At 41.0% G+C, this 108389-nt stretch overlaps 2 protein-coding genes across 2 annotated transcripts; both read right to left on the reverse strand.

The window, feature by feature from the left end:
- Positions 1 to 2473: 2473 nt before the first annotated feature.
- SEC63 (SEC63 homolog, protein translocation regulator) lies at positions 2474 to 59367 on the reverse strand. The gene is made up of 21 exons (XM_069851691.1): positions 59227 to 59367; positions 42565 to 42664; positions 41029 to 41143; positions 37310 to 37422; positions 34698 to 34759; positions 32821 to 32879; positions 32076 to 32126; positions 29471 to 29579; positions 26947 to 27041; positions 24157 to 24289; positions 22917 to 23009; positions 16313 to 16467; positions 14218 to 14365; positions 12402 to 12484; positions 10755 to 10814; positions 10373 to 10531; positions 9766 to 9924; positions 9136 to 9237; positions 4327 to 4425; positions 3421 to 3525; positions 2474 to 2905 (listed from the first exon to the last, which is right to left on the reverse strand). The coding sequence occupies exons 1-21, from the start codon at positions 59348 to 59350 to the stop codon at positions 2762 to 2764; spliced, it is 2268 nt and encodes a 755-aa protein (XP_069707792.1). The 5' UTR covers positions 59351 to 59367; the 3' UTR covers positions 2474 to 2761.
- Positions 59368 to 87178: 27811 nt separating this feature from the next.
- Positions 87179 to 96021, reverse strand: OSTM1 (osteoclastogenesis associated transmembrane protein 1). Its single transcript, XM_069851675.1, is given in 7 exon segments — positions 87179 to 88278; positions 88574 to 88739; positions 89543 to 89707; positions 91056 to 91153; positions 92628 to 92742; positions 95667 to 95714; positions 95716 to 96021. Coding segments are annotated over 7 exon segments (936 nt in total). The 5' UTR covers positions 96004 to 96021; the 3' UTR covers positions 87179 to 88222.
- Between the last annotated feature and the right edge of the window lie 12368 nt (positions 96022 to 108389).

The raw sequence follows: 108389 nt of genomic DNA on the forward strand, positions 1-108389 counted from the left end.
GCAGAAGGGCAAAAATAAATCTGTTCACGCTGAAAACGGTACTAGATGCTTCCAAATTATACTAGGGCCACTACTGCTCCAGGGGTATAGCAGCAAATTAGATTTTATTTCTACGTTTTTACTCTTCAGTTACTATTCCAGAGTTTCAGAAAAGTGTAAGTTCAGTTGAATTCATTCCTAAACCCCATCAAAAAGCAATACATATACAACAGTGAACACAAAATGTTGCCTCTGCCCGTAAAGTTTTACCTACCCTGGTAACAGCTGTTCAAGATAGAATTACTGAATCTTTGAATGATAATTCAAACTGCTCTTCAAAAAAATGGTTATTAATGGTCACACCGCACAAGAGATCAAGTAAGAGTTCAGTAATGCAGCAACACTCGCAGGAGTTGCGTATCCACAACTGGGGTTTTTAATTGGATGAAGCTCTTAAATAATCATCAGCCTCATTTTTGCATGTCTTGAAAGTGGTGTAAAATGGTGCACAACAATACAGCTGACAGTTTTAGAAGAGAAAGTATTAGCATTCTTTACATTAGGAAGGTTTCCAATACTGCTGCAATTCTTTTCCTCACATCTTCAATTAAATTACCTTGACTATACAGGAGATGCACATTCAAAGTAGTATTAGATGTAGTCTTTGTGAGCTCAATAGAATTTCCCTTTGCTTGCAGACTTTCAGTGTAATCCCATTTGTCAGCTTCCATCTTTAAGAAGAAAACACTTCAGCTTTCAGACCAAGGACATTATTCTTTCTTCTTTTTTTCATATCACTCCAGTGCATTCACATCTTGCAAGTACATAACTCGACTTTTAGTAGTAAAATTTAGGGATCAGTAGTCAGAGCACTCTGACCTACCATGCTCTTGTTACCAATTATATCTAACAATAATCACTTCACAACTTTGAACAACTCCAGAAGTTTGCAATGAATTGTTCTGGCAGCACAATGTAAGTTTAGCATTAATTTTTTCTACTTCATAATGATTTTGGTGACTCCTCCTCAAGCATTTCTCTCATCAGTGCCGCATTTGGCTTGATAGCCTACGGAATGCAACCTGTGGGGTTTTTTAATTGTTCTTTCTCTACTGTATTTTGCAAACAAACTGGAATTAATAGGCATCAAGTGTATAAGCCATTTAACTCAAACTAGCCTTCATGTTTTTGAATTTGAACACCTGACACTGCTTCTGCTTTACAGGTTCTTCCTGAACAATGCACTTCAGAAATACTTTGAAAGATGCCATCATCTCATTGAGCACATTTTCAAATTTTATTTGCAACTATCAGAATTACAAAGAGTATAACAATGTAAATTTGCATTTTAAGTGACAACCCTTCCTAAGAAACAAGGTCACAAATTAATGTGCAACTATTCTGGCTTCGGGCAGTTTTCATAGGATACAATTTTTCCTCCACGATAACGTCACGTTTTATAGCATTGCATGTTTATAGTTCAGTATATAGGAACAGAAATACGTCAGTTCCTACTTGCAGAACTCATATGTATTTCTGAAATATAGAAACAAAACTTCTAATTAACCACTTCCATTTGTCTTCTTGAGAGGAAGAAAAGGAAGAATCCATCCACGGTTTTCGTTGAGTCATGCAATACACTAACAGCCCTGATTCTCTCCTCCCTGACCTTATTCTCTAATTGACTTGTTCTTCTTTTTTTTAAAAAAAAAAATCAGTAGTAGAGATAGAATCACTGTCTTATTTACAGCCCTGCAGGAGACTGAGGTAAAAAAACTCAGAGATGCACACTGTTACAAATGCAAACAGCCATCAAATTGTCCAGTTTATTGATGGTAATTCAAAATTGATACAAAACATGCCCTCTTTGCATGTTGTATTTTACCCTTAAAATGCCTCCGACAGCATCATGTATATTCACTGTCTAGAATATACTTTAGCTTTCAGCATGAACTCTTCATAAAGGTATTACACAAAAGCCATCAATTTACATAACATGGTCCCAAAATTGCTTCCAGATATCTTGTTTATCAAAAGACTCAGATCTTCTGCTGATCTGATGAAATAAAGGCTTAAAAATGTTTTAAGCCATTAATAAGTATCCTACAGCAGAGTCAAGAAAGTTTGATTTCCATTATAATCTTGGGCATAAAAAGGCAACAGTCCTAAAAAAAGCAGCCCTCCAGAATGTATGGAATGTGGCAATGGGTATGATGCCAATTTGTAATGATCTAGATGAGTAAAACAGATTGTTAAAGCTATGATGATGTGAGTGAGCAGTATCACAGCAAAATATTTAATGAATACCACAAAACCAATCAAGATTGAAAGTTGAGCAGATGTTGTTTCAGAGATTTGTAATGTCAAATATACCAAAACTTTTCCTAAAAGAAATTTCTAATGCAGAAAAATTTATTTAATGTTTACTCCTAGCTAACAGTACCTTTTTTTTTAAATTGGACCCTAAACTGATCAGACAATACATAGCCCACACTTTTGGACATTTATAATAAAAAAGCTTTTATTTTTCAATTGAAACAAATGCACCATCCTGCACTTGAAGGCTATAATGAGCCATAAGCATATTCCAAGGTGTATCAATGGCAACAGATTTGTTTCACCTCCACTGAGAAGTTATATAATGCACTCTTAATCTGTAAAGAATAATTAAACTCAGCCTTCTCAAAGCTTCTGTACTGCATTTCTTGATTATTGTACAGTTCCACTATCAGACCAAGAGTTTGCAGTGTGTGCAGATATTGTAGTCAATCAATAGTATAGTTTAATCATCATCATCCTCCTCTTCCTCTTCCTCCTCAAAACTGTCTTCAAAGCCCTCACTGTCTTCCTGGTCCTCATCACCTTCTATTGCTGTATCCCATTGTGGATGATTTTCTGGCACTGGTTTTGCTTCATGAACTTCCAGCTAAAATTAGATAAAAAAAGAAAAAGGGGGAAAGTGTATTACAGACAGTACACACCAATTTGGGAAAACAAAAGACACACCACATGAAACTGACAGTTGAAAAAAGCCTCAAAACAAAAACAACCCTCCTAAAAACCAAAACAAATCCAACAACTACTTCCAGACAAAAAACATGCCAGATTTTTCTCACTAGCTGCACGTATCTAGGACTAAAGGCAGGGAAATGGCATGGCAGACCTCAAGGTATAAAGCCAAAACCAACCATACTGCAGAGATCAAATTATGAGAAAACGTGTGTTAGAATACACAAGCACAGGAAAGCATCACAAAATGTAGCCTCATGTAATCCATCCCAAAATTGTCATTATTGGCATCACACAGAAACTGCGTCTAAGTCCGTCCTTGCCACTGCTTTAAAATTAAGACAGCATTAATTCTTAAAGGTAACAGGACTTTTTAGGTCATACAAGGTAGCATTCAATACAACACAAAAGTACAACACGACTAAACGTTACCTTCAGTGGTTTAACCTGGTCCAGTCCCATATAAGAATCCGATCTTAAATAAACCATATACTGATAGTTTCCAGGTTTGCCTGGTGCTGGGAACTTCAGCTCTACCTACAAAACCAGAATGCATGCTGTAAGTGCTTTCAAGTGACACATTAAAACTAGTAACTGAGTACTGTAATGGGCAATAAATACTACTATAGAATAATATTTTATTTCCTTAAAGACTTTTATTTTCTTACAAGTCACACTTCTTTGAAAATCTCTACATAATATATACCTACAGAAGAGACAGAATACCCAAGTACAGTACCTTCCATGAAAGCTGAATAATTTAATTGTATTTTTCCTGAATCAGATCAAAGTAACTCCACATTAAATACCCAATTTCACCCTGTTGTATGCTTCCTAAATCTCAAAAACTCAAACATGTTAGACTTATATCCTCAGACCATTTGTTTTAACTGTTACTTGAAATTTAACATGAAGTAGTTTCAAAAACCAAAATACATCAAAGAATACTGCCAAAGGTCGCAGTCTCAGAAGTGTTCATATGAACTGATGTTAATTAATTTGTCACAGCCTCAGCTCTACAGAAGAAAATTATTTCTCACATCTGAATAGCTTTAAGAATGATCATTGTGTATGAATACTGTTTTTTCATAGCTTTTGATATAAGGCGGAACCCCACACATCCTGCAAAGAAACTTGAAAGTTGTCTTCAATTATTTTTTCTTTATCCATCATCAATTTTCACAGTTAAAAGGTTGTTATCTACTTTTATTAAGAGAGTAAAATTTGTTTTCCATCTCGAGATAAGTATGAAAGTATTAACATCTAAACATATTTGCATAACATAACACACTTCAGTAAAGTTTCATAATACCCCAAAAGAAAATTCAAGTACTTTACCTCTTCTTTATCTTTTAGTGTACAAACATGATATGGCATACATATTAGCATCTGCTCCTTACGATCTGCAATATATAGCCACCACCATTCTTGTTTTTCCTTTCATAAAAAACAAAACAAAACAAAACACAAAACAGGATTACTGAAGTCATAAAATCCTGTCCCAGGTAATTACATTTCAATGGTCCTTAGAATAGAGGCAGAAAGGAGGTGGTTGGAGGGGGTCCTGGGGGAGGATCTGTCATTGTTTTGTTGGCTTTGTTTTTTAATTTTTAAACCCTTGGATGGATATGAATAACATATAGTATATACTGCATGCTGAAAACAAACAGGTTATCACAAGTAACTGCTGGTCTCCAAAAGATTCATTCTGTATACTCAGCCTAAGCTATCATGTGAGACACAAAATCGTTCTGAAAAATTGTGGCCAGGGTGGATTAATAAGCAACTTCATGCAACATAATACCACCTTAGTTCCTTCAACAGAAAGCCAGTGTGGATAAAAAAAGTCAGCATATAAAGCAAGGTATGCCAAAACACAGCTAAAGTTACTAGAGTTACTGTGTTCCCAGTAAACAGCCTTTCTCCAGGAAAGCAATTTTTGTCCCACTTCTGTCCCCCTCCAGAAAGTGGGATTCTGCTGAAAGTTGAAACTCGGACCTACTGAGATTTCACTTCAAGGAAGTATGAACCGCAGGCAATGTTGATATTAATGAAGGACATCCAACAACTGCTGCCTACCACAGAGCTTTCCAAATAGCTACCGGTCTCAAAGGTCTTGCCACTGCAGGCACTTGAGCAGATTTCCTAAACTAAATGAAATTAAATGAGTGCAGCCCTTCACAAAGGACAGCAACACTGTGCAAAAAATAATTTATCGCTCAGCTGGAATCAGATTAAGATTATGGTGCAGTTCAGCAGCAGACAAACATTCTCAAATGGGAAAGACTGTAGCTCATCAACTGCTCTTCATTTAACCAGTACTTTTTGGTTAACCATCTGGCGCACACACATTTTTAGGCAAAATCCTCTTTAAAAGAAGCTGAAAACTTTCTATTGCAAAGAAGTTTAGTACTGCAAAACAAGTTTCCGTTCCTTCACCTCCTGAAGTCTTTTCTTAAAATTGAGGTCAGGGGACTTCTTTGTATTTATGTATTTTAATAGATAGGCAATAGTCTTAATCATAGAATCAGAGAATCATTAGGTTGGAAAAGACCTTTGAGATCATCAGCTCTAACTGTACCTGTCTACTACTAAATCATGTCCCCAAGCACCTCATCTACCCACCTTTTAAGCACCTCCCTGGGCAGCCGGTTCCAGTGCTTGATAACCCCTTCTGTGAAGAAATTTTTCCTAATGTCCAATCTAAACTTCCCCTGACGCAGCTTATGGCCACTCCCTCTTGTCCTACCACTTGGAGGAAGAGACCAATAGCCACCTCTATGCAACCTCCTTCTAGGTAGCTGTGGAGAGCAATAAGGTCTCCCCTCACCCTCCTCTTTTCCAGGCTAAAGCACCACAGCTTTAGCTGTGCACAGCACAGCTGAGCACTCAGCTGCTCCTCATAAGACAGTATTCAAGGCGTGGCCTCACCAGGACAGAGTACAGGGGGAGAATCACTTCCCTGGTCCTGCTGGCCACGCCATTTCTGATACAAGCCAAAATGCTACTGGCTTTCTTAGCCACCTGGGCACACTGTTGGCTCACGTTCAGTCAGTTGTTGACCAACATCCCCAGGTCTTTCTCCACTGAGCAGCTTTCCAGCCAGCCTTTCCCGAGCCTGCAGCATTGCATGGGTTTTTTGCAGGACCCTGCACTTGGTCTCGTTAAACCTCATACCACTGGCCTCAGCCCATCAATCCAGACTGTTCAGTTCCCTCAGTACAGCCTCCCTACCCTCCAGCAGATCAACACTTCCTCCCAGCGTAGTGTTTCCAAATTTTACTATTAACAGCACAGCCTTACCCTTAGGGAAAAACTCTACACCTTTTAGATAGCCCAAATGTCAGACTGACCATAAAAAAGGACCTGCATTTGTATCAATACATTATTTGTTATTACCAAACACTGTGCTGACTTACATTGGATATGTTCCCATCACTACCAATGGCAAGAAGTTCTTTTAGAACAAAGATCAAAAATGTCAACTGGATTTTCACTAAAAAAATGCTAGAAATAACAGATGGGGGGCAGGAAGAAATACCTCAACAAGTGATATACAATGATTTAATGCTCAAAGGAATCTACAGAGTAAACTCTTCGGAAGTAAAGCTCCCAACTCCAAAGTACCACTGCTTTTTTATAGAAAGGACAACTCTGCAGAAGTGCCATTTTCCTCTCTTATTGGGTGGAATTTAAAGTTTATGCCTGTGAGAATCTGGCAAGCTAACAGGCAAGTGGGCAAAATGCCCTTTAACAGATGGGTGCAAGGTTTGGCTTGCCAGGGAACCAGTATGTTCATGAAATTCGAACACCAGGGCCAGTTTCTACCTAAAAATGTCAGAACTACAATCTGTGCACTTTCTGGATCCATGGATGCAGGAGCAGAAGATAATTATTTAGGAACCTGCATAGATTAAAGATGCATCTCTGGCAGAGTAATTGACTGCATCAAAACTTAGATGGAACAGTGTTAAGGCTGCTTCTTGAGAGCAAGCATATTGGGCTCAGCTACACTCAAATACCCATAAGCTCTGGAAACAGAAATTTGTATAACTATAACACTTCACACCTAACTCCGCATTCCTGAACCGGCCATAACAACAATACAAGTCATAGCCTAAATCACGGATGAAAAACACAACGAGGGAGTAAGTACAGGTTCTGTTCTTCAGGCACTGCAATTCAACTACCTGAACAAACTCCAACTGCAGCTACAGCACTGAGTACAGTTACATTCAACCTTCAGGGTAACAGCGAAGAGAGGTTGGAAAATTTATAACTGCAGTACCATGAGATAACATGTCTGTATCTTTCAAGTTTAAGCATTCAGTTCAGCCCTAAATTTTTTTTTAGCATAGTACTTCATTTAGGTTTTATCATTAAATCCATCAGCAGCTTGGTGACATACAGCTGAAGCTTGAGCAGCTTTGTACAGAGTTAAGAGAAGTCTTCAAAGAAACCCTTAGTGCAGAAAAAGAGAAATATGAATAGTTAGTGGCCCTGTGGCACTGGGCATAGCATATACTCACTGTTTGAGCTTAGACTGATGACCAAAGCCCAGCTGCCAGTACAGCAAGGAGGTATTAAGACCCTGCTGCCTATTAGACATGATCTAAGGCAGCCAGAGAGCAGAATGCCAGTACATCTTTGTTATGCTGGTGTACTGCTGGAAGCTGCATGAGAGACAGGAGAGTGCCTAACACCATCAGGAAAATACAGCATTAAGATCAGCTTTTACAAAACTAAATATCATGAAGCCACACAACTCTAAGCTATGACCTTCAGGAAAACAATTTCTTTGGTATATTTGTATATCTTGTCTGGCTCCTTAGCAACCAGTTTTGCTTCCCACATTTTGCTTTCTAATGATGACAGAATTCAGTAAAAAACAGCAGGAACAGTATGATCACAAGCACAGGGACAGCAGAGTATGCTTTGCACACGCAGACTGTCAGGATACAGACAAAGAGCCCTGGGGACTGAAAAGAAGTAGGAAAGTATACAGTGTCTTTTTCTCATGTTTTCCTGTTCCTCCTCATCTCAATTGCCTCTTTTAAATCACAAGCAGAAGCCTTGCAACCCCTCCCTGTTACTGAAAAGAGCACAACAGGAGAGAAGAGATCCTAGATTAGCTCCCTAGTCAGGCTGCAGGGAAGCAAAGGAAACCATCTGAAGCACTGGCCTGGAAAGAGTGTCCAAATACTCCCTCATCCTGATTCCAAGTCTGGTTGCCGCCCAAAGCTTATTTGCTCAGAACACAAAATGTATGCTTTTAAAAATCCCATCTTTCTCAAAGTTTCACTGTGATAATGGCTGTTCAGACATCTACCAAGTGGTTAGCTGTTTCTGTAACAACTGATACACCAGAAAATACTTTCAATGCCAAAGGCTGCTGAAGAGACATCTCAGCCTATTATACTGAGTCACCATTCAAATACATCTCGTTCGGACACCCATCACACCCAATCTTGTATTTTTGAGCTGTATAGGAACGACTGTTCCATGATTGGCTTCCAGACTACATTGTGGTAGAAAGACTGCTTTGCCAACCCTCTCCATCTTCCACAGCTGCATGCTGTCTTGCCACTACACTGTTCCATTGAGATTTGAAGTCAGGCACTAAGCCAAAATGATCTGCTGAATCAAATGACCCCTAGACTCTCGTCATTACTGTTAACACAGGAGAGACCTCCTCCTCCACATCCAGGCACTTGCAGCCAGATAAAGAGCAAATACTCTACCCTTAACTCTAATACAGAGCGACTGCTGTGCTTCATATTCCATAGCACAAGAGAGAAGAAAATTACCATAACTTAGATCCCTATATATCTGAAACACTTCATTCTGAATCCATACATAGCAGATCAGAAGAAAAGGCAAGCATTATTGCCATCAAAAAGAAACTGTAAATTCCATACAGGTTTGCAAGTCTCTGGGAACTGGATAGAAAGAACAACACATTAAGAATTTTTGGGAAAGTATCTGAAGGAGTTTAAGAGGATTTTATAAATTGAGGCTTTAAAATTAAGATTAGTAACTTTAAGTATTAGACACTTTAATTAGCCCAGTATTCACTGTAAAAATACGAAAAAAGTAATTCGTAGTATATTCTCATGTTTCACAACTTCAATGCTTTCTACTACTAACCTCAGGGAAAAAAAGACTGTAAACAGGATGTGTTATCTTCGACTTCGTTTCAAGAAGGGCTCGCTCCTTCCTCTGTATACTTTGCTGTAATTCTTGCCATTCCTGTTAAAGAAGAGTTTAAAGAGTAACTGTGCATTAGGCATCTTTTGCATTAAAAAAACCCATGGAAATGATACATGTGACAAGTTCTTGCGCTACACTACACATTATAAAATAGAAATGTAAGTACTTAGAGATTAAGTTATACAGTATGATTAAAAGCAAAATAAAAAAAAATCAAGCAACAGGAAAACCAAAGAGAATATTCATGTAAATATTAAAAAAAAAAAACCCAAAACCCCCGAAACTCAGACCTGCAAGGCTTGCACACTTTCCTTAAATCTTTCCCTGAAGTTAAAAACGACATGAGAAAAAACAGCCTACATTTTCTGTCTATGCTGCAAAGACCCTCCACTGCACTCTCTAAAACAAACTCACTCTTACGCCAGAACGAGGTCTGAAAACCTCTGGAGAACTGATATTACTCCTTCATCCTAGTGTTGCCTAGCCTGAGGGGATGCTAGAGGATTAAAATGCATTTTCTCTCAACCCCAGAGGCAACATTACCCTTCAAGAAAAAGTAAGGCTTACAGCTTCATCATCTTTGTTTTGCTTCTCATCTTGTTCTCTGTCAGAGTCTCTGTCACTTCCATCATCTTTTTCACTTTGAGAGTCTCTGTTTGTTTCTTCTTCTTCAGATTCACTTCCTTTATCTGAGACCTCTTCCTCCTCTTCCTTCGCAGCTACTTCCTTAAAACAAAAAAAAGAAAACCTCTAACTTAGTTTCTCTGCATTACTGTAGTACACAGCATTCACAGCACCTGTCTTAAGGTCATCGGCCTTTCCTTGTGTTACAGAGTACGTCTACAGTGAAGATTAATCCTTTTCACCTCGTGTGCCAAGAGGAGCAAGGAAGCAATCTTCCTTCTCCATATGGCATCTGCAACATGAACAGAAAATAGGATTTATTTCTGGGGTCGCTTTTCAAAGTTGTAAAGAAAAAAAAAAGAAAGTACCTAAAACATAGTCCGTGAGGTGGAGAAAACACCACGCAGTGGGAGCATAAAGGAACTAATGCTACTTAAATTACCAGAAGATATGCTTTGCAAAAGCACAGAATGAAACGTAACAGACAAAAACCCCATCAGAAGTGATAAGCTGAACAAAATACTAAAACATCAATGAATGTATCAGTTACCCCATTAGCTTGCTTTTGCTTCTGCTGCTTTGGTGGCTGCAATGAAGGTGGCACAGGTTTCTTTTTCAATGGCTTCTTTTTCTTTGATTTTGAAGCTTTCTTGGTTCCTTTATTCTTTTGCTGCCATCCTTTGCTCTTAACTTTGCTGGCATCTCCTTGCTGTAGGAAAGTAGTATTTGAAATATTTATTCTGTTCATTAAATTTAAGGCATACACCGTACTTTAGCATTTTAAGCTGAGAACCAAAGTTAGAAAGCATAGCTCGAGACACTTCAGTAGGTGTCTCTGAAAAAGTGCTTGAGAAGCACACAATTAGCCATTCCAGATCTGAAAGAACGTTCTCTTTAGCTAGCTAGCTAGGAATGTTCATTTTTCCACTTACCCCATCTTCTGCTGGTTGCTCTTCCGCTGCACATATAGACTGTTCCTTTTCAAACACTTCCTGTTTAGAGAAAGATGTGAAAACTATTAACACCACTGTTCTGTACCAAAAGAGCAAATTATTATTTTATATTTGTACTTAAACTAAATCACCTAAATCAGGTCTGAGGGTTTTACTCATGGCAAGTTCTTTTATCGGTGACAAACAATGCAGGATTAACAGATCAAAATTAAACACTTTTTTGAACATTTGGTCTAGGATTTTTCCATCAGTACCATTATAAAGAATCTCAGTAACATGTAATCTTGTTCTAAAGAATCTACTTGTTTTATAAAGCACGGAAATCCTGCATGACAAAAAGCAAGCGGCAGTAAAACAAATTCTGTTGCAGCTGCCAGAGCATTAAAAACTTCAACAGCTGCACTGCTACTCAGGGACACAGGACAACAAATCAAACCAGAAATATGAAGCGTTAAGACAAAACACAATGTTAGTATTCTGTAGCCCAGAACTCCTCTATGCAAATAGAATACTTCTGTGCATTTCTTCACATGGCATTAAGTATCAGTCATAATGAGCTTATATAAAAATGGTAAGTAAGAGATGTCACAAGAAAAAAGGCTAGCTGGAGTTCTTAGGTCATGTATTTCAATCCCAGGCTGCCCAGTGGCGTTCACATACAAAATGTTAAATGATTTTTCTATTTGTCAGATATTTTAATTAGTTTCCAAGTACAGTTCACAATCTAATTCTCAGTTTCCTTCATTTTTAAGGTCCATAATAGCAATACACTTGTACTTTCTACCTACTGCATCCTCAGTTATCATTGAGATGATGCATTCTGAAATTCCATAGCATGAACATGCTACTTGCATAGATATAGGCTGCTTAATGCTGAACTGGCTTCAGTGGCTACTCTGATCCTTACTGTTACGCTCATGCTTTGTATGTATGCCTTAATTTGGAGGCATAACTCAAGACCTTCCATTTACTTAGATAATTATCTGAATGCTACAGATGCAAAAGGAGACACTGGAGTAGGCTTTCTTCAGTAGCAGTACTTCTTATGGCTTTATGCTAAAAAATAAGCACGTCAGAAGTTTAACGACTAGGGTGTGATAGTATTTTGGTTACGCCACATTGCCATCTATTCAGCAGTCCACTTTCTTCATGTGGCACTCATATCTTCTTTATATTATCTATGTTCTGCATGCTGCTGGCCCAAGTTCCTTTCATAAAAGTGTCTAAAACACTCAAGAGATCTGTAACATTCTGAGCCCACATAAAGTGAAATCAAACACCATACTAGAGACTTGAGTAAATACTTGATTCTAGTTCAAGAATTAAGTTTCTGAATGTCTCTTTTCCTGTTATTTACAAACCTCAGGGCAGTATCATTTGCCATATTCTTTTACTGTTCCCTAGACAACTGCAACAGGTCAGACTGAACTTCGTTTCTGAAAGAGAAACTTTTCCTGGAATCATACCAAAACCAGAGAGGATAGGATTAAGAACACAAGTTCTCTATTTCAAATCTTCATTTTGCAGTTATATTTATGAAACACTGTCAGCTTGCAAAGAAGCAATGCCTGTTTGTTAGCATATGCTTGCAGTTACCCTGAAAAAACAAGTAGTTTTGATACTTACTGCCATGGTCTGTCTTGTAAGCGTGACCAGAACAGTGACAAGAGAACCTACTGTAATATTGTTGCTGTCTTCATCATCCAAAACTAGTGTAAAAAGAAAAACAATGCATCCATTAAACTTCTTTAAAGTCCTTTTTCAAACAAACATCTTTTTCTGTTATGTCTAAATATAAGCATACAAATTCCAGATTTTTTAAGAAAAAATAATTTCAAAATATTCAGCACATCACTTACAACCTCAACTATACTATCAAGATGAAGGCTGGTAAATCAGCATACTACAACATTGAGTTTGAAATTTTAATTGCATGAAAGTTAGAAAATTCTAAATTATAGCTAATGTGGGAACAATAATTGTAATATTGTGCATTATATATGAAAGCATAAAACTTTAGAAACATGAAATACCACACATGATTAAAGAGACACTATTATATTTGTTCTGGGAATCATAACTTTAATTTTCTTGACTTTCATATGATTAACAACTCAATGTCAATGCCACATTAGCAATCATGCATTTAATTCTTTCTTAAGTAGAACGCAAAAGAAAATAAAAGAGCGGCAATGATTATTTTAACTAAAACAAACATAAAACCCACAGGAAAGCCACTAAGGAGTTTATACCCCCAGTCTATGAACAGGGGAACACTCCAGATTGGAGAGGAACAGTTACATCCCACTGCAGAAATTTTTATTCCCCCACCCTCTCCAAGAAAGCAGTTTTACTATTCACTAGTTGTACATGTATTATTTAATCTAACACTAATGCTGAGCTAAACAGAAAAGCATATTCATTGTTTAATCCTCTATATCACATCCAAGTACAGCTGTGGGACAAGTGAAGACTACAGGCAGAAAAGGGTTGCATGCCAAAATATGGGAAGATACTCCAAGACTGAAGTTTAAGTAGATTAACAAGAATGTGTACAAGAATGTATCAAGTAATCCCATGCCACAATACGATAAAGACTTTGTTTTAAAAAAACACTAACGTTTAGAAATACCAAGCCTAAAAGACATTTGCTTTCTTAGCAGATATTTCGATTAAAATTTGGCTTCTCTGAGCGCTATGCATAAGCCAAACTACAAATTAGGCCACCTGAACAAAACATCACATTTCGAATTTGATCATTACAACATAAATTAGAAACAAGTATTAAAACAACCTTTCAAATATCTCACATCTACTAGCACTGATCTTCGACAAAGGAAAGGCAACCACAGAACCAATTCACTTTCTCCTGAAAGGCTACCTAACAGGAACCGCTTAACAATCCACCTCATCTTCAGAGAGGAAGAGCATTATACGTTCATTGAAAACAGTGTACAGAAAAAGGTAGCTAATCATAGCACGGACGAACTCTGCCAGATATAAAAACTACACAAGGATTATCACAAAGGAACCCATGAATATTAAGTCATCAGGGTCTACAAGTCAATCACAAAGGACTCCCAATGCTGCAGTTAGCTGCACATAAATTCTGGAATAAGCACAGCTTTAAGATACCTAATAAAAGTGGTATTTCAACAAGAATTCTACATTGCTCTACGTTATTAAATCAACAGATGAAATATCAGATAAGCTCCTGTAGGAGAAACTACTGCTGGCTTGGGAATCTGAAATGTTTCAATGTACTTTATCACTTCAGACTCAGGTCTCATGTACAAGAGCTCACCACTCAAAATACTACGTAATTTCCAGGCCACATAAATAGAGTGAGTTGTGTTTCAGCATCCTCCAAAATTTACTGCCAACAGACTATCAAAATGTCAGAAGAGCAACATAATACAGAACAAAAGGACCTCCCACTCACCTTGTGATTTTATGTCCATAGTGACATATGGAAAGCTGCCAAGGACAGCCATAACTTCGTCATATTTCTTATCTTCTAGGAAGTGCAATAAATTGCGACGATCAGAGCCTTTCAAACTCACCAAATCCTGAATACTTTTGATTTTATACTGAATTAAAAAAAAAAAAAACCAGAAAAAAGGAAGTTGCATGGTAGCAAAGAATACAGCCCACAAATAAACTCTTGATAACGCATCAATTGTGTCCCCATGTTACTAATAAATATAAACCATTTCGTTTTTTCTTATTAAAAAACCCCTATACTTTAGGTAACTAGAAGGCATAGAAAACAAACCTACTAAACAGCACTGCTTTGAATATTGGTGCGCTCCTTCATATGTCACACCTTAGAAACTGGACACATTTCTTGTAAAACTTTTTTAAGCCTGCTTTTCCAGAAAGCCTAGCCAAGAAATCCTACTAATTAGGTAATTTATATAGAGCACTTCAGAGCTTTAAGATTTATGTTAACAGGCACAAGTATGAGTTTGCTGAAGCTCTCTTCTCATACTGGACGGCAAACAAATCTAAAACCATTCATTTTCAGATTTGCAGAGCAGAATTAGAAGGATAACACGAACTCAGTTCTGTTTAAACACTCCATCACTTCATGATTATATACGTATTTTCTTAAAAAAAACTTCATGAGTCAACTTCATGCATCCAGGTAGATTGATCATACCTCCAGTCTAGATAACTACTTTTGAAGAACTCAATGCACGGGAATCCTGTACAAACAAGCCTAATAAATCAGTCTCTTCTTTCAAGAGAAGGACAGGTGAGATTACAAGATAGCCAAACTCTTGATTTTTCTCCACTTAGTTACACTGCACATGTCAAAAACTACATCTAAAATTGTGCACTTTTTAATGTTCCCTGTAGTTTAGGCCTGGATTAAGGAAAATAAGTGTTTGATGATACCTATAAGAAAATTATTCTTACATCATCAGAAGGAAAAGACTACTTGACTATTGATGAACAAACAGCTTCAAAGGGCATTAAAAAAACCACAATATTTAACAATTCTTTATTATCACATTAACAGAGAAGCATTTGAACATCACCTGTCGTTAAAGCTATACAATACCTCCATTAAGCAAAAAAAGTATTTAAGATTGATCCAAATAAGACTATGAAAAAAAGTCATCAGCTTCTACTAGAAGATAACTGCTTGTTTCTAACCAGGCATTCCTACAAGACGTACTACAGTCAAACAAACAAGCAGGTCTGAATAGAGAGACAGTCAGTGAAAAAGAGTGAAGAGAGACATGCAGGTATTCAGACAAGACTAGTCTTTTTTGTCCTTAAATTTTACAAATACCAACGCTTATCCAAGTACAAGTACACAGCTACGGCTTTTTAAAGCACCCTCTTTCACATATAAAGGATAACAAAATCTGAAATACTTCCCATAGTAGGTGCTTTCTTTTTTCTTTTTATGAACTCCTGTGCTACCTGCCAAATCTATTTTCTATCAAACTTTGTTCACAAAGGCTAGGGGCAATGGGTGTAAAGTGGAAATGGGCAGATTTAAACCAATCATAAGGAGAAGTTTCTTCACGATGAGGGTGGTGAGGTACTGGAACAGCAAAGCTGTGGCTGCCCCATCCCTGGAGATGTTCAAGGCCAGGCTGGATGGGCCTTTGGGCAGCCTGATCTAGTGGGATGCCCCTGCCCATGGCACGGGGGTTGGAAATAGATGATCTTTAAGGTCCCTTCCAACTCAAACTATTCTACAATTCTAAGAAACTAGATTAAGAATGTTGTAAAGCAAAACAAGCTAAAAAAATGCCAGTAGGATATTCCAGCTATATTCTGGAAATAATGTGATATTAAATCAGAGGTAGTACTCTGTAATAAGAAGGAAACTGGTTTTTCCGTTTGTGAGGTCAATGTAGACTGATCTTTTACGTTCATCTCTTGAGATGGACTTTAAAGAAACACAGATCTAGGAAGCAATGCACTGAATTCCTGAAAAAATAAACATAGGCAAATAGGTAAAAGTAGTAACAGAAAATGTTTGAAGACATTATCAAGTATAATTCATAGTTGTATACCTTTTTATGATTGGAGACCCGCCTAAGGTTGTCCTCTTCAATGTGAGGCAGCTGCAAAAGGGGAGACTTGAACTGCTGAAGTCCCTGGACAGTCATCTGAGAAAGCTTCATGCAATTTTCCAAAGATCCCAAAGATGGAGCACGGAACTCCCTTTCTTGGGGAGAATGAAAGACAACATCTTTTTTAATTTTTTCTTCTTACACTTTTACAATGTACTCATGTTAAAGACTACAGAAAAAAATTGGTTTTAGTCAAGCCAAAGGAAGAAGCATCTTAATGTCCAGCACCATTACTCTTTTTACTCTCATTGCAGTCACAAGGCTCAGCAGAAATTTTCTTCCCTATACTTAAGCTATCACAGCTGAACACTAAGAAAGGGAAAGACTTCCATATAACACTGTCTCAGGGAACAACAGCACAATGTATCTATGAAATTATCATAGACAAAACCCACCAACACTTAAGTTTTAAAAGGAAAAAAAGCAGCATTAAAACCAACTTGTTCTAATACTTCTTACTTTTTTCTGATAACTTTTATTTGTAGATAAGTAACATTTAGCTCTACTTTGTAAGGATATCATTAAATATAATTTCAGGAGACAATCTTCAACAAAATACATTAAGATTTTCATCATTAGACATGAATATAAAACCTATTACATGCAAGGAAAAAAACCTAGGTATAATTGAAACAACGTGAATCATATTCTGTTAGAAGGCAATAAGAATAGCTGTAAAAATATCGAAGGCATAGCTTTTATAACTATACTTACAGGTTAAAAGGTGTGCCTAAGCAAGCTTCTATTTGACTCTTCTTTTAGAAAGTCCCTGTAATTCCTTAAATGTTTTAAAGTACAAAGATGCATACACTCTGTATAATTAAAATGATTGAAAGAGAAGGAAAAAGTCTTAACCAGAACAAAGAAGGAAAATAATTTACTACATCATGTCTGCATAGAAATGAAAAAGCAAAGCAGACAGGTTTCCACATACTGCTATTTAACTTTGTTAGACGACCGTCCACTCATAAATAAGACTTCTCAAAACTCTGATCTGATCAGAAAACTAATTTCAGAATTCTCCTGCAGCTCAAGAGCTGCTTCAAGCCCACAACTGGCTATGTGCAGGTTTCTCTCTATATATACGTCACTGTAAAACAGAAAAAACCCTAGATTCTTTTCAGAGAGTCAAGAGGCATTTAAGCAACTTAATTTGTTTTCTGAACTCATATGTGGCAAATGAAAGAACCGTAGGAAATTTTAAACATGCATTACATAAAGCACCTGTAATTTATGATGTCAGTCATTTTACTTAAGAATCAGCATGTGTATTTTCCCTAAACTTTAAAACCTTTCCTCAGGTAAAAAAAAAAAAAAAATCAACCTTCCATTACATTAATTGTTACAGATATATTCTGCATATAAACACCTAAGTATGAACACAAATATCTGTATGAGTGCATACACAAACATACTCACATCTGGATACAAATACGAGCACTTGGTGTGGAAGTATTTGGCTGGTATCAGTACATTTGGGACGCTACAACAGGGGCACAGAGGCACCTTTCAACAGATGAACTGGAATGTCAGAGGGAACATGCCCATTCTGCTAGGACTTGCCACACTGCCAAGGCAGTTTAGAGATGCAGATAAATTAAGGTTTACTTGCACCCAAGTGAGAAGACAGGCACGCTATAACCAGCACCAGACCAAAAGGGTACTAAAGTATAACCTGAATGTTTAAGTGCCAATAGCCATGTATTTTGATAAAAAGCAAGTTTAACTTAAAACATTTTACAGAGGAAACATGAAAAAGGAATAGATCTGGAAAAAAAAACAACCAAAAACAACAAAAAACCCAACATGTTTGGCATCTTCAATATGTTTTTTCCTCTCTTAACACCAGTACCTCACTCCAAATTTATAAGCATCTACGATAGCATGTTAAAATGCACCTGAAAGATCACTCAGTCACGTCTGCTCCACCTGCTCCTCTCCCCTCAAAATGCTTGTTTCTTCAGACTACAAATATAATCAGCTGTCAAATCAAATTACAGGACTTTTTTTTAATCCAGTATATTGAACAGTGTAAAGACCATACACAATGCAAAAAGAATATATGAATGCAACTATTCAGAGACACATACGGATAAGTAACAAGAACATAGCCTCTACCCTTCAAAACAGGAAAACGAAAAAATAAAAATTAAAAAAAAAAAAAGTAGCAGGAAGACTAATCTCCCAAGTAAATAGTGGAAAATTTACTTTCCATCTTATCTACCCTCTACTTCCCTTGTAATGTTTTTGGCTACTGCTAAGGAAAGTCACAGGATTTTTTACATTAAAAACCCCCACACTACAAACCAAATAAAAGAATCCTAAATATTCTCCAAGAAGCTAGCTTTTGCAGGAAATTCACCTACAGCTTTGAGACCACAGAGCACTAGTCAGAGTGGAAATTCTTCTCTTTCTTAAAGCATTGACTTATCATCCATTTGACAGTAGAAAAATATTTTAACAATGCTGGAGAACATTATTTTTGTTTCCTGAAAATAACACAGGACTTAATATTCCCCAAGAGTGGATCCAAGGACACTATAGCTTTTAACAACACCCAACAGCCCCTGCCATAAAATGAATACCATTATATCACATACTTAGACAGCTTCTGCTTGTCAAAGTGCACAAGCCAAGATGACTTTTAATCTAAGGTCAAAAAGTCACCCAAAACAGAGTCACATTCAGAAAGTACTGGTCAACAGCTCAATGTCCAGCTGGAGATCCGTGACAAGCAGTATCCGTGAGGGATCCATATTGGGACCTTTGCCATTTCATATTTTCATCAATGATCTAGACAGTGAGAGTGAGTGCACCCTCAGCAAGTTTGCAGATGACACCAAGCTGAGTGGTGCAGTTGCCACAACGGAAGGACGAGATGTCATCCAGACAGACCTGGACAAGCTGGAGAAGTGGGTGTGTATGAACTTCATGAGGTTCAACAAGGCCAAGCGCAAGGTCCAACAGCTGGGTTGGGGAAATCTGTGGTTTTAATACAGGATGAGGGATGATGTGATTGAGAGCAACCCTGTTGAGGACTTGGGGGTGCTGATTAATGAGAGGCTTGACATGAGCCAGCAATGTGTGCTCACAGCCCAGAGGCCAACCGTATCCTGGGCTGCATCAAAAGAAGCATGGCCAGCAGGTCAAGGGAGCAGATTCTCCCCCTCTGTTCTGCTCTTTTGAAACCCCACCTGGAGTATTGTGTTCAATTCCGGAATCCTCAAGATAAGAAGGATACGGAACTGTTGGAACGGGTCCAGAGAAGGGCCACAAAGATGATCAGAAGGCTGGAGAAACTCTGCTGTGAGGACAGGCTGAGTTAGGGTTGTTCACTCTGGAGAAAAAAAGGCTCCAAAGAGACCTTATAGTGACCTTCCAGTACCTGAAGGGGGCCTACAAGAAAGCTGAAGAGGGACTTTTTACAAGAGCATGTAGTGATAGGACAAGAGGGGAATGGCTTTAAATTGGAAGGGAAGAGATTTAGATTAGACTTTAGGAAGAAATTCTTCACAATGAGTGTGGTGAGGCACTAGCGCAGGTTGCCAGGGAGGTTGTGGTTGCCCCTCTCTGAAAGTGTTCCAGGCCAGGCTGGATGGGGCCTTAAGCAACCCAATCTAGTGGGAGGTGTCCCAGCCCATGACAGGGGGGTTGGAACTGTATGATCTTTAAGGTCCTGTCCAACGCAAACCATTCTACGACATTAAAGTAGTTAACAACAAATTTAAATGTAAGTCATAGTTGCTTGGGAAGGAATGGTAAAAACATGGGTCAAAGCACAACCTCTGCATTACACTGCAGCTTCCAACCTGGAAGACACATACTTTGACTGGAGAGATGAACTGATGCTCCAGTAACCACCTCAGACAAGTTAGGCACATTCCATGTTTTTGGCCAAAACAACTTACTTGGCAGGGCAGTTAATTATGATACTTAAGGATGACCTCAAAGGAGCCACCAAGATAACTGATCAGCAGCAGATCTAAACTACCAGTTATTATCACAAAATAATGGATGCAATCAAGGGATGCCATGGAGTAAAATGTACTTTCAAAGATGTAATAAGAAAGTCTCTCAGACTATGCAGAAATCAGGGGAAAAGAATACATTCAACCTAAAGGTTGCTCAGTTGCCATATTCTCCATCAGGCTGGAAAGCAGCTTAGCAGTAACTGAAAACTGACTGGACTGAAATGAAAATAGTATCAATTTTGGTTTTATGAAAGCAAACTAGAACTGTTTCTTGCACATAAATCCAAATAAATCTAAACTCATATGCAAAGAATAATAGATCTGTTAAAAATTAAGAAGTTACCACAATTAAGTGATCTTTATGCCAAATCCACACTCATTCTTTCATGGCAGACTGTTTCTAATGTGCTTTGGTAAGAAAAGCAGTGTCTGTGGCTTTTATAGGGATACATAAACAGCCTGAGGGATCACTTTTTTCTGTCTGGGGAGGCAAGATGTTTGTCCCTATGAACAGTTCAGACAGCAGAACTTCAAAAATACCATTCTGCAATGTGCTGTTCTTACTCCTTCTCAGTCTTTCTTGCATCTCCTTCAAGAACAGCTGATCCTGGACCAATAGTTGAATGCAGTATGGACTTTCTTAAAACTAACTAGGAAAAATTAGTGCCAAGCTTCTGAAGATTTATCTAAAGTGCTTTTCTTCAAAAGACTTGATTACAAAGTATGCATAAATGGTTACAGATATTTTTAAGCTGATAATAATAATTCAGGATACTTGAAAGACAAATGAATGAAGCACAAAATGAGACCCCTCATCCCACCATCAATTTAGGTTTCACAATAAGTTTGTCCCCAAAATATTTCTTTAGATAATATTAATGTAAATCATTATCTTTGTATTTTCACAGATCAGAACTGCTGAACATCTATGGACAATTATGGCATGCAATAATTTTACAAACCATGTCAAGCTGATTTAAGTGAAAAACAGAGCTAAACCCAGAAACATCTATAGTTAAGTTTTAAGCTATGGTAAGATAGCAAATACACAAGCTTAAGCAAAATAGTCTCAAAAATTTCATTATCTAACTAATTTTACGCATACCTTAAACCAAACATAATTATACCTCTCCGATTTCCAGTTGTTTCCCAACAACAGTCAGCAGGCAGCAAAATTCTCTACACGTACCGTCACCAAAAATAGCATCAACATTTTAAATTTGCCAAATAAGGAGCAAGAATTGTGATTTTGCTTCAGATCAAAGACCAGAATTCTGAAACAGTTTACCTCCAAGTCCTCAAATTCATTCATTTAAAAACAACAAAACGCATCCCCACACACACATTTCCAAAAACACCTACTTAGCTGTTTCATGAAATAAAATACTGAACTACTAAACTAAGTTTTACAGCACATCTTTGCAACTTTGTTACAGTGTTAGTCTGGAGAATATCCAGGAAAAACAAAGCACATCCACAGCTAAGCTCTAAATATGATACCCATCAATAAATATAAGTTAATGCTAGGTGACAATTACTTCTACAATGAAAAATACGGCTACTGTTTACTTCCAGGTTTCATGTTCTACCCCCAGCAGGCACAGAGCAGTAAATGTGGTTTAAAAAGAGAACTAGAAATATACTTAATCAATACTTATTTCTAAATTAGAACACATGCCAAGATGCAACATCCTTACCTTTCCATGTCTCCCCTCATGTACTTTTTTGTTACAGAACACAATATCCTGCAATAGCACTGGGAAAGATTTTCCCCAAAAACCATTCTCATTAGAAGGATATCAATGCTTGTTAAGAGTTTTGGACTTTTAAGGATCAACCAATAAGTATTATTATATATAATATATTATATATTGCTTATACATATATATATATAAGCAAACAAAATAGTCACCAATTTGGCATTAAAAATGCCTTGTCCATGTTTGCTGCAATAAAGGATTGAGATCCAAGTCTTTGCTTTTTTACACTACAAGCAACCATTTTCAGCATAATTGCTTTTCTTACGGAAAAAATAAAAAGCTTAAATATTACATTCCAATTAAATCGTAATTTCTATGGCAATTATGGCAAAGCACCTGCATCTGCAAGCTAAAAAAAACCCTACATAGCAGGCTAAATGGCATAGGATCCTGAAACAGAAGTATGAGCAACAAAGAAATAATCCAAAAAACAAGTGACGCAACAGGAGAGGAAGAACTGTAAGAGTGCAAATTAAAAGACGGATGAACACAAGGTTTAATTGGTCTTATACTAGCTGCTTTGCTATGGAAAATGAATCACATCTTTAAAAAAAGGTTTTCAACTGCATTTAAGAAGAAGCTTAATTGCAAAAATTACAAGCTGAACACACATACTCAAGATTTCAGAGTAGGGCTTGGCAGTGGTTTTTCAATCCTCAAAATGGAGAACTCATTATGCCAAAAAGTAACAGTGCATTCAGGCATTTTTTAAATATCACAGGTTAAGTTTCCAACAAGAACCAAGGACTTTATGCAGTACTGCCATGAAGAATCATACTTACTAGTTTCAATGATACAGGGGTTTTTTCTTACCTTCGCGGCTTCGAGCCATTATTATTAGTTGGCAGATCACATTAATCATTTCTTGAAGTAGTGCAGGACTCTTTTTCAGAATAAACTGCTGATCTGCAAGACATAACTGGCTGCAATTATGTTGCACTTCTATTATGAAAAAAATGTGGCAGTTTACATGAACTGGACATTTTAGTGCTGTTTTCATTTCTATTTATTCTTCTACTATTAAAAATACCAATTTATTATCATTGGCACATTCATCTGTAACATTCCCTAAGAAAACAGGAAAGAGCAAGTGCTAAAAGGGAGGGCAAGTTTTCTGTACCAGACAATCGGATTCCACTCCAAACAAAGAAGTACTTATTAGATCCATCTAACAAAACCAGGATGGCACAGACAATTTACCAGTCTTATTAGAATAGCATGATTTTTTTAGGTAATCACAAGTTTTAAACAAAGGATTTTTATTTGAAGTGAAACACCAGTTCTGGGAAAAAAATTTGCAGAGTACTAAGGATTTTTTGAATTCAGATCTGTGAAGCTGTAAGTACAAACAGTAACTAAGCAGCAAGGAAGAGTGGAGATTTTTAGCAACTATTTAAAACTGATCATTTTTCTTTTGAAAGAAACTGGAAAATTTGAACCAACGCATCTTCACTAATTTGTTGCTCGGTTGTTTTTTTAATTTGCATTAAAACAACTCAAGCTTGCTGGTCAGCCAAAGAAACTGTAAGTTTCACAGCTGAAACCAAAGAACTGCATTTAGAAACACATCAGTTTGTATATTTACAAGAATAAAAATTGCAAAACAGAAACTGAAGCTCATATGTAACTGATATTTTAAAGTTCTAATCTTGTCATCTTTGCTTCACTTACTGGGCTAAAAAACTCAAAAAATGAAAACTCACGGAAATGTTAGAGAGCAGTATTATGCTTAGCTTGGATTTCGCTACTTTGCAAAACAAATGTAAAAATACTTAACTTTTTATTTCTTTTCGTAAGAGAATAAAAAGTAAGTCACATTTGCAGCCAAAAAGCATTATAAAGGAGGATATCAGTATTACAAGGCTGTTAAGAGAATGAGTAAATGCTAAGTAAGTGTACTTAATTTTTTCAACCCTAGTAAGTCTTTAAGTATACTGCATAGAGATTACTGAGCAGAGATCCATGCAACTCTTTAACAGACAAGAATGAGTACTGTAGCACACACCACACTGCCTTGTTTCCAACAATACCTAATTAGGGGAGAAGCCATTACCTTCTTCAAGGACCTCAGGAACTTTCATCCTGGCAAGATGACTCAAGAGCAGAACTCTGGCTTTCAGGCTGTAAGGGCAGGTGAGTGGAGGCTCATTCTTCTTTAAATTTATGCCACCGATTTCTCTGATTAGCTAAAATAAAATAGTTAAACACAAACAGGTATTTTGGTGCTGGAGAAAAAGAAATGCAGAAGGAGAACAGTTTACAAGAGAAAAGTTACATTCCCAAAAGGAAGCCTTCACACAACATTCCAAGGAAAATTTAGAGACAAACACAAGCCAGTTTTATTCATAACCCAGCTCAAAAAAGTCAAAGAAAGTCTTTGTTTCAATGTGGGAATGAGGGGGAAAGTAAAGATTTGTGCACAAGAAACTTGCCTTGGATAACACTGAGCAAACTTGTATTGATAGATAAATATTTTAAAAATCTGATTTTATTGCCAAGGTTTACCAGATTCAACCACATTTCTAAGGTATTTACATAAAACTCAATATGCAATAGCAACATCATCACCTTGAGACCCTTCACCCATCTAAGACCCAGCCAAATTTCTCAGAAATGGTTTCACATATCACCCACAGGAAGGAGGGTTATAAGCCTGAACACCCTGGTAGGCTGAAGATCAAGTATTTTAACTTATTTATAAAAAGCATCAACTTGAATAAAAGCATGGTGTTCTTTGTTCAGGACAACCATCCTAGATCCTGACTAGACCGAGATGCACAGTTCAAACAGGTCTCTAATCTGAATTTGATGAAGACCCTGGAGGGAGATGCTGCAAAGCAGAATAACAGAAGCTCATCATCTATAAGAATCAATACACAGTCCAGAAGCTTCACTTTTTAGGTCAACAAGTCATCTGAGGAGAGACTAAGAAATCTCCAGCCACAAAAGGAAGTTAGGATACCAACAGGAAGGCTACATTGACTTTTGACCAGTCTTTCCCTATGCCTGAAAAAAGATCTTACAACAAGAGGTTTCTTATAAGCACATCCTGCTATAATACCAGACCATTCAATAAGAAAACTTCCATTGAAAATATCAATATTGGGTTTATGATGAAACAGTCAAAAATGTGAACAATGATTATGGCCTCAAAAGCAGGAGACACTACCAAATTATTAGCAATACCCTTTGTATTGATGCTTCAGACTTGTACTGCCTTATATTCAGAAAAAAAAAAAAACACGGATGAGTGATTACTGAAGAAATGGAATAAAATCCAGTAGTATAAAATAAAAGGTGATGCACTTGTATACTAACAAGAACTGCAGCTTGAAGATGGGAGTTGTTAACTGGAAGACAGAGGTATATAGGACAACAGAAATCCAGAAAATGTAGCGATCCCACACTAGTTGTATTAAACCACTATATGAAACTGTTGCGGAAAAAAAGTACACTGAGAGTTATTCCCTGCAGGAATAATAGTGCCATTGACTAAGGCACTGCCAAAAACTAACAAGGAGTACTGTGGACAATTCTGAGCAGATAAAATAGAAAATAATATAAAATCTAGAAAGCATCAACTAACAACAGTACCCCATTCAGCACACAGCAGGATGAGGTAAAAGAGCAGCTTTTGGGGAAAGAAGGAATTAAAAGACAGCAACCTTTTTAATTTAGCAAAATAAAGAGAAAAGCAAACAAACGATCTGTTGTTTCTCTCTATAAATACATTAAGGATATAAAAAGCAAGAATCATTACAGACTTTAGAATCATAATGACAAAAAACATGGTTATAGAGTGGCCACAAACAAGAGTAACTACTAGATCAGCAAGCTCTGGAACAGCTTCTTAGGAGGATGCAGTTACAGAAGGCTTGACTGCCATTTAAATAAAGAATGATTAAATGTAAAGGGTTTGCACAATGCCAGTGCTTGTAACAGCACAGAAAAACTTGACCAAGTTCTTTCCTAGTCATGTGCTCCCCACTGCTGAAAGACCTTACCTAATCACAATTTCAGTTGCTTCTCAAAGACCACAAAGATGGCAAAGAATTAAAAGAGAAAAGGACAATTAAGTATAGAGGTATCTCAGTCTATTTTCTTTATGTTTAGGACATGAAAGTACACTTATGACTTGAGAATTCAACTGTGTGCATGCAAGAGTTAAATCTTTGAGACTACCCCCTCCCCCATTTTGCAAACTCAAAACAGTTCAGTTGAAGCATTTTGCATATTGTGCTTTAAACTTGTGGAAACCAGAGTGTTAGCTTCTGATAAATAAGACCTCCTAAAACTCTGCTAGCAATAATTACTTGCCACAGTATGCATTATGGCATCTCTGTTGGGAAGACTGAGTGGAAGTGAAAATAAAAGGCAACCAGAGGGAAACAGACATTCATGGAGGAATCTTTATAATATTTAAAGACACTGTTAATTAAGACATCAAATTAAAAGTTTTCAGTATTAACATATTCAACCAGATCTGTATTATGATTTAAAAGAACTTTATCAAATGGCAATCACCTTGTATCAATACTCAAAATTTATAAGTTCTGATACTATGATTCTCCATTTAGTTTACCCCTCCCCAAAAACCTAGTCTCTATGCTAAACCGATTGCATTTAAGCAAAGCATTATCACCAATTAATGTTATCTTCTCTTTTCAAAAAATTAAAATCAAGTCTAGCTTCTAATTCCTACTTCTGAAGAGATAAAAGTTGCACCTCAATAAAATTAACACCTTGAGAATTTGAATTGTGTCCGTAGGTCATCTAGAAGCACTATCTCACTCCTCTTTTGAAGGGGTGAGTTATTTATAAAACACCTCTTGACATAACTAACCTGTGGTATCTGAATGTTGTCTGCTGGTCTGCTCGTGGCATCTTTATTGTATTGAGGATCAAACTCGGATGCCCCAGCTAAAACCATGATAAGCCCTGCAAAAATAATTGGAGGCAGACAGAGAAAGTCAGCAACATCCTATGCCACCAAGCAATTTCTTCAGAATTCTCAGCCATAAAACTTATTCCCACTCCAAACAACCATGAATATCCACGTTCTCTATTTAGTGAACCAATTACTACTGCCACAGGGCAAAAGAGGCAAGAACCAATGCCTGGTACAAGACATTATTGAAGGCATCAGGTGCAGCGTTTGATTCTAAATGTCTTCAGAAAAACAGACTTCTTTGGGACTGGCAGACATCTGCATGCTCACAGAACCATTCCTCTCAGCAATTCATTTGCCTGCAGCTGCATCACAACGCATGCACTGGAGGGGGGAGCAGCATAAAATCTCAACTCAATCCTCTGTTTAGTCAGCACTGAAAATTCAACAAAATTGGTTCTTTTAATTATTACAAAAGCACTTCAATACCAACACATTCCACGCATATGATGGACTGCTTTTTTCCTATTGTGATTGGGAAAATCCATACTACCTCAAGATACTCTGTTGTTTAATTAAGATCAAAGACCTACACAAAGGGTTATTCTAGCCTCATTATGAGGTTTCCGCTCATGAACGTATCAGACCTCTTAGCCTTAGACAATAAGAGAAAGCTCACTCTATCATTTGCTTCAGTTTAAGTAATTTTTTCAGCAATAGTTACTCAAGCTTCATTCTTAAACTTTGAGAAAGACCGTTATTTTTGCCTACTTGCAGTGCTCAGCAAATTCCACCTACTAACAACCAGTCAATTCCCTGAGCTTCAATTTTTACTTCCATTCTCAATTATCTATCTACTTCCTGAGCAGAGCATATGGAGGAGTTTCAGACACCTATACTTTGCTGTTATCAAGGTACACAACTGTGGCTCATCAAGAAATGAAGTAAACTCATTTGTCTTGAAACCTAAAACAAAAGATTGAACACAGGGCAAGTCTCACCATTTCCCTAGCCCAGTCTGATTACATCAGCCCAGACTTAAGCCTTGAGTTTTGGCACTGGTACCTCACCATTGTGGAATGCTCAGCTGAGAAAAAGCCCAACCTGATCACACTGTTGTTTGCCTAGGCCACCTCAGTTGTGCCTCATTTTTCATTCTGACAGCACAACAGACCTCACCTAAAAGACTTGACTAGCCTCTGACCCCAAGACTCCGCAAAAATGTTAAGTCCTTAAATAAACCCACTTAAATACAGGGATAATTTTTCAACCTATCTTCAGGAGAAACAAGGAAAGCCTCAAAAGGTATGCTTCCAAGTAGCATTCAACATGAAATAATCTACTGTTGACAAGCTTGGAGAACGAAGAGAACAGGTTTGCAGTCATCTCTGTAAACTTCTAAAGATGTTTCACCTACTTTCCCACTCCTCCTTTCTCAATGAGCCGTTTCAAGAGGGGGAAAAAGCACAGGAGTAAAACAGGGTGGAGAGTATAAACTGGTATAAATTATTTCCCCACACAAATCCATTTGTGCTTTGACTAGAAAGTGAACATACTTCCATGCTCTTATCTCCTAGACTTCTTTGATTACGCATGAAGCTTTTCTGTTCAGTAGTGAATGCACACATCAAGAGTGGATGCTTCTAGCCATCTTCCAGCAAATCTAAAGCTGAACAACAGTGCAATTCAAAGCGTACAAGAATATATTTATAATTCCTTTTTGAGGGTTTGATTTTTGGTTGTTTTATTCTGCTTTTCAATTGCTCTGAATATTCAATCCAGTAAAATCCAATCTGTAACTCACTGATATCATGTAAATTCTTCAGGCCCATGCCAGCCTCCAAACTGAAAGATGCAATTCTGCACCTGAGGATACTGTAGACCAAGACAAAGTCCAACATAATGCATCTACAGACTTCCACAGGAAAAAGTTTATTTCTTTAAAAGTGGGCAATAGAGAAAAAAAGCGTTTATCAAAAACTATAAACAAATAACAAAGTAACCTGAAATTCATAAAGAGCAAAATTCCTAAACATAAATTTAGCTATAACATATCAGTTAAGAATAGAGTACTGGTCGTGCTATTTTGTTCTCAAGTTAAGAAAAATGACAGTCCCTAGAAAATTCCCAAGGCCCATTTTATTAAACTAACAGAAGAAAACACTGTTACAGCCTGCACTCTTAGTGGCTGCATAGTAACTCAGGACAACAAGCAGATTAGCATCTGTTTTTCCCAACACACAACATACATATATTTATATATGGATGTACATATAGATCTATATAACTCTCTCTCACAGACAGTTACATTTTCTTACAGATACTTTTCAATTGACACAAAATGAAGTTTTAACAAAATTTCAAGGAACCAGGAACATTATTTTAACCTAATAAAGGCTTACAAAGCAAAAGTATTTTAACATCAGCAGACAGACATTTCAGATGAACACATCAGCATTTCAAGATGCCCTCCACTTACGTTTCATGTCCATGTTCCGTGTCTTATAGACAAAATATGTATATATTTGCGTTGTCCGAATGAGAATCTGATCTCCACTGTATCGTATTGACCGGTACCACCAGGAACCCTGAGATATTTAACAAGAAAAAAAAAAATTGTCAGCTACAATTAAACATTGAAACAGCTATGCCAGATCTCCTCATGTCTATTCACAAACTGTTAACTCAGCCCAATTGATTTTACCTATGTTACAGTCAACTGAATTTCAGAAAGGGGAAGGAAACAAAAGAAATTCTTTACCAACCCAAATTCTAAAAGCACACCAAAATGTTCAACAGAGAAAATCTAACGCTAAAAAATTTTAGATTATCTCTAGCCTACAGAATTCCCCCAACATACAAGCACATACTTATTTGTTCATTTTTTTGTTGGTTTAGTGAATCCACTGAACAGTAAATCCACTGGATTTACCACTTTCTGTATACATGGTAATTCCCTACTGTGTGACACAGCATTCAAATGAAATTCAGTTTAGGCAGACCAAGGCCAAACCAGGAACATTTCTTCCATTTTAAGAAAATTTCAAAAAATAACTGAAGTCACCAAATCAGAAAATGCTTTTTTTCAGAAGGGGAATTTGGAGGTGGCCCAGTACCTTTGCTGCAAATTTTCAGAATTAAGTCATATGCCTTCAGGTTAACAGAAAGTTTACCAGACTTTCAGAAACATTCCAATAGTTCCCTCATTAACATTATAGCAGTGACTTCAATTAACGGAATTCAGAGTACAGTGACTGTACTCTGTAACATATTTTAAGGGAAATGGTGTGCTGGGTTATAAACTGCAGTCTGTTCATTAGACTCCTCCTTCTAAGCAAAGCTCACTAACATGAGAAAACACATCCATGACACCTCAGTCTACTAAAGTTTATCACAAGTGAGAAGTAATAAGCACTAAAGTGATGCTTACTACTATTTTAATAGTCAATAACATAAATTACCTTACTACAGCAAGAACTCCGCAATTTAATTATTGGGTCCCCACCAATTTTTTTAAACAAATTAGGTTTGATTCTTCCATGAACAGAAGAACCCTGACACAAAACAGTACATAACTTTAAAATTTTCTGCAGAAAAATTTAATTATAATCCCATAGCAATTCAATTTTTTTAAGTATAGGTACTAGAAGAAAAATGTAACTATAACCAGTCCAAACCTACATGAAAGAACCCGTCCTAACTGCTTTTGCAGATATAGCTAGTCTCCCGTGCCTCATGTACAAAGCACTTGGGTCAGTGGAGGTCTAGGAAGGACTAGATATCAGTACTTACCTTTTTCTGTTGATCCAGATTCAAATGGTGAAACTAGCCTGAATTTTAGATGCCTATCTCAGATATAGGATGACTAGACTGTAGTTAACTTCAGTTTCATTATTGATTCATAAAAGAGAAACAGGCCCATTAAAGGAATGAATCATCTTTGCATGTCTACTTCAGAATGAAATCATAAAATAACTTGCTCCATAAAAGTGATTATTCCTCCCTACCAACTAATAAGGAAATTTAGAGTGACTAGTCTAAATGCAGACGCTTACATCTGGTATAGGGGCAAGAGGCAGTAGACTTTTTCCTCTCTGCTCAGGATATTTCTTCATAACAACAGAATGGATGTTTGCTTTCAGTTGACCTATGACAAACCTGGTATAAACCACTAAAAGTACATGTACACAAAAAAAGCATCAGACACCAAATGAAACCTAAAAGGAAAGATGGAAAAAATATGCAGACATTGTACCCTGGACTTTAGACTCATTCAACAATTTGAAATCACCACATCTCATTTTCTACATTAAATTCTCAATTATGCAGAAAGATTCTCAAATAGCAGGGATACTGCCTGGCTGTGCCTCTGCACACAGAGATACGCAACACAGAGTTGCCAACACCCCAGGACACTTTCTCAAATGAAAATCCTCTTCCCAAAAGCACGAAGGGTTCTAGTTGTCAGTTTTTGGAGTCTTTCTTCATACCACACCCCAAACACATAATGACTAGATAAAGGGACATTTTTCAAAAGTAATGCTGTGGCGTAAGCCCAAGCCCTGAAATACCACACACCTGGCAACTGATTCCGTGCACAAAGAGATCTCAAAGGCAGACAACTCATAGCATATAGAAGATCAATAAAAACTGGAAGTTTTGGAAACAAAGGCAGAAAGGAGAAACCAAACCAACAACCTGTTCCACACGCAGTAATCATTCTAGTACCGCCACCTACAGACCTGTCAGTCCTGGCTCTACACTAACACCACTGAATATACTTGAGTTTATCACATCATTATTTTTCAGGTGATGAATGACAGAAGGTACAAGACAAATTACATAACTCAATCTCTAGCTCTTGTGATATCCAATTTTCGCTACAGCCCTCTCTCTCTTATGGCACTGCATTTTTTCCAAAAAAAACTCTACAAGAGCTACACCATAATAATAGAAGATACCCACATTAAAAATGTTCACTTGCTTTCTCCATGAAAGGCAAGAATGAGCAACTCTACTTATGCCTAAGATAGCCCTGTTTACAGCTTGGTTAGAGGGTAGAATAGTAATCAGATAATACTTACCACAACAACTGGAAGAATAACCATAAATGCTAACCCGTATACAAACAAAACCTAGAGAAAAATATGAAACAAGGAATTAGACATTTCAGTTACTTAATACCACTCTCATTTAATCTTTATTCTAAAACACAATCAAATAGTATTGCCACAAGCCTACTACAAATTAATGCAAGCATAACGCCTGCTCTAAGTTGTTCTTCAAAAATAATGAGTAATGTAACCAGCTGAGTTTTGTTTAAATAAGAAGCATCAGTTTGGTGTAAGATATCTTAAATCACCCAGATTGTCTCAGGTGGATTTCTTTAATAATTAAAGAGTTGACAGTTAAACTGTGGTGCAGCAGAAGTGACTACCACATTAAAAGAATCAAGCAGGCAAGCCAAAATAACTTACAGCAACAAATGCAGAAGGAAACATTTAGACACTATGATCACAGCATCACTTGCAAACCAAATGGAACTACAGAAATCCAAACAGTCTATATGTGTTTCCTTCCAACACCATACATTTTGTAGCAAAGGTGACCACACTATAACCATCATCATTCCAATGACAGCCTTCCAAGTACATCAATACTGTGCTCTCAAAGGTTACATTTAAGCTACTCTAACGCTTTTGACACCTAAAATTTGCTTCAAAAGATGCGCATTTGGACCAAAGTATTATTAACAACATAGTTTGACTAAAACGTGTTAAGGTGAACACTTGAAAGTTCATCTTAAAATCCTGAGGCAAGCTGACTCACCAAAATAGAATTTTTCTGATCCACAATCCAAGCTGGCAAAGCTATACCAAAGCTTGTAGCTGTAGGATGAAAGAAAATAAATTCACTGTAAAGTATTAAGGAATTGTTTTTAAGTCGCATTACATCTAACAAACCAGAAAAACTCCAAACAACAAAACCACCAACCCACAAGAAAATCCTTTTATCACTTCGAGGCAAATTCTAACAAATTCAGAAAAGCAAGACTAAATTAGAAATACACTCAAGCGTGCAATAAAATAACAAGACTTAAATGCAACATCTGAAATACCAAAGATTTTAGCTTAACATAATTGGAGTGAAACAGATATGCAAGATTTAATAACATATTAAAAAACAAGAAAGATTTCACAGATGGAAAGATTTTTTGCCTTGCAGAGTTTTCAGCAGTTTTAATACATATAGGTCAGTAAACACATAAACTGCAAGAAAACTTCAAGTAAATGAATCCTAAGGAAAAAGTTTTATTAGTTTGTAACATAAGGAAGCAAACTGTAAGTTGTACAACAAAACTCTGACAGTTCAAATTTGTGTGATTGGGAAGAAAGGAACACACTTCAATTCAAGAGGAGTTAAGCTGCAGAAAACAGACGACATGACCCTCTAACAGTCACACCTGCAGTACACAGATCCAAATAAAGAACAGCATGAAATAGCTTGTTTTCCACCACTTCAGCAGTAGTAAACTGAACTTTGTAGACACTACTTATCCCAACCCTAAAAGTGCTATGAAATGAAGAAAAAAAAAAAAGACTACAACTTCTACGCCATGCTTAAAAAATAAAACCCAAAAACATGCTTTCTTCAGTACTAGCAGGTACAAATGACGAGCATTGCCTTAAACAGGGAGACTGTGTACTTATGGTAGTATTCTGATACTATCTCCAGTATCAGAAGAATTTCCATCAGAGTTCCCTCACATGCCATCCTGTAACTTCATAATAAAGTTACAAACTCCATTTACGACTTTTGAGTTGACCTTTCAAGTCAATTCATGTAGATAAAGAGCACAAATTAGTCCTGCAAACAGCAGAGCATCAACCAGCAGCTATGTATGGAAGTTTCCTTTTCACTTCTAATGAGCACCAGAAGCAGCTAGAAATACACAGTATTTTTCCTCACAACTAGTCCACTTAAAACACTGGTTGCAAAGATATATAAGTAACTCACATATGCAAATAGGAGGGGGCAAAAGGTCCTATTAACTTTCAGTCTTAATTTATTTTAGTTTGTATCATCTACTGTAAAATTTCAATACACCATTATCAGGATAATTTCTACATAGTGACCTGCCCAGGAAGAATCTACTAGCACCAGGATGATCTCCAGAACTCACTCAAGATAAAGGTGGCATAAAGCTACACAAACAGTACTGCTTCCAGCAGACTCATACACAGTATTTAACACATACATGCATATTCACACATACACGATTTTGAATTGTGTTTATTCCCTTATGGGTAGTTAATTTTCCAACACGCGTTTATACTGCCTGATGATAAATTCAAAAAAATGTTCAAAATTGGCAAGTTTCTGATGAGTAATAGTCTATTTTTTTACTTAAGACTTCCTTTTAATACTGGCCAGTCTCTCCAGATACTTAGTGAAGCTGACTAATTAAAAATAGCCCTTATCTTTTTCCCCCAATAAGAAGTTTGAGAAAAGTAAAAGCAACTTCTTTCCTGCCTTTTCCTCCCACCATCACCCCAGAGCCAGTTTTGTAAGGAAAAAAGTGATCAGATGCACTGCCTGTAATCATAGGGAAGATATATACATGTTAAGATCTGAGTTCAAATTATCAGATATTACACGTCTCAATGCAACGAAATTACAGACCTTCTCTCATTCATAATCATTACCTTGTGGTCCATCTGGATTACCAAATTCTTCCCAATTTTTTCGTGATTCTTCATCAGTTAAACTAGTTTGAAGAAGAGACACGAAGTTAATACAGCGGTGAAGAAATTTCTCTGAATCATTAACATACAGAAACTTTAAAGTGTGGCATTTATATCATCTTTAAGAGATGATTTGACAGGCTAAACAGCTTCTGCTATTGTTCATATGAAATCTGATACGAAACAATACTGGTGTCTTCCTTCATAATATACAAGCACTGTCATTCTTTTAGCACTGTAACAGAAAAGAAATCAGACACAGAAGGTGTGCCCTCATACTGGAGATACAACAATCATTTCCCTTGAGTGAGTGATCCACCAGCAAAAAGCATTTTTCAATGTCAGGTTTCACTACGGCAAATTTTGAAAGACAAAGACTGAAAACATTATCTTTCTTCTGCAAGGAAACCGAATATGCAAGATTAGTTCATACAGCATAAGTTGTCCACATGGGCTTTTATTCGCTTATTCTAGATACTTAACTTTTGCTTGGTGGTTGTTTTTTCCTGGAACTCCCTAGTTTCATATTTAAGAAGTGAGAAGACACCACCTCCTAAACTTTACAGTTTCTAAGCCTGTCTCTATAATGACAGTTTCTTGGCAATAATATACAACCTCAAACAAAAGCCCTGTCACTACAGAGAAGAATACTGCTTTAGGAAACAGAAATCACACATTCACTATGGAATCTACGTGGAAGATTGTCTCAGAAGAAATAGTGTATCAGACATCTGACCATTTCTAAGTCTCCCACTTGCTAACAAGCAGCCACACCGAATGGTATCTTCTATATTCTTTCAAAACATGCATGGCTGATAAACTTCACCATCATTTACTTCAAGATATGCCTGTGCCACAGCCCTTGCACTAGTGTTTCAAGTATCAAATTGCATCATCACGCATTCCAGTGCTAGCTGGCAAAGAAGTAAAATGTTCCAGGAGTTCAGAAAGCAATACTAGAATATCCTATAGAAGAGACTTTCACAGTAATGCAAATGTGTCTCAAAACCATTCACGAGAGTATGACACTGGCTCCCCTTTTCAGCTCAACTCAAACAGGACTCTCAAGTAGTCAGTAACGTCAACCAGTCAGTAATGTCAACCACAGACAACTCACAAGCAGATATCACCAGCTTGCTCAGTTCTTAAATGTGATTGACCCAATAAACCCCTACAATGGAAGAAGGGTCAGACAGGACAGGCAAGGGCAACATACCATGAAGCTCTGACTGACCACAGTCACTCACCACAGCTACTGAAAAGACTTGACTCTGTCTCAACACACAAGACCAGAGGGCAACCTTTGTTTTATTTAAACACCTATCAAGAGTTGAGCAGATCAACCGGTAGCATGAGTTCATTAAAGTATGAACGCCTCCTTGAATTGGCAAGACCAGCATCGGGAAAGCACATACTTGGCGCAGCCCAACACAGTATAAAAACTAGACAACTAGCAAAATAATTTTTACTTGAGCTGGCTTCAACACACACACCTTCCTGGTACCTGAGGATGCCCAGTGTTGTGACAGTGAGCATGTTAGAGAGAATAGTAATGGGAAACATTAGTATTCTGATTGAAGTGTGTATTGAAATTGTTGTATTTGATGACTTACAAACTATTCTAAAACACAATACAAATGTATTCTGCTAAATGAGAAATATCATGTAACATCAACTGTGTTCAGATAAAGAAATTTGATATTAAGCATTACATGCTTCACAGATGCAATATCTAGAAGAACCTGGTCAGAAAGCAATGGACTTTGACTGACAATCAGAGTAAAAAAGAATATAAAGCTATATTAGCATTTCATTTATGAACAGCATTACAAAATCCAAACCCATATCTTGGCTACGGAAACATTTAATAAAAATGGATTTCCTTCATACTGAATTCTAATATTACATATTGGGTCTCAGATTAAAAAAGCTGTAAGCAGAGTTAAGGCCCAAAAAGTGCTCTGGAGGAAAAGAGGATTTGAGGATTCAGCTTTTAAGAACTACATAAGTAATATGAAACAGTCAGTGAATGAAAAAATCAGGACTGCAAGGCAAGTGCAAATGAAAAGGGACGTGGGGGTGCCGAGAGAAAACTGAGTCAGAACCAAAATGAAACACCTTTGTCACTACATGGGAACAGAGTTAAAATACTGTCTCTCACACTCTTTGGCTTTATCATCAGGTTAAACGAACAATATATTTATTTGCTGCAGAGTTGATCAGTTAAAAACCACAACACCCATCTCTGAGGCTTTATATATATAGAGATATATAAAGATATATATTTACCTATCTAGGTAAATATCTACCCATCTATCTCACACTGGAAACATTTTTCCAAGCTGGCATGGAAGTTTGATACAATGATCAAACATCTTACATTATTCTGACAGTTGCTAAAAAATCAAATTATCCTTTCTAACTTGTACAGAGGAAGTATGCACTGAACTGAAACGTGTTTTGACTTTTCTTACATATCTGAACACATTTTCCCTGGCTGCTTAGGTCATGCTTGCTATTTTCTTAGAGGTCTCCCATTTTTGGCAGACAAAAAAACCCAAAAAAAAACTTACGCTGCATAGGCCTTAGCAATCCTCATGAACATAACTTCATCTCCTCCTTTATCTGGATGGTATTTTAGCGACAGTGCACGGTATTGCTTCTTAATTTCTGATACACTTGCTCCCTTAAAAAGAAAAGTTTGAGTTATTAATAAATAAATCAAACCCATTCTTCTATATCTATACTCTAAAGCATACTGTGCAATAGTTCTCTGAACCATTCACTGAAGTAAAGAATCACGTTCTAATATAATATGACTATGAAACTACCTATGCATTTAATGGAGATACAATTATTTTTGTAATAACATTTTTATAATCATTACATTTTTAAAACAAGTTAGAAGTCATAGTCTAAGAAAGACATTCATAAGGCTACATATTGGGGTTTTTGTTTTACCTTGTTCACCCATCCGTAGAAAAAAGGTAAGACAGCCTTACCTGTTTGATAAATCTTATCTTTTCCTAAACATATTCATGAATATGAAGAATTCTCACTTGCAATATTCTTCTATTTAAGCAAAGAGTTCATAAATCAAGCATGATGGTTCACTTGCAGCTTGCAGGCAGAAATAAATCTGTCAGTCACCAGGAACAGTGGATTGCCCTGCTGCTTCAGAACACTTTTGACTAGAATCATCCTATCCATAAATTATTTCAAACTTCTTGAACAAAGGGAATACATTACTTAAACCCAAGAAGATAGATTGATTTTTATTCTAGCACAGTGCATTGTTAAATGCCACCAACAACCCCCTGTGCACTAACTTTCAGGTTGGACTGTCAACTTCACTACTCGAGAAAACCCACAAAACTTTACAGGAACTGCAGATGAAGTTTTTCTAGTAAACTATCTGCCAAGTTTAGCAGAATCATTACCACAGGACTCTCAAACGTTCTGTGGCAGAGAGGCCTAGCGTGCTGACCCTAACTGCATAACAAACACACAAGAAGTGATTTAAAGACCATGGTACTATTTCAGTAAGTTTAAACCAGAAATTAAACTACCCTGAGGCTTCAGTTTCTATTACTTTCTCTCTCTTTATATAGTGCATCTACCATTTTCCACCACTTTTTCAACAGCATGCCTGCCTCATTTAATACAAAGGATGAATTTACTCCACAAGAAGTTAGACTTCAAGTAAAACCAACCATTTCAAGACTAGACAGATGAATGCCAGGTGAGTAGTAGAAGCTGGAAAGTGAGTAGGAGATAGAAAAAAAAAAAAAATCAGACTTCTGGAGAAATAATGAGTTTATGGCTTACATGAATGCTACTTATTAGAAAAAAAATCATATTTTTAATCTGCAACAAAGGCTATATGCAATCCCTGGTAAGCTGATAAACTTTCCACCTATCATTAATTGCTTGCTTCTCACTTCCAGAAACTTGGCCACAGAGGTTAGGCCTGACTTAGAGAAAGGCTTAGCAGCCTGGGACAGTTGGTGTCAGTCACACCCTACTTGGAACATAAATATTCCCTATATTAAGTACCTAAAAAAAAATTAAGGTCCTAATTATCTTACTGAAAGAATCTAAAATTATAATCAGTTTTAAGCTTCATGCCTCTGCCTTTGACCCCACCTGTAAAATGGCAGTAAGGACACTCACTCAATAAAGCCCTAATACTACCAGAGTGACATAGCGGATTTAAGTGATGCACTCTAAAAAGAGCTATTCTATGTTCAAAGTGCTGACATTTTATATAAAATAAGGTGCATGAACATTATGTGGACTTTGTTCACACTACAGTGTTTCTCAGGAAAAAAAAGCCTCTTGTAGTAAGCTGATATGCTAACGAGACTTAAAAAAAAAGATCTTCGTCATGGTGTGAATACAAATAAGCAAAATTATTGTTTATGAAAACTTTCAAGTGCTTGCCTGCAACTCACACACTCCTTTTTCTTCCAAGTTTGGGGGGTTCTGTTTTTTATTTTAACAACAGCATTGTGATTAACTAACAACACTTCAACATCTGTATTACTTCACTATCAGCAGGATTGCCAACAACTCTAAATGTTCCACTTGAATTGTTACAGAAGAAAGCTGTTAAGTGTCCTGTAGTCTGAACTAGAAGTTTTTCAGCAGGATTTAACAGACATCCGATAGCACAGAAATACAAAAACCCAAACAAGCTCTGGAATTTTGGACTCCTATTTTGAGCCCTACTTCAACTGACCTATCTTCACACCCATCTCATGCCCCTTGTTATGTCTCTGGCTTTAATCCAACTTGTTATGACAATATACTCCATCCCTCTACCAGTTCTCAGAGCATTCCAGGTAAAGAAAACAATACTGGAAAAGTTGCATGCCTTGAGCACAACTGCAAGTCTTCACTGACAAACATTAACTTAGAATTCACTAATTCACCTTCTTTCCCCTCAAGGTTGCTACTTTGCAGAAATTTTCCAAAGACGGCAAAAGATAATCTTCTGATGACCTAATCACTAGTGTGACTTGTTTAACCAAAGTTAACCCAGAAACACAAACATCTCAACTACACATTTCCAACAGATACCACCCAACAGTAAAAGTTTATCTTGTTCCTGTGCGTCAGTGAGAGAATGGAAGTCAGCAAGCAGTCAGAGAAAGTAAACAGAGGTTGAATTTAAATAACTTGCTTCTGCACATGACAGGCAGGTCTTGTTCTACCTGTCTAGCTAGAAACAGGCCAGAGTGTACTGATCTGCTCTAGTAGCTTTCTTAGGGTAGAAAAGCAGTACCAGTGATGCCCACCCTTATGCTGAGAAGTCACATGACTAGTAGCAAGTGATGTGTTTGTTAATGTCCACATATATATTAAGCCCTCCCACACTAACAATACTCCTCAAGTTTGATCAAAACAGATACACTCTAAGTTCTTCCATACTCTTGTGTATCCACAGTGTTACTCCCTTAGACTGGAGAGTAAAAGATACCTCAGACTTCAGAAGGGAAAAAATGACTCTACTGTTACTCAAACAAGGAGCTTTGTATCAGGAATTAATATCAGCAGATAATTTAGTTGAGGTATTGTGGTTAAGACGAATTAAAAACGAGCTTGACAAGACTAAACAAGAGTTTAAGAGATGTTCAATAAGTCTATCTGTCAAGCATTTATTTTCTAGATAAACAGTACATCTTTTCCCCCACCCCCCAGTTTAATAAAACATTTGGCTGGTTTCACTGTTTAGAATGTTGTTTGCATTCAGATGCAAAAGAGTCAAGGTAACCTTTACGACATAAAAACGTGCATCACCAACACCCTTTAGTGAAACCTTCAATTGACAGGAGAAATACTGCCATACAACAATAAATCAAATGAATCCATATTCTTGTTTATACAGTTTATTTAGCAGCATTCCAAAACACTGCTATTGAGAAGTTTTTCACAGGGCATAGAAGGCTGAATGATTTTTTTTTTTTTTCCTCTACAATGCAAGGCAAAACATCACAAGATTCAAAACAGATGAAAAAAAATCCACCTCACTGTATTAATAAATTCAGTACAATTTTGAAGGAGTTAGACATGGAAGTTATAAATTAGTACAGACGCAGGCAATAAATATCTAATGACTGACTTCACAATAAATAGCAGCAACTTTCAGGTGCCAAAAAAAGAACTTTAGTGAAAGTATCTAGTGATTTTGTTAATGCTTCATTTAAAAAAAACAAGTCTTAAATTTGACATCTACACATAGATTATACAGTTACAGTAGTACAGAGTAGTGAAAGATGCTTTTACTTACAGGATCCAAATGTAAAACCTCATAAGGGTTGTACTCTTGATACTCTCGGTCTGTTTTGGAAACTTTGTAAGCAAGAAACAAAAATAATGCCCAGCCAGCAAGGAGAACTATTTTCCTGTTTGGAAGAAAGAATTTAAATGTACAAATCCACTAGCTCTAGTATAATTCTCCAAATACAGTAAAAAGCCATTTGATATCAGTCTTCAAGACAATATTAAACCAGCAAGAAACATTAAAGCATTTTAAAGCAGGTATGAGTACTTCAGTTATAACACCATCTTTGACAGAGGTGAGACAGCTGCTCTGACTTTTAATTATTCAGGTTTTTTTAAATACAGGCAAGCCACTATCAAAGACACTTTCTATTCTTTAACTGTCTCTCCTCAGCAGATACACAACAGTATTTCCTATTTTTAAAGGATGACTTTAACTTCATCCTAGACAAAAACAATGCTAAAAAAAATCTCCAAATGCTGAAACAGATACAAAACAGACAGCAAAATATTTTCAGGGTAGGGTTAATAAAGAACTAAAGGATATAAACCCATCAACTCCAAACACACAAATTACTATTATACATATTTACATATTAAATATTTAAATCAAAAGCATGGCTAGCACCACTAACTTCAGTGGGGGAGGATTGGTTTTTTTGGCACTAATAAGAGCACTGTTTACTTATTTATTAGTGCTGAGGGTCACTGGTTTCATTTAGCAGATATTTTATAAAGGATAAACAGCACCTATCTTAATCTCAAACCATACTAGATAATAATGATTACCTATTAAATGTCCTGATGGACAACAAATTAACCACAAGCCAGCAATGGTATCCTGAAGTGCATTAGAAGAGTGGCCAGCAGGTGGAGGGTGGTTACCCTCCCTTCTCTACTCTACCCTAGCAAGGCCCCATCTGTAGTGCTGTGTCCTGTTCCGGGCTCCCCAGCTCAAGAAAGACATGGAACTACTGGAAAGAGTCCAGCAGAAGGCCACTAAAATGATCAGGGGACTGAAGCATTTCTCATAAGGAGAGGCTCAGTCTGTTTAGCCTGGAGAAGACAGAGGGGACCTTATCAATGCTTACAAATATGTAAAGGGTGCCAAGAGAATGGGGCTAGACTCTTCTCAACAGTGCCTAGGAACAGAACAAGAGGCAACGGGCACTAACAGAAATACAGAAAGTTCCACCTCAATAAAGAAAAACTTCTTTACTGTGAGGGTGACAAAGCACTGGAACAGGCTGCCCAGAGAGGCTGTGGAACCTCTTCCTCTGTAGATATTCAAAACCCACCTGGACACATTCCTGTGTAACCTACTGTAAGTGAACCTACTTTAGCAGGGGGGTTGGACAAGATGATCTCCAGAGGCCCCTTCTAATCCCTACTAGTCTGTGATTCTGTGAAATTTCTTCTGTGACACAAAAAACATTATTACAGAACTAATTCCAGCCGCTTCGATTACAAAAAAAATATTTTTATTTTAAAAAGTGTAGGAATTACTTTAATGGAAAAAGTCATGCAAATGAAATGTACTTACTTTACTGTAGGAATTATGTTTTGTTGTGGTTTCAACAGTCGCAAACGATACCACAAGCATCTTCCATATACATTTCTTATATTTTTTAATCGAATTTGCTCTATAAAGAAATAGAGAAAGATTGTGATTAACCTGACAAAAATCAGAACAAACATGCTCAACTCATCCTGGAGCAGGTGGTATAAAATCAGTTGCAGGACTAACGAAAGGTCCAGCAATATTGGAGGAAAGAATGTTTTCCATCAGTTTAAGTGACACTGCACATCCATAAACTGAACAAGTTTTTCAGATTCTTCTCCACCACCTAAAAGGTACATTTTTCACACACCATATAGCAACCACTGTGAATCCAGCCTTTGCCTGGCTAATGTGCACCTGTAGGTTTTACTTCTGCCATTTTACACTCAACTCCAGTTAAATCTCTCATTTCACAGTATGTAAGCTACTGTGTGCAGGCAAAACAAAACAAACCAATCCCCAAAAACCTAGCTTACATGCAAAATGGTGTTTGTATACAACTAAATAGTGCAGATAGAGCACCAGCTACTTCCTTCCTCAATCCAAAATACAATCCAATTTCCTCCTCTTCGCAACATCTGCTTTTTATAAGTTGCCTTAATTTAAGTTTTTCCTCTTGAAGGAGAAAAGGAAGGAAGAGTAAGATAATAGCTATTAGTAAGCTATGTAATTCACTAATAATAGGCCTTTAGCAAGAAACTATGTATTAACAAGTTAGTCAACAAGATTTTCTCCCATGTCCTTTCAGGACTGGAAGGAAATTGCATTTATACTGTAAACACCCTGACAAGGCAGGGAATCTCTCTCCGATAAAAATTTTAGTTGTATTTCGAAGTTAATCAAGATCAAGTTAGTCTTGGTCAAGGAAGTCTTGCTTGCTAAGAAAAACACAGTGGAAAGCAAATAGCTTGTACAGAATTTCTGTTAGCACTAAAATTGTGTTAAAGTGACTTCAACCCTGTTAAGATTAAGAAACTTGCCTATTCCTAGACTATGCAGTCTGACCTGCAACACTTCTGAAGTGTGATCACTCTAATCACCTTACGTACAAAAGAATAAGACCACTTGGCGCTTTTCAGTCTAAAGGAGAAAGAATTAAGAGAAAATTCATCATCTCTCAATACATTTAGATACTGCTGGTCAACAAAGTGACTAAATTTGCCAGTGTAAAAGAAGTTTGTGTATTATTGAAATGCAGGAATTATATCAACTTTGATCCAAAGTGCATGTCAACCACCTTAAGAAGTCTTAAATTTCAATGCTGCACTTTTAACAAAGTGATGCATTCATCTTAACTAAAAGAGCAGTTATGCTACACAAACATTTTTCTTTGGCAAATTTCTAAAAGGTGATTGTGGAAAAGAGCGACCTCCGAGTTATTCTTTAGACACTGGGACATAAGATACAGGGTTCGGTGATCTATTTGAATTTCTAAGCAAGCACACAATTCACGTGAAGCATCTAGACCTTCAGTTTGCAGTCACTGAATTATGTGAGGCCAGACAAACACGTCCGGAAGTGTCAGTATCGTGTATCATATCAACCACAAGTTCAGATTTAACCCAGATTAGATGTGAGCGCAAGATGGTGTTTTAAACTCCAGCTGATTTAGCGGAAAGAGATAGCTGGCCATCCACAAACTAGTAAAGCAAGCAAATATTAAAGCTTGCAGAGACAAGGTACTGGAATCAGAAAAAGTATATTAGCTTATTCCGAACTACTTAATTCTATACAGTATGACTTCCCCAGAACTCAACGTGATACTAAACAGTTTGATGGAATTCCTTGAGAAGATTAGATTAATAGTCCCATCATCCCCGAAGAGGGAGAAACGGAGATAAGGAAGGAAAATTCAATCCCTAAGGCTGGATAATTCAATCCCTTGCATCTGATCCCACTCCTGCAAGGCTTCAAAGTAAGCTTCCAAACTTGACTTGCAATTTTTTGCAATAGATAAACCACACTGGTATTTTGTGGTTTTCCTGATCTGCAAAGATTGTTCACATATTTAAGACAGGTACTATACACAAAACTTTCTAAACAAAAAAACATATGACTAATATTTGGTAAAGCAACCACCCACTTACTTTCACCTCACTTCTTCAAGACTTTGGAAAGCACTGTGAAGGAGAAATTCAGAAGGCAATGAAAACTGTTAAAATGTAACACTGATTCTGCAAATTCATTTGGCATTTTCTTTTTATTTTTTTTTTTTTTAAGACAAATTGTGGGAGATATCTATGAGTTCAGAACTGGACTGACCACAGCTAGGTGTAAGCTAATTGTTACTTGAAATTAAACTACAATTAATGAAAAACTAAGATTACCACAGCGTACAGAACTGCCATTTCAGAAAAAGCTGATGGAGTTTAAGACTAGACAGACAAGTTATGAGGACTAAAGAGGTCTGCTACAGAAACAGGGGGGAAGTGTTCTGGAAGTTCTAAATGGTCACTGGACAACTACGGGCCATAACATGATGCTTTTATGAAAAAGTCCAGGACAATACTTGAGCAAATCATGTGTTTATGTTAGACATAAATTGCTCACTTCAATTATCAACAAATTCAGTCATGCAATGCTGAAGCAAGATGAAGCCAACTGTTCAGTTCAATTACAATGACCCAGAGCAGCTACCTGATGCAATCTGTATCACAGCCCCAAAGACATCTCTACAGCACAACGGAGTGGCAATGCTGTCTGGTAACTGCATTAACTAACTATGCTGCTTGCAGAAACAATTGCTAACTATGCTGCTTGCAAAAACTAACATGAAAATGTGTACCAGTGCTCTTAGAAAAACACAAGCTGACTAAGAGAACTTTGTTTACTTAATCCTGCAAAACTGAGCCTAACAGGATGTGACTCCTTATAATGTTTTTTGGTTTTTCTTTTCTTTCTAGGATGCTCATAACAAGTTGCTGAGCCTCATCTTTAAAAATCTGTACCACTTTGTGACACAACATCCCAGTTCTCAAACCTGCCTACTGTCCAGCCCCACAAATGCTAGACAACCCCCTCCTTTCCCCTCTGTATCCTCTCTGCAAGAATCATAGAATCATTAAGGTTGGAAAAGAACCAAGATCTTCAAGCCCAACCATCAGCCCAACGTCACCATGTCTACTAAAGCATGCCTTGAAGTGCCACATCTACATGCTTTCTGAACACCTCCAGGGATGGTGACTCCATCACTTCCCTGGGCAACCTGTTCCAATGCTTCACCACTCTTTCAGTAATTAATTTTCCTACTAACCAATCTAAACTTCCCTTGATGCAACTTGAGGCCATTTCCTCTCATCCTATCACTTGTTACTTGGGAGAAGAGATCAACACCTGCCTCTCTACAACCTCCTTTCAGGTAGTTTTAAAAAGCAGTAAGGTCACCCCTCAGCCTCTTCTCCAGACTAAACAGAAGAGCCAATACCCTTCACCTTACCATGCCAAAAAGCTTATAAAAGGCCCTTAGGGGAAGGCATCATGGAGTTGTGCAGGGCAAATTAAAGAGTTGGCATAAGGTCAAATAAAACCTGACCACAGAGGAAAGCGAGGCTAGAAACTAAAGGTGTTTTTATAATGAGAGAACTGCGGTTTTGGAACAGCCTTCTAGTAAAGGCTGCTGGAGTCACATTTTGTGAACAGTGACAATAACACCAAGAAAAAAACACCCACAAAGGCAAGTGTTGTAGGTACCTTTGGATAGGTAAACAACATAACTAAGCCAGTTAAAGAGTCCCTGGCAATGACGTCCTGGTACAGCTATGCTGCGCAAGGTCACCTCTTCAGAGGAATATCAAATTTAGACATGATGCTGAACAGCCATTGCATTTTATACACATGTGAACAACTCTGGATCCAATCTAATTACAACTGATTAAACCATATCAAAGCAAAATCACCTCATTGATTTCTTTCTAATCTCAGGATTGCAATGGTTTTTATCTGATTAACAACCCCAAAAGGAAAAAGGACATTAAACAGTGATTATTTAGAGTTATGTGTCTGGAACATAAAGAGAATCGTATCTTTCCCAAACTAAGGCTGAAGTCCAAACTATTCAAATTAATCAGAGCTATCCTAAGGCACTTCCTCTGTCACGTGTCATCATTAACACATATTAACTTGTGGAATTCAAAAATCAGCAGCTATTTGGGAGAAGGAAGGGAAAGTACAGACAGCATTGCTCCCAGGCAGAAAGCTACTGGCAAAACATCACCCTGATTAGGAAAGCCATATTCCTGCAGATTTCCTGTGTATTTACAGACAAGTGTGTCATTGCACCAAAGAAAATACTTATCTTGTTAGAAGAAATCTGAGAGCCAGAATACTAGATGATTACTGTGCTTACCAAAAGCAGCAATTTTTTTCCTAATGAGGAAGTTGCAGATAAATCAGGCCCTTTTTTGCTTTGCTTTGCTTTCCTCTCCCAAGGAGCTTTCTTTCACGCAAGCAGACTTGCCATAACACAGAACTGGCACCCCTGCAATATCCTACAGACCCCAAGCACACAGGAGTAAATACATTTCACTGCAAAGAGTTTCAGAGTCTGAGAAGCAGATAAGAGTTGTCCATTTTCTTCTCGCTCCAGATCATGGCTCCCCATTAAAGCCTAAGAGCACTTCAGACACTATTCTTTGACACAGGCTTACAGAGGGACAACACGTAGAAGCGGCAGAATGCTTTTCCTCTAGTAAAGGTAACTTCTCATTTGACAGTAAAGCCCTTGACGACAGTGAATCTCTTCTATGGTTTTTAAAACATTAAATAGTATTTTTTCCTCAAACACCAATAGTCTTATTTTGTACCTAAAGCACACAGGAGTATAAAAAAATGATAGTCAATTTTTAGAATTAGCCAAATACTACCAAAATAACTATTATCAATCATAAATGGAAGCCACGGGTTTGCCATCTTTCTACATCAAACAGCAAGAAAGAGAAGGAGTATGTCCCAGCCTCCTATGTCCTTTCTGCCTTCAGGCTACTAAGAAAAGCAAAGGCAGCAAATCTAAAATACAGCTCCAGTGGACTCTATCAGAAAAAAACATGAGGAGGTGCATATGAAATATCCTGCACAACAGATGCAGACAATTCACCCAGAGGTGAACGCTGCTTGATTTTGAAAGAAGAGGACTTCCTTCAGCAAAGGAACACAGAGTAACAGAGCTGTAGGGCCTAGAAAACACCAAGATCATCTGAGAGACAGACTTTCACCGAATTTATTGAGAACAAGTCATCCCCTCTATTCCTGCCTCAGAAATTGACACCTGTGAAATACATCAAGAGGTGGAAGTAATACACATAGTGTACAAGTCTTCAGTAAAGGCTATGACCCAAGTGTTCCATGGCTCTAAGCACTAAACCCATTCCATTCAAACTGAGGGTAACAGGGCTCAGCTGTAACACTGCTCTTTAGTTTCCGATTTAGCTGTTCTTTATTCAGTGTCCTACAGTTTTAATCCTCTAAACACTGTACTGAAAAGGCTCCTATTTCCTTTCAACAGCTATATGTACGTGTACATACACACTGTGTATACACATACATAGACAGAGGCTGAAGTCTTGGACTTTTTCCTACTTCAATAACGACAGAAATTAATGTTACAAACAATTTATTTACCAAGGTCTTGAATCAAGGTTCTTTAAACAAATTTGTGTTTTTAATCGTAGAACCATTTCTCAGATAACAGGTTATGAATACAAGTATGAAAACACTACCCTACTGCCTCATTTTGGCTTACTTCTACTTGCATTTCCCTTGATAATTATTATAAAACAAAAGAATGCTCATGCTATAGTTTCATATCCAGGAATAAATTAAAAATCACAGGAACACTACACACACTTTCAAAAGAAGCCACTAACAAAAACTGACAGTGATGTTTTAAAGCAGTAATCCACTTTCCCCAGCAACTAAGAGGCAGGATTCAACCTCACAGTAACTCAATGTCAGCAACGCCTCTGAAGTACTAATTTCAAAATTTATTATAATAAAGATTGTCTTCTAGTATAAAATCCCAAGTTACGAGGCATAAGTCTCACAGCCCAGAAGGCCAACCATATCCTGGGCTCATCGAGAGAAGCATGGCCAGCAAGCCAAGGGAGCAAATCGTCCCTCTCTACTCTGCTCTTGTGACACCCCCACACGGACTACTGTGTCCAGTTCTGGAATCCCCAACATAAGAAGAATATGGAACTGTTCGAATGGGTCCAGAGAAGGGCCATGAAGATGATCAGAGGGCTGGAGCACCTCCCATATGAGGACAGGCTGAGAGAGTTCAGGTTGTTCAGCCTGGAGAAGAGAAGGCTCTGGGGAGACCTTATAGCAACATTACAGTACCTGAAGGGGCTACAGGAAAGCTGGGGAGGGACTGTTTACAAAGGCTTGGAGTGACAGGATAAGGGAGAATGACTTTAAATTGGAAGGGGGGCAAGATTTAGATTAGACTTTAGGAAGAAATTCTTTGCGATAAGAGTGGTGAGGCACTGGCACAGGTTGCCCAGGGAAGCTGTGGATGCCCCATCCCTGGAGGTGTTCAAGGCTAGGTTGGATGGGGCTGTGAGCAGCCTGGTCTGGTGGGAGGTGTCCCTGCCCATGGCAGGGGGGATGGCACTGGATGGGCTTTAAGGTCCCTTCCAACCCATTCTATGAAGCAAATTAAATTCACCTTAATTTTTTCCAAAACGCACCTGCTTAAATCCAAAAGCCTTCAGATAACCATTAGTGTTCCAGCTGATGTTTTATTTTTTTTAACTGGAAAGCATGTTCCAGGAGGCAAGACAAACAAAACACTGGTGAAAGACTTTGAACTGATATCAGTGAAGAATTAAGTGATCAGTGAATAGATGCTTTCTAATTTTCTTGTCTATTATTGTAAGACTTGTCCTCTTTACCTTGAGTTTTTCTATAAAGAGGTCAAGTTCAAGTTGGCCTCTTCACTAAAATGTTTGCAGCTGAATGATCTGCCCCTAATTATTTTCGATGAGATTTTTTTTCTCTAGTAAATATTCAGAGAAGTAAATAAAAAGTAGTGGTTTGAGTAACAATTAACAAAAACATTAAAACTCCGTGCAGTTCATAACCTATGGAGAGTCCTGTGAAAGACCTGAACAGCAAGACTTCTTTTCTAGAGTGTGATTTACAGCAACTAGATTAAGCATAAAAGGGACAAAATAACCTATCTTTTCATTCACACATATTTGACAACCAAAAATAGTATGTTACTAACAACTTTAATAAACAGCAACATCAGATGACTGAACATCTTGAAAGCTAACTTCTTTTCAGAGTTTACTTACTTGTGCTGTCTGTTTGTAGCCCACCTCACTGGTCTTGGGGCACAGTTCCACATCACGTTGCCCCTAATTAAGCCACTTACAAATCTTCTCCTTCCAACTAGTTTACTGTCTCATTCTGCTCACACAACTGTTAGTGGGAGTAACTATACTAGTTTAGGTGATGTCACTTAGAAGTTATCAACCTTATAGTAGGATTGGACCTACAGTTGCATGAGCAAAACTGCAATGCAGTCTTATAAGGAGTCAGAACTGGCCATTTTATTACAGAATGACACCCAGGCGAGTAAAAGTTAACAATTTTAGATGAAATTAGCAACAGCACTGGGCTCCAAAACTTCCATATTAATTATAAGCTTTACATTATCAATTTTGTGTCGGGAGGTAACTACAACATATTCAATTCAAAGCAAATGTAGAAAAAAGTCAGTTATGTCACCAATCATGAAAAATACCTGTATTCAGTACTGTTCTGATACACACCTTGAAGAAACCACAATGAAGGACAGAACTGGTGGACACAGTGATAAGTACCATACACCCATTTATTATCAGTTGTTCTGTAAAGGGAAAGTGAACTTTACAAACTAAGTCCTCTAAAGTAACTAAACGTATGGAAGAGGATATCCCACTGATACGGCCTGTGCTTTCCAAAAGACTTCTGTAAGGTTCTTCTTAGCCTTTCATGACAAATATCTAAATATTGCAAAAACGTGACTAAACGTATGGCCAATTCTCTCAGCAGAAGGAAATTGCCAGGAGTTCTGCAGGAATCTGTGTTGGAACCACAACACAGTCCTCTAATAAGTAACCTTGGTAAATCAGTGAGCAGTCAAATCAAGCTTCTAGACATTAACTTATTCTGGGTAACAAGACGTGGGGGGAGAGTAAACTGAACAATTGCAAAGATCAACCAAGTATACTCTAGATTGGTGTATGAATTTCAGCAACAGGGACTATCCTAATGTTTTATATATAAGGATGAGCTTAGAGCTCAGTATTACTTCAGCAATGAGATCTTGGTGTTGTAAGAAACTGTTCTGTGAAAAACCCAGCTGAGCACTCAATAGTTATAAACGCAAAGCAAATGTTTTGAGAATTTCTGTTAGGAAAGGAAGAAAACATTATTTCATCACATAAGCTATGAATACATACAAGCTTGAGTAGGATGCACAGTCCCGGTCCCCATCTCAAAGAGGGTCAACTATAAAACGTTCATTTAAGGTTAAATAAGGGCCATTGAACACACGAGAAGATTTACGTTAAAAATATAGTCTTTGGGCTGGGAGAGAGAAAAGTGCATGAAGAGGTAGAGGTTGTAAAAAACCTGACAGCCAGGGCAGGATTGAATGTTTACTGCTTCCTCCAGTACAGCAATTAAGGTTGCCAAATAAAATCAGAAGCAGGCGCAAAAAAAAAAAAAGGTAATTATTTGCACTATGGGCAGCAGAGCTGGTGAACTTCTTGCCATAGCATGGTATAGACGCTATGCTAAAAGGGAATCACTGAACAGATAACCATTGTAAACTGGGAGAATATACAGAGGAAGCATTTACATTTGTCCTGTTATTCCCTCCTTGAGGCACAAACTTTGGCAGTATGTAAAGATGACACCTGACCTGACCCAGTATACCCACTCTTTCATTTCTTAAAAAAGCTGATGGTATTTGAACTTTACCGGTGAGGCTTTGTAGAAGTCACAACGCTAGCAAATACCCTAGTTTCAAATAATTCAAACAGCCAACCCAGATAAAGTCGTATTTTGAATGTAAAATGAATCACTTTCAATAGATACATTTAGAATGCTTAAGTTATTTTTGTACAAGGGAAATATTAAGTGAGAATCTGCAAATCTCTTCAACAGTCTAAAATTCTACATTTAAATTGCTGGAGACATCTTTTTGCTCAGGAAAGAAATTAAGTACCCATTTTGGGCCTTCCCCTACTACTGATATGGTCCAAACAGCACAACCTCTCTCACCATGAAATAGACACAGAAGGTATCAGGTCCTGTCAGGTCCTGCCTAACAACTGTGGGAAAGGACCACCAGGAGAAGGCAGCACCACAGGGTGGAAGGACACTGCAGCAGCCCCAGTCTAGGTATCAAAATGCTGCAGATCTGCACCCTTCTTTACAAGCGTGAATTTGAGGGCAGAAAAAATACAACAGTCCAAACAAGCAAAAACCACACAAAAAGCAAACACCAAAACCACCAAACCCCAAATTCTCACTTTGGAATCACTGTTGATCCCATCTCTCATCAATTACTTAGCTCCTCTCAAGTTCCTGTTCCTGCTGCAAGAAATGGTTTCATGAGCAGTTAAACCAAACTGAACCATCACACTCTACCCTTGAATGTCAGGTTAAATAGCACTGACTCTAATACGTACCCTGTAAATCCTGGTACTTCAGTGGCATCTACACAGTAGTCAAGATATTCCAGCAGCAAGTAGAAAATTAAGAACAAGGTATATAATACAACTTTTACAATGCTGTTTTCATAAGTTTCCATAACAGAAGATGAATTTTAAAAATAAACAGCTTTGTTTTCGTGTTCATGTAATGAGAGATGAAGTTCTTGTAATAGCTTTATATTAATACTGAAAAGCTTTTTATTGTAAGTGTTCTGGACAGCCTCAAAGCTACCTAAATAACGTCTAATACAGAGTTATTAATTTTACTTCACTGCTAGGAACCTACAATTCTTACAAGATTATAATATTTAAAAATTCCATTAAAAAACATGCCTTTTTTTCCAAAAAACAGAGCAGTTTAGTTAACACTGTCCAAACACTGTTTTGAAAAGCAGTTTGAGATAATGAATAGGCATTACTGATGACATCTCATTATGTTTGCCTTTTTCTTTAAATGTTTCTCAAAAAAACATACTGCTTCAAAACAACAATATAGTAAAAAACTAACAATACAGTGGAAATACAACCATTATATCCTATTCTATTCTCCCTTTTAATAGTCACCTAATAAGCTATATTTTTCTGAACTTGAAATGGTTCAAGTTAACCATAGTACACTCAATCTCTCAGTATTTAGAAAAAAAAATCAATTTGTATGCAACAATAGCTCTTAAATGCATAACTGAGTTTCATTGACTCTCCTCGCACTTCCTGACACAATGCCTGAAGGTTATATTAACAGGAAAGGACAAGCATATGCAGGCACAAGATGCTTATATTCACAGATAAAGTTTTCACGCCTACACCCGTTCACCACATAAGCATTATCAATGAGCACAGCATCCTGTGTTTTTATCCTATCCTTTTCTCCTGACCTTCACCAGCATCCTGCAAATGTATCCCATACTACTGAAATGCTACTGAGGTAAGGTTAATGAGATTTCAATGGGCTGTGAGCATGGACAGGGGTCACAGTCAATCCGCTTCAACCAATCTTATCTCACCTGAGGATCAGAAGCAGCCCAGAACAATTCTACCCAGGAGTGGGAGCAGCAGTATGAGGTAGTAGAGAAATGTCCTTCCTTTCCCCCAGCTCCTCTAAGGTACAAGCACTCATTACTCCATTATCGATAAAACTGAAGAAACACTGCCTGCGTTCTCTATGTTAACTTGAATCACATCCAAGCAGACTCACTGTTTGTCCTTAAAGAGCCAAATAAATTCTATACCCTCAGTTCCTCTACTTCCATCTTAAATTTGAATGACAACCTTGAGATCTACAGACAGAAAATGCACCAAAAAATTAGAGAAACCTTTACATTTACACTATTATACATGGATATCCATCACAGCAGGCAGATACATAGAAAAGTATGGTTCCTAACATAGTAAACCTTTACAGAGGTACTTTCTCAGGACTTCTATTCAAGGTTTTGAACGCAGCTGCCAAGCACTACCTATTCACAAGAACGCGTGACTACAGGAACACGCGAGAGTGACTGTTCATAAAGGCTTGTGGTGACAGGACAAGGGGCAATGTGTATCAACTGGGGACAGGCAGATTTAGACTAGATATTAGGAAGAATTTCTTCACCATGAGAGTGGTGAGACACTGGCACATGTTGCCCAGGGACGCTGTGGCTGCCCCGTCCCGGGAGGTGTTCAAGGCCAGGTTGGATGGCACCTTGGGCAGCCTGATCCAGTGGGAGGTGCCCCTGCCCATGGCAGGGAGGTTGGAACTGGATAGGCTTTAAGGTCCCTTCCAACCCTAACTATTCTATGATTCTATCTACAGCAGAAAGCAAAAATTCTACTGTTTCAAATACAGTAAAAACCAAAATAGCATTGTCACCATTGTATTCTATTCTCTTTCAATAATCACCTAATATGCTATATTGAAGTATTTCTGTACTTTGCCCAGACTCAATACAAAAAGGCTGGACTAGAACAAGGGTTCTCAAACTGCTTACGCTACTTCTAGACGCATGGTGTCTTCAAAATTTGCAGGGAATAGCCTCATTTAACCAGATTCTTTAAAATATTTTCTTTGTACTAGCCCCGTGTTTTTCAAGCAAACTTAAGCTACAACTCAGAAACAGAAACATTTAGGAGGGAAGGGTGCAGGGGAAGCAGGTTAGTGAGTAACAGGACTAAATACAGCTGGAAAGGGAGGGGACTGAAAACAAAATAAAATAAAATCCCATACTTAATTTCTATCCCAATGAAAGTAAACTGAACAGCTGTTAACCATTTCATATCAATATTTTTTCTTAGATAAGAAAAATGCAGCACCTGTTTTTTTCCTTGCCTCGGTAGGTTTTTCTGTTCTTACACTTCAAGAAGAAAGATCTATGTCCTCTACGTCCCAAGAAGAATAGCTCCTACAACCTCTTTTCTCTAAGAGAAGAGTCTACAAGAGAAAACCTTTACTAACATTATCCTTGCATTCACAGCTATTGTTCTTTATGTTTGCTTGTTTGTTTTGAACCATTTTCAACACCTTGTTTTGTTCAAGTTAATGCAAAAGACTTGGTATAGAGATTTCTTCTATTCCCAGCAGCTTTCTAGCACATTATGAATAACCAGTGCCCTAAACCAGGATAATTTATTTAACGCAGACCTAAATGAAGTAAAAAATTAGACAGAACGACAAGTTTTCATTGAAAGATGTACTTAAAGCACATCATCTCTGATCACCTGTTTCAGCACAACCTCATAATTTCATGTCTCAATTCAGCAGCACAGGCATAAGTCAAAAAGTACACGAAGTTCTGTAAACCCATCAGCACTGTGTGACAACTGGCACATTATTCAACTAAGTTCATTCACCTCTTGCAACTCCATTTCCTTTCTAGACGCTGATGTTTAATCCACACAAGCCCACAGCGAAACTGGTTCAAGTCCACCAACATAAAGATACTTTGATGGGCACTCAACCACTCCTAACTGCCAAGAGAAAAATATCTTTTCAACTGTAACCATTAATATTTCGAAAAACTTAAAAATTGTCATTTCAGAAAATACTTTTTAATTAAGCGAGTTTCTTCCAGTTCTCCACATTGTTCAGGTGCTCTATTTGGCACAAGGGAGGAGGAGAAATACAAGATGTGCTCTGCTAAAGCATTGCTACCTTGAAGCAGTTATGACACTAGCCCAAGACACAAAGTTGAACAATTAACCTTTTACAAGAGCCTTATTAGCTCTACAATGAACACCTAAGAAATGAAGTTATTGGGACAAATCTGTTTTACAAAGTCAATTACCTGCTTGTTTGGTTTATCAAAGCTGAGGTAATGAAATTATAGGACGACTACCACACCACAGCAAAACTCTCCAATATATTCATAAGCATTGATCCCTACTGCAGGCTGTAGCAACACTTCATGTGGACTCGCAGCAAATGCCTAGAGAAAGAAGGTTTAGACACTCAGGAAACAAAAGCAGTTCAGACTTTACTAAGGACTTGAAAGACTCAAGTTGTTAAGTCACACTGTTCAAGACAGCAGTATTGAAAAATCCTTTCAAAGTATATTTTTAAAAGAACTAAAAGCAAAAATCTTAATTGCTTGCCAAAAAAATGTCCCGCTAAAAAACTGACATCAGGTAACGCATTTTGAGTTTTCTCTAAGTAGCAAAACAATACAGACATATTCTTAATTACCAGTATTCACTACGGCAAGAACAAATCTTTCTATTATTTGCTCTGCGGGCATTTACTGCAAACCACAGCACAGAACAAATCCTTGAATCTTACACATTGTCAATTCTCTGACTTTTGGTGCTAAACGTCACTTGCAGAGTCATGAACATTTTGCACTCACATTCTGTGTGTTCCCCCTCCATGATACTCTCTACTCTACCAAGTACCAGCAATCTCTGCCTGTGCATCTGCAGAAGAAAAGAGTGGGCATCAAAGGCTCAACCTCACCGCTATAGTGCTGCACTCTTGCTTCAGACTAGTTACAGTTTGCTGTCACAAAACAGTGAGGCTGAAGCACATCTTCCAATCTAGTTTCTGCCAAAAAAATGAACCTGCTCTGTATCTTTCAGGTGCTCTGGTTCGCACTGCAGAAGGGTCTTGTAGCGAGGAGGACAGGCATGTGATTTCCTTCCCAGAAGTACACTCCAATTCAGCCTTCTCACTCCCAGCAGGCTCTACAGCAGTTGGAGCTGGAACAGCTACCTAGTCCACTTGGACATCATCAACTGCCCAGGGAGCTCTACACTGGATTCTCTAGCACAAGTAGGACAAAACAATTCCAGAACAGAAACATTAGTTGGTCCTGCACAGAGAGAGCCCCAGCCTTGGTAGAGCTTATTAAGTTGGGCCCAGTACCACACCTCACTGGTTGGAAAACCTGCTCTAAATTAGTATCAAAATCAATACCTCTTATCAAAGTCCAGATATTCCTGCTCACTACATGAATCAGAAGCTAGCAGTACTGGAAAACAACTTCTGAAGACAGGTCTTACCTTACCTTCCAAAACTATACATACGTTTCAGTGAACTACTCTGAAAACAAGAAGTCACAGCTAAACAATTAGTACTTTGCATCCTCACAAGGTTTTGATTTATTCGTGAAATCCAGTTCAAGTGCTGGAACAGGTATGGTTGAATACATACAAAGCTGTGTGAAGACTATTCAGAGGATTTTGCTGGAAAGGAGTCACACAAGAACCAAACACTTAAACAACCAACACACCACAATGATGCATGGGAGTGCTCCAATAGTCCTGAATGCAATCTGCACAACATAAACTCTTTATTTGAAAAGAGTCTGCAGAACAGAACACAACACAACCAGAACATGGTAGCCATGCTATCAAACCATATGCTAAACACTGGACTAGACTCACCTTTTAAAATCCATTAAGACAATTATGAGGCAGAAGCCATTCATTTCCATTCATTGCCATGCCTGGCAATTTTCACCTAGTTGACCCATTGTTGTACCAACAGCATAATAATAAAATTTACTTTGTGTTTTGGAAAGTAAGGTTAGATACAACTTTGTACGAATCTAGCACTAACTGCAGAATGATTTACAGGAGGACCTCCACACACAGCACTAGCAAGAGGGAAAGAAATGAGTCACGTTCAATGGCAGGCCTACTTGGAAACTGGGTACCATCCATACAGCCATATTGCAAAGTTAGGCTTCCATTTTCTGCCATTCTATAAGGATATCTGAAGTGCAAATATAGAACTAGTAAAGTCTTCCCAGGTTTGACAGTATTTCAGCAGCTTTTCCTGCTTCTGTTAGCCCCTTCAAACTAAAGTCAATAGCACCAAGCATCAATGCTGGCTATACCATTCTGCTCAGCATCTCATCTAAGTCACATCCATTTTCCCCAGAAGCAGCTGCTAAGAACTACAAAGGAAGCAAAACATTATTCAAGAGAAAGAAAAATTTTCTTCCCTATTGCTTCCCACTTTTCTCCAGAACAAAAATAAAGTTTGCGGAAAGGTTACAGAAGTACAGTTCTCTTCTGTCTCCAATTTCCCACTCCTTCAACATGACCCAAAGATTACAAAATACCTTCAACAACAGTAATACCTCCCTCTTGCAACTGTCAGAACTATGCAAGACATGGCAGAGAAAGCCTTCCTTGCAACAGAAGGGACTAATTCTTCAGTGGTGCAACAGGTAGTAGTACCTGGACAGCAGTGATCAGTCCCTCAAAGAGGTTCTCTAGCCAGTGCCCTGTCGGAAGCCCCAAGCATGTTTCTCATCAACCAAGATTGCAAACAGCAGTGATTCACCACCCAAGTAGCCCTTGTTCCATCAATACTTTTCTACTTACTCCTTAGGAGAGGCTACAGGAATAAGATTTAATTGTTGAGTATTTCTTTCACATATAAAACTAAGTTAAACAGAACCATTTAAAATAGAATACAAAAACACTACATAACCATCAGACAATACACAAAACATGCAGTAAACAAAAGGGATTTTTCTCAAACAGCAAAACACAAGTGTTCTTAAGAGGCCAGTAGGTTCAGCGATGGGATTCAGCATCAAGCACATCCGTTTTACTGAACATTTACCATCCCGCCTTTAAACTCAATTTCTACAGCCTTTTCCACTGCAGTTAAAAACGTGTTCCTGGCAGCCTATATACCAAAACGCCTTCTCTCTCTCTAAGAACAGGGGGATGCAGGAAAGACAAAGAGGGAAATGACTGTGGAAATGAAACCTGGAAGTACTCAGAGAAACTTTCTAACATTGTTTGGGTGACAAAACGTCACCCCATAGGGTGGAACAGAAACACAGCGCCGAGGACACCGCATGACTTACAGTGGGAAAAAGAATTAAAGCCCCATTTTCACGCCGGCCGTGACCTTACAACAAAGAGAAGCAGAGCCTGGTAACTTTTCCCCTTTGGCGTCAACTCCAGGACAACGTTCAATAGTTTATTCTTTTCCCACGATGAAAATTTAGGTCATACGCCCCGAAACACCAAGGAAGGCAGAAGGGACGGGGTGGAGAAGGGGGGAAGAAAAATCCAACCAACTCCCGAACCGCAACCCCGGACCCCGGCGCAGCAATGACTCTGCAGGAGGAGCGGTGCGGTCGGACAGGAGGGCTCCGACCCTCCCATTCCCCTCGGAGCCCACGAACGGGTCACCCTGCGAGCCCGGTGCCCCCCCAACCCCCCCCCGGGGCCGCTGAATGGACTCGCCCCGCGAGTCTGGTTGCCCCCACTCTTGCCTCCCACCACCCCCCCCACCAGGGGTCGCTGAATGGGTCACGCCGCGAGCCCGGTGCCCCCCGGCCGCTAAATGGACTCACACTGTGAGTCCGGTTACCCCCACTCCTGCCTCCCCCACCCCGCGCCCACGAATGGACCGTCCCGCAGCCGCGGCGGGCGGTGCGGGCCCAGCGCGGTGCCGGGAACGGAGGTGGGGGCAGCACCAGGGGCCAGGGCCGCTCACCGGCGTGCTGGTCCCGCGGCCACAGGTAGTAGGTGGCGGGGATGACGATAAGCCCCACGAAGCTGGTGAGGAAGTAGAAGAACGTGTTGCCGCTGTCGTCGTACTGGAACTGCTGCCCCGCCATGGCCGCTCGGCGCCGCCCGCCTTTGCCTTGCCTGCGCCCCTCCTCCTCCTCCTCCTCCTCCTCGCCGCCGCCGCCGGCCGCCCGGCCTCGCCGTCCCGCCTCGCGCGGGGCCGAGCCAGCCGCTCCGGGATCCCGCGAGAACGGGCGCTCTCCCGCCCCTGGAGCGGCGCGGCCGCGGAAGGAGACGTGTCACCCGGCAGCCACCATCGCCGCGCGGCGTCACCAGCCGCCCCACCCCCCGGCCTGTCACGTGACCCGGCCCCCGCCCCGCCCTCCGCCGCGCCGCTTGTCACGTGACAGGCACCCACCACCCCGCGCGGGGCCGGGGCGGCAGCGCGGGAGGGCGCAGGGGAAACGGAGTTCGAAGCTCGTCCGGTTCCAGCCCCCCTGACATGAGCAGGGACACCTCCCACTGACCAGGCTGCTCAGAGGCTCATCCAACCTGGCCTTGAACACCTCCAGGGATGGGGCAGCCACAGCTTCCCTGGGCAACCTGTGCCAGGGCCTCACTGCCCTTATCGCAAAGATATCCTCAAGTCTAATCTAAATCTTCCCCCCCCTTCCAATTTAAAGCCATTCCCCCTTATCCTATCACCCCAAGCCTTTGTAAACAGTCTCTCCCCAGCTTTCCTGTAGCCCTTTCAGGTACTGGAAGGTCGCTATAAGGTCTCCTCGGAGCCTTCTCCAGGCTGAACAAGCCCAAATCTCTCAGCCTGTCCTCATACGGGAGGTGCTCCAGCCCCCGGATCATCTTCGTAGCCCTCCTCTAGGCATTCCAACAGTTCCATATCCTTATGTTGGGGATTCCAGAACTGGACACAATATTGGAGATGAGGTCTCACAAGAGAGGAATAGAGGGGCAGAATCACCTCCCTTAACCTGCTGGCTGCGCTTCTTTTGATGCAGCCCAGGATATGATCAGCCTTCTGGGATGCGAGCGCACATTTATGCCCCGTCCCTGGGGATGTTCAAGGCCAGGTTGGATGGAGCCTTGGGCAGCTTGATCTAGTGGGACATGTCCCTGCTTCTTGATGCCATTGGTTTTGAGCCCAGCTAAGGGTTTTTTATCAGTTGTTGGGACCATCACTCCTTTGGCCTGTTGGATCGTGAGGGGGTTTTCTGTGACTTCTGTTGACCTGGTGAGGTAGTCCCAGAGAGCTGCTTTTGGCCTCATCCTGTCTCTGCTTTCCACTTGCCAGCTTGTTGAGCTATTAGCCAAGAGCCACTGGAAAAGAGGTTCTGAGAAAAATTATTCCTGCTGTTGAGCTCTGGTAGTGCAGGGCTCCCCAGCCAGGAGGCAGGCTGCGGATGGTGTTATGGAAATTAACACATGCCAGCCACCATAACAGGGTTTAACTCGAGGTAACTGCTGAATCAATAAGCTAAAAAGAGATTCTTTTATAGAGTCCTTTTTATTAATAGCACTACTCCTCAAGCTGCGTGCTTCCAAAGAAGGACTCCAAACAGAGAGATCCCTGGGCAGTTACACCCTTACCATCTAAGTTCCTCGGTCCTCACATGACAGTTCGGACCAATAGCAGTATTAAGGTCTGGGGTCTTCTTGCTTTTTATTGGTTTCATTTGCTTGGTGTTTAGCTACTAAGTGGTTCCCTATTAAGTGGTCATCTTATACAATATACAGTATCCTGTTTCACTTCCTCTAGGTTGGTTTTGGCAGATTCTGTGGTTAGATGTGTAATATATTGTAATACATTTGTTACAGTTTGAATACTGCAGTCTGTAGGCTTTGTTCACTGTAGCTCTTAGTGTTTAAGCTGCCAGTGCCGGGCTTGGGCTATCTTTTTTCTACAACAGTCCTCCCTTTGTTTTTATTAACATTCTTGTTATCATTTGGGAGCAGAATATTTGTAGCCTCTAAGGTGTAAGCACAGTTGAGTAGAGCAAATGCTACAACACTGAATACAAAAAAAACCAGTCTTGCAAAGATCGTTATAAAAAATAATAACCCATACAGAATTCATTTAGGAGCCTGAGCTCCTAAATGGGGTACTTGGGAGGTGAACCAAGACCATACTCCATGGAATCCTGCTGGAGTGTTGTCCACTTGCACTTTATGCTTTCATTTTACTTGTTCCTACAACATCCAGACATCAGCGGAAATCCTTCCACTCTGGTCAACGTGCATCGAACAACTAGTATTAATACAATTATACACATTCTCCCTTGTGAAGCTAACAAATTGTCTAATGACTTTCTATTTTGCAGTATAATTTTGGAGGGTTGCGAAATGTCTTCTTGTAATGCCGTAATTGTGTCAGCAATATTATTGCCAAGAATTTCAGTTGCTGCTGAAATGCTAACTAAAGCCTCTTCTCATTCACCTACTCCCAAACAGGGAAGAAACTATCTAGCAAAGGAGCGCAATGCAGTCAGCCTTACTACTAGTGGATTATTATGTGTGGTCCTATGAACAAATGTTTGTAACCATAATCATAGAATCATAAAAGACCAAGTTGGAAGGGACCTCAAGGACGATCTGGTCCAACCTTTCTTGGCAAAAACATAGATAAGGTGGCCTGGCACCCTGTCCAGCTGAATCTTAAAAGTGTCTGGTGTTGGGGAATCCATCACTTCCCTGGGGAGATTATTCCAATGGCTGATTTTTCTCATTGTGAAAAATTTTCCTCTTGTGTCCAATTGGAATCTCCGCAGGAGTAACTGGTACCCATTACCCTTCATCTTTTCCATGTGAGTCCTTGTAGAAAGGGAGCCTCCATCTTCTCTGTAGCTGTCCTTTAAATACTGGAACAAGGTGATAAGGTCTCCCCTAAGCCTTCTTTTCTCAAGGCTGAACAAACCCCGTTCTCTCAGCCTTTCTTCATACGGCAGGCTCCCCAGTCCTTTGATCATCTTTGTGGCCCTCCTCTGGACCCTCTCCAGCCTGTCCACATATTTTTTTTGTATAGTGGGTACCAAAACTGGACACTGTTCCAGGTGTGGCCCAACAAGCAAAGAGTAGAGTGGGATAATCATCTTCTTATCTCTGTTGGTGCAACATAGCATCCTGTTGTCTGTCTTTGCCATAGTAGCACACTGTTTACTTATATTGAGCTTGTTGTCCATCAGGACACCCAGATCCCTTTTCACAGAGCAGCTCCCTATCCAGATGGATCCCAGACTGTGCTGCACTCCTGGATCATGTTTTCCCAGGTGCAAGACATTATATTTGTCCTTGTTGAACTTCATAAGGTTCTTGTTAGCCCACTCTTCCAGCCTGTCTAGGTCTTCCTGCAAGGTGGCTCTCCCTTTTGAAGTGTCTGCTTCCCCACTCAGTTTGCTATCGTCAGCAAACTTCATCAGGATATACTAGATCCCATCATGCAGATCACTTATGAAGATATTGAACAGCATAGGCCCAATATTGATCCATGGGGGACCCTACTTGTGACAAGTTTCTGTTTTGATCCTGATTCTATAATCAAATTGGAGAACATAGAAATATTAGGAGTAACATCTCCTAAGGTACAAGTTTCTGACCAATTTCCTGGTAATGTTTTGTGAGCTTTTTTACCACATATCTCAAACCACCCTTCCCCCTCATGTATAAGCTAAGGTGTATTGGAAAAGTCCCCAAGTAATCCCACTATTCCTGTTTTCACTGTTTGGTTATAATCATTAAAGGTTCCCACAAGGGTAGTACCATTGTACAGGAGCTTCAGATGACTGTGGAGAGCCTGACATTTTACACACGTTGCAGATTTGCTCTTTGCCCCTGGCATAAGCAACTCCCATCCCTGTGAACCCACGTGGTCTCAATGGAAAGTAGTTGTTTGATACAGGGATCCCTAACAGGAGAGTGCTTGAGGTAAGAACTGGACTGTGGTTTGTGACAAGTTAAAACAGAGGTTTTCTCTCAACTCATAATGGGACTGTACAGACTTTGATATTCCCTTTACTTGTGTAATAAGCACAATGGGTGTTAGTAACTTCACCCATAAAATCTCCATAAACTCTCCTATAAGAGTAGTGTATATATACCAAGAGGGGTAAACCCCCTTATTATGGTCTCAGATGATCTACTTAACCAGGTGGCTAGGGAGTCCTGCATTCCAATAGCTCTGGAAAAGAAACAAAAGTGACATGAATTCACAACTCCTTTGGATGTTCACATGATTTCAGTCTCCAAAGTATTGATCATGATATATTCTTCTCTCACTGGTCATTGTTCATCTACTAAATGATCCTCAGGTAATCATTTAATGTGTGAGTGGTGGGTCCATTCTTCCCTGTAACCTTCACAGCAAAGTAAGAACCTAGTAAGACAGTACACAGCCCCTTCCATCTGGATTCTGATTTAGATTTATAGGCCAATACCTTTATTAAACTTTATCCCCAGACTGCAAATCATGTACCTGTATCTCTGGAGGGGTGGGTTGGTACTATTGAGCATTCTCCGTTTTAGTTAAAACTTTCTTGTAAATTTAGAACATAGTGTGTTCAGCGTTCACCTCCATTCGAGAGGCTACTTTCAGCTGGGATATAAGTTCCTGATACGGCTCAATGTCTCCCAAAAAGAACTTCAGCAGGCAATAGTCCTAGGGGGTGCCTTGGGGCATTCTGAATGTCCAATAGGGCTAAATTTAATGCTTCTGACCATTTTAATCCTGTACGCATCCAAATTTTGGCTCTTCTCTCTTGAATAGTTTGATTTATTCTTTCTACTTGGCCAGATGCTTGAGGGTGATAAGGAGTGTGCAATCTTTCCTCTGTCTCTAAACTCTTATAATAACAGTCTGCCTGTTGATTATTTCTGCAGTGAAATGTAGCCCTCTGTCTGACACAATAGTCTGGTACTCCATACCTAGGAATAATTTCTTTAAGGAGAGCTTTTATTACTCCTCCAGCGTCTGCTTTTCTTGTTGGAAAAGCCTCTACCCATCTTGATAATTGGTCTGCTGTCACTAGAAAATGTTTGTATCCACACACTGCAGCCATATCAGCACAACCTATTTGTAGTCTTGGGAATGGGAAAAATGCACATGGTTGATTTCCCAATTCATGCACAGATTTTATATTTGAGAATTTTTGACAGGTAGGACAGGTATCGATAATTCATTTAATGGCTGCATGGACACACAGGGCTGCCCATACTTGCTGTACTTGATTAGACACTGCTTCCATTTCTCCATGAGCTTTATTGTGGAACCATCTAGCTACAGTCATCTGTTATTTCTTTGATAAGACAGGTTTCCCCCCCTATTGTTCATATTCCATCTTCATCTTCCACTGTTTCCTGCTTTTTCCACTGTTCCTTTCCTTCTCTTGTCACATCTGATTGGCTTAATCCTTTTGGATGATCAACATCAGGCCACAAGTTCTTATCTGAAGTAACTGCCATAATCTTCACTGCAGGTTGATGAGCTATGACTTTCACTGCTGCACCAGCTAAGGCGTTCCCTTTGCTGATTACAACTCTGTCCCTAGTAAGAGCTGGACAGTGAGCCACAGCGATTTCTTTGGAAAGATGAATTGCATCAAACAAGCCTCAAATTTCTGTTCCATTAGCCATAGCTTTACCCAAAAAGATAAGAAACCCCCTTTATTTCCAGAATATGCCTATTTCATGGCATATGCCAAAGGAATATCTTCAGTGGTAGCTTGCTTTCCTCCTCCCAGGCAAGCTGCTCAGGGTAATGCAATTAACTGTGCCCCTTGATCACTAACCATTGCTGGAAGAGGTCTGGCATCTACAGCCTGTCTTTGGTCTGCAATTGTATAGACAGTCTTTCATTGTCCATGCAAATAGCACAAATATCCATCTGTGAATAAAACAAGATCTGGGATTTGTAAGCGGAGGTCTGTGAGATCTGCTCATGGTTTACTAATAGTCTGGATTACCGTGTCACTTCAGTGATGCCCTTCCATTTCTGCAGGTATTGGTAATTGTTTTGCCAGATTCAATATATTACACCTCTTCAGAGTCACATTATCTGCATTTAAAAGGATTAGTTGATGTGCACATTAGGAAGGCAAAGCTTGTGTCACATATTGCTTGAGATGTAATTGAACTTCATGGGGTGCACAGATTATAAATGGATGCCCTAAAACTAAAGATCAACTTCTTTCCACTATTGTAACTGCCACTGTCACTGACCTAGACCATGTTGGAGCTGGGCCTATAGGCCAACTGTCCACTCCATGAGACAGCTCCCCATAGAGGACAACTCCATGCAGGGACAACTCTAACCCTAAACCTAAGCCTAAGCCTGAGTCTAAGCCTAACCATAAGGCTAACTCTAATGGCTCCCCATGGACAGCTGTCCCCGCAGAGAGTTGTCCTGCAGAGAGCTGGCTGAAGGGAGTTGTTCCTTTCCCATGGGGGCTCCAGCTGCCACTGCATCCATTTGAACAGAATGATACTCCACAAGTCTTTGAGGAGGTCCTAACTGCTTTGTTAACACTCCACTAGCCCCCTCTTTTCATTCATGTATATACAGATCAAAAGGTTTTGTGTAGTTTGGAAGTCCTAAATCTGGACCCAAATCCAATGCCCTTTTATAGCTCTGAAGGCTTTCGTCTGTTCTGGCCCCTGTGTAATGGATTCTATTTATTTTTATTTATGTTGCTGCTGTCAGGAGGTTAACTAGTTCCCTTAATCCTGGTATCCACAGTTGGCAAAACCCAACTGCACCTAAAAACCTTTACAGCTGTTTTTCACAACTGTATGAGGAATTTCAATTACAACTTTTACTCTTTCTGGATCTGTTACCTGCTGTCCTTCCTTTAAAATGGATCCCAGATATTTTACTTCCTTTTGACACAGCTGGAGCTTGGATGGAGATGTGCAGTGTCCCTTGGTTGCTACAGTGGTATATAAATACATAGTATCTTTTGAACAGTCAGTAGAATTCCTATTAGCTATTAGTAAATCACGTACACATTGCACTAAAACTGTTCCACCAGGTAACTCAATATCCTCTAAATCTTCTTCTAATACTCAAGAAAATACAACCCACTAAAACCCTGTAGAAGGAGATTTCATGTCAACTGTTGTCCCTTCCAAGTGAAAGTAAACAAGAATTGGCTTTCTTCACCCATGGGAATATTGAAAAATGCTGCAATCAAATTGGTCACAGTAAAACACTTACTTAGCCTGATGGGGCATTTGCCAGCGTATCCTTGAGGGATTAGTGACCTTCCAGTACCTGAAGGGACTACAAGAAAACAGGGGAGGGACTGTTTACAAAGTCCTGTAGTGATAGGACTAGGGACAATGGATATAAACTGGAGAGGGGCAGATTTAGCCTGAACATAAGGAGGAATTTCTTCACAATGAGATCGGTGAGGAACAGGTTGCCCGGGGAAGCTGTGGCTGCCCCATACCTGGAGGTGTTCAAGGACAGGTTGGGTGGGGCCTTGGGCAGCCTGATCTAGTGGGAGGTGTCCCTGCACATTGCAGTGGGAATGGAACTAGATGATCTTTAAGGTCCGTTCCAATCCAAACAATTCTATGGTTCTATGATCTGGTGTGGCACAATAACATAGCAGGTAACTGCTCTCGAGTCTCAAACAAATCGAAGCTCAGGGTCCACCTCTTTTGTCCAAACTGTTTTTCTCTTGATGGCAGCATTGGAGTGCGGCACGGGGACTCACACACCCGGGAGATTCCTCGGGCAAGCTTCTGCTGTGCTGGTTTTGAGATGATCCAGTGGGTCTTTTCCAACCTAGTGATTCTATGATTCCATGATTCCCCGGGCACAGCAGAGGGCGCCCCGACCCCGGCGTTCGCCTATCTGGCAGCGCCGGTTCCAGCCGCCCCGTGTCTGTCCCAGATGCTCCGCAGGTCCCTGGCACCGCTTCCAGGGGTTGGTGTCTCCAGATCAGGGTCCTGGGCTGTTGCCTATACCCCAGTACTCCTGGGGGGCAGACGTCATGGTACAGCCAGGATTTGGAGCAGATCTCTTCCTAATAAACGAGCTAGGGACCCTTCTGCTATCTTCCCCACAGCCCTTTATTTCCTGTTGTTACTAGTAATGGTTTATTAAAACATGTTCTCCTTTTCTCATTACCCTTTGAACTAATACCTTGCCTTGTGATGTCATTCCCCTTAGTACAGAATTTAAAAGTGATAATGTTGCTTCTGTGTTGACTAAAAATTCTACTTCTTTTGCATCTCTTTTCCCAATTACAGAGAATCATAGAACAGCTTGGGTTGGAAGGGACTTCAAAGATTATCTAGTTCCAACATCCCCTTCCATGGGCAGGAACACCATGTCCCTTATTTAGCTGAGCTCTCCACATCCTGTAGATTCTAATTTCCACTGAATCTTCTGAGTACCTTGCCTCCAGTCACTGCGAATTACTTCTTGATTCCTGTGTTGTGCTTTCCCAGTTCCCTTTCAGGCACCTTCAGATGAAGAGAGCATTCTCTTTTCCAGTGACCAGGTTTCCCACAGTAATAACACCTTTCCTCCTGGTTATTTCCAAGTCTTCTCATTCCTCTTTCAACCCTCTGGTCTGACCTAACTCTTCTCCTGTTTTGTTCTTTTGGAGGGGCAAATCCCCTCCTTCACCCTCTTAGTTTGGTGCCAGTGATGCTGCTAAAAGACTAGCTTCCTGTTGCTTTTCCGATTTCTTTTCCTTTACAATTTCAGTTCTATGTTTTTCCTCTCGTCCATCAAATATAGACACTGCCACACTTAGGATCTTTTGTAACGTCTCCCCTTCCCACCCAGGGATGTGTCCTCTAAAACATTTCTGTATATCTTTTTTATTTCATTTGCTTGCTATTTCATTACAAAGCGGTTGCTAAGTGGGCATCTTCTTATACAATATACAGTGGTTCTGTATCCTGTTCCACATCCTCTTAAGCCGATTTTGGCTGATTCTGTGGGTAGCTATGTGGCATGTTGTAATACGGATGTTACAGTTCATATACTATAGGCTTTGCCTGCTCCAGCTTTTAGTGTTTAAGCTGCTAGTGCTAGGTTTAGGCTAACTTTTTCTACAACAATGGCAATCCAACACAATGCTGGAAAGTTCTCCAGCTTACGTGGTTGCCAAACAAGTCTGATAAGAAGGTGATGGATTTCTGATTTGCCAGTTTTATAGGTATATTAGTTTCCAGCAAAATATAATGTGACATTATATAAGCGTAGCATATCTGGGTCATTAAACCAGCAAAGGAAGAAGGCTCTTAGTGTGTGTAGGTGAGAAAAAGAAAAGATGACAGGTTTGCAAGGCATATTTCATTGAAATGAGTATTGCAAACAAAATAGCTCTTTGTAAGAGCTTCAGAAGCACCTGTAGCTGTGGAAAAGCTACAGACATGAGAAAGGCAGCAGGATTTGCACTGTGTACATAATGGGATCCACCTCAGGCTGCCCAGCAGTGTTGCATGGCCAGGCAGATCCCTGCCTTTGTTCTGCCCCTGGTCCATTCTGCACATGGTCACACATGGCCTTTGTGTTTGGCTCAGGTATTTTTGAAATGTTCCTCCTCTGTGTGTGTCTTTTGACACAAGATGGTCCATTCAATTAGTTCCAGTCAGCAAAAGTCGTGTGTGACGGACCTGAAGAGCCGTGAACCAAAAAAAGGCTCTCAAGAAGTGAAGTACGCTATGGGAGGGAAAGTGCCTGTAGCTAGTTCCACTAAGGCAAGTGAGTGCCTGCACCCACCTTCCTGCTAACACCACTGCCCCTTCTCATCGGCACTTTTTATTGCTGTTATTTATTTCTGACTGAGAAGCCAGATTCAAATTGATGGCCCAGTGATGCACCCTAGGGACCTCAGTGGACATGTCTTCTTCAGATTTGTGTGTTGGTTTTGATGGGAATAAAACTAGCATTTGCCCAGAATCATAGAGGAGTTGATCTGTACAACACATCTGATCTGACCGTATCAGGAAGAAAAGTCCCATGTTCTGTGATTGGACTTGATGATCCAGTGGGTCCTTTCCAACCTAGGGATTCTATGACTCTATGATTCTTTCTTCTCAACATGCCCGCAAGAGTGTAACTCCCTCTGCTTAGGATTACTGCATTCTTGCATCCCCCAGTGTCCAATTTACTTCCAAACAGGGGTGAGAAAAGATATGTATCATATTCTCCTGGATATGCTTCCTAAGATTTTGGTGTGATTTCCAGTAAAACTTCCATAGATCTACTCCTGACTAGACATAAGGATTGGGCCAGACCAGTAGCAATGGGATGGGGATGGCTGGGGGGAAGCATGAAAGGGCAGTGGTATGGAAATCTGTAGGATGGGGAAACAGAGCTTTCCTGGTCAGTGTGCTGAGTACTGCAGAGCTTCATGCGTGAGTAGCTACCGTTAACAGGAAACTGAGGACTTTCCCTCTTGAGAGGTGACAAATTCAGGAAAAAGGTACTATAACAAGTTGTTGGCAGCTTGTATCTTGGTTGTGTAGAGGTTAATGACAGCCTCAAACGCCACAACGCTCCTAAACAAAGTGCAGTGCCAGAGGAACCAGGAAAGCGGGAAGATAAGACCTCATAAGTCCATCTGTGACATCTGGGCTGTGATTCCCTGGCATATCATCCTTAGCAGAAAATCCAACAATTGAGTTATAATACATTGGGAATCAATCTGGTTGGCACTTTGGCCTATTTTCTTCTTCCTTGTTGGGTGTGGGGGAGTAGCTGTGGAGATGCAATACTGAAGCTGGGCAGTGCTTTAGGGGTTGAGGGTCTCCGGTGACCTAAGTCCAGACTGCTGACCTTTCTCCTCTTTCTTCTTTCTCTTTTTTCATTTTTCTCTCTTCCTCTCTTTCTTTCTTTCTTTCTCTTCTTTCTCTCTTCTCTTTTTTTCTGCCTTTCTGCCAGCCTTACACAGGGAGCAGCTGTGGGGGTTTTGCCCTTGAGAAGGCAAAGGCTTTGCCACGGGGCTCCACAAGCATCAGAACAGGGCATTAATTTTGGGAACACTAAAACTGAAAGCTGGAGCATGGCTGCTGCTTCTCTGGAAATTAATAAGTATTGTGGTTAAATCCAGCAAGTGGGACTCAGGGGTATTATGAGGATAGGCACAACAAAGATGCAGTAAGTGGATTATAGGAAAAGTCCTTCCCCCCTGCCTTTTTCCTCCGAGTTTCCCATTTTTGTTTAAATGAACTATTTTTTGTCATATTTTTAAAAGTGGCTTAAAAATGATGCAATATCACTGCCTTTAGAAATGGAAGATAATTTATAACTTACTACTTGACATTCAGAGCTTTTCAAACAATATCTGGTTTGATAGTTGACCTTGCAAATTGTGGAAGACAGAAGTAAGTCACAAAGATTCCTGCGGGTTAAACTATTTCCCAAGCTGATTATGAAGCTTAGAGCTCAAATAGTCTTTGTGCAGAAGTTCACAAAATACCTTTTCTTTTTAAGAGGTTACCACCACCTAATTCATTTTACCTCTGATTTTGCATTAGAGGTATTGTTTACTACTCCACTGCTCAGGAAATACTCAGGAAGTGTGATATTATGGTCCACCCCACAAGCCTGCTCTAAGATACAGCAGCTTAGCTGCCGTCTTTTCACCATGGCTGGGCTTTAATGAATATTGTTTGAATGTTTAAGAAGGGCTTTTCCAAACATTTTAGTTATTCCTCAATGATCTCAATCAAGCTACCAGTGATCAGGCAAAATTCACATTGACACAATTGCCTGTCTGCTACCAGTACCAAATTTGCCCAAGAAATAGTTGCAAACCCATGAATGCAATATTACCCAAAGGTTTTGCTGGCTTCCAGAGAGTTTTTATCAGCTTTCATTAATGATTTATAATTAACTATGGTTCTCTCATTTACTTTGGCCTCTGCGTATTTTTTTCAAGGCACAAAAATATCTGGGTTTAGATTAAAGTGTCAACCAGCGAAGGATGAAAGTTGGTTTTCATTAAGATTAAAAAGCAATAACAAAGAGAAGTAATGGCAAAAGTAAAAGGGACTTTAAAAGCAGCATCTACTGGCTAAACTGATCTACACCTCCCATTTGTGGCTAAAGCAGACGCTTGCTGGTGTGTACCCTTGATACAGAAAGCGGAGATGGAGCTAGAGGAGGCACAGGGAAGGGCAACTGAAATGATGAAGGAGATCGTCTGAAGATCATCTTAACAGGGAGCAAAGAGGTAGGCTGGGACTCTACAGAACAGGTGGCCAACAAAGGATGTGTTGGAGGTCTACAAACTTTGGCAGCAACAGCCAAGAGGAAGAGCTGCTCACAAGTATTGTAAAATAGAAGAGCGACAAAGCTGGTGAGGGCGCTGGAGAACAAGTCTTACAACGAGCAGCTGAGAGAGCTGGGGTTGTTTAGCCTTGAGAAAAGAAGGCTGAGGGGAGACCTCATTGCTCTCTACAACTACCTAAAAGGAGGTTGTGGAGAGGAGGGAGCTGGCCTCTTCTCCCAAGTGACAGGGGACAGGACAAGAGGGAATGGCCTCAAACTGCTCCAGGGGAGGTTCAGGCTTGACATCAGGAAAAATTCTTTCACGGAAAGGATCATTGGGCACTGGCAGAGGCTGCCCAGGGAGATGATTGAGTGACCTTCCCTGGAGGTGTTTAAAAGACAGGTGGATGAGGTGCTGAGGGGCATGGTTTAGTGACTGATAGGAATGGTTGGACTCAATGATCCTTTTCCAAACTAGTGATTCTGTGAACATCAGCATGGGGAAAACTGGAGGAGACAAGTAGGAGATTGGATTAAAACAGATATTCTGTATACAGACAGTAGTGAACTTTTGTTGCTGGCAGCTACAGAAGGCTGGGGAGTCAGATGGTATCAGCAAGTTAATAAAGGGGTTAGATGGATACTAAAAGGAATAAACGAGGACCTATCCCTGAACATTCCTAGCACAGCATTGCTAGACACACTGGACAAAGAGGGCAGTGGGCTACAGGAGGTGGCTAGGGTCATGTGGTCTCTCCTATTAGCCTCTCCTATTGCCTCTGCCCAGTGAAAGCAGCAACTTACATGCACACCCACTGACTCCAGCCCATTTCTTCTGGTGGAGAGTTTTCTTTGCTTCAGATAAATAGCTTTTTCCAATGAAAAGCCTTCTTGTCTGTACTGTAATCGATACACTTTGGACACACTTTGACTATTCTGCCTCTACATGAGGAATGTCCAGCCCAAACCCATCTTCTTCAGCCCAGGGATTTTCCACTTGGTCCCAACTATCCCAGTCTAGGTCTTTCACGTGACAGGGAGTGCCTGTGGGATCACTCTGGCCACACAGCTCCATGACATGTACTTCAGAGCTGCCCGTAGTAAGAGATGGAAAATCTGCGGTAAATAAAGAGCAGGGTGAAGCCTCTTTTGTAAGCGGTGGAGCCACAGAGCACTCTGAAACTGCCCTAGTGCATTACAGCAGCAGCCCAGCCTGTGATACTCCCACTATGGGGCACCTGCAGCACTGAGATTTACTGATGGAGAGGCTCATTACAGAGCAGAACATCACCAACTTGTACCTGTGCACCTCTGGGCACGCTGAGTGCCTACCTGGGTTGTGTACCCAGGTCATCAGGAGTAAGATGGCCTTTGGTGCCAGGCTCTGATTTTCTGCTCAATGAGCTAAAATAATAATCGTGGGAGATCCAGGCACAGAAGGCAAGGAGTGCTGGTAAATGTTTGAATCAGTGGGATTTAGCCTAACCTAGAGGGGACAAGGACGTGCACATCTTTGCTATGGACAGGGCCAGGCCACCACTCCAGGAGATCCTGACCACCTAGTGATTCATGCCAGGCCAGCAAATACACAACAGCTCCAGCCCATCTAAACACAACTCTCTCAGCTGCAGTGGGTATCGCACGCACAGACAATGGGCAGCTTTGCTGCTCGATGGAGGTGTATTTTAAAGCTGCTTTTTTTTTGTTTTACTTTGATGTCTGACAATCTGTATGAAGTAAAGGTCTGTAAGAACATCATTATGTGTTTTCATATTTATTTTTCCTTCACTGATTTCCAGTTTGTCTTTTTTTTTTTTTTTAACTGTCAAGCTGGCAATCCCAAAGCTGTGTTGTACTCTGTATCTTTTACGTCAGGCACCAGGTGACAAAGATCTGTAAACCAAACACAGAGACTGTACAAGCATAATTAAGTGAATAATATAGTTCTGTAGAGCTGATATTATCGTTCCTCCTGAAAGCACTGTACTTCATGACATAAATCTGTGATCACAACCTTTGCAAACATGGGCTACTATGGAGAGTTATTACTTAGGTGAGGTAAGGATATGAGATTGATTTGTAGAGTGTCATCATACCGTGATTACATTGATTCCATTACCAGTATTTATTTTCCATCCTTTTCCATATACATATATCTAGCTTTTTAAACTACCATACCAAATGGAAAGGCTGTGCTCAGTGCCACATCCGCAGCTGTACTTGGGCTCTGCTTGCTGCCCGGCACAGCATACACCTCCTGCTCAAATCCACCAAGCATTTCACATTATTCTTTCAGATGTGCATTTTGCTACGATGAGATCATTTTCTGAATTAGTAAGGGAAAAGGAAAATGAACAAACCTATGTTTTTGCATGCTCCTAAAACCTACTTAAAATTGATTGAGCAGATTTTTAAGGACCGATGCGAGTACCTTTAGTGCTTCTCTCAACACTGTCAAAGGACTAACAGAGACTGCCTCTAGGCTGAGACTTTGTATGATGTTATATTGATTTTTTTCACAGATGAGCTGTATATTTCCAAACATCAGGGTTTCTAATGCAAATGCAACAGCCCTTCACTGTAGCAACTTAGAGGAGCAATGCTATGATTTTAATAAAGCTGTCAGATTAAGTGACTGCATGGTTACACCGTGATATTAATACATGTTCTTAACTGTCAATTAGTTAACTGGCTAATAAAAAGAGCCTAGCTTATAGGATTTTACTAATGAATATAAAGCTTTGTTTCTGGGCAAAACATATGCTTTGGATATATAATTAGAAAAAGCCCCCCTCTCTCTCCCCCATCAAGAGAGCATGTGCAGCTGAATAAAGGAGCTCATTATACCTGCGAGGGGTCAAAGTCTGTGGATCTGTAGCTTATGGTATTATGACAGATTACAAAATCACTCTATTATGTTAGTCAATCTGTTTCCAAGCACAAACTAGCAGGGAACAGGGCACTAGAACCTCCAGAGCAGGGCGCCCATTGGCTTTCCCCAGAGGTCTTATGATGGGTCAGCTGGCGGTGACACCATCTCTGACAGCTCACATGTCAGACCTTCCCTGCCTGACTTCTGCCTTTGTTATTGCGGAGCCTCTTCACCGACAATCAATCCCTGCTTCAGGTTGCAAAGAGCTCCCAGTAAGAGCTGAAACAAATTTGAAATCTGTGGGTAGCCATCACTTGTGCTTAATGGAAGGGAAAAGCAAAGCACTTATGCTCCAGCTGACCTCTCATAGGCTCTCCCCTTAAAAAAAGAAAAAAATGAAGTTTTTTAAGTAGAGAGGGGAGCAGCTAAACAGCAGCAGCTGAGAGGGAAAGCATTGGGTTCAGCTTTAGTATGTTTGTCAGTTTAAAAGGAAAAAAGTAATTCATATGTAGGATAAAGAGGTATCAGACATGATAGAGATCCTAAAAAATATCTGACTTTCCTAATTTTCCAGAGAAATTATTCTGCCGGAAATTCTTATTCAGTCAACTCAGCATAAAACTCCTTGGTACCAAGGGAAAAGAAAATCCCCTTGTACTCCAGAAATACAGCAGTAGTCAGCACTGTGGGCACATACATTTCTGATGGACTGTACCTTTCCAAGGTCTTTTTAAGTACGGATGATTCCACCACTGCCCTAGGCTGATTATTTCACCCTCACACCAGTCTGGCAGCTGCACCAAGGACAGGAGGCCCCCAGTGCACAGATAGACTGGAGGTAAACTAGAACTGCCAGGCTGTATTAGGTAGCCCCCGAGGACTGGAACTAATGAAGCCACATTTGTGCCTCATGGTCAAGGGATTGTGGTGTCCCAGAAGACGCAAAGTCTGACCGAAGCTTTCCATGCAGCTGGGACCAGTACAGGCTGCATTGTGGGATTTTGTCATGTCTAACCAATAGTGAGGTCAGGCTGTAGGCTTTCTGAAGTTTAATGTCTAGGTAATCTCTTTCCTCTTCTCAGCCACTCTTATAAAAATTCTAGAAACCCATTTATCTTTGCATCTTCTCCCCTTGGACCAGTTTGACTAAGGTTTGCCAAGAGATTCAGAAGTTAGGGGGGCATAATCTGCGTTCACACTCTGCGAGCGTGCAAGCTTCCTTTCCCCAGGAACCCAAGCTCAGAAATGTGCTTGCCTTATTGTTCACCGAAGGCTTTTATTATTGAAATACCATGTTAAGGATGCACTTTTAAGCACCTCACATTTACAACAGGCACTGAGTGCCACACAGCAGCAGCAATAGCAGCTTCTCTCATGGTTAAAAACGGACCCAGGTTAGGGCTGACCACAAAATGAAGAGGAGCTGCCATGCAGGTACCCTCATGTTCCCCTGGGCTGGAGTCAGCAAGCATTTAATGAGCCATTTGGCTCACCCTGTAGGAGACACAAGGCTCCTGTTTGCTGCACGGTGGACTGTCCAGACCTCCAGGGACCACAGCAGTAGCTTCGACAGCAAACCCACACAATGTCCCTTCTGGAGAGACCTGTGTTTGGAGCCGATTGCAATCAGAAATACGTCACAGGACAGCTGCAGCATCAGGAGGAGTCACAGCCCCTGGAGGACACAGGGCAGCCAAGAAGATATTTTTGTATGGGCACCGTACAGAGTGGTTGGACACCATTCTGTGCAAGCAAGGAGCTGGGCACAGGGTCTGCCGCCCAGCAATCCCTTTTCAGTGTCTTCCTGGAGCCACTGGCTTCACTTTCAGAGATGTCCATGCAAAAATAGGTGACTGGGAAATTCAGTGTAGACACACATTGAGGCAACTGGCTCTAGGTGGCCCTGCTGGAGCAAGGGGTTGGACCAGATGACTTCCAGAGGTCCCTCCCATCCTCAACCATTCTATGGTTCTGTGATACTGTGAGGAAGACCAGTGTACATCTGACATACGTAGCAATACTGAGATGTGGATCCATTACATAGCTGACATGAAGGGCTGTGATTCTAGAATCAAATCACCATTGGAGTGATGAGGGATGCATCTTCAAAGCCACTTCTGAGGGCTCACACAGCAAGCAGCAATTAGAGGGCTCCCTACAGACAGGACTGACATGCTGGAAGGAAACACTTGAGAGAAGAACCAAGGATTTGTGTGAAAGGTGGGCAGAAGCAGCCTCTTACAGGACACATTGATGAGTTTCTTCCACCCTGCAGACTCCAGAAGCTGAGCCACTTGTCCTGCCCTGGGCACACTTCTGCGAGAAATGGATCACTGGTGGGATATCACACCTTGAGTGACCCTGGCCCCACTCTGAGCTTTCATCTCCCCGCCATGTGCCTTCCCCTTTGGGCAGTGGTTCCCTCAGCATCATGGCTCCTTGAGCTCCCCAGAAGTTTCTGAGCAGCAAGACCCTGCTGGCAGCCCATGCTAAGCACTTACGTTTGTTCTGGGGACCCATAGGCCCCATAATGTTCACCTCTCCCACCAACTCCTCCTGGCTGCCCCCTGGAGCTTCCTTGATGTTCATCAACCGTTTGTGCTAGTGCTGCTCGTGGTAATAAACTGCACCACAGCTGCAGAGCACCCTCATAGTTTTAATGTTGCCTTTTTTCAATACCCCTTTCAAGCTGGCTGGAATATCTACAACGCAAAATACAGGGTGAAAAATTAAGGTAGGATATTTTTCTCTTTGAACAGTCGGCTCAGGTGAGGTGGGAGAGAATTTCCAGTAATCAAGCTTTGCTGTTATTGTAACAAGACAGGAAGGAAACTTCTCCTTTACCAGTGAGCAACCTTCCCTGGCAAACACCAGGAAGCCAAAATCAGAGTATTGAGAGCAAAGGGAGATTTTGAATAAAACATCTAAGGTTTTTAGAAAGATGGGGGTGGGGGGGAGGCACGTCAGATTAATCATCTCCAAGATAAACAGTCTCTTGGTCTGTTTCTCTTGGACATTATATCTATTGTATTTCAGGAGACAGCTCTTCTCATATACATTCACAGTTTTTTTCCAAACACATTTATCCCATTTATTTGCATTATTGGTCATACAAATATCTTGTTAATCCCCAGGGGCTGAATCCACACGTGGCAGAAGTCAGTACACGTCCCTGGAGATCAGGAGAGGGACATGGGCTTACACTGGGCAACAATTTGGCCCATACACTCTGATGTGTTTGGTGAGCAGCTGAGGAGTTTGTGACTTTTATATATTTCAACAAAGGGTGTTGAAAAGAGCTTTTGATATGGTTATTTGGTGAAAGAGATCAAACATTTCCCCTTTGCATTAATCCTTTTCATGTTTTCAGTATACAAACTGATTTTTAAAGAAACCTTCATCCTGCAGGTGTTCAGTCGCATGGTTTGAGAAACAGATATTTGGGGCATACGTGCTACTGGGGCAACTGCAGAAGAGGAACGGCAGAGGTTTATGAAAACATGGTGACCAGAACTGAAAACAATGAGTCCTACACATCGTGCTAGAAGTCACAGGCACACTGGAGACGGGCTTCTGGACTAAAGATGACCCACTACAGCAGCTCTTACGTTCTTCAGTCAGCGTTGCTGTTATGCAGTTGTCACTCCAATGCTCATCCCTGTGAAGCTGCAGATGTCCAGTGCATGTGTTTCAACAACACAAGAGATAGAGTGAAGTGGCCTTGTTTCAGTAGCATATCATAGAATCACCAGGTGTGAAATGACGCACTGGATCCTCGAGTCGTCTCTCAATCGCGGCATCCAACCATCCCCATCAGTCACTAAACCATGTCCCTCAGCACCTCATTCACCCGTCCTTTAAACACCTCCAGGGAAGGTGACTCAACCACCTCCCTGGGCAGCCTCTGCTAATGCCCAATGATCCTTTCCGTGAAATATTTTTTCCTGAAGTCAAGCCTGAACCTCCGCTGGCGGAGCTTGTCAGGCTGTGTCAGGCTGCTCTGCCAGCAGGGACTCTGCCTGCTTGCCTCCAGGTTCGCATCAAGCTCGGGCAGGTGTGGATTCACTGGTCCGTGCAGGCATTTCCCCCTCTTGGAGCATCCCTGCCAGCAGGGGTGAGGGCAGAGCTTACATGGGTCCTTCTGAAACTGGTGGGCACAAGAGGGTTTGCCCGAGGGTTGAGAGAGACTGAATGCATTTACCCACCTCTCAGCACTTGTTTTCTGACCTCTACAGCCCCTTTGTGAGCTCTGGGCAGGGCTTATTTTTATGAGCGTGGCTATTATACTCATGCCAGGTTTTACTGCTATTCTTGAAAGCTGCCCCTAAATTGAGATTTACTTCTAAGAAATAACAAAACCCAGGCAGGCAGTCATACTCTCTTCATCTTCCCTTGTTTTTTTTAAATTTCTTTTGAAATGGCCTCTAAAATATTTTCCTATTAAAGCAAGGTCTATTTTTAAGGCACCAATGTCATTTAATTAGTCATTTTTCACAAAAGGCACATGAGACTGGAATTTATGCCCTTTTTATCCCCTTTTAGCCGCATGTGTATTTTTTCTACAACTGAGTAAGACAGGGTCTCTTAGTCTGACGTCTAACAATTGCTATTTTTTTCCCTTCATCTCCATCTTCCCCCTCAGATCCCAGAAGCAAGTACATTAGACAGTTTGTGCACCCCCATTTCACAGACTGTTGGACCACAATACAGGAGCTAAGAAGCAATACACTCTGAAATCAAGAAGATGCATTCAGCAGAAAAATAAATGCATATTTTTTTCAAATCTATTTTAGACATTTTTATCTGATACTTCTATACTTATCCATGCTGTCTTCTGCTTATTGTCCCCTTGGAACAAGCTTCCAGTGTAAAAATATGAGAGTCACAGCATCACACCATTAAGACAATATATAGCTTAGTTTTTGCCCTGATCACATGAAGGATGGTCCTGTTCCTTTACTTAAAACTCATATCTGGGTCAACACACAGACCTTGAATTGATATGTTCATAAACACAAGTCATGGCTGAGAAGAATATGTGGTTTTGGCCAAATTAAGTGCCTTCAAGATCTTATAGCTGTCTCAGAACAGTTAACACAAACACAGAGCATATGAGTCACACACCAGCACTGTTGTGTAGTATGTATCCGAGCCCCCATGATGTGGACGTTTTTCTTATGGACTTCTAGACACGGCAGAAGCAAAACCCTTGAGAAGGTGAGAGGTCATGTGGAAGCAGAACCCATGTATATGCTTCAGTTTTTTTCTTGAGATTACCTATGTATACATGAGACAGGTGTGCACTGGTGGGGCAGTCACCCCACCTGGGGATAAACCAGGAATCCAAGGCAGAAGCCTGGACCCCATCCCACAGCTGTAGCCTCTCTGCATTGCTAGCAGAAAGTGAAGAACTTGTGGCTTTACTTCTTACCTCTTTCTACATGGATTGTTTTTACTTGAGCAAGCACATGTTTCTTTGCATAAGCAACAGAACTCCCCATAAAGTGCTACATCCAACAAAACAAGCAAACAGGCTACTGTAAGTTGTAGGCACCAAGTCAAAGTTTCAGGTTTCAGTAGCTTTTTTTATTTTTTTTTTGGTATGTGACATCTTCCAGCATATGTAAAGCGCTACAGATCATTGTCCAGCTGGAAACTTGCTCTTCTCAGCCAAAATAAAACAGCTTGTGAGGGAAGAATATTAGCTGTAGAAAGTATATTGTAAAATCTATATTGTTGCTTATGGCCTCATTTTTTTGAGGGAAAAAGTTCCTTATGTTGAATTTGGTTACTTCTCTACAATTCAGAACATCTACTGCCTCTTTCATAGTATTAGAAGACAGGTAAGGCAAATAAAATGTAATGCTTTTGTGTAATGTTTATTTCAATGACTGATACTGAAGTTGGAGAAGGTGACTCAAACGGAGTTTGTTTGTAAAAGTGCAAAAGTTTTCATTCTCAAGGTCTGAACTACCTGAAAAAGATCCAGGTGAGGTTGCCTTGACCATGCCAGCCAGCCAGCAGGCAAGCTAAAAGCCAAGGAAATTGCTCCAGGAAAAAGAAAGAAATTAAAAGCTTAATCTTAGTAAAAATATAGTCCCTGAGCACTGGCAGGGTCAGGGTCAGACTGGGTTATGTGTTGTATAAGTCCCCATTACACAAGCCAAGGCAGGGGAGAGGTTTTCCCAGGACTATTCAATCCTAGTTTTCTCTTGCTTGGTTTCATTCTTGCTCCTTCATTCCTTCCTTCTCACTGTCCCTTCTCCTGATGCTTGCCTGGACATCAAACAGGTCCGTCCAGGTGCTTCCATTGCCATGACTAAGATCGCATAAGTCACTTGGTCTTTAAATAAATAATGAGTGTAGGATGTTATGAGTGGACCTAAAGGGACTCACGCGAGTGGCTGCAGTAAAGGCAGCTCCTTATTTGCTTCTTGTCTGAATAACAGTCAAAAAAAAGCATGTTCTGCACTAGGGATGTGCCCCACTGTAATGCAGAGCAACCAGCCCCCAGAGGCTGGATGCAATCACCACTTAGACTTGTGCAGCCTGGACAACAACAGAAAATGGTGTTGGGAGGGCTCCTAATAATGGAGTAAAAAAAAGGCATCACATGCCTGTTTCATAGAAATACCATGCCTGTTACTTCTCATCCTTTGTCCAATTTTAAACTGGCTGTCCAGGAGGGTATTTTCCCTTTGAAGTGTGCATGCTCTTCTCAGGGCACTCTGTCCCGCTCACCTTGAGATTCTGTTTTTCTACGAAGAAGTGACATATCAGAGGCAAACTAATATGTTTGCCAATGCTCACAGCCCTTTCTTTGCACCCCAGCACTCACCCTTCAGGCAGATGTCCTGAAAGCATCTTCAGGCTAATCCGGGGGTTGTTTTTTTTCAATGGAGCAATGCAAAGTAAGGCTGCTCTTCATAACCGACTTCCAAAGCACATTTCCTCCTGCAGAAATAACTGCCTTCAATTCCTTGACTCACCCTTTGCTGGATCCCTTCCAATCTTCTCATCTGACCAAGTGGAGAAAAGCAGCATTTGCCAGAAGAAATGTGCACTTTCCAGAGTCAGAACTACAACCTCCATGTGAAAAGCCTGCTTCAGCACGGGGAAAATACGCAACTTTGGATGTTTTTTTCTCATTTCTACATGTTTGAGTAAGTGCTCTCAACTCAACACATTTCTGCAGTACTTTGAAGCTCATTTCTCTGGCTTTAATATTCTAGGTGACTCCAAGACCCCAAAAAGCTTCTGAAATATATATATATGCAATTCATCATAGTCTTCCAAAGAAAAAGAAATATTACATTGTACTACAAACAGAAAATTCACTGCAATTTTCAGTACTACAGAGAATACACGGGTGCCTTTACAAATACAACTTGCTTCTGTTTTACCTGGAAACTAGAGAGCTTAAACTTTTCAGACCTGGCCATTATTATACAATAGATCAAGATTTCTATTATACTTTATACAATACTGACCAGGTATAAAATACCTCTCTCACTCATCTTTCCCTGCCCCCTTACATACTCCTTTGAAATCCTCCAGCCTTTACCACAGCTATCATAGGACTCTTCCTCACAAAACCAATGCACCTGCTCCTTGCAGCCTATATTTCCTGCAGCACAATGAATTGCTGCTGTTTCAGATGCTGGGAAAAAAAATTTGAATGAAGTCTCAAGGAATATTCTGATTGCCAGTGGTTGTTCTCACTGTCTTAACCTAGATCAGTTTGACATAAGCCATCTACTTAATAGTTAACCCCGGAAAATCCTGCAGGGAATATAAATTCGTGCGTTAAGCTTGCTCACCAGTTTGATTCCACTTAGGTTTGGATGAAAGAGGTGCTGCATTGCAACCTTGACTCAAATTTACTGCTTGTAATGCTTTAATAAAATACCACCCCATCGTCCTTTGTGATGCTCACACAAACTCTTTATTGCAGAGGAGAGAAAGAGACAACACTGTAAGTGCAGAACATTACAATGAAACATAAAGCAGCATTAAAGTTGCTCCCTGCTTAATGCTGCGGTTTAAGCAGCTAATCTTGTTTCAGTTGAATGGCATGTTCATTACCGCAAATAAATCAGTAACGTGCAGGATTATTGAGGAGGAAAGACATATTAAACCAGTTTAGGGCATCATATTGGTTTGGAGTTTTTTTAAATGTCTGATTTAGCTTGACGTTTTTCAACAGTCAGTTCTAATAAACGCTTGTATAGCACAGATTAGGCAGGTGGGAATGCTGCCCAGAAAGAGTATTATGAATAACTTAAGGCACTGGTTTAATTGCAGCAATCCATGATACTTACTGTGCTGGCACCAGACAGGAATTTTCAGTATTAAAAGTCAGAACTTCAACCGAGCTACTCTAGAATGTCTCTCTTTTATTAAAAATTTGAAAGGGCTTTCCAGTATTTTCACCTCAGATGCGAGTAGGGGAAGATTTCAGAATTCATTTAACTACTTATTTCCATTAAAACTCATTAACTTATTTTTAGAAAATAATTAACAATTTACTCAGTGCAACTCTGAGTGTCTGACTGCAAAATATTGCAGCAGCACCTCTGCCACCCTGCCACCCCATCGGTCCTGTCCTGCCCAGTCCTGCTTGCTAAGGAAGATGCACAGCAATGAAAAAGCCCCAGAGCAGCTCATACCTGAAGCAGCAGGCTCCTTGCAAAGCCAGACTATAGCATATCCCTTCCCTACATGGTCAACTTCGTGGCCACAGCTCAGAGAAATGAGTAGGAGCAACAGCCCAACTTCAGAGGTGGCCCTGAGAAGCGACTTGGACTGCGTGACCTCCAAGAGCCTCAAAGTAGGGCTGACAAGAAGAGAAGCAGCACGGTTAAGGTTTAGGTGAAAGCAACATGTTCCCCAATGCCAAACAGCCTCCCCTCAGCAAGTTGTCTGTGTCCATGTAGAGTGGAGATCCCCTCTAAAACACCAGTGAAACTTGCAGTAAGCAAGCTCCTGTCCTGCACACCTCACACAAACACATCAAAGCCAGGATTCAGCAGGAGACAGGAGTGTGGAAGCTGTTCTATTTGGGGGAAAATTGTAGGTTTTCTTGTCTGTATAAGGCTGAAAGTAACAATAACCTACTTCTTCCCTCACCTCTAATCCGTACAAGCTATAAAGGTCCATCTTAGTGCACTGCACCTCCAGAGAAGCCTGCGTGCTCGTGGGTGCTCCTAAACGCTCACGTTAACCAGTGCAAATCAAAAGCATCCCAGGCAGTTCCTCAGGCCCCAGACCCTGCTGGGAAACCATTCAGACCAGCACTGCCTCAAGCAGAGCAGATGCCAAGTGTTGAAGCCGTGTGCCGTAGCAGAAGATGCTGGCCAGACAGTTTCCTAAGCTTACACCCAGTCCTAGGTGCTGATCATGCTAGAAACCCTCCTGATGGTCAGCAGAGATGCTGGTATCTCTGCATTAAACACCTGCGCCTGGTAAAGGTTATCACTCAACTGGCTCTGGCCCTCAATCACATCACCTTCTGTTTTCTTCTTTTCCATGTTATTTTTCCTTGTTTTCAACCAGAGTTGCCAAGATAGTAACTGCATCTCAACTCTCAGAAGAACACAAGGCTACTAGTACACATGAATTATCCTGGCTGACTCCAGCGAGCAGCCACAGACAGCGATTGCAACGCTGGGAGATGCAACGCTTCAGAGAAGTTGGAGAATCTACTGGCTCTGCTCCTCCAATGCACGGATTTTTACACTTGCAAAAATACAGAAAGTGCATTCTGCAGAAACTTAATGAAGATCAGGCTAAAAATGCTTCCACCAGTCCCAGAAGGAAAATTTGCACTAAAATACGAAGAAAAATTAGTAAGTTACCCATACGTTCTGATTAGGAATGCTGTGACTTTGCTGATCACACAGCTTATCATTCCAGAGAAACTCTTTATTCAGGGCATGAAAACTAATGTATAAATTAACAGAAATGCAAGTAGATTTGATGACACTTGATTAACTGGACAGTAAGCACCAGAAACAAAACAAGAAAATTAAGCCATTTTGTGATTATAGCAGGCATCTAATAAAGATGAGGGGGGAAACAGCCAATATACAAAACCCAAGTATTTTTACTTCATTTTACAGACAAAAAGTCCCCTGATTCATTCTAAACAGGAACTCTCAACTCAGCCTGAAATAGAAGAGGAGCTTTGTCAAGAGCCTTTGAACCAGGATTACTTCAACGCTCCCCACTGCATCACACAGCTCAGGTAGCTTCCCAGAAGAAAGCTGTTGCTTTTAAGTAACTCGGAAGCAAGTCCCTGCTGCCATCCTACTACTTGTTTCCATTCCTGACCTGCACAGGCAGTCCACTCGTGTGTCCCATCACAAACCAGTAAGGGACTTGGGCTCAGCTGCTACATCTCTCTGCTACCAGTCCCCAAACCTCACCTCCACCATGAAGACAAAGCCTTCCCTTTCCAGCACAGCTGCAACACGGCCCCATTTCTACTCTTTTTCTCAGAGCCTTTCACTTTAGCAGCCTCCCCCTCTAAAATATTTTGTTCTGAGCATGCTTACAGATTCCCATTTCCATCCTCAGATACTGGTGGAATCACCCTCGACTAGTGGAGCCTCTCCTCCATTCATTGGATAAATCCCTGGCTCTTCTCACTTGCCCTTCTCCTGTGCTTACCTCCTTTCCAAGTCCCTCTCCCGATCATACAAGCAACCAGAGCTGTTCCTAGTCCTGCAGCTGAAGCCACACCACATGTGTTTGCATTACAACTTTCCCAGCCTTCCTGGAACTGCCTCGCAAGTCACACATCCACCATCCTACCACTAGCACAGAAGGCTCCTGCCATCCCGTGAGACACCGGGCTCTCTCCATGGTGAGGCACTGTACTGCCATTTTTAAAGAAATCAACAGCAATCCAACACAGTGCCAGACCATAGAGGCAGCCTAACCATCTCCACACACACCCATCCAAGAAGATCCATTGCAACAAACAGGAGCTGTTCCATACACTCAGCTGTGACTGAGCTGAAACCCCACCCTTTCTCAGCAGTTGCAGTTCATTTGGTCTATAATTCAGCACAGCACATTTCAATAACATTTTTCTGTTTTCCTCCAAATGGCATAATAAGGAATAATAAGGTGCTTCTGAACACAAATCCAGAACAGGACTGTAAAAATACTATAAATGAAGCAATTAAGTAACCACACCACTCACTGTTTATTGACAATCTTTATTAGAGCTTACTTTGTGTTTAGAGGTTTCCTGGTAAGTATAAATATGAATCAGAGTGCTACCCCACAATAAGAAATCTTTATTTGCACAAAAAGATACAAACAACCAGTATTTCAAAGTTTGTTCTAGTTAGTACATATAATACCAAACAGACAAAACCAAACCAAGATGAAAGACTAGCAGCAAAAAGAATTCTAGTTCTCCTTCAACATAGTCTGTGTGCTTCCACATTTCTCTAGGAAATAGAGTATAAAGAGAATTCGACCCATTAATACATGAACTATCCTAACAAGAATATAACACCGTGTAAAGAAAGTTAGCAGTGCAACTTTTGGGGGAAAAGAAAAAGGAGACAATAGTAGATGTACTATTTAAAATCTCAAGTGTAAACTTTACTGCTGCTTTAAAATAAAAAGCAACAAAAGTCACATGAGTATTTCCACTTGGCTTAGCAGCCAGGAAAATAAGAAAAGCTGATTTTTTTTAAATTTTTTTTTCTAAAGTGCTTAACCACCATATCCAAAAGTAATGACTTTCAGACCTACTTAACATGAATGTGCTCAAAAAGCCACTGCAGTATAAAGCTGTCATTCTGAAATGCTGAGCATACAAACTGGCTTTATCTGCACGAATGAAAGATTGCTTTGAACAGCTCTCAATCATATGATGCCCCAAATCAAAGTAATGCTATTAGAGCACACAGTTGAAAGTTGAAGTTTAAGAATAAGAGATATAAAAAATAATCTTTTCTTTTTAAAGGCAGCATGCCTCTCCCAGCCGCAAGAAGGTACCTTTATGTAATAAGCAAGAGAAATATACTTCTACATTATTGTTGTAAATCAGCTAGAACAAACTGACTGTTGACTCTGTAATTCAACCTGTAACAGAGGGAGATAAGTACTTCTTACTGATAAAATGCAAATAGGCAATTATGTGGGTGGGACCAACCATTAACACAGTCTTTTACTCAAGATTAAACACTCTCAGCTTGACTTTAAAACTGACAATATGCCTGAACTCAAAAAAAAACCACGAGAAAAAGAAGAAAACCAATGATTTGAAGAGCTTTATGACTGTTTTGTTACATTTTTATATATTTATTTGAGCCTTACCACAAAGGAATAATTTAACGTTCTGGGCTCCAAAGCACGTCAAATACATAAGACTATTCCACAGGGTTTTTTGACAGATGTCAGACACAGATTACAAGAGAAATTTAATTTTTTAGCTGTAATTGTAATTTTTACCTCAAGGTTAGCAAACACATTTAAAAGTGGGAGTAAAAACTCTGGCATTCATTAGGCTGAAGTACAGCTATCAATCACTTCAGCCCTACCACTCTCCCAAATCAGGACTATCATAATCAAAGTGAACCATTGGTACTGCTGCAGCTGTTGAATTGCGCCCACAGCACATCAGTAGCAGTCTCTATCCCTGCAGTTATTGTACTAATTTCTCCATCAGCTTTGGAATCCTGCAAGCTTGAATTTGTTTACATTCATCTGTTTCACAGGTCTAATTTTTGAAACTGTTTCTTGAAAGCCACCAATTCCCAACACAGTATCTTCACTGTCTTCCAGGGCAGTTCTATATAAATATTAGAGAATTCTCTGGTTCATTTACCACTAAAATGTATATTTATCTAGAAAAGGTAATTTTTTCCCTACAAAGTTCCCATAAACACCTCTGTATTAAGCCATAGCAAACTCTAGACCAGGAAATTCAGCATCTCCAGTGACTTGACTTTACCTCAGTTCTCCTTTACAAAAGGAAAAAACAAACAAGCAACAAAACATCCCCACCCCTTGAAAATTAGAAAGGAAAGGAAATAACACAATAAAAAGACAAACAGCGAAGCATTCAGTTAGTCGTGCAGACAACTAAAATAAGCCTCTGAAAATTTGACATTTGAAATGCAATTATCTCAGTGGTTAAAGTGTGCAAATGACTAAATGTGCCGCTTGCCTCAGAGACAGATGAATACTGTAGTCACCAACGATTATTATTCATGTCTAGCACTAGCAGTTCTGTTCCTTTTGTTGATGGCTTTGGACATGATATATCATCACTTCCTCCACATTTCACATCTTCCCCCCCACCAAGAGAGACCAGCACCACAACTTTAGAGGGAGGTATCAGAAAGATGGGAACTTTTCTTTTTAAAGGCTTCCTGTCCATCCCAAGTCTGGCAAAACTGTATGTTATATGGAATCAACATTTTCAAGCAGGAACACCAAATATTATTTCAAGTTTTATCTGTCTATGAAAATCACCTCAAATATTCAGAATTTCAGGTTTAGGTGTAAGAAATAAGATAAATTAAAGAAAACAAATATGCAAGGAAAGTGTAACTATTCTATCAATGAGAAATACAAAAGCTTAGAAAAACGCCAGCTTCAGCCCAAGACTGAAAAAAACCCACAGATTTTTCAAAACCAGAGTCCATACAGAGTCACACAGCCCTGCCTTGTCATGTTTGTTAAAATCCTCGCTTAGAAGTCAGACAGCATTTTGTTTAACTTGTGTTGCTCTGTATCATTACACTAAACCATAATTAACTCCTCTTTTGTGCCGGCCTCATTCCAACACAATTGTACCCACTGTATAACAGCAGCAGTTCTCAGGTTTTGTTTTGCAGCTCAGCTGTATTTTTCTTGGATGTTCACAAGACTGGCATTTGACTGGATGCGTTTGGCTAGAAAGGGAAAAATTATATGAAAATTAAACACAAAGAATTCCACAAAACTAGTCTCTCCACTCCCTCTATTTATCTGACACAGACTTGCAAACAGCTTTCCGTTCACGTCCAGAAACTTTAATGAAAAGATATGGCTGAAGCTTCTTCAGGGGACAGCAGCAGACTAATAGTCGCTATTAGCGCCGTCAGCACAGCTGCAGGCAGAGCTGGCTGGGCCCCCTCTCCCACACGAGCCAAGCAAGTCCCTGGCACCACCCAACTCTAACAGTGAAATGCCAGCGCCATCACTTACGCAAAATGAGTATCCGTTTCTTCTGCTTTGAGTGAAGGAAACTACTAAGATAAAAAACAATAGGTAGGAAGAGAATAAAGGATGAAACTGCAACCACTGGGACTGTATCACTGCAGGGAACAGAACAGTTGAAAGTTCTGCTCCAAAGCTTCCGAGTGATGTTCATCTAAAAGGAAAACATAAGAAAGCCATGAAAGCAAGCAAATGCATTTTTGCTGGGAAGCACAGCAAACACTCAGGCCTCATGACATTCAAACGTTCAAATATGACCTCAGAAAACAACACTTTAACAGATCTTTCCCCAAAAGCAAGCAAATCCCTGGAAATGTAGAAACAGACAATTTACAATAAGACAAGATTTCACGTCAAAACTTTTACAAGCTTCAAAATCAGACCACACTCAGCTAGATTGTAGACATTGCTACATGCCTGTTTCCGAGAGAACTCGCTGAGAGCCTGCGGAAGCAGGGCTAAATCCCACACTTTCGACATCTCTCCTTTTGCCCAACCACCTAAAATCACACAATACAATGAAGCTTTTTCCAAACATATGCCACCAATGCTGAGGACCCCTAGAAACAGCTGCTGTAATAAGGAATCAATGATTACACTGGCTAGAACAATAGCAGTAAAGCTTCCCATTAAAAGCCAGAAGATTAGGACGTTTTTTTTTTTTATCCATCCCCTTTGCAGTAAGAAATTGAAGCGCAGCTACTTAAACTGGAACACACTCAGATGATCAAGAGCTTCAGTCAAGCTCCTGCTGCATCTACTAAGGACAGGGTCTGGCAAGACAGCCCCAATAGGCTGACTACTTCCTCATGCACCATCAGCCTGACAAAGGCACTGCTGCCAGTACTGTCCCATACTGAGAGAGAGAAGCAATCCCAAGCAAGGCAAGCACAAATGGCTCAATTAATAAAGACCTCCACGACAAAGCCTCCCTGTCAAATATTAACAAATACTTACTGCGTCTTCCACATCGATACACAAGTGCGCGGAGTGCCCAGATTCACCACCTTGCCTGTTCATCCTTTGCAAGTTGTTATACAGGTCGTTCAACACTCTGTAGGTTTCGTTGCAGTTTTTACATACTTCAGTGTAGTTATTTGGTGACAGATAGGTGGTTTGTCCCTAGGATTATAAAACTCTGTATGAATGTTGGTTTAAGGCATTATGGAAAAAAGCTTAAAAGAGAGTCAAGTTTGAACCAAAATGCAGATTCCTAGCATCCTACATTGAGTAGACACCCAGATGGACAACTCACATGAGAATGCAGGAGGAAAAGGCACTAACTCTAATTCACTACGGATAGGATCCATTTCCTGCAGGTTCTGCATCTCATAATGTTCTTTGAACTAACGGCTTTTTTATGTAAACATGTACCTTTTAAGTATCAGTTCCCAGAAAGAAGAAGAAAAAAAATAAAAGGATTACTAGTAATTAAGTGTCATTCTGGAGACAGAGATACCAGGTTCCTTAATAGTTGTGTGGGTTTTTTTTTGTTTGCCCATACCTAAAAGTGGTTAGGTTGCTGCCTATACTGAAAAGGTTAGGTTTCAGCTATACTGAAAATGATACACTGTGCCATAGTAAGGAATCCTTTCAATTTGTGGCCTTCACCATCCCTGAACACACGGCACACTTGAAAACAAAACTACAATCTCTAAAGACATTTCAGCCCAATAATGGTTGTACCAGCTACCCACCAATCACTGTGTTAAGTTCTAGTTCAGACACTTGAAGTGATCAATAGGCCAGTCCATGCTGTTCCTGACCAAGGCCAATAAAGGCACATTTCCTAGAAATCATTAATAATATGATTAAAAAAGGAGACAGTTTCCTTAGACATTGTTCCATACTCATCATTTACCATTTTTACTATTTAACAACTCCGGAACTTGGCCAGTTTCTGATTCAAATGGAATGCACACAGTTTCTTAGGCTATTCAGAGCATTTTCTTTGAGAGCAATTGCCACATTTATTTCACTAATTATATCGCCTTTGCAATATGGACAAACTTTAGCTACCCATTATTTTACTAGTCAAAAGAATTGCTGCAATGATTTCAGGTAGCTGGTCTTTCTGAACTAGTCTATATTATCAAAAGAGAATTTAAATATTCAATTGTTAAGTCAGAAGACAACAATTCCACAAAGAGACAGAGAGAGACTTACAGCAAGCAGACATGCCTTTTCTTACTATATAATTATCAACTGCGGTGAATTCAGAAATTCTGATGTGAAGTAGCATTGTAATTACACACAATATGAGGTCAAGGTGAATATCAATTAGAATTAATTCTAGGCTCTCAATCTGCAAATATCTGCACTTTACGGATCATTGCTTTAACTGCCTAAAATTCACAAACTCACCAGCAGTTTATTTGTCTAATCCTTATGTGCAGTTTATTCATCATAAATAAGATTTTGCTAGCAATTAGAGGATTTAGTGCTTCGCTTAAATACACAGCATAAATACCTGAAGGTTATGTTCAAAACATGTCAGAGACTTATTGAATAAATCCAGGAATTCTACAGTAGAATTTGATAATCCCTCACTGTTGTTCTTTAAACAATCTGTCAAAGAGAAAGAAAAACATCAGGATATTCTAATTTCTAACATTTCCATAGCCGACAAGCCCCAGACACTCCACTTCTGCAAAGAGAGCTCTCGACTATAAAAGACAGGTCTAGTCAACACTGCAGCTTCCTTATCTGCCTGCCATTGATGTCTCAAGACCTGCTGACCTAACTCTTCATCGAGAATATATTTCAGAATTAATTGGCCTTGATTAAGTGAAAGATGAAGACTATCATCAAGAGCTTTCTGAAGAAGGGGTCTGAATTATCTCTGGACTTCAAGATAAAACAAGACATTACTTTTATTTTCTACCCTTCAAATCTGGCTTTGCCCAGCAACAGTGACAGCCATTATGTGAAAGCAGAAGCACCAGCAGTGGAGATGAAACAGTGAATATCCAGAAAACAGCTAGACCACAAACAACAGTAGAAGTCAGAGTGTAGGTTACTACTGTTTAGGAAAATAGCTGACCATTTCACCAGCTTTGAGGGGAGTTCTGGGACTTTCCTCCCAGTCATAGACTCAACCCTATTGTGTTACAGCTTCCACCCATCACACCTCCCTTCAGGTGCTCTAACCAGGCAGATCCTTGAAAACTACAGTGTCTTGGGAATTCAGATGTTCAGCGACAGCACCCTAAGAGCCAACATCACAGAAAAGTCTCCGGAAAGAAGGAAACACCATCAGTATGCTGGGTGAGCATCCAGCTGGACACTGGGCAAGCAGCACAAAGCCCACAGGCTAAGCATAACAGGACAGCCCAGACCAAGAGCTGCTTCTGGACTGTCTTTCCAGCCTTCACAAACTGCAAACTCACAAATGAACACACTCTTCTGGGCTCTTAAGGGACTTCGGCAGGAAACTCAGCATCTTTAATGTTCAACTCCATGGTGCTGTTCCACACCCACTTCCCACAACAGGGAATGGCACAGTTTAGCTGTAAGCATGGCACAGCACCATCAGCATGGGGACAGTGAGATACAGGGAGAGACTTGGACGCCCTCCAGCCACAAAATGAAGTAAAAAGCATGGCTGTGGAGGCACATACTGTTCAACATGTAAGCATTCCAGAGCTACTAACTTCATTAACAAAGAACGAACAATTTTTTGCGTAAGATTTTTTAAAATGGAAAGACTGAGACAAACAGAAGAAACCACAAGGAAGCTATGGAAAGTCTCAGCAGCATCTGTAGATCACAAAGAAAACTAACTTTACTACCTTTTTAAAGAATAGCCTAAAAGAAATATTTATATAGCAACTGATTTTTCTAATAGACTACTGCCCTCAGATTTTGGCAGTATCTCTGACAAAGTAGAAAGTCCCTGTGCCCCTCATTGGAACAGCTCTAGTTCAGGATTTTTATGCTATACAATATCTGTCTTTAAAGAAATACATGCAATTCTGATCTGTGCAAATTGGCAAAGTTAAGTCACAACAGCAGCACGGAACCTACAGAATGAGTCACGTACTTGCACAGTTGGCTGTCTCCCAGGTTTCATTAAAGAACTCCGAGAGTGTCACAACTATCTGCAGTCTGTCTGAGGTCAAGATGCTTTTGGCACAATTGTGGCTCTCAGAAGAATTCTAGAAGAAGAGAGGAAACAACAATAAAACAAACAAAAAAAAGCAATCAAGTCTTAAAAATAAAAAGGGAAAATTTTGAAATGTATTTTATCTCAACAATCACATTTTATAACATTGGTATTTCTAAAAAGGGAGAACAGAACTGATGGAAAAACAAAAAACTTTTTATCCTCCAAATCAAATTATAAGCAACACTGCTTACTGCACATGGTTTTTGAAAACCTGCTGGAACTGCATGCAAGCCAAAAATACACAAATAAATAAACAAACAAAGAAAAAGGCAAGCAGAGACACAGGGCCTCCTCTGCAGGTAACTCATATTAATCAGTTTCTGGGTTGCTACTCCAGGACCCAGCTCAAGGCACAAGAAGCCAGAGAGAAGGACTTTAGACTGCAGGAATATTGGAAGGAGCTGAACCAACAGAGTGGCCTCAAAACAAACCCCAGAACAGAAAACCACGTTCAAAACCACTGTACCAACATACTGTATCAGCATCATCCCCTCAATGCAGCAATACCAAGAGCATGGCCCTCTGAGAAGCAGTGCCCACAGCCATTCTCCCAAAGCCTAGGACCAAGGCAGGCTCACTTGCTATCAAGCCCATCAGGTCTTAGCAAGCCACCCACCCCACCCCATTCTCAAAGCAGGCACTGGCACAACTCTTACAACAACTTACTCTCTAGACCAAGCTAATAAACAAATGCAAAGTGACCAAAAAATCAGTTACAGAACAAACAGGAAGAATCTCTCTCAGAATTCGCAATGTTTTTCTCCTTCAAATCTTTTATTTTTCTCCCTCAAATCACTGATGTGAAACCATGATCTCCAGTCAGCTGACTCCTGTGCTCCAGCTCCTGTTTTCTGGCTCCTAAACTGACTTAAGCACTTCTCAAAATCGCCAAAGCTGCCAAAAGCCTCTTTGATAAGTGACGTGGGACATACGAGAAAGTAATCTCGTTAACGAGAATCATGTTCCTTACAGAGCTTTAGGAGAGATCCAGTTTCTACTTCTCTTTGCTAAAACAGGTTTATCTTTTAAATAAGAAGTTTCCCCTAGAGACTCAAATGCAGAAGTTGAATATTGCCAGATCTGGTAACCCCCATGTTCACTCGCTTTCATTTCTACTAAATTACAAACAGATACTCAAGAAATGTTTAGGCAGGAAACTCTCTGGTTGCTTCATGAAAGTGTTTAACTATGAAACTTCCTCACCAGTTGGACTCATGAGTGGGGAAAAGAGCCCTTTAAATCCAAAACTGAATCAAGCAGACCTACATAATTCCTTAAATATTTGCTTAATTTATTCCTTAATTAGTATAGGGAGGAGGATTTTACACTCTAGAGATGTCCAAAACTTAACTTGGCTGCTTCTTTCACATTGCACTATAAGTATTATAGGATGGCAAAGATCAAACCATCAGATATCTGATTACTTATGATCATGGTTTGAGGTTGCAAGAGGTCACCTCCTTTTTTGGTTAGTTAATCCATGCACAGAAGGAACACCAAATGGTATTTCATACAGAGGTGTCTTCCAGACCACATAGTGGAACAGTCCTCCCAGGCTGCAAGTACTCAAGAACAGCAGCTACAATAAGTTCATACACATTATAAGTACTGGGATATCTTTAGCAACCTAATCCTGGCCAAAACACCATGCTGAAAGTACCCAAGAGAACTGCATACTAATTTCTCACTTTCACATTAGATGGTCACTGGTATGAAACAGCTTCCACATGAGAAACAAATAAACACACTGCAGGTTTGCAAACTAAACCAAGAGACCACTGGCTAGATATTTGCCCTGGAGAGGACAATTACCAAATGAACATCCATGCACTCTTCCAATACAGGCACTGGGGTGGTGAGACAGACAATGCATAAAAGACAAAAAGTGATACTTCTTTACCCGACAGGTAACTGAACTGTGCAATAGTTTGCAGCAGGGCACTGTGGCACCAGAAGTCGGTCTATGTTTAAAGAGCAAAAGATTTTTCTTGTCAATGGCGATTCTAAATACAGACTTAGAAATCCCAAGACTGGAAGGACAATCCATGGGACACAATGCTATGAAGTTGCTCTCTGCTTGTACTCTGACCAGGGCACCCACTTCTAGCCATCATCAGAGACCAGACAAAGGTCGTTTGGTCTGATCCACTACTGACATCCTTACACCATCCCATGGATAAGTTGGACAAGCTAAATAGCAGTTTTGAACACACAATACTAGCCATGACCCACATTAAGAAATAAAAAAAAGGATGATCAGAAGTCTGGAGGATTTAAACAGAAGACCCAGCTGCGGTCAGGGTTTCTCATTGGTGGTGTCCACAGACTCCAGCCAGCACTCAGAACTTCTAGTTTGCTGCCACACACTTCTGCCAGCTTTGGAGCCAAAACCAGTGTGACACGTCCCTCCATGAAAGACGTGCATCTCCCACCACAGTTCCAGAAATCCTCAGTTTTCAAAAAGACGTCAGGCAATGAAGCTCAGTCACTGCTCCTCATTAGTGTCATACAATGACCTGTAAGCCAGAACGCTGCTTTAGCCACTGCTACATCAGCAAGAACAACTCAAGTTTTTCCACCTGCAGAGAAGAGTAAAGCTTTTTTCTGCAGGTGGAGCTGCTTGCCCCTAACCATGCCAGGAGCCGGCTACACAGACCGGGTCACAATGCCGAACAGCAGAAGGCAGCCGTCACTGGCAGCGGTGCCTCCCAACAGCTCCCAGACCCTGTTAAACCGCCTTATGCAGCCAGTGGGGCTCACAGCCTGGGAACTGACCTTCACGGGGTTGTGAAGCTCCCCCCTCAACCGAGGCCCCGCACCCGGTTGCGCCGGGCCCAGCTGCGCCCCGGTCCCGAACCATCACGAGTGGAAGCTGCGAGGCCCCGGCGCCGCCCCCCCCGTCCCCGGACGCACCCCGACGGCGCGGGCGATGTCGTGGTAGCGGTCGAGGAGGCGGCGGTAGAGGGGGGTGGCAGCCCTGGCAGAGCCGCACGGGCCGGGCGCGGCGGGCCAGGCAGGCGCTCAGCGCCGCGCTGTCCTCGGCGAAGGCGGCGAGCAGCCGCCGGCACTCGGGCTCCAGCTCGGGCAGGTCCCCGGGCAGCCCCGCGCCCCGGAGCTCCGACCACAGCTCCTCCGCTTCTTCCAGCGCCTCCTCCGGCGGCGGCGCCCGGCGCGGCTCCCCGGCGGGGCCGAGGGCCAGGGCGGGCAGCAGCGGCAGCACCAGCGGCAGCAACCACCGCGCCGGCGCCATGGCGGCCGCGCGAGGAACCGGAAGCGCCGCGCGGGGAGGAGGCCCCGCCCCCAATGAGGGACAGCGCCGCTCATTGGCCGAGGCGGGGGCGGGGCCAAAGGGGGGCGGGGTGAACTGGCGGGGGCGGGGCCTCGTCCGGGGGCGCCGCGCGCGAGGAGCCCGGGTCCCGGTGCTGGAGCATCCCTGTGTCCTGGTGCTGGAGCATCCCTGTGTCCTGGTGCTGGGGCGTCCAACGTCCCAGTGCTGGAGCATCCGCATGTCCCGGTGCTGGAACACCCCTGTGTCCCGGTGCTGGAGCATCCCTGGGTCCCAGTGCTGGAGCATCCCTGTGTCCTGATGCTGGGGCATCCTCTGTCGTGAGGATGGAGCTTCCCCAAGTCTTGGTGTTGGGGCATCCCTGTGTCCCGGTGCTGGAGTATCCCCGAGTCATGCTGCTGGGGCGTCCCCAGGTCCTGATGCTGGAGCATCATCGAGTCTCAGTGCAGATGGGGATCACGCAGCCTGTAAGGATGTGCCCAACCCGGGATACATTCTGTCCCACAGGGAGTGCAATTCATGTACCACCCGCTCCAACGAGGGAAGGCCCTTTCCATCCAAAATGGAGATTTATAACTGTCTGTCTGTCGTGGTTAGGATGGTCAACGACACGTAGAAGTTGTAAGCAAAAGGACATCTTTATTGATTTTACAAGACTTTCCATACCCTTCCAGGAATTGCACGTTCATATATGATTGGTTTAAGTAGAGACCAATGGTTCATAATTGGATGACTCTTTCTCATTTGTAACTTCATAATTGGGTGATTCCACCTGCGGCGTGGCAGCTTCCTAATCTTGTTTACTCGGCTCTTCTTCATACCTTTCAGCTTCTCCAAGGATACATTGACATCTGTTCAAGGCCAATGTTAAGTTCGCAGACTCTGATTCCCTGAACCAGCCAAGGTTTCCTGCATCTGTCCTTTGGGAAGTGGCTTCGTAATGTGCTGAAAATACAACCACAATAAGACAAAAAAACCCCAAACCATATAAAGAGTTGATGAAGAAGGAACAAACAGCATATTTCTGCAGTCAGAACACCTCCGATGCTCGATCTCAATCTAAACACCGGGCCCAAACTTTCCCATGTCTGCTTTTCAACAAAAATGCCACCACCAAAGGAAGGCGAATTCTTCCCACAGCTGGAGGAATGAGTACAACAGCAGGTAACCCCTCACCGGAGGCTGTAGGACCAGGCTGTCCGATAACTTAGAATGGTTAAGGTTGAAAAAGGGCTCTCAGATAATCAAGTCCAAGAACAACATACCACAATGCTTACTAAAACATGTCCCAAAGTGCCATATCTACACATTTTAACATCTCCTGGGAAGGAGCCTCCACCAGTTCCCGTGGTGGCCTGTTCGAATGCTTTACCGCTGTTTTGGTAAAGAAAATTTTCCCGATATCCAGTCTAAACCACCCTTGACATAACTTGAGGCCATCTGATGGGACCTTGACCAGTCCCGTCTGACTGCAGCTTTTTCCAGTGATCTCAATCATCTTTTTACTGAGTCCAGGCTTCTCAGTGTTCTGGTCGCGTACACGTGGGAGAGGCAGAGCAGAGCCCTGCAACTCCGTACCATGGTGTCTTCAGGAATAACAGAGCCAGGCAGGAATGGCCCCATCGCTTTCTTGCAGCTGATGACACTGGTGACAGGAGGAAGCACTGGCTGGTGGTGGTGTGATGGTTGTGGTAGCTGCCAAGAATTCGGTGCTGCTTGCATCAGCTCCCTGTGCTCCCAGCCATGCCCAGCTCAGTGTCACCTCGCCCACCTGGCATTAACCTGTGCCAGTATGCCAGAAATGTTGCAGCATGGGAACAACCAGGATGGATTTGTGCTGTCAGGTGAAAACACAACAGTAAAGATGATGACAACAATGCCAAGAGGCAGGCCAAGAGCACCCAGCAGAGAGCATCTGGCTTCTCCGAGAGGGCTGAATACCCCAGCTCCAAAGAAATGGCCTTCCAAGCGATAAAGAAAACAAATTGAAACCTGTGCCAGCTCCTCACCACCCTCACAGGAAAACATTTCTTCCTGAAGTGGTGCAAGCTTCTACTCTCCTTTTTGGCAGCCAAGCAAGAAGCTTCCCTCTGCTGTGGGTTGGGATTGTGGGTTTCCTTTACGGGGACTTCGGCATCTAGCATCCACTAGCATCTCTTTCATGTTCCTTTTGCCTTTCACCAAGGCCCTAGGACAGCCCACTGCCTGCTTTTCCTTGGCACTGAGACGGGTGCAGGTCTTGGTTTCAGTGGATGTAAACAGTGCTCTCAGGGATGCTGCTGCATGGGATTTCCAGTAACTGAAGGGGCTACAAGAAATCTGGGGAGGGAGTGTTCGCAACGGCTTGTAGTGACAGGACTGGGGGCAGTGGGGATAAACTGGGGAGGGGCAGATTTAGACTGGGCATAAGGAAGAATTTCATAGTCTATGAGTCTATGGTGTCCCCCCTCGCTTAGCCCCGGAACCCCAAACGCCGGAGGGCCGCGGGGCCCCCGGGAGAGGGCAGCAGCGCGCCCGGCCCGGCCCGCCGCCCCGAGCCCGCAGCGCCGGCCGCGGGACAGCGCGGGGGGTACGCGCCAAACCTCCAGAGAACGCGGCCTCCCTGCCAGTGGGAAAGCGGCCTCGGGGGGAGAGAAGGGGAAAGAAAGGGGAGAAAGAAAAAAAAAAAAAGGGAGAAAAAAAAAAGGAGAAAGGAAAAATAAAAAAAGAAGAAAGGAAAAAGAAAAAGGAAAAAAGGAAAAAGGAAAAAGAAAAAGAAAAAAGAAAAAAAGAAAAAAAGAAAAAAGAAAAAAGAAAAAAGAAAAAAGAAAAAAGAAAAAAGAAAGAAAAGAAAAAAGAGAAAGAGGAAAGAAGAAAGTAGGAAGAAAGAAGAAGAATGAAGAAAGAAAGAAGAAGGAGAAAGGAGAAAGAAAGAAGAAAGAAGAAAGAAGAAAGAAGAAAGAAGAAAGAAGAAAGAAGGGAAAAGGAAAAAGGAGAAAGAAGGGAGAAGAAAAAAGAAAATGAAAAAAGAAAAGAGAAAAAGGAAAAAGGAGAAAAGAGAAAGAGGAAAGAAGAAAGTAGGAAGAAAGAAGACAGAAGAATGAAGAAAGAAGAAGGAGAAAGGAGAAAGGAGAAAGGAGAAAGAAGGAAGAAGAAGGAGAAAGAAGAAAGAAGAAAGAAGGAAGAAGGAAGAAGGAAGAAGAAAGAAGAAAGAAGGAAGAAGAAAGAAGGAAGAAGGAAGAAGGAAGAAGAAAGAAGGAAGAAGGAAGAAGAAAGAAGAAGAAAGAAGAAAGAAGGAAGAAAAAGGAGGAAGAAGGAAGAAGGAAGAAGAAAGAAGGAAGAAGGAAGAAGAAAGAAGAAGAAAGAAGAAAGAAGGAAGAAAAAGGAGGAAGAAGGAAGGGGAAAGGGAAAGGAAAAGGAGAAAAGGAAAAAAGAAAGAAGGAAAAAGTAAAGAAAAAAGAAAAAGATAAAAGATTTTTTTAAAAGGAAAAAATAAAAGGAAAATTAAAATGGAGGCAGGGGATAAAGGAAAAAAAACCTTCTTAAGAGTTTCAGATGAAGTCTCTGAGACATGTTGAGAATGTAAACATTTCTAGCATTAATAAATGCGTTGCTGCAGACCTGTAAGGGAGACATCTGGTCGTTATGTATTTCTCATTTCTATAATAAACATGACATTACAAAGCAAAATTAGAAAGTGACTTTTTCAGCTGTGTTTCTGAAACAGAGCCTGAAGAAGGCATTGGCCTCTTCCCTGATAATTAATTTTGTGACCAAGCAGAAGTCAGCATTTACCCCAACTGCTAGTTCAGCTATTGAACAAACTTGCTTGGTTTTCTTATATAAGTGGTGCCATTATCTTTCTGCTCTAAGTCAAAGGTCTTCTGACTAAAGTAATCAGGCCTTTGCCAGGAAATCTCAGAAGAAACCCCAAAAATATCAGAAGTCTCATGTGGTTATGTATTCCCAGTTATTCTTGACAACACAACCAAGCATTTCCCTGACTACAGGAAACAGTACGTATCACTCAGCAGAAGGAAGAGTCTTACCTAACAATGATGAAACAGGACACGGGAAATGAGTATTGATTTCCTATGCCTTGCTGGATCTGCGGAGATGGCAGTAGAAACGGGAAAATGAGCACTGCAAAGCTGTGAAACTGGCTCTCCTCTCTGTCTCCCTCATGCCTTCTGTGCTCTGTGTCCTAATTTATGACACTCTGAGCTGAGGACTGACCCCTTTTTTGAAGTTTTCTTGTCGTCTTCAAAGGATAGTGGCTTGGATGAAATCTTTAACCAAAGGGCTGGAAAAGGAGAGAAAGACTGTTAAAGTCAAGGCAGTGCCAGAAAATTAAGTGATGTAAGGGACAGAGAGGGAAAGGAGTCAGGGGGCTGGGATGCTGGGTGCCTGGGGAGCGGGACGGCCTCGGAAGGGAGACAGGGGAATTCAATGGTGTGAAGGTTGCGCACAGAGAGGGGTGTCTGGGGTTGTGAAAACAAAATGTGAAGTTTTTGATCTTCACTAATTTCATCCCAAAGATGGCAAAGTTTAACATGAGCAAACAATCAGCTTACTGCACCTCTTTTGCACAGCCGGCCCCTGCCTGTTGAAAACTTTTCTTCCCTGTCTCTATTACAGCCCTGTGCGTACCTGTGAATTCACAGGCCAGTATTGGCTCCTTCACATGCTGGCTGTGGCTGATGTCGAAGCCTAAAGGTGGGTCACCCCATTCAGTGACTGTTTTCCAGACTCCACTGAGCATCAGAAGGCACAAAAATAATAATCTAAGGGCATGTACATGTCTCCATTGCACCCAAGAAAACGAACTTCTGAGGAAATAAATACATTCAATAAAAGATTGACATATAGACTCATTTTTTGTTAGTTGCAAGTGAAAATCATCTCAGCAATATGGTGTAACAGTCTGAACCAATTATTTTCAAAAGATTATGTAAGCTTTGTTTAAAAATAATTGACAATCACTTACCTAGCTGCACTATTTCTGGCTGGCATGAGCTGCCGTGCCTTTTAGCACAGTCCTGTTGGAACATTATTTTTCTAGGTGCGTAGCAAAGAATGTGAAAGCATTTTCACTCAGTGCAAAAAGACAGAGCCATTTCTACAATGAACCCCAAAGAATGAGCAGAATAACAGGTCAGGGGATGGGGGGAAGCAGTTGATTTATAATCATTTCAGTCTTTAATTCAGAAAAAAAAACCCAAACTTATCAATGGCTTTGCAAATTGGATGCCAAATCCTGTCCTTTGGCCATGAGCACTTGGGATCAATAACACTGCATCAGCTACTTGGGAACCACGGAAGGTCAGATGCTGGCAATGTGAAGACATGCTCAGGTACATCATCCTGTAGGTGAGTACAAGAAACTGCTATCACCAACTAAAACTTCAGACATTGTAGACTTACAGGAAATGAATGACAGTGCTTCATACAGAATGGGTTTTTTAGGAATTCTGCTAATTCAGTTTTTTTCCCAAAATTAACAGAAGAAACAAGGAAGGACTAGTAGCAGCGAGATCTTTTAAGGAGCTGCTAACTAGACATACCGTGTCTGACTGGCCAGCTTGACCAGGATCTGCAATGAGTTTGTCTTAAACAACTGCACAGCAAATTGTGAGCAGAGGATTTTCTCACTCTAATCTAAATCACCACATTCAAGGTCCTGGATATCATGCCATTTCTTTACTCATATGCATCTAATTACATCTTAATTCTGCCATTCGTTACGAAGTGAAAGAAGAGCTGTTAGACTGAATACCTTGCATGACAGTAAAATGGGATGATACCAATGAAATGGCTAACGTATAGGAAAAGGACAAATGTAGGTAAAAGAAAAAAAAAAGGCTTCTGAAGATAATGATGTTTCAAGCACAGCAGAAACATTGGAAGCAGCATAATTGTGAAACTGCCACAAAAGACTTCTCAATCAACACAAATAGTATGAAAAGTACATTATTTTATAGCTCACTGAAGTACAAATGGCTGTCCATCCTCAGAAATACCCAGTGAGCCAAATTCTCCTTTTAATTACCTTGGTGTTGGTGTGGTATCATCCCTTCAGAAGGATGCAACCCAAACAAACCCATTCTTCTCTCTTGCACAGACTGTTTCTTGCAACTCATACATCCCCACTGAATTTCAATGACTTCCCTAAGCACAGCCCTAAACCACAGCTCATAAGGGAAGTGACAGAACAGGCTTTGGCAGACACTGGATTCTCTTCCACACCCACCAAGCTTCACTCCTACTTGCAGCAACCCCAGATGAGTCAGTGGAGGACACCCCCAGCAGTCCCACAGAAGCAGGAGTCCATCTCTCCCACACGTACTTGGCTGGGATTGAAGCAGTGATGCAGGAACTGATATGATTGTGTGAATTTATCACCTGAACTAAGGGAGACTATTTTGGCAGATGTCTCCACTCCAAATATATCTTCCCTGGTGAGTTCTTCACTTTACATCCTTCTTTGCAATGCACCTAGGCACTTCCTTTTACTCTTAGTAGTAGAAAATTATCTGTTTACTAATATAATTCCCTAGCAAATGTTGTTACTTTCCTCTCTGGATAGAGGATCACAGCAAGATGAGCCATTGTAGCAGAGTGGCCCTAAATGTGATGGATTATTTCAGTAAAGGTCTCCTCAGAATACAAGAACTAATTATCCTACATAGCTGCAGTCTTACCCAAAGTACTGCCCAGCTATGTTGATCATAGGGAAAAAAAATCCACAAAACAACAAAAAAACCAAACAAAAAAGCAAACAAATAAAAAAAACAAAAAATGAGTCTTTAGCACAATTTCAGGTTATTATAAAAGCAAGGTGCTTGCTAGTGAGGAGCTGGTGGAGACAACACTGCAGAGGACAGTCTGGGTCATGGTGGGTAAAGTCCATCAAGACTGCTTCCCACCCAGCCTTGGCCAGCTGCAACAACTACCCCACCAAATGAGCTGGGGGATCTGAGCCCGATGATGCAAGGAAGCAGTGGACTGGCCAGGCTGGGGCTGTTGGGAGCTGCAAGAAACTTGGGAAGAGCCAAAAGTTGTTCCTGCCTGGGGTAAGACGCCAGCATTTGTGAATTGTGGTTTCTGCAAAGGGCCAAATATTCTCCGCTGTGAATTTGCAAGTCTGCTCAGCCGAGTTCACCGAGGTTGCGTGCATGCAGAAAGGGACAACACTCCAGTCAAGAAGCCATAAACATAATCAGTGATCAATGTCTTTATCAATGACCTGGATGAAGGCATTGAGTGCACCCTTAGCAAGTTTGCAGATGACACTAAGTTGTGTGGAAGTGTCGATCTGCTGGAGGGTCGGGAGGCTCTGCAAAGGGATCTGAACAGGCTGGACCGCTGGGCTGAGACCAATGGCATGAGGTTTAACAAGGCCAAATGCTGGGTCCTGCACTTGGGGCACAACAACCCTGTGCAGTGCTACAGACTAGGAGAAGTCTGTCTAGAAAGCTGCCTGGAGAAGAGGGACCTGGGGGTGTTGGTTGACAACGACTGAACATGAGCCAGCAGTGGCCCAGGTGGCCAAGAAGGCCAGTGGCATCTTGGTTTGGATCAGGAATGGTGTGACCAGCAGGTCCAGGGAAGTTATTGTCCCTCTGTACTCGGCACTGGTGAGACCGCTCCTCGAATACTGTGTTCAGTCCTGGGCCCCTCACCACAAGAAGGATGTTGAGGCTCTGGAGCGAGTCCAGAGAAGAGCAACAAAGCTGGTGAAGGGGCTGGAGAACAGGCCTTATGAGGAGCGGCTGAGAGAGCTGGGGTTGTTTAGCCTGGAGAAGAGGAGGTTGAGGGGAGACCTCATTGCTCTCTACAACTGCCTGAAAGGAGGTTGTGGAGAGGAGGGTGCTGGCCTCTTCTCCGAAGTGACAGGGGACAGGACAAGAGGGAATGGCCTCAAGCTCCACCGGGGGAGATTTAGGCTGGACATTAGGAAAAAATTTTTCACAGAAAGGGTCATTGGGCACTGGAACAGGCTGCCCAGGGAGGTGGTTGATTCACCTTCCCTGGAGCTGTTCAAGGCACGTGTGAAGGAGGTGCTAAGGGGCATGGTTTAGTGATTGATAGGAATGGTTGGACTCGATGATCCGGTGGGTCTCTTCCAACCTGGTTATTCTATGATTCTGTGATTCTATAATACTGAGTATCAGATGGTTTTCCTTCTGCCAGCAAGAGCCAACAGGTGCTTCCAAAAGGCTACAGGCACTTGAAGACCCTTGATGAAATTTTTTGTGATGCTGCCATCACACCTCACAGTGTTCGCTGCTGTGTTTCAGTCCTGAACCCTTTGCTGTGCCTTGGTAATTACCCTCTTGCAAGGGTTGACATGGAATTTATTAACATCCCCTCTCCCCAAATAGTACATCAGATGTAAATATCACATGTAGTGAAGACATCTTACACTGCTGGGATGATATTTACAGATGTATTTTTGATAGCTTGTTTTTCAAATTCTTTTTCCATGTAGAGTGTTTTCATTAAAAAAAAAAAAGACAACAACCATGTTAGTTCCCTCCAAACAAAACAAAAACCCCAAAACCCAACCAACAACATCAGAAAAAAAAAACCCACAAACCAAAAACCTATGACCTGTTCTCAGTCTTAAAACTGATCCAATATGGGTTACTCAATATTTTTCTGCTGGGAGGAACTGTACGAGCCTATCCACAAAGTCAGTGCAGGCAACCTGGCCACAGCACGCCCCCAAAATCTCCAAATAGTAGGATTTAGCCCTATTCCATATTCAAGGGGACAGTTGCAGTGGCTCCTTCCAGAGATGAGAGACTCTAGGTAATTCATCCTCTGGAGAACGGAAGTTTCAGCAGTAGAGGAGAGGCCAGACTGTGGGACTCCAGAAAAGAATAATATTTAATTTTCCTACTCTTGCCTAGACTATATTAATTGAAGTGTTTGAAGAGGGGGAGCTACCCATTCAACACGAATCTGTAAATTATTTGGCAGCTTGGCCAAGCCTTTCTCAGCAGCAAAGGAACAAATTTGTGAATGTCTTGGACTGTGTGACGTGAACTGACATCCCACCATCTTCCAGCTCTTCAGAGCCTGCACATCTTTGTCCAGAGTTGATTTAAAAAGGGAAAAAAAATTAGGGAACAGGTGATGCCAGGAGTTTCCCACGGTGTTTTCAACGCGTCTGAGCTCTGGGCAGAAGTCGCGTCCCCCCCGGGTCACCCCCGGTGGGGTAGGGGGTGGGTTTTTCTTTTTTTTTTTTTTGAGGAGCCCCGGCGGTGGCTTTGGGAGCGATGGTCCCGCCCCGGTCCCCCCCATCCCCACCACCCCCCGGGCCACCCCCCGCCCCCAGGGTCGCCTCCCCTGCCCGGGGCCGCGCCGGGACTCGGCTTTTTGTTATTTTCACGGAGCAGATATTAATTAAAAGAAATACATGATTAAAAAGTAATGAGTTGAATAAAAATTATCTCCGCTCATTTTCTGATTATGTTAATTGTTAAAAACCCTTCAATCACGCCGTTGCAGTCAATGGGTTTTAATGTGAAATTAGTGGGCTCTTGATAACTTACAGTCCAGAATAATCCTGGAGGTTTAGTCATCATTCCTAATAACGAGATGTTACTGAGAACGGAGATTTTACATGATTTTGCCACATTCAGCCCTTCCCCCATGAAAGAGCCTGTCTTTGTGGCTCACAACTTCAGGTTTCATGCCTACGACTACTTTGTTAGTCTTACGCTTTACACTGTTCCATTAGACGCAATTACATATTCGATGTGTCTGTCTGTAGTCTGAATACATATATATATACAGACACACACATATATATACACACATATATATACACATATATATACAGACCAAGCTGCTTGCCTCGTAGAAGGATAGAAAAACAATTTTGTCCCTCATAAATTTTTAATTTTATTTTACTCGTCCAACTCGTCTTGCATCCTGCTACTGTTTCTCCTCTCTGATTAATTAATTCCCTAAGAAATAAGCACAGGTTCACGCTGAAAGCATTCCGAGTCATTAAACTGTTAGGGGAGGGAAGATTAAGACAAAACAAAAAAAACAAAACAAAACCAAAATTGCTGCAGGAGTTGGAATTCCGCGTACAAGCTTGAGGTCTCTGGAGGGAAATAAAGATGGAGAGTTTCTGCGATGGGTGATGGCAAAGAGCTGGGGATTTGGAATAACTTCAGCCCCTCGTTCCGAGATGCCGTGAAATTTCTCTCTCACATAGGAGCGAAATTACGGCCCCAGACCACTCTTATTTTAGCCAACACGGTTTTTTCCCTAGAAATTCGTTTAGGAGAGGTTTCAGTTTCACGCAGACAACTAAATGTACTCTCCCCTCTTCGACAGCCTCGGAAATTTGCATCTAAAACCTGCTCCTCGCACCCATCTAACAATTTAGCTGAAATCCTGCGGGCTGACTCCTCTCTGGGAGAGAAGGAGCGGAGCGGGGGTGCGGCTGGAATCCTCGGGATGCTCCCGGATTCCTTCGCAGAGCGAGGAGCCCACATCCACTCTTTTCGATTAAAACGGGTGGGGGGAAATAAAGGAAAAAAACAAAAAAGAAAGGGGGGAAGGGATAAAGGCAGCGGCAGGACTGGGTCTCGCTGCGTGTGCGCGGAGCCGCGCGTCCCGTCCCCCCCGCGCATCGCGGTGTCACCGCGGGGATGTCTGATCGCTGCTGGCAGATAAGAAAAGACCTTCTCGGGGTGGATAGAGCGGGGCTGGCGGAGTGCGGGTCCCACACCCCCCGGCCCTGCCCGGTGAGGCTGGAGACACGGCGACTCCAGATGCTGGGGGTTCAATATCGATCCCCGGCGGCGGGGAGAGGGGTTTTACCTGCCTTGCTGGGGAAAACAGGGCCGGATCCTGCTCCCCCGACCCTGACTCCTTTGGGACCGGCCAGAATCGGACCCTTTGGCTGCTTCCCTAGCGGGAAAGAGCGGCCCGAGGGCAGCATCCCCTCCTCTCGCCATTTGCCTGCCCCCCGAGTCCCAGGGAAGCTCCCGGGGAGCCTCGAGGAGGAGGGGAGAGGTTATATTTTAATTTGTTGTGAAGAGAGGTTTGGGGTTTGTTGTTGTTTTGTTGTTTGGTTGTTTTTTTTTCCTTTTACTCTCGCTTCTCGGAAAAAAAAAAAGAAAAAAAAAGCCATCTGTTTACAAAGCCCCCCCCGAGCCCCCAAAGCGGGGATCCCTCCGTGCCGGGCCCCCTCGCTGCCTCGTTTCCCTATTTGCATCCGCTGTTAGCTGAAGATCATTTTAATAAATAACAATGAGAGGGGAGCGCTTCTAGAGGGCTTGTCGGCAACATTCAAAAGCCAATAGAGTTTATAATTCTACTCTATCATTTCTTATTGATTAGAGTAATCAAGATAAAAAGCTAGCCGGGCTCCGAGAAGTTCAGCGGCATATCATTAAAGATAAGAGTCAGTTAATTCTGGCGCGGGGGTAATGGTGCCGGCGATGAAGAGTTCATTTGCATGAGATGCTGAGCCCCGTAACAAGAGGACAAAAATCACTAATTAGGACTGCAGAGTGTCTCGAGTTCTTCAAGCACCCTTTCGAGATGAGGGATGATGCGAAGAGACCGCACTTTTATGTAAATCCGGGCCAGGACAGAGCGGCCGGGGTGCTGCTCCCCGGCAGGGACCGTCGAGCGGGACCGGGCCGGGTCCCGGGGCCCCCGGCTGCTCCCAGCATCCCGGGCAGCTGCAAGCGCCGGGATTTTCCCCGAAATCTGCGTGGTGGGGGGACACGGCAAGAAGAAAAAAAAACAAAAAAAACCAAAAACAAAATCTTAGCTTTGATCAAAGTTTTATTCATAGGGTTTTAGGAAAAGAGAGGCGGAAATAAGCGTCACGCTAATGAAAAATAAAATGAAATTAAGACAGGCATCTGTGAGCCTGCGGGCAGCTAAAAAAAAAAAAAAAGCCCACTCCGGGCAGGGATGTGCTTGGGATCCGCCTCTCCCCGCAGGTACCCGGACGCCTCCTGCCCCACGGAGCACGAGTGGGACCCTCCTTGCACCGTGGTTGCTGTTTTCCTCCTTATCCTCCTTCTTACCTGGCCCCCTCCCCTGCCCGCCCGGGCAAACCCCGAGCCCCTCGGGGAGGAGGGACACCCGGGGGGCTCCGGGGGGGCTCCCCGCGAGAGGCGGGGGCCGCAGGCAGCGGGCCGGTGGCTATAAAGTTGTTTACTTGCCCGAAAGGCACCAGCCGCGGGAGGCTTGGCAGCTGGCTCCTAGCGCTAACTTTGCCCCTCGCTTGGCCGGGGAGGAAAGGATTCACGGCCTTCTTGCGGCTAATTGTAGGTGTCAGCGTGGAGAGCGGCGGTGTCAGCCGCCTCTCAAGAGCCTCCCTGTCTCCC

The sequence above is a fragment of the Phaenicophaeus curvirostris genome, chromosome 2 (genome assembly GCF_032191515.1).
Source record: "Phaenicophaeus curvirostris isolate KB17595 chromosome 2, BPBGC_Pcur_1.0, whole genome shotgun sequence".
Lineage (NCBI taxonomy): Eukaryota > Metazoa > Chordata > Aves > Cuculiformes > Cuculidae > Phaenicophaeus > Phaenicophaeus curvirostris.

Coding starts and splice junctions, on each gene's coding strand:
- SEC63 (XM_069851691.1), bottom strand. CDS start 59,350: ATGGCGGGGCAGCAGTTCCAGTACGACGACAGCGGCAACACGTTCTTC. Junction 41,144..42,564: donor AACATAATTCCTACAGTAAA/GTAAGTACATTT, acceptor TCTTCCAAACAG/GAAAATAGTTCTCCTTGCTG. Junction 32,880..34,697: donor TAATCCAGATGGACCACAAG/GTAATGATTATG, acceptor TTCATCCTACAG/CTACAAGCTTTGGTATAGCT.